Source organism: Bos mutus, chromosome 16 (genome assembly GCF_027580195.1).
Source record: "Bos mutus isolate GX-2022 chromosome 16, NWIPB_WYAK_1.1, whole genome shotgun sequence".
Lineage (NCBI taxonomy): Eukaryota > Metazoa > Chordata > Mammalia > Artiodactyla > Bovidae > Bos > Bos mutus.
The window spans coordinates 9,999,268-10,143,446 of record NC_091632.1 but is presented as its reverse complement, the minus strand read 5'-3'; the positions used below and the strand labels follow the sequence as shown (position 1 = coordinate 10,143,446).

General features: G+C 41.5%; 3 protein-coding genes across 5 annotated transcripts in view; 2 read left to right on the top strand and 1 right to left on the bottom strand.

Annotated features, from left to right (window-relative positions):
• F13B (coagulation factor XIII B chain) overlaps positions 1-16,746 on the top strand; it is a 20,905-nt gene extending 4,159 nt beyond the window's left edge. The window contains exons 3-12 of the mRNA XM_005897213.3: positions 716-901; positions 2,605-2,781; positions 3,146-3,322; positions 6,543-6,722; positions 6,811-6,996; positions 7,885-8,067; positions 11,880-12,080; positions 12,922-13,104; positions 15,354-15,567; positions 16,713-16,746. Coding sequence (XP_005897275.2) covers positions 716-901; positions 2,605-2,781; positions 3,146-3,322; positions 6,543-6,722; positions 6,811-6,996; positions 7,885-8,067; positions 11,880-12,080; positions 12,922-13,104; positions 15,354-15,567; positions 16,713-16,746 — 1,721 coding nt within the window. The remainder of the gene's footprint in view (positions 1-715; positions 902-2,604; positions 2,782-3,145; positions 3,323-6,542; positions 6,723-6,810; positions 6,997-7,884; positions 8,068-11,879; positions 12,081-12,921; positions 13,105-15,353; positions 15,568-16,712) is intronic.
• An 11,727-nt stretch (positions 16,747-28,473) lies between these two features.
• Positions 28,474-63,396, top strand: CFHR5 (complement factor H related 5). The gene is made up of 12 exons (XM_014478663.2): positions 28,474-28,583; positions 33,027-33,221; positions 34,076-34,252; positions 36,043-36,225; positions 43,450-43,626; positions 45,281-45,457; positions 46,526-46,708; positions 46,829-47,008; positions 50,636-50,812; positions 55,233-55,415; positions 58,137-58,319; positions 60,403-63,396. Exons 1-12 carry the CDS (start codon positions 28,526-28,528, stop codon positions 60,597-60,599), a joined length of 2,070 nt encoding a protein of 689 aa, XP_014334149.2. The 5' UTR covers positions 28,474-28,525; the 3' UTR covers positions 60,600-63,396.
• A 6,909-nt stretch (positions 63,397-70,305) lies between these two features.
• Positions 70,306-132,630, bottom strand: ASPM (assembly factor for spindle microtubules). Of its 3 annotated transcripts, none has more exons than XM_070384692.1 (29): positions 132,164-132,630; positions 124,546-124,689; positions 122,902-124,393; positions 117,043-117,144; positions 116,526-116,621; positions 115,640-115,786; positions 113,413-113,658; positions 113,069-113,136; positions 110,367-110,508; positions 108,703-108,833; positions 107,750-107,925; positions 104,937-105,082; positions 104,763-104,848; positions 104,111-104,332; positions 101,999-102,206; positions 101,754-101,896; positions 101,506-101,634; positions 97,601-97,795; positions 86,798-91,501; positions 84,500-84,666; positions 82,364-82,460; positions 81,114-81,323; positions 79,639-79,791; positions 78,623-78,811; positions 77,836-78,028; positions 77,330-77,484; positions 74,980-75,156; positions 73,783-73,952; positions 70,306-71,811 (listed from the first exon to the last, which is right to left on the bottom strand). In XM_070384692.1, exons 1-29 carry the CDS (start codon positions 132,458-132,460, stop codon positions 71,709-71,711), a joined length of 10,488 nt encoding a protein of 3,495 aa, XP_070240793.1. In that variant the 5' UTR covers positions 132,461-132,630; the 3' UTR covers positions 70,306-71,708. The 3 variants fall into 3 exon arrangements, with proteins under 3 accessions (XP_070240793.1, XP_070240795.1, XP_005897278.2); XM_070384694.1 differs by having other exon boundaries at positions 89,174-91,501; XM_005897216.3 differs by lacking the exon at positions 117,043-117,144 and having other exon boundaries at positions 70,307-71,811.
• Between the last annotated feature and the right edge of the window lie 11,549 nt (positions 132,631-144,179).

Genomic DNA, 144,179 nt, shown 5'->3' with positions numbered 1-144,179 from the left:
ACAAATCTCTTTCACCTTTCTGAATTGGTTTATTATAAGGGTCCATTAATCATGCTCAAAAACTGATTGAACTGCATTCAATGCTAAGATAAATGTCCTATTCAATGTATCACTGTCCCAAGTATTTACTAAAAATTAGCTCTGTGAACTCGAAGTAGCATGTCTGTGACTCAGTCACAGTCTACATAGACTGACTAAGGAGTCTTACTGTGCTCGTAGGCAATCAGAGGTTGAAAAAATAGATGAACACAATTTTCACAATAAATTGTCTGCAGGATTATATAAGGATTCATAGAGTAGGTGCATGTGCTTTAGCTACATGATGTTAAAAATTATCAAATGCAGTGGACTCAAAAGTATTAGGAAGTAAACCTAAAAGAAAATCCTTCTATTTCCCATTAATGATAATTAAAAGCAGATCTCTGGATATATTTTCTAAAGTAGATGAGGTAGGGGTGGGGATGACTGTGAAAATCAAAGTCAGTGCATACCAAGAATTTCAGTATCAAACTGAATCAGGTTTTAAAGAGATACTTCCAAAATTAAATTAAATCAAGGAATTGTGAATTCCTTAACATTCACAAAAAAGGTGAATTTTTTTTCTCCTTAAAACTCCAAGAATAACATTAAACTTTTGCATTGTTAGTTTTACAACTTTTTGAAAAATAAAGCTTAATTTCATCAATTTAGAAAAGAAATATTTTTCTCCCCACAGAAAAGTGCCCTAAGCCTGACTTGAAGAATGGTTACATCTTTGATTCAAAATTATCTTACAAAATACAAGAGAACATGCGCTATCGTTGCACATCAGGATACAAAACCATGGCAGGGCAGGATGAAGAAGTGGTTCAATGCCTTGCTGATGGGTGGTCTCCCCAGCCAACCTGTAGCAAAGAACATGGTACGTGTTTAAGAATCATCTCCTAAAACCTGAAGACAAGAGCTTGGGAATTTAGTCAGTTTAGTGCTTTCTTATAGTGACAAGTGTTTTTATTGAAATACAGTTTATTTTCCAGTATATCTGCCAATGCGGGAAGTTATTATGTTGTTTCCTTCAAATGTTGGGTGTTTCCTTCATCCAAGGGACCCCATTTTCCACAGCACACTGACTCCAGGAATTCCTACTTTCTGCTAGTAAAAAAAAAAAGAATTTATGTAAGATAAAAGGAAAAACCTTAATGAACCTGCTTTTTGAAACATATATAAATGATTTCCTTCATTAGACAAGAATTTGAAATAATGCACATTACTTTATTCTGAAAGCCAATATCAGATAAACTGAAAGCAATCATTTGAATACATGTGTGTGTATATATATATATGTGTATATATATATATATATATATGCATATATAAAGAGAGAAATGCTGGACTGGATGAAGCATAAGCTGGAATCAAGATTGCCAGGAGAAGTATCAATCACCTCAGATATGCAGATGACACCACCCTTATGGCAGAAAGTGAAGAGGAACTAAAAAGCCTCTTGATGAAAGTGAAAGAGGAGAGTGAAAAAGTTGGCTTAAAGCTCAGCATTCAGAAAACTAAGATCATGGCATCTGGTCCCATCACGTCATGGCAAATAGATGGGGAAACAGTGGAAACAGTGGCTGACTTTATTTTTGGGGGTCGAAAATCACTGCAGATGGTGACTGCAAGTCATGAAATTAAAAGACGCTTGTTCCTTGGAAGAAAAGCTATGACCAACCTAGACAGCATATTAAAAAGCAGAGACATCACTTTGCCAACAAAGGTCCATCTAGTCAAAACTACGGTTTTTCCAGTAGTCATGTATGGATGTGAGAGTTGGACAATAAAGAAACCTGAGCACCAAAGAACTGATGCTTTTGAACTGTGGTGTTGGAGAAGACTCTTGAGAGTCCCTTGGACTTCAAGGAGATCCAACCAGTACATTCTAAAGGAAATCAGTCCTGAATATTCATTGGAAGGACTGATGCTGAAGCTGAAACTCCAATCCTTTGGCCACCTAATGCGAAGAACTGACTCCCTTGAAATGATACTGATGCTGGGAAAGATTGAAGGCAGGAGGAGAAGGGGACGACAGAGGATGAGATGGTTGGATGGCATCACCGACTCAATGAACATGACTTTGAGTAACCTCTGGGAGTTGGTAATGGACAGGGATGCCTGGGATGCTGCAGTCCATGGGGTCACAAAGAGTCGGGCACAATTGAACGACTGAACTGAACTGAACTGAACTGATGTATCTATCTATCTATCTATATATATACATGTAGTTAGTGTGGTGTTAGCTATTTAAATTACACAAACTTGCAGATGGGACATCATCAAAAACTTGCTAATGCACAAGCCTTCTGTTGAATTGTGGCCTTTGGCCAAATACTGCAGAGTAGAATTTGAAGGATGGAAGACCAGTAGGGTTAGGACACAGAGTGCATGAAAAAAGGGACTGAAGAGACAAAGACAAACTTGGATTATTTTTCAGTTTTGCTGAGAGTTGATTCTGTCATATGTTTGTTAAGATTCAAAGTAAATAAAAGTTGAAAATTTTTTGAGATTTCCTTTTAATATTCTATATTCAGGGATGAAGTCCATAAAACAAATGACTTTAATTTTTTTTTTTAGAAACATGTTTGGCCCCTGAATTGCATCATGGAAATTATTTCACAACACAGAAAACATTCAAAGTGAAGGAGAGAGTACGATACGAGTGTGCCTCTGGGTACCACACAGCTTCTGGGAAGAGCACAGAGGAGGCGGAGTGCCACCCGTACGGATGGGCCCTCACCCCACAATGTACCAGTATGTTCTCCCTTTGAAGACAGCTGCTTTCACTCTGAAAAAGTCCCTCCCAGAGATGGGTGCAAGTTGTTCAGCTAATTATGTTCCTTTTTCCATAATTTTGCTTTTTTTGCTTCTGATTTTAATGATGTTGACAGTAGGCTTTCCTCATTTCAAGCTCTCAAAGAAGAAAGAATCCTTTTAGCTCAGATACTTGAAATGAGTTTATTGATATTTAATAAATGTATAAATTGACCAGCTTTGCTGTGGATAATAGCAAAGTTGCTGAATTCGAATTCAGATGTGGCATGTAAGTAGTAAGTGGATTTTGTTCTAGCAGGAAAAATAACACGTCTTTGTTTTTTATTTGTTCTTTAATTTTTAGAATTAAAATGCTCTTCTTTAAGAGTAATTGAAAATGGTTATTTTCATCCTGTAAAGCAAACCTATGAAGAAGGCGATGTAGTTCAGTTTTTCTGTCATAAAAATTATTATCTAAGTGGCTCTGACTTAATTCAGTGCTATAACTTTGGTTGGTACCCAGAATCTCCTGTCTGTGAAGGTAACTTTTAAAATTTCATTCACAAATAAAATATTATATCTGAATCAGCTTTAATTTCTATAAAAATGTCTCTAATGATATGTAAGAACTCTTCTAATTTCTATTTGTTAAATAAATATTGTCTTTTAAATTACTGCTATTTTCAGCAATCTTTAATACGTTTAATCTGAGTATATAATTAATATGCTTAATTTTTATGTTAGTCTGTAGAGTGGATATAGCTTTTAAATATATTGTTAAAAATCTGTAATAAATTGTAAATCTTTTATTGTAATGAATCCTTTTTCTTATTGGCAATTAACTAGATCCATTGTGCCAGGTGGCAGCCTTGTAAAGGTACTTTCTTATTACTGGGCCATATATTCCCTGATGTGAAAACACAGACTTCAAAATAGTGGGACAAAGTGCAGAAAAAGCAGCACAAAGTTACCAAGAGTGAAAAAGAAAAACTGAAGTCATGCTGTAAGAGCTGCCCTCACATGGGTCATCTATGGTTTCATTTGTATCACTGGCTGTGTTCTGGCAGGTGGGATGATTACCTGTTGCTGCTGCTAAGTTGCTTCAGTCGTGTCTGACTCTGTGCGACCCCATAGACGGCAGCCCACCAGGCTCCCCCATTCCTGGGATGGAATGGGTTGCCATTTCCTTCTCCAGTGCATGAAAGTGAAAAGTGAAAGTGAAGTCGCTCAGTCGTGTCCAACTCCTAGCGACCCCATGGACTGCAGCCTACCATGCTCCTCTGTCCATGGGATTTTCCAGGCAAGAGTACTGGAGTGGGGTGCCATTGTTAGGAGACAGCAATTCAATAGTCATGTAATCACACTGCAGTGTTCCATGAAGAAAGTTCTGGTCTAGCAGAAGAAAGAGATACAAGAGAGTAATTGATACAGTGTGAAAAGTGGTATCATAAAGTCAGGTATAAGGTGTTCGAACAAACACTGAAGGTTCTGACTGATGGTGTGGGACCACATGTGCAGAGGTGGTGGATAATGTCTGATCTGGGCCTTAAAAGATAGGTAGGGGTTGGAGGATTGGGAGGGGTGGGGACATATAAAGGGCTTGATAATCTCTGTTTTCTCTGTAGTGTAGAAAATACAGCCATTACTAACAGGCAGGACAAAGGCAGGAAAGGAAAGCTTGGAAGAGAGTAGTGACTATTTGAAACAGTTGCTGGGAAGAATGAAAGCTGAGTGACCAGGGGTTGTGTAGTGGGATTGCTCCAAACGGCCAGTGTTCTCTAATTGCACTGAACAATGATTTTAATTTCTTTTATTAAAAACATCCTTTCTAAAATTTTGCAGTGGTGCCTAACAGCCCTGGTCTAACAGTAGAGAGAAAGATTGTTAGCACATTTCCTATAGCATATTATTTCTGAACTTAATGGCAGGGTCTTCCCTGGTGATCCAGTGGTTAAGAATCTGCCTTCCAATGCAGGGGATGTGGGTTCAACCCCTGATCTCAGAACTAAGATCCCACATGCTCTCAGGCAACTAAGCCCACACAGCACAGTTAGAGAGACGCTCAGGTGCCCCAAGGACGAGCCTGAGAGCCACAGCAATGAAAAGATCCTGCCCGCTGCAGCCAAGACCCAGTGCAGCCGAAATAAATAACATTAAAAAAAATAAATGGCAAGCCTACCTGCTTATTACTTATTCCACACTCCTCTACCCGCACCAAAAACTGGTCAGATGCCAACGTCCCTGTTACTTTTTTCTAGTAAATAGTCCTTAGATGTAAGATGGGCAGTGTCGTAATCTGAGTAACGCCTCCCTGCCCCTCCCATCCCCCAAAGATACTCATATCCTATTCCCTGGAACCTGTGAATGTCCCCTTATGGAACAATGGGGAATTTGCAGATGTCATGGAGTTAGGGATCTTGAGATGGGGATAATATCTGGGATTATCCACGTGGGCTTATGTAATTGCAACCGCTATAAGAGGAAGAGCGGGATTTGACTACAGAGGATCAAGTAGAAGAGGTGACAGTGGAAGCAAAGGTTGGAGTGGAAAAGGAAGCAGTCAGGAGCCAAGGCTAGCTGGCAGCCCCCAGGCGCTGCAGAGGCAGACAAGCCATTTCTTCCCTAAAGCCCCTGGAAGAATGCCGCTCTCCCGACACCCAGATCCCAGCCCAGGAAAGCCGATTCTGGGCTTGGGTTTCCAGAACTGTAAGAGACTACACATGTAGTATGTCAAGCCACTCCATTGTGGTAATTTGTCCCAGCAGTCATGGAAAATGAATATAGTCAGTATTTTAGAACAGTTAAGAGAAGGAGATTTTAATTCATATAGACACAGGTTCAGGAATGCCAAGATCCACCACTTATTAATAATTTACTTACTTCTTAAGTTTGAGTTCCTCTGTCTATAATATGGGAGATGAAATAGTCCCTACTTAACAAAATTACTTTAAGATTAAAGGAGATGATGAACGTAAAATTCTGGCTCTTTTTTTTGTGTTCTATTGCATGAACTTAACAGCTTAAACCCTGGAGATGTAAATGGCAACCCACTCCAGTATTCTTGCCTGGGAATTCCCAAGGACAGAGGAGCCTGGTGGGCTACAGTCCATGGAGTCCCAAAGAGTCAGACATGATTAAGCGACTGAGTAACAGCTTAAGACCACATACAAGTGTGGGTCAGCCATAGCTGTGTGTCCACGTCTGATGAAGCAATAGGCAAGCCGCAGTGTCATCTGAGGCTGGACAGGGGAAGAACCTTGCACTCAAGCTTTCTGTGATTTGCGGCAGGTTTCGGAGCTTGGCGGCTACTGAGCCGAGGGTCTTAGTGCCTGCTGGCTGCCCCCTAGAGGCAGCCCTGTGCCCCCTGCCCTGTGGTCCTCCTCCCTCTTTGGAAGCTCACAGACAGGCCAGCTTCTCCTCCAGATCAGTAGGGCACAGAGTCTCTCGGGACCAAGGGCCTCCCACACTGTGCTGCATGAGCGTGTGTGCGTGATCACACCTCCATCCTTGTGGCTGTGTTGAACACAGTCACATCATCACATCATCTCCGCTGTGGTCATCGCTTAGAAGCAAGACCCAGTTCCTGCTCCTGGGGAGGGCATGACTCGAGGAAGTGACTGTCAGGATGTGGGAACCCAGGGGGTGACCCCAGTCTGCCTGCCAGACTTCTTAGGGTCCTTGGCACAGCCAATGTGCTTGTGAGATCTTGACTATTATTTCTGGTGGCTATACGACTAAACACCCTGATGTTTTTCCATAAGGAAGAAGAAATCGGTGTCCTCCTCCCCCTCTGCCTCTGAACTCCAACCTTCAAACATACTCAACCACCTACCGGCACGGAGAAACAGTTCGTATAGAGTGTGCACTTAACTTCGCCATGCAGGGAGCAGAAGAGATACGCTGTGAAAACGGGAAATGGACGGAGCCTCCCAGATGCGTTGGTTAGCGGCACCTCGACTAAGCTTTCCCTGACGAGAAACCTGCGTGTAGAGCTAAATGGTCTCTTCTCTCTCAATTGTCTCCTTTCAGAGGACAAGCAAAGGATGACATGTGAGGCCCCGCCGTCGGTGGAGCATGGCACGGCAACCCCGTCCTCTGAGGTTTATCACAGCGGGGATAAGGTGGCCTACGTGTGTGAGAGGGGCTATCACCTCCGTGGACCAGGAGAAATAAGGTGCAACCGTGGGAGATGGACCCTTCCCCCTGAGTGTGTCGGTATGTGTGCTGCGTGTCATATCCAGAGCTAAGCCTAGCATTTTCATTCTCTTTGTTTAATCCACACGCTTATAGCAATAGTCCGTTGCTTAGAAGAGTTTGAAACGCACAGATACAGCACCTACTCTGCCATTTTTCTGAAGCATATGAAGCTGTCTGTAGATTCATATTTTTAATCCAGTATAAAGAATAGGAAAGCAAACAATTTTTGAATGTCCTGATTCTAATATTTTTGCATCTGGCCATTCTGACTCCCCCACCCTCTGAGCCATAAACCTGGCCTTTCATTTAACTCAAGGACATGACCAGGTTACAACTCCGGGAGGCCACCCTTCCCGTCATCCTCATTTCTTGGCCAGGTCCTGGAGAGACCTCCACATATTTACCAAGGATAACTATTGCATAAGAGAAAAGCTGCTAAAGATGCTAGAGAAATTAGAAGAGTAAGAGCAAGACTCTTAGTGATAGAAAAATGGAGCTTGTCATCCATGGGTTAACTGAGATCTGAGATGAAGAGGGAGGAGAAGGGAAAAATAAAACAGGGTAATGACAAACGACAGTTTTAGAACCGACCATAATCTCTAGGTTAAAGAACACTCTTTACCTTTCCACACATCTTAAGAATATCTATAGCATGATTCCTTTGTAAGCCAGAAAAGTAAAAAAGACCCATACTTGCTCTTCAGCAAAACATTTGCTGTATTGTCTTGCTTAGTAAATTTTAATAATATGTAGCTGAATGATATTTCTCTAATTTCTGATGAATTCAGGAATCAATTGTCCTAAATTACATAGTACAAACATTGAAGGACTATTGTCTGGGCAACTGTATTATGCCATTATGTTATTATAAGTTCATGTTAATCTAAAAGTAACCTCTTTTCTTAGAAAATACTGAGAATTGTAATCCTCCACCTGATGTAATAAACGGGGCTATTATTGGTGAATTATTGGCAAGCTACCCAACAGGATCCTCTGTGGAATATAGATGCAATGAATATTACTTATTGAGAGGAGCAAAAATATCTCATTGTGAGCAAGGAAGATGGTCATCACCACCTGTTTGCTTAGGTAAGATAGAGAACACTTTGAATTAAAACAGATTTTTCTCCTGCTTTATTGAGATGCAATTGATATATAGTATAGATTTAAGGTGCACTGTGTGATGATTCTATACACAAACACACCATGAAATTATTACCACGACAAAGCTGGCTTACATATCCTTTACCTCGAGTAATTTAGGGGGCTGTTGTCATGATGAGAGCATTTAAGATTCTCTCTTGGCATCTTTTAAGTGTACCAAATAATATTGTTAGCTATAGTCGCCACAGGGCTTCCCAGGTGGCACTAGAGGTAAAGAACCCCCCTGCCAGTATAGGAGACATAAGAGATGTGGGTTCAATCCCTGGATCGAGAAGATCCCCTGGAGGAGGAGATGGCAGCCCACTCCAGTATCCTTGTCTGGAGAATCCCATGGACAGAGGAGCTCGGCAGGCTACAGTCCATGGGATCACGAAGAGTCAGACATGACTAAAGCGACTTAGTGCGCATGCACACACAAGCCTGTCCCAACCACCTTACCTAGAAGCGTAACCTCCCTTCCTCCAGCTCTGTGACAGCCCCTCCCCTCCACTCTGCATTCTTCTACTTCACTTATATACGTCTTTTAAAGATGGACAAACAAGATCCATATATTTAGTATATTTATTGTTTACCGTATTGCATTTCTCCCAGTTGGAAGGCAATCTCCATGAAGTCAAGGAGCTTTGTTTTATTTGCTGATGAATATCAAGTGACAGGTGTCCCATAAATATAACGCAATAAGTACATTTTCTGTTTGAAGGTTTTTATTTTATAGAAAGGAAATCATGACGAATCTAAGGGTTGCTGGTCCTAAACAATATTTTTAATGTTTCAAATTAAGTGGTTTTAATTTATGGTATCATTTCAGTTCAGTTTAGTCGCTCAGTCATGTCCGACTCTTTGTGACCCCATGAATCACAGCATGCCAGGCCTCCCGGTCAATCACCAACTCCTGGAGTTCACTCAAACTCATGTCCATCGAGTCAGTGATGCCATCCAGCCATCTCATCCTCTGTCGTCCCCTTCTCCTCCTGCCCCCAATCCCTCCCAGCATCAGGGTCTTTTCCAATTAGTCAATTCTTCGCATGAGGTGACCAAAGTACTGGAGTTTCAGCTTTAGCATCATTCCTTCCAATGAACACCCAGGACTGATCTCCTTTAGGATGGACTGGTTGGATCTCCTTGCAGTCTAAGGGATTCTCAAGAGTCTTCTCCAACACCACAGTTCAAAAGCATCAATTCTTCAGCACTCAACTTTCTTTATAGTCCAACTCTCACATCCATACATGACCATTGGAAAAACCATAGCCTTGATTAGATGGACCTTTGTTGGCAAAGTAATATCTCTGCTTTTGAATATGCTATCTAGGTTTGTCATAACTTTTCTTCTAAGGAGTAAGTGTCTTTTAATTTCATGGCTGCAGTCACCATCTGCAGTGATTTTGGAGCCCCAAAAAATAAAGTCTGACACTGTTTCCCCATCTATTTCCCATGAAGTGATGGGACCGGATGCCATGATCTTCGTTTTCTGAATGTTGAGCTTTAAGCCAACTTTTTCACTCTCCTCTTTCACTTTCATCAAGAGGCTTTTGAGTTCCTCTTCACTTTCTGCCATAAGAGTGGTGTCATCTGCATATCTGAGGTTATTGATATTTCTCTCAGCAATCTTGATTCCAGCGTGTGCTTCTTCCAGCCCAGCGTTTCTCATGATGTACTCTGCATATAAGTTAAATAAGCAGGGTGACAATACACAGCCTTGACAAACTCCTTTCACAATTTGGAACCAGTCTGTAGTTCCATGTCCAGTTCTAACTGTTGCTTCCTGACCTGCATACAGGTTTCTCAAGAGGCAGGTCAGGTGGTCTGGTATTCCCATCTCTTTCAGAATTTTCCACAGTTTATTGTGATCCACACAGTCAAAGGCTTTGGCATAGTCAATAAAGCAGAAATAGATGTTTTTCTGGAACTCTCTTGCTTTTTCCATGATCCAGCAGATGTTGGCAATTTGATCTCTGGTTCCTCTGCCTTTTCTAAAACCAGCTTGAACATCTGGAAGTTCACGGTTCAAATATTGCTGAAGCCTAGCTTGGAGAATTTTGGGCATTACTTTACTAGCATGTGAGAAGAGTGCAATTGTGTGGTAGTTTGAGTGTTCTTTGGCATTGCCTTTCTTTGGGATTGGAATGAAAACTGACCTTTTCCAGTCCTGTGGCCACTGCTGAGTTTTCCAAATTTGCTGGCATATTGAGTGCAGCACTTTCACGGCATCATCTTTCAGTACTTGAAATAGCTCAACTGGAATTCCATCACCTCCACTAGCTTTATTTGTAGTGATGCTTCCTAAGGCCCACTTGACTTCACATTCCAGGATGTCTGGCTCTAGGTGAGTGATCACACCATTGTGATTATCTGGATCATGAATATCTTATTTGTACAGTTCTTCTGTGTATTCTTGCCACTTCTTCTTAATATCTTCTGCTTGCTTCTGTTAGGTCCATACCATTTCTGTCCTTTATCGAGCCCATCTTTGCATGAAATGTTCCCTTGGTATCTCTAATTTTCTTGACGAGATCTCTAGTCCTCCCCATTCTGTTGTTTTCCTCTATTTCTTTGCATTGATTGCTGAGGAAGGCTTTCTTATCTCTCCTTGCTATTCTTTGGAACTCTGCATTCAGATGCTTATATCTTTCCATTTCTCCTTTGCTTTTCACTTATCTTTTTTTCACAGCTATTTGTAAGGCCTCCTCAGACAGACATTTTGCTTTTTTGCATTTCTTTTCCATGGGGATGGTCTTGATCCCTGTCTCCTGTACAATGTCACGAAGCTCCGTCTATAGTTCATCAGGCACTCTGTCTATCAGATCTAGTCCCTTAAATCTATTTCTCACTTCCACTGTATAATCATAAGGGATTTGATTTAGGTCATACCTAAATAATCTAGTGGTTTTCCCCACTTTCTTCAATTTAGGCAATAAGGAGTTCATGATCTGAGCCACAGTCAGCTCCTGGTCTTGTTTTTGCTGACTGTATAGAGCTTCTCCATCTTTGGCTGCAAAGAATATAATCAATCTGATTTTGCTGTTGACCATCTGGTGATGTCCATGTGTAGAGTCTTCTCTTGTGTTGTTGGAAGAGAGTGTTTGTTATGACCAGTGCGTTCTCTTGGCAAAACTCTATTAGCCTTTGCCCTGCTTCATTCTGTACTCCAAGGCCAAATTTGCCTGTTACCCCAAGTGTTTCTTGACTTCCTCCTTTTGCATTCCAGTCCCCTATAATGAAATGGACAACTTTTTTGGGTGTTAGTTCTACAAGGTCTTGTAGATCTTCAGAGAACCATTCAACCTCAGCTTCTTCAGCGTTACTGGTTGGGGCATAGGCTTGGATTACCGTGATATTGAATGGTTTGCCTTGGAAATGAACAGAGACCATTCTGTCGTTTTTGAGATTGCATCCAAGTATTGCATTTCGGACTCTTTTGTTGACCATGATGGCTACTCCATTTCTTCTAAGGGATTCCTGCCCACAGTAGTAGATATAATGGTCATCTGAGTTAAATTCACCCATTCCAGTCCATTTTAGTTTGCTGATTCCTAGAATGTCAGAGGTTATATGAAATATATAAATTCACTTGATAGTAATGTAATATATATTTTATTGTCTATGTGAAGAGCTTTAATAATACAAAGTGGTAAATATAAAATACTGCTTTTGATGCCTATCATAATTTTATTGTAAAAATGTATCATTCTCATACTTGTAAGATGAGAAAAGAATTTAAAACAGTTTTTGTTTTACAGAGCCGTGTACTGTTAACGTGGGTGACATGCGCAGAAATAACGTGGAGATGAAGTGGAATTATGAGGGAAAGATCTTACATGGAGATTTAATTGATTTTGTATGTAAGCAGGGATATGAGTTGTCTCCATCAACCCCACCCTCTGAATTATCTGTGCAGTGTGATAGAGGAGAAGTGAAATATCCTTCGTGTGTTAGAAAAGGTAAACAACAGTGCTTCCTGACTTCCCTGATGGTCCAGAGGTGAAGGCTGCATTCATTTCACTGCAGGGGCCTCAGTTTCCGATCCCTGGACCAGGAAAGTTCTGCATGCTGCAGCCAAGAAAGCAAACAAACAGTGCTTCCTGACATTTTCCTAGGTGACCAATATCACAGGTGATCAATATGGTTCAGAGGATAACACCTACCACCCTCATCATCCAATCTATAAAACTGGGAATGAGCTGATCAGTTACCAGTCAGCACATACCCTTAAATAGGATGACGTGAGGACATCTTTTAACTTCATAAGTCAATTTTATAAAAGGAGAAATCAAGAGATTTTGAAAATGTCACCAGACTTTCAGAGGATGGATCACTTTCTTGTGGGCAGCCAGTAAGCTTGTAAAGCTCACCTCAGGGTGAGCCAGAGAGCATTGTCTCAGAAGAGAACTTGAAGTAGAGGGAGAGAATTTGTGGACTCCTTAGACAGGGGACTGTCACTTTTAATAAGGAAAAAAGGAAGAGAATGCATTCAGAAACATGGCTTCAAGACAGATCTTACACGCTTTCACTTTTGGAAGACAGAAAGGGGAAAAGTAAAATCATGATTGTTATACTTGGCTAGTTTTAAATGCGTATTTAATGCTATGAGATTCTAATTGCAATCATAAATTTTATGTATGACGTGACGGCAGAAAATGCTTTTGATATTTAAAAATTACTTGAGAGTTGTCTTAAAAATGCTTTAACATGAAATATCTTGTTTTATTTCTATAGCAGCTATGAAAGCACTGGCCACCTACTGTAGCAATTCATTGTGGACTTTAATAATTATTTTTGCAGAATCTAAACGAATGTGTGCATCTCCCCCAGCTATTAAAAACGGAGTTATTAAGAGTTCAACACTCAACACCTATGAAAACGGTTCTTCGGTGGAATACATATGTTTCGAGCACCATTTCCTCCAAGGGGCTAGGGAGTCCTATTGCTTGGAGGGGGTGTGGACTACACCACCTTCATGTTTGGGTATGTAGTGCTACATGTGTCTCTATTTGTTCAAATTGAGCCAGACTTTCCACATTCTCTTCTCTTTGAGTTGATATAACACCAATATAGGATGAGATGGTTGGATGGCATCACCAACTCAATGGATATGGGTTTGGGTAGACTTTAGCAATTGGTGATGGACAGGGAGGCCTGGCGTGCTGCGGTTCATGGGGTCGCAAAGAGTCGGACACAGCTGAGCGACTGAACTGAACACTAATATAACACTTAAGTTTGCATTTGTTTTATTTTATTAGTGTGCCTGTTTATTTACTGGTTTCTACTCTTTGCTCTAGATCTGGTTATTGTGTGTGCTTATTCACTCAGTTGTGTCCAACTCTCTGCAGCCCATGGACTGTAGCCTTGCAGGCCCCCCTGTCCATGAGATTGTCCAGGCAAGAAAACCAGAATGGGTTGCCATTTTCTACTCCAAGGGATCTTCCCGACCCAGGAATCGAACCTGTGTCTCTTGCGTCTCTTGCACTGGCAGGCAGATTCTCTACCACTGGTGCCACCTGAGAAGCCCCAGGTGATCCTCTAGATCATCAGTAACGGGAGTCCAGCCCTCCTAACACGGGCTTTTTAAGTACAAACCATGCATCAGGTACGGGGTTAGTAGGACCTACAGGGTGTATAAGCCATGCGGTATGTGTGACCAGGCTAACGGCGGGCATCGTGTTATTGGTGCTCGTAGGGAAATGCGGACAGCAGGAACACATATAGGAATGGCCTCCTCGATCTAAAAGGTGAAACACGGTCATGCCTCGTTGGCAAGGCATCCTATGGAAGCGACAGTATTTCCCAAGATTCTCAGGAGGCGTAAAATAACATATTTTTAAATAAAAAGAAAAATTTCTTTGTGTTTATATCTGACTTTTTTTATTCTCTTATTATTTCACTGTCTTGGACTTTTGTACAAGGCTGAATAGAAGAAGTGGTGTGTATCCTTGTATTCCAATCTTATAAGTAAATCTTCTAGTATTCTTCTTTAACTACAGCGTTACAAATACTTATAAAAATCAAAGATACAGAAACCACCTATTTCTATTTTGTTAAGAGTTTAGAAAAACCTCAGTGTGTTTAATTTAGCTGTATCTGTAGAAATAATCATATGATTATTATCTTTGCTCTTTTCCCCCTGGAATTACATTGCTTCTTTTTGAAGGTTAAAGCATGTTTGCATTTCTGTAACAAATCTGACATGATTGTGATGAATTATGCTTTTTATATACTGCTGAATTTTATTTGCTAATATTCTACTTATGATTAATGTATCTTTGTCATGTGAGAGATTATGTTTGTTATTTTTGTTTTGGGTTAGTTTCTGCTAACCTCATACAAGCTGAAAAGTATTCCCTCATCAATTCTCTGGATTTTGTCTGAGTGATACTATTTCTTTCCTAATAATTTTAAGAATTTATCAGAGATATCACCTGAGCCTTGAGGATTTTTTTGAGGAAAGATTTCAATGACAGCTTCAGTTTATTTAATAAATACCAGGTTATTATCTCTTCTCTCAGTTTCAGTAGGAAGTGGTTTGTATTTGTCCACTATACCTAAATTATCAAATATGTTGACATAATGTTCATAACATCCTTTTACACTCTTTTTAGTGCTTTAGTGATGTGTCTTGTTATTACTGCTATGAAGATGTATCTCTTTCTTGTCATATCTTGCTACAGCTCTATAAATTTTATTAGTCCTTTCAAGAGCCAATATCTTCATTTTTTTGATACTTTCTTCATATGTTGCTGTTTAATTAATTTGTATTTTTGTCTTTATTATTTCCTCTCTTCCACTTTCTTGGATTGAGTCAGTGTCAGGAGTCCAGCTTGTTTCTACCTTTCCATAAAATACTATCTGTCCAGCAATCACTGGTTTGTCCCATGGATGTTTTATTTGCATTTTCTGAAGAAGAAAAAGGAAAAAAAACTATTTCAATGACTATTACTACTGATCAATATTTTCTAAAAACATCTTTTTTTGCTGTCTTTGAAAACCTTAATGGCATAAAACTCAGTAACTGGTAGGATGTACCCTTTTTCCAAATTCAAGGCAACAGAGATAAATAACAGACGGCTTTCTGTGAGCTTTAAACATATTTTCTAACTTGAGTATTAGTTCCAACTAACTTACTTACTGCTCTAATGCCTGGGAATTCTAAGGTCGTTATGAGAAAATACAATGGCTAATACTGAAAGGCATCAAGATAGTTTTTGTTTTTTTTCCAGAGCCTTGCACATTATCTTTTGATACAATGGAAAATAATAATTTACTTCTGAAATGGAATTTTGACAATAGACCATATATTTTCCATGGCGAGTATGTTGAATTTCTTTGTAAGGGAGATACTTATATAGCTGGGTTTCCGGATCCTGTATCTGAATCCCGAGTGCAGTGTGACAGAGGACAATTAAATTACCCAAGATGTGTTCAAAGAGAAAGGTAAGAAGGAGTTTGTGCTTCCAACTATTTTTTTTTTTTCTATTCAGATTGTTATTCATGAGATTCATTATGCTATAAATTTCAGACATATTAGATTCTGCAACACTCCTACTTTATGGTCATTTAGAGGGGGAAAATGTTTATATTTTTTTAAAGCAAGCAAACTTCAAGAAGCATTAACTAATTCAACAAGCTTTCTGGGTGGTCTAAGATCAAAGTCCCATTTGCGATTTGGTACTTGTGACTCTTTGGCAATTGGATAAATATATCAATTTATATGAGTCACATCTAAATGTGGAAAAATTAACCTATATGTTCTGAAATAAGAGAAATCACATTTTCTACCATTTTCCATAGAAGTGCATGTATAAGCAACAGTGATGGGAAGCACAGCCGGATGAACTTTCTCCTGAGGGAAAGCATGTTAATAACAATGATGAGTCTGTGGCATTTATTTTCAGGAATACATTTCTATATAAGAATTTGGAAGTTTTTTCTGAAGTGCTGTTACATAGCAATTTTAAAATATATTTTCTACTACTTGATCAATGGAAAACAATCCCATTCTTTTTTTTTTTTTTCCAGAAAAAAATGTTAAAATAATGCAATAAAATAATAGAATTAATTTTATCAGGTCAGAATATTGCCCCCTTTGAAGATACATTGTAAAATGGGAATTATACTCTATAACTAAGAATATTTTAAAATTACTTAATGGCCAAGTACATGTGGTACTCTTCTAGTGATTATAATGAGCTATATGAACTACATAAGAAGCATTCACAAGACACATAGGTGTAAAACTTTTTTTTATTTTTTATTGCAGTGAAAATCAGAGTTGAAAAATTTATGTGCTAGTTAAATATTTCATTACATCTTGCATTTCCCATTTCTAAGACAAAAAAGAATATGCAACTTGGAAAAATTGCAGAAAATGGTGTTAGTGTAGTTAATGACATTGAGTTTTTAAAAAGAAATTGGTGGTATAATTTATCAAGGATGGTTACTTGCTTTTATCAGTATCTCATTAAAACAAGGACCAATTGTATGAAATAGTGAATGGTTAAGATTGTAATAAATACTTGACCAGAAATGATGCTTATTTCAACTCCTTCCCCTTTTTCTCTTTTTTCATTCTTATCAAGGATGTTGTCTTATCAAGAACCCTTAAGGACATAAAAATGAATGGCATAAGATGAACAGCATTTGACACACTATAAAGTGTTCTATAAAGCATAATTGTTAGAAGAAAACTGTTGGATAAAAACCTCTAAGTTTTTACTTGCATGAAGATTTGACTCTAAACTGTTTACCCAGGATATTTTCTATAAATAAAAGCCAGATATATTGTTTTATTTCTAGTTTGGTTGACTTGCCGTGTGACTTCATCTTTGCTGAATGTCTTCCATCTGTTAAAAAATCGATGTACACATCAAAATATTTCTGGTTCCTAAAGCCCATTCACTGGGCTATACTGTCCTCAATATATGTTCAGGAATTCACATTTGTCTTTGTAATCTTTGTTAATATTAGTGTTTTCTGTTACTTTTAGTTCAATATTTATGTCAGTACAAAAGAACCAACCTCACTAGAGCTGAGAAACTATACATTATGTTAGAGGATTTACGTTATCAAATGCAGATGAGACTACCCTTCAGACTTTCGAAGGATAAAGAACTTTTAAAATTAACTGTATTATTAACAACAAGGTTAGTAATCAAATTGTGAGTTAGTGAACCATCCACCTGTTCAGATGTTGCCCACAGAACACAGTTACGAAAAGAACACTTGCTATTTTTATATTACACACTTTTAGTTATTTTCTAGATCAGGTCATTATTGGAATCTTGCAGATTAGAAAACCTGAGGTCAATGAGACCTACAAGATAGGCAGGTCACACACCAAAAGATACTGTGTCAGTAACACTAGGATCTATTGGAGTCCTGAAACACCACATGGTCACTTTTCAGTATGAAGGAATGAAGCTGTGGTTGGACTTAACTTTGTGGACTAAACACAGATTCATTTGATGTTGAACCATATATATTTCAGTCAAATTTCAATTTTATAAGATCCACTCTGAAAAACTACTCTTGGAGATGAATGGAAATAATGAATATGGCCTCGAGGAAGGATAGTTCTAAAACACACCTGGTTTGTTGTTGTGGTTGTTAAGTCTCTAAGTTGTGTCCGACTCTTTTGTGACCCCACGGACTGTTGGCCGCCAGGCTCCTCTGTCCATGGGATTTTCCAGGCAAGAATACTGGAGTGGGTTATTATTTCCTTCTCCAGGGCACCTTCTCAACAATATCAATAGGAAAGTATTAATCCTTTCCAATTAATTCATCAATTAATCCATTAAGAATGATATTGATATCACGGGCTGTGTCACAGCTAATGCAGGATTCAGAGATGAATAAAATTTAGCTCATTATTTCAAGGAACTCACAAAAGAAAAAATACTTAATTTAGTACAAGAGTTAAACTTGTATTATTTGTCATTAATTCAGACATAACAAGTGAATGGATGGCAGAGTTCCAGGGGTATTTGAGGGGAACTGCTCACCTGGGTAGCTTCCTATCTCCCTGATTTACTTCCTAGCAGTTTATTTTTAAATGTGGGTTTCTGCATTTAAAAAGTAATTTAGCAATAGTACATAAAGTTTCATAAGTTAAAAAAGGTATTAACCTTTTCCAATTAATTCAGCAATTGTTCTATTTATGAACAATATTGACCTTGCTTTATCCCAGGAAACAGAAGGTTCGATTAAGATGGATAATAGTCATGTGGGGATATTGTATCCAGTATTGCTATGTCCTCTGATTTGATAATTGGGAAATCTATTGATCTTTATTTGTTGTTTATTAGTTGCTAAGTCGTGTCCAAACCTTTGTGACCCTATGGACTGCAGCGTACCAGGCTTCCCTGTCCCCCCGGGGGTGGGGGGGGGGCGCCAAAAATTTTGTGAGCAGTGTGGCTTATCAGCTGCCATTTTGTAAACTTCTAATGCTAAAGAAACAAAAGTGTGAACAGGAGAGCAATGGAGCATTTAAAGGAGTGGCGTTGTGGGAGGAGTAGTTAACTTTTTTGGTATAACTGAGCTGTAGGACACTTCCTGGAAAAAGTTAAGTCTGAGGCTTACAAAACTAGGAAGATATTCCAAGTAGCAGGAATGGCACACACAGAGCCAAGCACTGGGCACACACCATGATGCTGTGTGCTGGACAGAAAGCGCTGAAGCAGGGCTCTGTGGGCCTGTCTGGACCAAGCAAACCATCTAAGTGTGACGTGAAGATGGCAGGAGAAGATATGTGAGGGGTTAGCATGAAGATGTGGGTCTCAGAAATGTTGCCTCTAAGGTGTTTGTGGAGCAGTCAGGTAGAAATATTACGTAAGCAGTTGACTCTTACAGTCAGAGCTGTGAGGAACCACCCAGATTGCTTTCAGAAAAAAGACGGACCTCTCAGCCGCTGAGAACTCTCGGTTGTCAGCTCCCCAAGGGGGTTGCCTCAGGTGAAGTGCCTTTCCTCCCAAAGTCACAGCTTCTCCCCAGGGTGCCTGCACCAATGACCAGTCAGCGGGAGCTCTAAAGTCCCCCCTCACTCCAGTGCAGGACAAATCTAAAGAGTCCCTCGTTTACACAGCTCCCCGAGGAGCTAGGTGATGCCACCGGTGACAACTTCAGCACAGCTCAGCTTCTCGTGTCTGCTTCCCCCTTTTCCCTGCCACAGGTATGTATTCTAAGAGTCCTCCCCCAAATCCTCTTGCTCCTGATTTCCACCTCAGAGCCTGCTTCCCCAGGAACCCAGTCTGAGAGTGATTGTTGCTGTTCAGTCGCTAAGTCAGGTCCGATTCTTTGCCACCCCATGGACTGCAGCACGCCAGGCCTCCCTGTGCATCACCCAGAATTTACTCAAACTCATGTCCATTGAGTCCGTGATGCCATCCAACCATCTCATCCTCTGTCGTCCTCTTCTCCTCCTGCCTTCAATCTTTCCCAGCATCAGGGTCTTTTCCAATGAGTCAGTTCTTCCCATCAGATGGCCAAAGGATTGGAGTTTCAGCTTCAGCATCAGTCCTTCCAATGAATATTCAGGACTGATTTCCTTTAGGATGGACTGGTTGGATCCCCTTGCAGTCCAAGGGACTCTCAGGAGTCTTCTCCAACACCACAGTTCAAAAGCATCAGTTCTTTGGTGCTCAGGTTTCTTTATTGTCCAACTCTCACATCCACACATGACCACTGGAAGAACCATAGCCTTGACTAGACGGACCTTTGTTGGCAAAGTAAGTCTCTTCTTTATAATATGCTGTCTAGGTTGCTCATAGCTTTTTCTCCAAAGAGCAAGCATCTTTTAATTTCAAGGCTGCAGTCACCATCTGCAGTGATTGTGGACCCCCCAAAATAAAGTCTGTCACTGTTTCCACTGTTTCCCCATCTATTTGCCATGAAGCGATGGGACCAGATGCCATGATCTTCGTTTTCTGAATGTTGAGTTTCAAGCCAACATTTTCACTCTCTTCTTTCACTCTCATCAAGAGGCTCTTTAGTTCCTCTTCACTTTGTGTCATAAGTGTGGTGTCATCTGCATATCTGAGGTTGTTGATATTTCTCCCAGCAATCTTGATTCCAGCTTGTGCTTCATCCAGCCCAGCATTTTGCATGATGTACTCTGCATATAAGTTAAATAAGCAGGGTGACAATATACAGCCTTGATGTACTCTTTTCCCAATTTGGAACCAGTCTGTTGTTCCATGTCCAGTTCTAACTATTGTTTCTTGACCCACATACAGATTTCTCAGGAGGCAGGTCAAGCGGTCTCCAGTGAATAGTCAGGGTTGATTTCCTTTAGGATCGACCAGCCTGATATCTTTGCAGTCCAAGGGACTTACAAGGCTACATATCAGAGCAGAGCCTTGGGCCTGAATTGGAGTCATCAGTTAGTAGAAGTCTATTAAAACTAATGAAATGGGTACATGTTTCAGGGTAAGGTTAGAAGTGTGCTTAGTTCAGGACTTTGAGGGTATTCAGAGTTTGGTGATTGGCTATAGGAAAAGGTCTAACAAAGGAAAGTGAGGAGGAAGGGCTGGACTGGTGGAGTGAAAACCAGGGACGCTGAGGACTGGAGATGCTTCTTGGGTGTTACTGGTCACCTGGAGAGGAGCAGCGTTATTCCATGTGAGACTGAGACAAGAGCACGTTGAGGAAGAAACGGAGGGTCCAGAAACATGAGGGTGGTGGGCATGGCAGTAAGTGTCACAGTCAAAGGGAGAGGTGTGGACTGCGAGGTGAGGGTAAGGAGGAGTTTTGAACAAAATGGGAGAAATCTGAACCTGTTCAAACGAATGCGGATGGGTGGATAAAGAAGGACGAGTGGTGAGTTTTGTTAACATGGGTGGTGACATTCTCCTTGGATCTCTCAGTGCTGTAACGCATGAGCAGTTAGATTTCCTTCCTTGGCTCTGTGTTGTATTGCACCTGTATACCTACTTGGGTTAACATCTGGGTATATTGTACGGAAGGGTGTACTTTTTGCTTCCAACCTATAAACACTTGGGTTTCTATCCTCTACAGTAACTGATAGTGAAAAATAGAAGAAGAACAGATGGGAGATAATGGGGAAAAAATGGCATAAGGATGCAGAGAAAAGAGACAAGACCCCGGGCAGAAGTAAAAGACAGCTCTTAGCTGGGCGGGGGGAACTGGGTTTGTGCTGGAAAGAGGTGCTTCTGGTCCCCTTGTTTCTGTTTCCTCCATGAAGGAGGGAGACACCTGCTGAGAACGTGTCAGAATACGTGGAGAGAGAAGCTGAAGGGCCGAAGAGACCAGAGAGCGTTTGGAAAAGTCCTGTAGAGGCTGGAGAGGGAGACGGTAGCAGAAAGAAAAGATAAAGAAGGCCAGCCCACAAAGTGACCTGGCTAACTAACCATTTCACTCAGTTACCACTTCAGTTAGGTGTGCTGGATGTGGGGGATCATGTCATTAATACAATGATCACCATTAATCCCAATGACCGCCACTTTGCTTTTGAGAGAAAGTTGTGTTGTGTGATCATTGTTTATCATGGCACATATTGAAAGGAAGCCTTGCATAGGGGTTTTGCCTCCTGTGGGGCAAGGTGGCAAAGTCAAAAGCCAAAGCATTACTGACTTGGTGACCGCCCTAGGCCTTCCCAAGGCTCAGAGCGGGGCTGCCCAGTGCTATACAGAGGAGCTTTCATGTTTCGTAGGGAAATGAAGAATTCGTTGATATCTATTTCTTCATAAAAAAGAAAGATCAAAACACTGGAGAACATCATACATTCAAACTGAATTCAGGGAGACACAGCATGATTCCTTTGGAGGAAAAAAGGAGCAAATGGAAGAGTATACAGTCAAACACAAGCTGAGAAGGAGTTTGCCTAAACACTTCTTCTCAGATACACATTGAAGACCAGCATTTTGTATGTTTGACAAAATACAAGGGTTCAGTTAGACAGGGGTTTTAATCTGTTTTTATACATTTTCAACATAGCTTTGTGAGAAAATAAAAATTTAGTTTTGTATTAGCATTCATTTTTCCTACAACCAGATATATTAAGAATTATAATTTTAAATAATTCATTATGTTTTCAAACATGAGAGCAACACTTTAACATTGTAAACAGCTCAAATGATACAAATGTAATGGAATAAAGAATGAAAATTCCCTTTGTTCTTTTGCTTTTACTCTTTGTTTGTTTTTTGGCTCTTCTGGGTCTTCGTTCCTGCATGGCTTTTCTCTAGTCACGGTGCCGGGGCTTCTCACTGCAGTGGCTTTGGGCTCTAAGGTGTGTGTGGGCTCAACAGTTGTGACACATGGATTTAGTTGCTCTGCGGCACGTGGGATCTTCCTGGATCAAGGATCAAACTCATGTCTCCTGCATTGGCAGGCTGATTCTTTACCACTGAGCCACCAGAGATCAGATCAGATCAGTTGCTCAGTCGTGTCCGACTCTTTGCAACCCCATGAATCGCAGCACGCCAGGCCTCCCTGTCCATCACCAACTCCCGGAGTTCACTCAGACCCACGTCCATCGAGTCAGTGATGCCATCCAGCCATCTCATCCTCTGTCGTCCCCTTCTCCTCCTGCCCCCAATCCTTCCCAGCATCAGAGTCTTTTCCAATGAGTCAACTCTTCACATGAGGTGGCCAAAGTACTGGAGTTTCAGCTTTAGCATCATTCCTTCCAAAGAAATCCCAGGGCTGATCTCCTTCAGAATGGACTGGTTGGATCTCCTTGCAGTCCAAGGGACTCTCAAGAGTCTTCTCAACACCACAGTTCAAAAGCATCAATTCTTCGGCGCTCAGCCTTCTTCACAGTCCAACTCTCACATCCATACATGACCACTGGAAAAACCATAGCCTTGACTAGACAAACCTTTATTGTCAAAGTAATGTCTATGCTTTTGAATATGCTATCTAGGTTGGTCATAACTTTCCTTCCAAGGAGTAAGCGTCTTTTAATTTCATGGCTGCAGTCACCATCTGTAGTGATTTTGGAGCCCAGAAAAATAAAGTCTGACACTGTTTCCACTGTTTCCCCATCTATTTCCCATGAAGTGATGGGACCAGATGCCATGATCTTCGTTTTCTGAATGTTGAGCTTTAAGCCAACTTTTTCACTCTCCTCTTTCACTTTCATCAAGAGGCTTTTGAGTTCCTCTTCACTGTCTGCCATAAGAGTGGTGTCATCTGCATATCTGAGGTTATTGATATTTCTCCCAGCAATCTTGATTCCAGCTTGTGTTTCTTCCAGTCCAGCGTTTCTCATGATGTACTCTGCATATAAGTTAAATAAACAGGCTCCTTTATTGTTCTGAAAACCCCAGATAAACTTCTTCAGTCTGCACATCTCTGAAAAGCATTTGCTCTGTCTTCCAGATGCAGGACAACACTGAGCAGGCACGCACACGTCAGCTGCAACTAGGCACTCAAGTGTGTGTTTCCATACACACATGCGTATTTTAATTTATATATATATATATATGAATTTATTGAGGTGTATATTACATATCACCCAGTATTTATTGTCCTCAGCCTTCGGGGTTTTTTTGTTGTGGTTGATATATGATAGACCTATCACCATATCAGTATACCTAAATTGATCTCACTCTTCCTAATATCTGAATAGTATTTCATTAGCTGGAGGTAACATACTTTAATTATTCTCCGACTGGTGGACTTTTAATAATTTTCCTCACTTCCTTCCTTTCTTCCTTCCTTCTGTCCTTCTGTCCTTCTTTCCTAGGTTATAAGTGGAAATCAAATAATGTAAAGCTGAAGTGAAATTGAAGAATTCTAAATATATTTAAAAGAACAAATAGAAAAGATTTTAACATTCAATAGACTTGCTTGATGGAGGTGAGAGAAGGAAGGAGAAAGAAGAAGTTGCAAGCTGATTTTGTTTTCTGTGAGAGGAGCAGTTACATATTGCCCCACAGGTGAGGGAGTATGGTGTTATTAAAAAAAAATGTTAGCATAGAATATATACTTCTCATATATTTGGTCATCTGAATGACCAAATATACGTTTTTCCTATAAATTACACTATCACACTGTAGAATATATAGACCAAGAGTGAGCCGTAGTGTAAACTGTGGACTTCGGGTGATATTGATGTGTTACTCTAGGTTCACTGATTGTAACAAATGCACCTCTCTGCTGGACGGTGTTGATGGGGGCGATAGGGTGTTCGGGAGGGCAAGGGATATTTGGAGATTCTGTACTTTCTGCTGAGTTTTGCTGTAGGCCCCAAACATAAAGTTTACTTTTAAAAACGAGGTAATTTGTGCAATAAATTGTATGATCACGTTATGAAGGCAATGGCACCCCACTCCAGTACTCTTGCCTGGAAAATCCATGGACAGAGGAGCCTGGTAGGCTGCAGTCCATGGGGACTCTAAGAGTCGGACACGACTGAGAGACTTCACTTTCACTTTTTTCTTTCATGCATTGGAGAAGGAAATGGCAACCCACTCCAGTGTTCTTGCCTGGAGAATCCCAGGGACGGCGGAGCCTGGTGGGCTGCCGTCTATGGGGTCGCACAGAGTCAGACACGACTGAAGCAAGTTAGCATTAGCATTAGCATGCATTCTCCACCATATTCTTCTTCATTTTAGTATTAGAAGATCACAATATGTCTCTGGAGATAGGACTTCCTAGTAAGAGATTGTTTCTAGTTTCCCTTGAAGCCTGTAGCCCCAGGAACACCGAGCGTAAGTTTATTGCCTAAGAAGATGTCGAATTAAGAAAAACTAAATTTTAATAATGCCTGGATACTTATATACTATGCTTCAAAATGTGGTATAATTAATATGTGTGATCTTCACAAAGTCATTAATACCAAGTATGTGATTGTAAATATTTCACAGGCGAGGAGATGGAAGCCACACCGTTCATAATATACCACTGAAGACCTCACATCTATCCATTCTTATGCCAGGGCTTAAATTCATGTTAGTTTGTCTCTAAAGACTGTGCCATTAACAACAATGCTATCATGTGTCTCAAAGTTACAGGATAGTTTATACAGAATTCCATGTAACTTAACACAATATAGTTATACATCAAGAGAAGCAAGTCAACACATGGTTCTCCCGTAATACTTTAAAAGGTGGCACAGTTTGGTTACCCTGACAAGGTCAGTTTTCAGGTGTGTGGATGGTATAAAAAAAGGAAACAAAAGTCAGGGGGGAAAATCTAGCTTTGGTTCATTTGTGCAAAACCAAGTCTGTAAAACTGAAGAGTTTCTGTTACCACATATGACTGTCAGTTTGCTCCTACTGAGGGTAAGTCTGTTTGCAATCCTGACTGAAATATGCTGCTTGAGTAGCTCAATCAACTTTCTTATTAAGATGTGTGTGTTTTCCACATAGCCAAATGACTCTTCAATACCAGTTCAACTCAGTTCTGACACCGTCTACTTGGAGGCAGTACCAGATGCCACGGGTTAAGGGCACAGTCCCACAGGACTGCTCCCCCCACTTCAGAAAGCCAGTGAAGGTTGAAGTTGTTACCTGTCCTTCTGACTAACTGGCTATAGATTGGAGGTTGCCGTGACCTCTTCCTCAAGTTCGATTACTTTGCTAAAGTGGATCACAAAAAGCAGAAAGCATTTGATCTATTGGAGTCCCAGTTTCTTACAAAAGAATCGAATCCAGGAACAGTCAGATGGAGGAGACGCTCAGGGCAAGGTGTAGGGGTGGGGCGCAGATTTTCCAGACTCTTCCTGGGGCCAATCTCCTGGGACCTCCAAATTCTCACCAGCCTGGAAGCTCTAGAACCTGGTCTCTAGGTTTTATGGAGGCTTCATTGCATAGGCGTGGCTAACTAGCCGATTGATGTCTGGCAACTGATTTAACCTCCAGCTCCTCTCCCATCCCTGGAAATTTAAGTTCAGAGTGGGCTTCCCTGGTGGCTCAGATGGTAAAGAATCTGCCTGCAACATAGGAGCTGCTGGAGGTGCAAGTTCAATCTCTGTGTTGGGAAGATCCCCTGGAGAAGGGAGTGGCTACCCACCCCAGTATTTTCGCCTGGGAATCCCATAGACAGAGGAGCCTGGCGAGCTTTCCAGTCCATGGGATCACAAAGAGTTGGACAAGACTGAACAAACTTTCACTTTCCCTCCCCCTTCCCAAAGGACAGCTGTACGTATCTAAGAGCAGGATATTCATAAATATTTCAGCTGTAATAAGATATAAACAAACTTTAAATGTTTATATTGCTGCTGAAGCTCCAGTATTTTGGTCATTTTATGCGAACAGATGACTCACTGGGCAAAAAGAGAAGAGGGTGTCAGAGGATAAGATGGCTGGACTCCTGAGAGTCCCTTGGACTGCAAGGAGATCCAACCAGGCCATTCTGAAGGAGATCAGCCCTGGGATTTCTTTGGAAGGAATGATGCTAAAGCTGAAACACCAGTACTTTGGCCACCTCATGTGAAGAGTTGCCTCATTGGAAAAGACTCTGATGCTGGGAGGGATTGGAGGCAGGAGGAGAAGGGGACGACAGAGAATGAGATGGCTGGATGGCATCACCGACTTGATGGACGTGAGTCTGAGTGAACTCCGGGAGTTGGTGATGGACAGGGAGGCCTGGCGTGCTGCGATTCATGGGGTCGCAAAGAGTCAGACACGACTGAGCGACTGAACTAACTAACTAACACAAAGAGAGAAAGACAATCTTTTCTCTCAACATATTGGGAAGTAAAACTAGAATAACTTGGATGTGAATAAAATAAACTTTTACCCTGTGTATGGCATACAGTTCCCTATTTCTTTCCATGTCTCATATTTTTTAACTTTTTATTTTATATTGGAGCATAGTTGATTAACAATGGTGTATTAGTTTCAGATGTACAGCAAAGTGATTCAGTTATACGTATAAATGTACCTATTCCTTTTCAAATTCTTTGAAAATTCATCATTTTTTTGGTTGTTGAAAACTAGATATTTTAGATAACATACGGTAATACATACGAATCCTCTCCAATCAAGGGCTTGCTGCAATTGCTACTGTTTATTTATTTGTTTAGTGACCAGTGTGGACTAATTCTGTGGAGTCTGATTTTCCCACAGTATGCAGATTTTGATGATATTGCTTAATTTTTTATTTTTTAATCTGACTTCCTAGGGGTCATCCTTGAGTAAGCATAGCTTAGTAGTCAGACAATAACTGATCAGATGTTTAGCTTAAACATATTGACTAAGTAAGGATTTCACCTTTATCTCCAGAACAGTGTGTGGCCTGGGGAAATGCTTACAAAATTCAGGAAATTTACAAGTCTGCTCCACATTTAGCCAAGGACTGGTGTCTCTCTCCGCTTTCTCTGATGGAGCAGTCGTGTGCATATCCATTGACTTCTGACTAGCAACAAGGGGCATCTTAGTGGGCACCTTTGGGCTGCCTGCCCCTGTCTCCAAATCGTCCTGTTACATGGCTGACTGAGCTGCCATTTTCTTACTTGCCCCAAATAGTACCAGCTAGAGATGCAGGTCTTCCGGGATTGCGTATATAATAAACATATACTCTCTGTTGCAGTCTATGATGTCACTGGGGCCAGATTTTTCCAAGCTCTGAGTTCCCTCCAGGCAGCAAAACCTCCAGTCCAGGGGGGTTTTGGTTGGCCGCCCAGCCTGCAACTTCTGAGCCAGGGCGAGAGAGAGGAGCCAGGGGGCAGTCACTCTTTTTACTGAATAAACATTTCTCAAGAGTATACTCTTTGACCCATTTCCAGAAACTATAAACGCTTTTGTAGTTTTGCGGGTTTGTTTTTTTTCCCCCCATTTACTTCTATCTTTGGGGAAAGATTATGTTCAGGTTTTCTCATAGCCATTCTTAAAGTCCTTCCTAAACAAAATGACTTTGAAATCTAACCTTCTCAAGATTTTCAGGAAGCTTTATCTGAAAAACTTATTCTTGACTAGATTTTCAAAATGTCTATAAATATGAAAACTATCAAGAAGGAACTTAATTCTTTGCGTCTCTTTAAGGGGAACATATAACTGTCAGACTGATGCTGTGTTAAAATGAAGACTGATGGCCTTCACCTGGCTGGCCCTGAAACAGCTCACTTCCTGGCCAGCAAGAAGAAAGAAGGGGCTTCATCTCTCCTCCTCAGGGGTCCATTTCTGAACCGTTCAAACTGGGAAACTTAGTGTGACCACAAAGAAGTTGCACAGCTATTAATAGCATTGTGCTCAAATATCAAATGATGGATTCAGAGTATTAATGTGAAAACACCGATCAGATATTATTTAGAGATTTCACATTCCCCTGTGTGAACTTTGATATTTACCAAAAGGGTTTCGCTGCACTGGCTTCCTGGCAATGCACGGAATTCACAGTCATGCTCATAACTGTAAATGAAGCAGCACCGGGAGGAGCAGCTTCACTGCAGGGCCGGTTTCAGTTGCACGCTGCTGGCGTAACTGGCATGTTGCTTTTAACTCATGTCCTTCTAATCTTATGGATTTCTTCTGTGGGGGGACAAGGTAAGTTGAAAGCCTGAATACAGCTCTGAATATTGAGTTCCTCTCTCAAATGTGTGTGTTGTGTGTACATATGTTTATAAATGAATACAGGGGTGAAAATATTGGGAATAAGGGATCATCATTTTTGTTTTTAATGAAAATATTTTCTAATATGCAATTAAGGGAAAATAGAATGAAACAATTTTTCTATGTTCTTTAAGTTATGATATATAAGTAGCCACCAAATACAAAATCTGGAGAGAAACTGAATGTTGAAAAATCTGCTTATGATAAAGGTAAAAAGGTAAAGTGCCAGTGTCATTCTGCGTGAAGGCTGCGATGCCAATGCCATGGACCAGGAAAAGTACACCAAGAAACCCCGGACACCTGCGATATGTTTGAATTTTCATAGATTTTTTAAATTTAAGATTTGAATATTATTAAACTCAGGGATTTCCTATTTCAATCTAATCATCACTTGACAAAGAAAAATCTTTTTTTTTTACTAAAATATAATTTGACATAAAACAGTTTCAGGTGTACTACAGAGTAATTTGACGTTTGCATACATACATTATGAAGTGGTCATCGTGATAATTCTCATAACAATCTGCCCCCATACAAAGGTATTACAATAGTACCGATTCTATCCTTTATGCTGTATATTACATCCCTGTGGCTTATTTATTTTCTAACGGGAAGTTTGTTCCTCTTAATGTTCTTCACCTGTTTCACCTGCCCACTCTCCACCTTCCTCATCTCTGGCAACCACACGTTTGTTTTCTGACGAGCCTGCTTTTCTTTTGTCTTGTTTCTTTTTGTTTTGCTTTCTAGATTTTGAAATCTTCACATGTAAGTGGGGTCATACAGTTTTTTCTCTGTCTGACTTATTTCAGTTAGTAGAATGCTCTCCACGTCCATCCATGTTGTCACAAATGGCAAGATTTCCTTTTTTATGGTTGAGTAATATCCCATGGTATACACAAATACCACATCTTCTTTACCCATTCATTTCTCTGTGGACACTTAGGTTGCTTTCAACTCTTGGCTATTATAAATAGTACTGCTATGAAGTTTGAGGTACATTTATCTTTCTGAATTAGTGTCATCTCTTTTAATGAAACTATAGAGCATATCCTTATTTTCATATGTAATAAAACTAGTGAGATACCAATAAATTATTTGCTTCTTCTGAGCTTTTCAGCAAGGTTTAATATGAAAAAAAATTGTACACCACTTCTCCTTTAATAAAAAATACTATGTCTCACAGTATTTCAAAAAATGTCACATCTTGTTTTGTGTTGAAATAAAATCTATCACATCTGAGTAATTGCAAATGAAATACCCTGTAAGATCTAGGGTAACTGATTAAACTGTATGTGGAAATGGGATTTTAGTCATATGCTTTAACGTTTGATTTTCAGAAAGTATTTATTTTGCTCTTTTGATGCTAATTTTTGCACATAGTTGTTCTCTTTGGGAAAATCTCTTCAGTCCTAACATAAGAAAAAATAAGAACTATAAAATTCCTTCCTTTTATGATCCACCATTATAAAAGTTGCAAAGCATTATTTCTACAGACTTGAAAGTTACTCATTTCTTTATATATTTTTCATAGAATTATAATCAGAGGACTATAGTTAGCTAATGGGAAAAAAGTATTTTTCTCCAATAACAGATATTGCTTAGTCGATTAAAAATACCAACTTCTCTGGTTAGCCTGAAGTAAGGATTAGACCTTTACAACATCCTGAAAAACTGTATGTATGGGTGTATTTGATTCTTTTTAACCTATGTGTCTGTTAAATATTGTTTTGAACACCATGGAGAATGGACATTAAGAGAGGATTTCTAAATTGAGGGAGGAGAAGCAGAAGAAGATGAATATAAAATGTAGTCATGTGTAGAATTTTGACAACCTGAAATCTAAGGGGCTTCCCAGGTGGTTCAGTTGTAAAGAGCCCGCCTGCCAAGCAAGAGATGCAGGTTCCGTCCCTGGGTTGAGAAGATCTCCTGGAGAAGGAAATGGCAACCCACTCCAGTATTCCTGCCTGGGAAATCCCATGGCCAGAGGAGCCTGGCAGGCTACAGTTCATGGGGTTGCAAAGAGTTGGACATGACTTAGTGGCTGCACAATGACAGCATTGTGTAAAAAGTGTAAAAAGATGTTCGAGCTTCAATCTAGTCTCCTAGAACTTTTAGAGAAACTCTATCAAAAGTTGTATAGATATTAAGTCAGGAGTCCCCAGTGTCCGGGATCTAATGCCTGATGATCTCTGGTGGAGCTGATGCAATAATAACAAAAATAAAGTGCATAGTAAGTGTAATGCACTTGAATCATTCCCAAATCATCACCCCTCACCCCCAGCCATGGAAAAACTGTCTTCCACAAAAGCAGTTCCTTGTGCCAAAAAGGCTGGGGACTGCTGTACAGTTAAGTGATTCGTGAGTTTGTGTTGGTGCTGGAGAAGACTCTTGAGAGTCTCTTGGATTCTAAAGAGATAAAATCAGTCAATCCTAAAGGAAATCAACCCTGACTATTCTTTGGAAGGACTGATGCTGAAGCTGAAACTCCAAAACTTTGGTCACCTGATGAGAAGAGCCCATTCCTTGGAAAAGACCCTAAGGCAGGGAAAGATTGAAGGCAGGGGGAGAAGAGGGTGACAGAGGATGAGATGGTTAGGTAGCATCACCAACTCAATGGAGGTGAATTTGAGCAAGCTCTGGGAGAGAGTGAAAGACTGGGAATCCATGGGGTTGCAGAGTCAGACATAACTTAGCAACTGAACAGCAACAACTGCTGTTTATTTGCCTATTGAGAAACTGGCCAGAGTGTGAAAGAAGCACTCTAACACTTGCATAATTCAACATTCTTCATGCTTTCAGTAGTAAAATATTTATCAAACCCTATACTGTGCAGCAACAAGTTCAAAAGAAAACGAAAACTCCGTGTCTCATTACAATGCACAGGGTCCTGTGAGGAAAGCAAACCACGCAAATAAGTAGATTGCAAGATTGTGTGTGTGTGTGTGTCCTGTAGGAAATGTGCTCACAAGGTTTTATCAGCATGTTGAGGCTTGAGAAATCATTTTCTCCTTTTGCAGTGGGTGACTGGGTAAAGGAGATCTACGAAAAGCAGTTATTGAGTGAGTGCCAATGCTGAGGTACCAGGGTATTTGCTAAACGTTGAAGAATGAACTTTGAAGGGCGGTAAAATAGGGACATTTGGAGGATGGAAGCAAGGTTATTCTGCATAGCAAAGAATACGTAGGTTAAAATGTATGGAAATCGAATACTATAGTTTGACAGGCAGACAAGAAATATCTGTAAAAGAATTATGGGAGGTACTACCATCAGTGAAAGCTTCCCTGCTGGCTCAGATGGTAAAGAATCTGGCTGTAATGCAGGAGATCCGGATTCCATCCCTGGGTTGGGAAAATCCCCTGGAGAAGGAAATGGCAGCTCACTACAGATTCTTGCCTGGAGATTCCAATGGACAGAGGAGCCTAGTGGGCTACAGTCTATGGGGTCCCAAAGAGTGACTAACACTGAGCGACTAACACTTCGACTTTCACTATCAGTGTGTGAGGGTTTTGGTTTTTCCCCCTCCAAAACCATCTAATGTAAAATTTTAGACACTTAGATAAGCAACTTCAGGTTTCACAAGTGAAATACTATGGGAATTACTAGCTTCAAATATTGTGCAACGTTGAAAATCACCTCTAGATAAGCGGAAAGGGGAAATTTCCCTGGTTAATTTGTGAGCTGAGTTTCTGGAAGTTGCTTTTTTCTTTTTCCAAATAAAGAGAAAACAAACAAACAAAACACTTCATCTTCAATGTGCCAGGAAAATACAGACAAGACAGAGACTTCAGGTGGAGTTACCTAGGACTAGGATGCAGAGTAGAGAAAGGAGGTGAGTGGAGATGCCAGCACGTCCTGCACACCAGCGAGGTCTTACTGCTGTCCCACTCTGCTGGCTCTCAACCTGTGGGAGATTTTCTTCTTGAAGAGACTGCAAAGGACGTTATATTTCACATGACTCCAACATCTACATTGCACCTTCACTGACAATGTGCTGTGTGCTAAATCGCTCAGTCGTGTCACTTTTTGCAACCCTATGGACTGTAGCCCACCAGGCTCCTCAGTCCATGGGATTCTCCAGGCAAGAATACTGGAGTGGGCTGCCATTCCTTCCTCCAGGGGATCTTCCTGACCCAGGGATCGAGCCTGAGTCTTTTATGTTTCCTCCACTGGTGAACGGGTTCTTTACCACTAGCGCCGGTACTCACCACTACAGATCTTTCTTTGTTCTTAACTAATTAGGACACCGGAGGGCATTAAGCTAAAGGAATTTAAGCTAGCTGAAAGAAAAAAATATTGATAAGATGATTAAAATATGATTTAATGATTCATAAATGTAGATTCATATTTAATTCTTCAGTTTTGTTTTATTTTTCCCAGGGAGACATTGTGATTTTCCAAAAATAAACCATGGAATTCTGTACAATGAAAAGAAATACAAGGCATCTTTCCCAGTTTCTCTTGGGAAAATTTTCTATTATTCCTGTGAATATAATTATATGCCTCCTTCAAAATACTTTTGGACTCCCATAACATGCACAGAGGGCGGATGGTCACCGACTCCAAAGTGTCTCAGTGAGTAAAGGCCTGATGGGGGTGACGCGTTCGGGGAGTGGAGAAGGATGCGGCAGCGGGATTCACAAGGTCTTGATAGAGAGTCCCAGGGACGAGGACTAGAGGAGCCAGCAAAGATGAGAGATGCAGTCCTTCATGTTTTGAGAAGCCTTTTTTGAAAACCAAAGGAAGAATGAATATATGAACTTTCTTTCATGTTGTAAGTTTTAAAACTGATCATTAATATATTTCACTCCTAATATTTATGTCCTAATATTCATTTGTTATCAGCCTGGTCATAATTTTTTCTTTAAAAAAAGTCTTTGTACATATCCATTCTCTTTTGAAATGTACATTCTCTTGAATATTGAGAGGATCACATCTCCACTTTTACATTTTCCATAAATCACTTTTTTTGTGCCTAAAGTTATGTCTATATTAATCCTTCAATAAATGTGAAGAGCGTACTCAGGAGGTAACAAGTGTACTAAAACAAAAACAATGGGGGGGCAGAATAAATGAGCGGACAAAGGTAATAATAATGGTCTTTCTACAAAAAAATCTTTATGAAAATTAAGAGAGAAACATATTAAAACACTATTTATACCTAGAAAAGCATATAAAAATAAAATATTTTATTATAAAAATCATAGAACAATGGAGTGAAATGTTAATTTCCTTTTGTGTATGAAACATATATGAAAAGTATATATTTCATCAATACAGCAGCAAAACCTAAATTCTTTTAAAATTTTATTTTCATACCTAATTTTAGCTTTGAAAGTTTTCCATTAAAAAATATTGTAAAGTGCAAATGTATTTTACTATTGTTTTACCACTTCCATCTGGTACATTAAACAACTTTTGGTCCTTAGGAGTGTGTTTCTTTCCTTTTGTGGAAAACGGTCAATCTGCATCTTCGGGACAAATATACCTGGAAGGCGCCACTGTGCAAATTACCTGCAATAAGGGCTACAGTCTCCCGGATAACCAGGGCAGCATTACCTGTGCTGAAGGGGGCTGGTCCTCCCCTCCGGAATGCATCTCCACCAGTAAGTGAAATGCCATCTTCTCTAATCCTGGAATATGTTGTGATTTTTTAAAAAAAGAAATAAATCTATTGTCACATCTTAAGTTGAGATTTCACCACTTGCTTTTATTTTACACATTTGTTTTTCAGTTACAGCTGTCTCTGAAGGGATGTACAAGTGGCATAGTCTGCCTGCCTACACGAATCAAATGTATTTAATAAAAACAAGCATTGAACAAGAGTACAAACACTTGAGGACAGTACCTTTATGTTAAAGTAACACCCACTTTCTGTGTTCGGTGCATTAAAATTATCATGTTAGCTGAGAATAAATATCTAGAAAACTAAAATATTAAAAAGAAAAAAGTCCAGTACCAGTTAAAATGTCTTATAACTAAGACAATTGTTTAATAATTAACCTTTTGTGTTCATATTAAATTCACATGCTTGATTCAATAAACAATTTCTAGGTTTTAAAAATTTTGTACTTGTGAGAGTTATGTCTGTCACTGATTTAAAATCTGGAAAACAATTCATTTGGAAACTCTATAACATGGTAGCATCTTCCAGACCTCTGGAATCATAATAATAATTTATAATCATCTTTCTATTATATGAAATCTATAATAATTTATAATCATCTTTCCAGTTTCCTATCGTAACTCTATGCCTGCACGGTGTATTCAAGGAGGCATAAAAACTTCTCTAGCTCTTTCTCATCATAGCGCCATTCTTTGTTAGCCCTATAAATTCTAGCTGCCAGGGCCTCCAAAACCCTCATCGCCCTCTTCTCATCTCAGAAAAACCGCAGGACTCTGCCTGGCTTCTCCTCCCTGGGAGCTGGGACGCTCACAGCGATATGCTTTGGGGTTTGGACTGTGTTTATCTCCCTTCTCTTGATCATCATGGACCTGCACTGTCGTTTCCAGTTTCCTGGAAATGCGTTTTGTCCAGTTTTCTAGCTTTTTAACCAGTGGGAAGAAATGCTGACACCAGCTATTTCATCTTACAGGAAGCGGAGTCTTCTGGTATGCTTTTAAAAGAAGCAATTATGCTATCAAAATCATTCTGCATCTTCAATATTTAATCTTTTAGGAAACAGACTCTAAAACAGCTTGAATGACAACAGTGTTTCAGTAAACAGTGAGGCCATGGTTTCTTACAATTACAGAGGGCTTAAACATGACCAATATTTGCCAAAAACATAAAATAAAAGAACAAATCTATTGATATCATATCTGAAATGTCCAGTGACCGAACAGGGTTCACATTGTATAAGCTTATGGTACAAATGTTCCATATGTACAAATGTTCATATGTTCCAAATGTTCACTTATGGTACAAATGTTTTTGCAACCCATTTAATGGGGTGACGGCAACCAAAGTCCAAGAATTGAATTTCAAAACCTGACAACTCCGTTTGAGTACAGCAAACTCTCAAGGAAATCCAAACCAGTGTAGAAACTTAAGCAAAGGGCTCAATTTGTTGCAAATCATTCATAATTCTTTATAGGAAATTATTAAATAACTGAATTGGATTTCTCTTGGGCATAACAAAACTCTCCAGCCAGAGTTCTTTCCTCGCTTTTTCTAGAGCAACACACTTATTTTTAATGTGCCTTATTCTATGTAAAATATTTTATATAGTTTCCTAAAATATTTTCTTTGAGGATTTAATAAACTAACAATGTGGATTGCAACAATAATTCTAGGCTGTGGTTTTCCTGAAAGGAGGTTTATGTTTTTCTTTTTCTTTCATTGATTTATTATGAAAAATTTTAATAAATTTTTATATTTTCCTCTTTTTTTCAGAAAAATGTTTAAAAACAGATATTGTAGTTGCCAATGGGTTTTTGTCTGAGTCAGAATATGCTTATTCTGTGAATAAAGAAACACAATATAAGTGTAAAGCAGGATATACAACAGCAGATGGAAAAACGTCAGGGACAGTTCAGTGTTTGCAAGGTGGATGGTCAAGTCAACCCACTTGTATTAGTAAGTAATTTTATACTTTACTATGCATCTTTCTGAACCCACAACATGGAAGTTTACTTCAACCTTTTTTTTTTTTGCTTCTTCAGAGATTAGATGGCACCATGTAAAATAATGTCAAACTCATTTTTTAAAAATATATTGATAAAATACAGGAATACTTCTATACCACATTGATTTAACTTCTTTGGTTATGTTTTTCCATGTCTCCAAAGGAGATAATCCTTCTCTTAAGTCTATTTTTTTTCCCCTAGAATAAATGCCATTATTTTGAAAATGGAAAAAAAAAATCTAATTAGATTTACAAAGCTTTGTGCCTGCATGCTCAGTCATCTCCAGCTCTTTGCAACCCTATGGGCTATAGCCCATCAGGCTCCTCTGTCCCTGGGATTAGCCAGGCAAAACTACTGGAGTGGGTTGCCATGTCCTACACCATTACAGAGCTTCAGGCAAAGCTGAATTTATTTGAGACTGAGATCTTTGTACATTTATCCTTCGCCATCTTCAAATTCTCAGTCTCCTGTAGTTGATTTCTTGTTCCTTTTAATACAAGTCGTGAGTCCGAGGAATAAGCTTCATCCATGGTGTAGTGATCCAAGGACACTAATACTCAGCTCTTTTCAATCCATGATCTGATGCTCAGAGAAGGAACAGGTCTAGAAATATTTGTAATTTGTGAATATTTGAGAGGTATGGATAGGTTTCAGGTTCTGGTTTCTAGGAAACTTACACTAACAATGGATTTCTGATTTTTACAGTTTCTCTTAGGAATAAAAAATGAAACATAAGTACTCTATAATCAAGTTAAGAGGCATAGGAAAAAACCTTAAATTTGGTAGAATTTGAAATTACATAGGACTTCCTTGGTGGCTTAGATGGTAAAGAATCTGCCTGCAATGCAGGAGACCTGAGTTTAATCCCTGGGTCAGGAAGAACTCCTGGAGAAGGAAATAGCAACCCACTCCAGAATTCTTGCCTGGGAAGTCTCATGGACAGAGGAGCCTGATGGGCTACAGTCCATGGATTTGCAAAGAGTCAGACAAGACTGAGTGACTAAAACTTTCACTTCTCTTAGGCAGAGGAGCTCTCCAAATGATGAAAATATGCTTATATTATTCTTATATTTTTATAAAATAAATATGAAATTTATTTTAAGCAACTGGATGCGTAAAAATTTGCATTTGGTGCCAGCTGTCTTTGTGAGTAATCAGCTAGGGATAAAGAAGCAGACAACACAGGGACCATTTTTTACTTATTTATGTAAGTGATTTTTAGATAATTTGATAATTAAGAAAGGAATGTGTACGTAAATACAGTTTTTAGTAATTATATCAGAAGAACAAGTTACCACTAGCTGCTCCTCTTCTTTAAATGCATACTTAACTTTTCAAAATTGCATACATTAAAGCAATAAAATAATGGAATAAATGAGCTAATCACAAAAACGACACTGATGCTAGTAAATGTAAAAAATGAAGTTAAAAAAAATTACATGAAGTTTCAAATTTATTAGGTGAAATTATTTCAAGGTGTTTGAAGTCAGGAAAGTGGGCTAGTGATTGGAAGGGGTCATAGAAGACTTTGTAAATGTGACTAATAATTCTTCACCTGGAGGGTAATTATAGAGGTGTGTTGCTTTTGTAATAATTTTCTGAATTTACACTGCTTACATTCCTCTACAAGCTTTTTCTACTTCAGTAAGTTCATTAGAACGTGGCATTAGAAGACAGTTTCCCAGGAACACTTTCACATCTCGGGTGGTCCAGGCTTTCTGAACAAAGATCACTGGCAGACTTGGGTAAAGGATGATTAAACAGCAAAGACACCTTGGAAGTTAGAAGCAATGTGTACCTCCAGCAAGATTTAGGGACTTCTCTCTAGGGTTATTTGCTAACATTCCAGAGTAGTAAAAACCTAGGGACCTTCCTCTCTCTCCTGAGGCAGAAGAGATCAGTATGCCAATTACCATATAAGAACTGGTCTAATAATTTTGAGGTTCCTTTCCTATGGACTTCCGTGGTAGCTCAAACAGTAAAGCATCTGCCGACAATGTGGGAGACCCTGGTTCGATCCCTGGGTTGGGAAGATTCTCTGGAGAAGGAAAGAGCAACCCACTCCAGTACACTTGCCTGAAAAATCCCATGGACAGAGGAGCCTGGTGGGCTACAGTCCACGGGGCTGCAAAGAGCCAGACAAGACTGAGAGACTTCACTTACACTTTCATTAGAATATATACTATACCTGATCCATTCAGTTCAGCTCAGTCGTGTCTGACTCTTTGTGACCCCATGAATCGCAGCACGCCAGGCCTCCCTGTCCATCACCAACTCCTGGAGTTCACTCAGACTCACATCCATTGAATCAGTAATGCCATCCAGCCATCTCATCCTCTGTCATCCCCTTCTCCTCCGGTCCTCAATCCCTCCCAGCATCAGAGTCTTTTCCAATGAGTCAACTCTTCGCATGAGGTGGCCAAAGTACTGGAGTTTCAGCTTCAGCATCATTCCTTCAAAAGAAATCCCAGGGCTGATCTCCTTCAGAATGGACTGGTTGGATCTCCTTGCAGTCCAAGGGACTCTCAAGAGTCTTCTCAACACCACAGTTCAAAAGCATCAATTCTTCAGCGCTCAGCCTTCTTCACAGTCCAACTCTCACATCCATACATGACCACTGGAAAAACCATAGCCTTGACTAGATGAACCTTTGTTGGCAAAGTAATGTCTCTGCTTTTGAATATGCTATCTAGGTTGGTCATAACTTCCCTTCCAAGGAGTAAGCATCTTTTAATTTCATGGCTGCAGTCACCATCTGCAGTGATTTTGGAGCCCAGAAAAATGACACTGTTTCCACTGTTTCCCCATCTATTTGCCATGAAGTGATGGGGCCGGATGCCATGATCTTCGTTTTCTGAATGTTGAGCTTTAAGCCAACTTTTTCACTCTCCACCTTCATTTTCATCAAGAGGCTTTTTAGTTCCTCTTCACTTTCTGCCATAAGGGTGGTGTCATCTGCATATCTGAGGTTATTGATATTTCTCCCAGCAATCTTGATTCCAGCTTGTGTTTCTTCCAGTCCAGCGTTTCTCATGATGTACTCTGCATATAAGTTAAAAAAACAGGGTGACGATATACAGCCTTGACGTACTCCTTTTCCTATTTGGAACCAGTCTGTTGTTCCATGTCCAGTTCTAACTGTTGCTTCCTGACCTGCATACAGATTTCTCAAGAGGCAGATCAGGTGGTCTGGTGTTCCCATCTCTTTCAGAATTTTCCACAGTTTATTGTGATCCACATAGTCAAAGGCTTTGGCATAGTCAATAAAGCAGAAGTAGATGTTTTTCTGGAACTCTCTTGCTTTTTCCATGATCTAGCGGATGTTGGCAATTTGATCTCTGGTTCCTCTGCCTTTTCTAAAAACAGCTTGAATATTTTTGAGATTAGTTGTTTGTCAGTTGCTTCATTTGCTATTATTTTCTCCCATTCTGAAGGCTGTCTTTTCACCTTGCTAATAGTTTCCTTTGATGTGCAGAAGGTTTTAAGGTTAATTAGGTCCCATTTGTTTATTTTTGCTTTTATTTCCAATATTCTGGGAGGTGGGTCATAGAGGATCCTGCTGTGATGTATGTCAGAGAGTGTTTTGCCTATGTTCTCCTCTAGGAGTTTTATAGTTTCTGGTCTTACGTTTAGATCTTTAATCCATTTTGAGTTTATTTTTGTGTATGGTGTTAGAAAGTGTTCTAGTTTCATTCTTTTACAAGTGGTTGACCAGATTTCCCAGCACCACTTGTTAAAGAGATTGTCTTTAATCCATTGTATATTCTTGCCTCCTTTGTCAAAGATAAGGTGTCCATATGTGTGTGGATTTATCTCTGGGCTTTCTATTTTGTTCTATTGATCTATATTTCTGTCTTTGTGCCAGTACCATACTGTCTTGATGACTGTGGCTTTGTAGTAGAGCCTGAAGTCAGGTAGGTTGATTCCTCCAGTTCCATTCTTCTTTCTCAAGATTGCTTTGGCTATTCGAGGTTTTTTGTACTTCCATACAAATTGTGAAATTATTTGTTCTAGCTCTGTGAAGAATACCATTGGTAGCTTGATAGGGATTGCATTGAATCTATAAATTGCTTTGGGTAGTATACTCATTTTCACTATATTGAGTCTTCCAATCCATGAACATGGTATATTTCTCCATCTATTAGTGTACTCTTTGATTTCTTTCACCAGTGTTTTATAGTTTTCTATATATAGGTCTTTAGTTTCTCTAGGTAGATATATTCCTAAGTATTTTATTCTTTCCGTTGCAATGGTGAATGGAATTGTTTCCTTAATTTCTCTGTTTTCTCATTATTAGTGTATAGGAATGCAAGGGATTTCTGTGTGTTGATTTTATATCCTGCAACTTTACTATAGTCATTGATTAGTTCTAGTAATTTTCTGGTGGAGTCTTTAGGGTTTTCTATGTAGAGGATCATGTCATCTGCAAATAGTGAGAGTTTTACTTCTTCTTTTCCATTTTGGATTCCTTTTATTTCTTTTTCTGCTCAGATTGCTGTGGCCAAAACTTCCAAAACTATGTTGAATAGTAATGGTGAAAGTGGGCACCCTTGTCTTGTTCCTGACTTTAGAGGAAATGCTTTCAATTTTTCACCATTGAGGATAATGTTTGCTGTGGGTTTGTCATATATAGCTTTTATTATGTTGAGGTATGTTCCTTCTATTCCTGCTTTCTGGAGAGTTTTTATCATAAATGGATGTTGAATTTTGTCAAAGGCTTTCTCTGCATCTATTGAGATACAGCTCAACTCCAGAAAAATAAATGACCCAATCAAAAAATGGGCCAAAGAACTAAATAGACATTTCTCCAAAGAAGACATACAGATGGCTAACAAACACATGAAAAGATGCTCAACATCACTCATTATCAGAGAAATGCAAATCAAAACCACTATGAGGTACCATTTCACACCAGTCAGAATGGCTGCGATCCAAAAGTCTACAAATAATAAATGCTGGAGAGGGTGTGGAGAAAAGGGAACCCTCTTACACTGTTGGTGGGAATGCAAAGTAGTACAGCCACTATGGAGAGCAGTGTGGAGATTCCTTAAAAAACTGGAAATAGAACTGCCTTATGATCCAGCAATCCCACTGCTGGGCATACACACTGAGGAAACCAGAAGGGAAAGAGACACGTGTACCCCAATGTTCATCACAGCAATGTTTATAATACCCAGGACATGGAAGCAACCTAGATGTCCATCAGCAGATGAATGGATAAGAAAGCCGTGGTACATATACACAATGGAGTATTACTCAGCCATTAAAAAGAATACATTTGAATCAGTTCTAATGAGGTGGATGAAACTGGAGCCTATTATACAGAGTGAAGTAAGCCAGAAGGAAAAACACCAATACAGTATACTAACGCATATATATGGAATTTAGAAAGATGGTAACAATAACCCTGTGTACGAGACAGCAAAAGAGACACTGATGTATAGAACAGTCTATGGACTCTGTGGGAGAGGGAGAGGGTGGGAAGATTTGGGAGAATGGCATTGAAACATGTAAAATATCATGTATGAAATGAGATGCCAGTCCGGGTTCGATGCATGATACTGGATGCTTGGGGCTAGTGCACTGGGACGACCCAGAGGGAGGGTATGGGGAGGGAGGAGGGAGGAGGGTTCAGGACAGGGAACACATGTATACCTGTGGCAGATTCATTTTGATATTTGGCAAAACTAATACAATATTGTAAAGTTTAAAAATAAAATAAAATTAAAAAAAAACAAAACAGCTTGAACATCAGGAAGTTCACAGTTCACTTATTGCTGAAGCCTGGCTTGGAGAATTTTGAGCATTACTTTACTAGCGTGTGAGATGAGTGCAATTGTGCAGTAGTTTGAGCATTCTTTGGCATTGCCTTTCTTTGGGATTGGAATGAAAACTGACCTTTTCCAGTCCTGTGGCCACTGCTGAGTTTTCCAAATTTGCTGGCATACTGAGTGCAGCACTTTCACAGCATCATCTTTCAGGATTTGAAATAGCTCAACTGGAATTCCATCACCTCCACTAGCTTTGTTTGTAGTGATGCTTTCTAAGGCTGATAGAACTAGATATGTATGTGCTAAGTCGCTTCAGTTATATCCAACTCTTTGGGACCCTAGGGAATGTAGCCTACAAGGTACCTTTGTCTATGGGATTCTCCAGGCAAGAATACTGGAGTGGGTTGCTATGCCCTCTTCCAGGGGATCTTCCTTCCCCAGGAGTCAAACCCACGTCTCAGTCTCCAATATCAGCTGCTGCTGCTGCTGCTAAGTCGCTTCAGTCATGTCCGACTCTGTGTGATCCCATAGACGGCAGCCCACCAGGCTCCCCTGTCCCTGGGATTCTCCAGGCAAGAACATTGGAGTGGGTTGCCATCTCCTTCTCCAATGCGTGAAAGTGAAAAGTGAAAGTGAAGTCGCCCAGTTGTGTCGACCCTCAGCCACCCCATGGACTGCAGCCTTCCAGGCTCCTCTGTCCATGGGATTTTCCAGGCAAGAGTACTGGAGTGGGGTGCCATTGCCTTCTCCACCAATATCAGCAGGCAGGTTCTTTACCACTAGCACCACCAGGGAAGCCTATATATATATATATATTTTACTATATAATATATAATATTATATAATAGAATTTATTATAATATATAATAATGTGTAATATATTATAATCACTATATATTATTTATATATAATATATTATATAATACATAATATAATATAAAATATATAATATATATTTTAAACAAAAAACTTACCTAGAAATATATAAGGAAAATGTAACTAAAACCAATTTTTATTAAATTATTATTACTGGTGTTTTCTATAAGGTCATTTATTTATCAGAATCCACTCCAGTACTCTTGCCTGGAAAATCCCATGGATGGAGAAGCCTGGTAGGCTGCAGTCCCTGGGGTCTCTAAGAGTTGGGCACGACTGAGCGACTTCACTTTCACTTTTCATTTTCATGCATTGGAGAAGGAAATGGCAACCCACTCCAGTGTTCTTGCCTGGAGAATCCCAGGGACGGAGGAGCCTAGTGGGCTACCGTCTATGGGGTCGCACGGAGTCGGACACGACTGAAGTGACTTAGCAGCAGTAGCAGCAGCAATGATCATTAAAGGTCAGTGTTGGCTTGTTGTGTGCTTGGAAGTAGAAATAAAATTTTGATTTTTAATTTGCCCCAGAGTCCTGTGAGAGGCCAGTATTAGTGAATGCCAGAGTCAAGATGGATTTCACGTGGTTTCAGCTCAATGACATGCTGAACTACGAATGCGACACCGGGTATAAAAACCAAGATGGACACACCACAGGCTCCATAGTGTGTGGTGAAGACGGCTGGTCCCATTTGCCCATATGCCGTGGTAAGTACTTGCTTATCTGGAAAATAAAAACAATGATGGATAGGTTTCTTTTCAATAGGCTTTCTAGAAAGAGTTTCCCTGATAGCTCAGCTGGTAAAGAATCTGCCCACAATGTGGGAGACCTGGGTTTGATCCCTGGGTTGGGAAGATCTAAAAGGGAAGGCTACCCACTACAGTATTCTGGCCTGGAGAATTCCATGGACTGGAATGGAATGGAGAATTCCATTAAATTGCCAATAACAATACACGAAACCGGGTAGATTAAATAATATTTCTGAGATTATTTAATTAGAAGATATTCCACTGTACTTTTTTGATGTGTGCCTGATTTATTGAGAGTGCTTATTTTGACTTGATTGTTGTTTATATTTTCACATATGAATTTCAATATCAGATCAGATCAGTCGCTCAGTCGGGTCCGACTCTTTGTGACCCCACGAATCACAGCATGCCAGGCCTCCCTGTCCATCACCAACTCCTGGAGTTCACTCAGACTCACGTCCATTGAGTCAGTGATGCCATCCAGCCATATCATTCTCTGTCGTCCCCTTCTCCTTCTGCCCCCAATCCCTCCCAGCATCAGAGTCTTTTCCAACGAGTCAACTCTTTGCCTGAGGTGGCCAAAGTACTGGAGTTTCAGCTTTAGCATCATTCCTTCCAAAGAAATCCCAGGGCTGATCTCCTTTAGAATAGACTGGTTGGATCTCCTTGCAGTCCAAGGGACTCTCAAGAGTCTTCTCCAACACCACAGTTCAAAAGCATCAATTCTTCGGCGCTCAGCCTTCTTCACAGTCCAACTCTCACATCCATACATGACCACAGGAAAAACCATAGCCTTGACTAGACGGACCTTTGTTGGCAAAGTAATGTCTCTGCTTTTGAATATGCTGTCTAGGTTGGTCATAACTTTCCTTCCAAGGAGTAAGCGTCTTTTAATTTCATGGCTGCAGTCACCATCTGCAGTGATTTTGGAGCCCAGAAAAATAAAGTCTGACACTGTTTCCACTGTTTCCCCATCTATTTCCCATGAAGTGATGGGACCAGATGCCATGATCTTCGTTTTCTGAATGTTGAGGTTTAAGCCAACTTTTTCACTCTCCACTTTCACCTTCATCAAGAGGCTTTTGAGTTCCTCTTCACTTTCTGCCATAAGTGTGGTGTCATCTGCATATCTGAGGTTATTGATATTTCTCCTGGCAATATTGATTCCAGCTTGTGTTTCTTCCAGTCCAGTGTTTCTCATGATGTACTCTGCATATAAGTTAAATAAACAGGGTGACAGTATACAGACTTGATGTACTCCTTTTCCTATTTGGAACCAGTCTGTTGTTCCATGTCCAGTTCTAACTGTTGCTTCCTGACCTGCATACAGATTTCTCAAGAGGCAGATCAGGTGGTCTGGTATTCCCATCTCTTTCAAAATTTTCCACAGTTTATTGTGATCCACACAGTCAAAGGCTTTGGCATAGACTCTTATACAAAATTTTACCTGGATGCTCAACTGACTAGTTTTTCCAACACATACTTAAAAGGCAAGAATATATGCTGCTCTGTATGTGAAGCTCTCTAAATCTTATTTTTACATAGAAAATGTTAACTTCATTTTTGCAATGATTATTTCACATGTATTCATTTACTCTAATTCTACTTTTAGAAACAGAATGTCAGCTTCCGTTTTTAGAAGCAAACGTAGATGCTTATCCAAAGCAAGAAAAATACAAAGTTGGAGATGTGCTGAAATTTTCCTGCAGACAAAGACTTAAAAGAGTTGGGCCGGATTCAGTTCAATGCTACCAATTCGGATGGTCACCTAATTTTCCAACATGCAAAGGTTAATGTTTATTTTAGGATTGATGAAATAGGAATTAGATTTTTATATTAAATCCATGCATTTTATTGGCTCTTGTATTTATAATCTGACAAACTACAAAAAATGCAGAAGGAGGAGGAGCGATAGACCAGTAACTGAGTTCATAGCTTGTTTAAATTATTTTTGTCAAGGGGTAATTCTACCTCGTGTTTTGAAATATATAAAGGGGTTTTAAAGATCAAAATATTGTAGCTGAGGTTAAGAAGTGCTAGTGTTTTTTCTCCTTAGAATAGGGTATTGGCTATTCTCTTTCTCAAATTTTGAGTTTTTAGTAAGAATAATTCTGAATAAATTAAAGAAGAAAGATGCATAATGAACACATATACTGATCATCTAGATATATAAATGTTACATTTTGCACAGTGTGCTGTGCTAAGTTTTTTGTGACGTAATTTAAAATAAATGATAAACAGTGAGATTTTACTTCTAAATTCTTCAGAATCCCTATATAATAAATAAGGACATTTACTTACATTTATAAAATATCTAATTACATTTCTTCAAACTAGCAATAGTTTTTACTATAATCTTATATTCTTTCTATATCCAAATATCCTGGTTGTCCTCAAATACCAATATATTGCAAGTTATTTATTATAGAACCAGGCTGTTACACAAATAAATATCAAGTATGTGGTATGATACACACATATACTTTATGACATAGTATTTATAAACACCTGGGCTTCCAGGTGGCTCAGTGGTAAAGAATCCGCCTGCCAAGCAGGAGACATGGGGTTGGTCTCGGGGTCAGGAGGATTCCCCTGGAGACGGAAATGACAACCCACTCCAGTATTCCTGCCTGGGGAATCTGATGGACATAGGAGCCTGGCGGGCTAGTCACAGGGTCGCAAAGAGTCAGACACGACTTAGCAACTAAACAGCAGCATAAACACTTAAAACAAACCTGAAAAAAATAAGAACATAGTATAAATGTAACTTAGTTCTAGATCAAACAAAATCGGAACTCCGTGATTTGCAGTATTTAAGACTATTTAAGCATCATTTACACAGTTTATTTTGTGTTAGGGCAAGTGCGATCCTGTGGTCAGCCTCCTCAACTGCCCAATGGAAAAATGAAACACAGAAAACAAGAAAAATACGAACACAGTGAAATGGTGGAATGTGATTGCAACCCTAATTTTGTAATGAAGGGGCCTAAGAAAATACAGTGTATGGATGGAGAATGGACAGCTCTGCCCACGTGTGTTGGTAATTAATATTCATGCTTAAACAGGACAGTTACTTCTACTTTGTCTGTATGTATAAATACATATGTAAAAGGATAAAATATTTTAAAGGTAAAGCATATTTTTCATGACATTTTCTTAGAACCAGGGAAAGCATGTGGATTTATGCCTCAGCTTGAGAATGGCTATAGCCAGCCCTCTGTCCCTCCCTATCGACATGGAGTTTCAGTGGTGTTAAGTTGCAGAAATGCATATACAATGATTGGAAATACTACAATTACATGTATTGATGGAATATGGACCGATCTTCCTAAGTGTGTTGGTGAGTATATGTTTCTCCATTTTATGTTTGATTGTTTATAACTTTTTAAAATCAATAAATATATTTATACCAGCACATGCTGGTGCCCACCAGATATTAAATTATTAGGATGTAAGACACTTATTGCTTGCTCTTAATTACTCAATAAACTGAATGGTTAAGGATTTCCTTTGATCTACGAATATTGTGCAAAGTTACTGAGACACTTAGTATCTGTGTATCAAGAACATTTGCAACCTCTGCTTTAGATGAATCCCAGACTTCTTTTTCCAGCTATCTTCTGCTCCATCCCATCTTCACCACATAACGAAGCTATGCAAACGGATTGCTTTTTTAAGCTTCTGGAAAGCCATGCTTTCTTTTTTTAAAGAAAACAACAGAGTACCTTGAAAAGTAGTGCAGCTGGCATGCAGGGGTTGGCATTGTGTGGACAGGTAAGAACAGTTACTGAGTGGAGGAAGGCAAGGACTTGGGAGATGGTAGAGGCAAAGAGGATTGGCTGAATAAAGGACAGCGCATCTGTACAGTGGGATACTTCTGTCTGTCTTACATAAACTAGGGCAGAACTTTAAAGTGCGACTCTGCAATGCAATATACCAATAGATATAAGGGTACATAAGTCCCCTACATACGAACCTTCCAGTTGCAAACTTTCAAAGCCACGTTTTCTGAAAACTCGGTGCCTCTCCTCCCTCTTTACTCTTTTCCTGAGATGTTTTTCTCCATTTTAATCACATGTGAAACTATTCATCTTCAAGACTCAACTCAAAATTCACTCCCCTGTGAAACCTTTCCTGGTTCATTTTCATCCACCCACAGTCTCATCCTGAAACTCCAGTAGAATGATAGAGCTTCTCCACTGTGCTCTCTGCCTGTACATTTATTGTATAACATTTATTCCATGTCCTGTACCTAAGACACCTGTCTTCCTGTTTAGATTGTAAACTACCAGAAAGGCAGAGCCCATGTGCATGGACCCAGTGCCTAATTCAGAGCCTTGGTAACCATTTCAGTTTGCGTAGATTTAAAGCTTTTTAAGATTATGTGTCAGTAACTCGTTCGCAATAGCTTTTGGTTGGCATTGCAAAGGTTCCTCCTCTAGGGTGTGGTCCGTGTGGTGCTAGCCTTCTTTCTTATATCACACCCCTGCACCCCCCTTTCTGTTAGTCTAGGCTTTCTCAGAGACATAGGGAGTCTGTAAAGCTTTACTTGACCTTTTAGCTGAATACATCAACCTGTGCATTCAGATCTTATGTTAAGCTTCTACATATGTTTTATAGATTTCTCATTAATACCATTTTCTGCATAAGTTTCTTCACCAGTCTCTTTGAGGTTTTATTGGTAAATAGGACCTTTTATTACCTTATATATTTGAAGCATTATACTTTTATATGCAAGATAATAACAGAATTTTTATGTCAATTTTATTTTCAGCAACTTTGCTGAATTCCCATATTATTTCTCAGAATAAATTTGGATTTTTTTATTTCTATAAATAGGCTTCCAAGGTGGTGCTAGTGGTAAAGAATTCACATGCCAATCACTTAAGAGATGCTAATTCAATCCCTTGGTCAGGATGATCCCTTGGAGAAGGAAATGGCAACCCACTCCAGTATTCTTCCTGGGAAATCCCATGGACAGAGGAGCCTGGAGGGCTACAGTCCATAGGGTTAGGGTTACAAAGGGTTGGACGCAGCTGAGCATCTGAACATTTCTATAAATAACTACTATCTGATCTTTTTTTATTTCATTGCATCAGCCTGAAAAATACCTCTGTGTGGACCCAAAATAAGAAGCAAAATATGTAGCCTGAGTTACACCCACTCCAGTGTTCTTGCCTGGAGAATCCCAGGGATGGGGGAGCCTGGTGGGCTGCCATCGGTGTGGTCGCACAGAGTCAGACACGACTGAAGCAACTTAGCAGCAGCAGCAGCCGCCGAGTTATAGTACATTCTGGGGTGTTTGGAGTCTCCTCTTAGAGAAAGAGAGACCAGGACCAGGCCTCATCTCTGCTCTTCCTGTTTTCCGAATTCCCTTAACTCTATCCCAGATTTTCAGGTTAGCTTGCTTACATGTTTCCTCCACAGAAGCCATAAGCTTTATTCCAAGTTTTCCTTTTGGTCTGTCTGCTCTATGCCCTTGCATCCCAGCAGTCTCTGGACTTTCAGCTACAATGCCTAAGTATTTGCCAGTTTTTTCCTGACAAATTCAGTTGCTCAGTAGTGTCTGACTTTTTGTGACCCCATGAACTGTAGCCTGCCAGTCTCCTCTGTCCATGGGATTTCCCAGACAAGAATACCCGAGTGGGTTGCTATTTCCTCCTCCAGGGGATCTTCCCAACCCAGGGATCGAACCCAAGTCTCCTGCATTGCAGATGGACTTTTTACCGCTGAGCCACTAGGGAAGCCCAACAGAGTCAGATCCTGGCCTCCTTCGTTCCATTTCCAGCAATCTCAGTATAGTAAAGTCTTTACTTTTAAACTTTAAAGACTAGCAGATTCTCTGTTGCTGCTTTCAGATTCTAAAGTAGATCACCCAGGCCACTCCTTCCCCATCTCCTTGGCTTTTGGATCATCAACTGGCCCCCTTACTCCTGGGGATGAAAACTCCCAGGGTTAGCTGCTAAACCCCTTTGAGTCTGGTAGACCCCTGGTCACTGGCCCTCCGTGATGACCCACTGAGAGGAACTCTCTCCCATCCCCAGGAAGGTGTAAACTGTATGCGCTCATGGTCTCCAATCATGTAGAAGTGGGACACAGACCTCCAATCAGCAGCATCACTTGGGGTACATTTGAAGTAGGAATTAATGGAAAAAAAGGACTTATCAGCAGAGAAGAAACAGAACTCTCCATGTCTCATTATTCCATCCTTTGACACACGAAGGGGAGGCCCCAGAGCAATCTATGTATTTGTGGACAAAAGCAGGGGAAGTGTAATACTATAAACCACCTCCACAAGCAAGAGACCTTTTGGAAGTGCATGTTTTGAGGGTCCATAGGGGAGGGCTGGCGTGCTGCAGTCCATGGGGTTGAAAAGAGTCAGACAAGACTTGGTGACTGAACAACAAAGTGTTATATCAGGGAGGTTCTCCCTGGCACATGCTCTGACTTACTGACTCTGGGTCTTTGCTAAGCCTCTGAAATGTGGGAATAATTGAACCTCAAGGAACATCCAGATTTATCTCTCTTTATTAATATGATATTGCTACAGACTTATTCGTGCATCACCTCTTTTTATTACTTGAATGCTTTGAAAATATTTCTTCAGCATGATTTAGTGGGTACCTTTTCTTGCCTTAAAGCATTAGGCTGAATGTAGCTATATGAGGACTGACCTTCAGTCAAACCCCTGGACCTAAGCAACCCATCTTGCACTCTCATTTCCCAAGACTTTCTGATCCATTCTTTTGTCGTTCAAACACAGGCTATAGTTTTTTGCTTTCTTTTACTTTTTTTGACAGCACAGCCTACCTCATGCAATGAAATGAAGAATAATTTCATAGGATGATACTTAAATGCATCAAGCATAATTTAATGATATCATAAATATTTCAGATATTTTATTGAAACATTGCTTAGTTTCTGTTTAATAGTCTTATTCTGTATGGATATCTTCCTTTTTTAATAGCAACAAACCAACTTAAGAGGTGTGAAAAACCACGGTTTTATACAAGAAGCCAGTTAAGTTCACATACGTATGAATTTAATCACAATGCCAGAGTAAGTTACAAGTGTGCTGGGAAGAGTACATACATACAGACAGTCTGCGTCGACGGGAAGTGGGACCCTGAACCAGACTGCCTAGGTAAGATTTGTTTGAAAGATTTTGTAGATCGTTTGCTTCTTCACCAGAAAAGTGCTCTTGAAATTAACATGCTTTTAAATTAAATTATTCACTGTGATATATAATCATAAAATTGGAAGGTAAAGTTAGAAACTGCTCATAACCATGGACAGAGGAGCCTGGCAGGTGCTTAGAAAAGATAACTGGTGGCCAGTTTTTCTATATACCGATATTATACTCGTTAATGATTATGGAATAAAGAAAATTTGAAACATAGGACAGACCAGGAGAATTTACCACTTAAAGACTCATTTTGAAAGAGATCATATCAAATATACATGATGGAATACCAACTCCTAACGAAAGAGTATAATGGCTGGGACTTAGCTAGTGGTGCAGTGGTTGAGACTTTGCTTTCCAATGCTGGGGATATGGGTTCCTAACCCGGTCCAGGATCTAAGACCCCACATGTCTCAGGGCCAAGAAACCAAAACATAAAACAGAAGCAATATTGTAACAAATTCAATAAAAACCTTAAAAACTTTCTGGATATGATGGCATTAGAAATTGGGAAAGAGAAAAATATTTGAATATATAATTAAATTTAAATAATGATTTAAAGAAGATAAGTTAACTATAATTTGTCTATAACAACTAAAAATTTTCATTTTTATTAAATATTTTATTTTCCAACCTATTTTTATTTTTTTTTTTTATATTAGGAAGTGAATATTGTTGTGAGAGTTTCAGGAACTTGTTATATGCCTGTGGAATGTTTACTTAAATTAACCACATTCCCAGTATTAAAACTGTATAGATCACTTTCATAACCACAAAGAAGTAATATTTAAAACTAATAATGAAATTGACCTCCTCTTCTATCTTTCATTTTGTGAAATAATTCACTTCAAATAACCTAATGGAATAGTATTTAAAATACTAAGAAGTATATTATAATTATAAAACATACTGTAAAACCTATGAGATGCACAATAACCAAAATTTATAGTGACATTCAGAGCCTTAAATGCATATTTTTTAGGAAAAAATAAACTTGTGTGTGTGTGTATATATATATATATATATACACACACACACATTAAATAAATATATAGCTAGGGAAAACATACATTCCAGATGTTAATAAGAGAAAGAAATAATAAAAGTAAAGGCAGAAGGAAGTGAATGAAATAGAATATTTTACTTAGACTTTATTCCTTAAGTAAAACTAATTCTTAAAAAGATTAAGCAGACCTGTCTAACCAATTTTACTCTAATTAAGAAGAATGGTGGGAAGTCTGAAAAAAGTATCCTGCAACCAAGAAGTAGATGAAAATACAAATTTAGGGAAATAGGAGAATACCATTTTTTTTCTTCTTTTTTTAAAATTTTATTTTATTTTTAAACTTTACAATATTGTATTAGTTTTGCCAAATATCGAAATGAATCTGCCACAGGTATACATGTGTTCCCCACCCTGAACCCTCCTCCCTCCTCCCTCCCCATACCCTCCCTCTGGGTCGTCCCAGTGCACCAGCCCCAAGCACCCAGTATTGTGCATCGAACCTGGACTGGCGACTTGTTTCATACATGATATTATACATGTTTCAATGCCATTCTCCCAAATCTTCCCACCCTCTCCCTCCCACAGAGTCCATAAGACTGTTCTATACATCAGTGTCTCTTTTGCTGTCTCATACACAGGGTTATTGTTACCATGTTTCTAAATTCCATATATATGCGTTAGTATACTGTATTGGTGTTTTTCTTTCTGGCTTACTTCACTCTGTATAATAGGCTCCAGTTTCATCCACCTCATTAGAACTGATTCAAATGTATTCTTTTTAATGGCTGAGTAATACTCCATTGTGTATATGAACTATAGAACTCTTAGAGGAGAACATAGGCAAAACACTCTCCAACATACATCACAGCAGGATCCTCTATGACCCACCTCCCAGAATATTGGAAATAAAAGCAAAAGTAAACAAATGGGACCTAATTAAATTTAAAAGCTTCTGCACAACAAAGGAAACTATAAGCAAGGTGAAAAGGCAGCCTTCAGAATGGGAGAAAATAATAGCAAATGAAGCAACTGACAAACAACTAATCTCAAAAATATACAAGCAACTCCTACAGCTCAACTCCAGAAAAATAAATGACCCAATCAAAAAATGGGCCAAAGAACTAGACATTTCTCCAAAGAAGACGTACAGATGGCTAACAAACACATGAAAAGATGCTCAACATCACTCATTATCAGAGAAATGCAAATCAAAACCACTATGAGGTACCATTTCACACCAGTCAGAATGGCTGCGATCCAAAAGTCTACAAGCAATAAATGCTGGAGAGGGTGTGGAGAAGAGGGAACCCTCTTACACTGTTGGTGGGAATGCAAACTAGTACAGCCACTATGAAGAACAGTGTGGAGACTGCTTAAAAAACTGGAAATAAAACTGCCTTATGATCCAGCAATCCCACTGCTGGGCATACACACTGAGGAAACCAGAAGGGAAAGAGACACGTGTACCCCAATGTTTATCGCAGCACTGTTTATAATAGCCAGAACATGGAAGCAACCTAGATGCCCATCAGCAGATGAATGGATGAGAATACCATATTTTAAAGTAAAGAAATTTAGGGACTTCCCTGGTGATCAAGTGGGTAGGACTCTGCACTTTCACTGCTGAGGGCAAAGGTTCAAATCCCTGGCTGGGGAACTAAGATCCTGTAAACTACATGGTGCAGTAAAAAAAAAAAAAAATTTTTTTTGCAGAGAAGCACCACCAGACAGCAGCCTGTGCCCTGGGGCGGGATGCGCTGGAGCAGAGCACCCCCACAAGTCTTGGTCAGGAGGTGGGCCTGTGGCTCTGACCTGTGCCCTGGGGCGGGATGCGTTGAAGCAGGGCATCCTGTGAGTCTTGGTCAGGAGGTGGCCCTGTGGCTCTGACCTGTGCCCTGGGGTGCGGTATGCTGAAGCAGCCACCCCCTCGAGTCTTGGTCAGGAGATGGGCCTGAGGCTCTGATCTGAGCCCTGGGGCGGGATGCGCTGAAGCAGGGCACCTCGCGAGTCTTGGTCAGGAGGTGGGCTTGCAGCTCTGACCTTTGACCTGGGGTGGCATGCGCTGAACCAGAGCACCCCCACCAGTCTTCGTCAGGAGGTGGGCCTGCAGCTCTGACCTGTGCCCTGGGGTGGGATTCGCTGAAGCAGAGCACCCCCGCGAATCTTGGTCAGGAGGTGGGCCTGCAGCTCTGACCTGTGCCCTGGGGGTGGGGTGCGCTGAAGCAGAGCACCCCCGCTAGTCTTGGTCAGGAGGTGGGCCTGCGGCTCTGACCGCAGTGCTTCGGCGCTAAGGTGACCATTTAAAGTACTTCCCTAAGAACAAGTCCACTGATCAAAAAAGAGTTAGTTCCTAGTCAGACAGAGGCATTCTAACCACATCCACCAGCAGGCACTGTTCTGTTTAGAAGAAAATGCAGATTATGGAAATCCTTATTGCCATCAAAGTTTAGGCTGTTGACCCTCCCTCCCATCTCCCTCCCCACCCCACCCCTCTAGGTTGTTACAGAGCCCCTGTTTGAGTTCCCTGAGTCAGACAGCAAATTCCCACTGGCTATCTATTTTATATATGGTATTGTAAATCTCCATGTTACTAACTCCATGCATCTCTAGAGGGAGGTTCAAGAGATAGGGGACATATGTATATGAAACCAACAGAATTCTTTAAAATTATCCTTCAATTAAAAAATAAATGTAAAATAAAAGAATAGGTGTTCAAGGGAAGCCTTGGCTGGTTCTGTCATTACTGTTGCTATTTAAATATTTTTTTTGTTCTAACATGTTTGAACCACATGCACATAACTTTTTTGAATCATGTGGGTTAGCTAGAAAAAATTAAAAGGGCTAATTTGAAAAATTATACAAGAGTACTGACAGTGTAGTGATTAGGAGATAGAAAGGGGGACCTAAGAAATTTTAAATCAACTATTACAACACAGACATGCTTTTTAAACCAAAAACTATGTTATCATAAAATACAGGTATTACTATAGCACAGTATATGTTGCTGTAGTTTAGGCGCTAAGTCGTGTTTGACTCTTTGCGACCCCATGGACTGTAGCCCACCAGCCTCCTCTGTCCATGGGATTCTCCAGGCAAGAATACTGGAGTGGTTGCCATACCCTCCCAGGGGATCTTCCTGACCCAGGGATCGAACCCAAATCTCTTTCATTGGCAGGCGGATTCTTAAACCACTGAGCCACCAGGGAAGCCCAGCATTGTATACACTATATGTATACACATATGTATGTGTATATGTATGTATGCAGAGAAAGAGGGAGAGAGTTAGTTATTGGATGTCCCCTTATACTGAAATGTCATCTTGTTGAGCTGTTTTTCCTTAGCTTTTATTAATCAAATAATGCAATCTTTTGGTAGGAAAAAAGAAGCCACTGTGCCCGCCTCCACCTCAGATTCCTAACGCTCAGAACATGCTAACCACAGTGAATTACCAGGAAGGAGAGAAGGTCGCTGTCCTCTGTAAAGAAAATCATGCATTTCTGGAAGCAAAAGAACTTGTGTGCAGAAGTGGACGATGGCAGTCCTTACCACACTGCGTAGGTCAGTATTGTTTCTAAATAATGTTTAAAAAGAGGTTTCTGACCTTCGCTTTATCTAGAGAACAGGAAAAAAAAAACTCATGACCTATTTATTACACAATATTCTGAAGCATTAAACTGTCATCTAGTTATCCAATTCTGTCCATGTTTTAAACTGTTTCTCTAAGATGTATCTCCAACAGTGACCAGAGAAGAAACAGGTTTGAGACCTTCACTGGAAACTTGATTCTATTCATTAGAATTACTCAATATCCAGCGTTAAGATGTAGAGCGGGCAATCTGAGAGTGGTCAAGGCTAGGGTTTGAATTTGGTAATTGCTGCCGGAGAGATGATATGAAAGTTTTGGGACGGGCTGGGAACACATGAAGAGTTTACATGTCTAAACAAGAGAGAAAGAGGTGGGCAAAGAGAAGCAGCCAAACAAGGTTGCAGGAGATAAACTAGGGAAGGTTGCTAAAATAATTCCAGGACCCAATTGCAATGTGGGGGTGCTGCCCCTCATTCTACAAAGCAAGTGTCCTACAATTTGACTCAGTTCTGACAGTGTCTACCCAGAGACAGCCTCAGATCTCACAGGCTAAGGACCCAGTCTTACAAGACTGCTCCCTGCGGCCCCAGTTCAGATGCCAGTTGCACGTCCAGGTTGTGACCTGTGCTTCTGACTGACCAGGTATAGATGAAGTTTTCCATGACCCTCTCCTTGGGTTCCCTACTTTGCTGGAGCAGCTCACCACACTCAGAAGCAGTCTACTCACTAGATCACCTTTGTATTACAAAAGGGGACACCTCGGGAACAGCCAGATGAAAGCTACGCTCAGGACAAAGTGTGGGGGAGGGCGCAGAGCTGCCATGCCCCCTCCAGGCGTGGCTCTTCCTGCAATCTTCCCACAGGAAGCCCTGTAGACCCTGTCTTTTGTGGGGTTATGGAAGCTTCAGTACGTTGGCACCATTGATCAAATCCATGGCCATGGGTGATGGATTTGACCTTCAGGCCCTCTGCCCTCCCTGCAGGTCAGGGTGGGACTGAAAGTTTCAGCCTTCTAGTCACGTGATGGTTCTCCTGGCAACCAGCGCATCCTTGTGTTATTGAAGGGCTTCCCAAAAATCACCTCATTGATGGAAAAGGCACCTTGATTGCTTTCCATCTTCAGGAGATTCCAAGGGTTTCCAGAGCTCTGTGCAAGAAGCAGGAGTCAGACCAAATGTTTGCTTCTTTTTAAAAATCACAACACCACAACTGGTGTCCCAAAGCAATGCCAATGGTATAAGTTAAAAAAAACAAAACACACACCTTATTTTAAAATGTTATTTGACAGGATGACAAACATTTCAAAGACTGCTTAGGACTGGGCAAGATGCCTGAGAATTGAACAGTGGATTTAACAAGGAGCTCATCCTGGTGCTCTGTGATGACCTAGAGCGGTGGGTTGAGGGGAGGTGAGGGGGTTTCACGAAGGAGGGGATATACGTATCATCATGGCTGATTTGTGTTGTCTGGCAGAAACCAACGCAGCATTGTAAAGCAATTTTCTTCCAAGTAAAAAAAGTTAAAATAATAATAACATAAGAGGAAGGGAAGTAAATGGAGATAGAGATGGGAAAAAAAAAAAAAAAGCAGTGGATTTAGCTACCTGAAAGTCATTGGTAACTTTGCTTTTACCTGATGAAGCTGTGACATTTTCCAGCACATTTCTATGCTGGTTACAGATTCAGCAGAGGAGACATTGGTGACACAGCAGAAAGAGGACAATTCACGGGCAGGGCCTTTGCTGGTGTAGAGGGTATGGAATCCAAAGTCCACATGAAGGAGTTGGTTTGAGAAAAGAGCAGGGACAAGTGAAACAGGAGAGAGAAGAAATGATTTGCGATCAGATGTCTGATTCGGTCACTCTGTATCTGTAGCTTTTGTGACTGTGTAGGGAGATCAGTCAGTACCACGGAACTTATTCCAGCCGATCTTAACATGAAGTTGAAACATGATGGACAGAGAAAGAGGCTCACGCTATTATTTGGAGTTAAAAAAGTAAATGCAGAAGAGTGTGTCTACAAGTCATTTCAGTAAAATTAAAAGTTCATGACCATAACTGATAGCTACATGATGTTTGCATAACAGTAACAGTTGCCCCAGAGAATAAAAATGGGAAGGGAGTTTCTTATTTTCACCTTCCCTCTGTAATTAAACGTTTTTATGGGGAAAGGTGAAATAGACCAGAGGTTTACTCACCAGTCCATCAGGCTTTAAATAAAAACAGTTTTTAATACTTATATGACCTTATATATGGGCTTCCCGGTGGCTCAGCAGTAAAGAATCCGCCTGCAATGCAGGAGATATGGGCTCGGTCCCTGGGTCGGGAAGATCCCCTGGAGGAGGGCATGGCAACCCACTCCAGTATTCTTGCCTGGAGAATCCCATGGACAGAGCCTGGCGGGCTATGGTCCATTGGGTTGCAAACTGTTGGACACGACTGTGGAGACTGACCACACAAGCATGCCCTGATATATGCTTAATACTTATTTTGTGTGTGTCTTATTTTAGGGTGAAAGAAAGCATTATAGTTCTATTCTAGTTATCAGGTTGCATGATAGAAATTTTATAATGAGCTATTTGGACTCTCGGACATCATGTAAATAAGATATTGAAGATATGAAATATGGAACTTCACATTATTCCATTTATACTGCAATATTGACTTTTCTTAACACTTGCATGTCATCTTCCAGAGTCTGGACAATATTGTGGGCCCCCTCCGCCTATTGGCAATGGAGACATCACCTCCTTCCCCCTGTCAGCGTACCCTCCAGGGTCGAATGTCCAGTACCGCTGCCAGTCTTTCTATGAGCCCCGGGGAAACCTGACTGTGACGTGCAGAAATGGACGCTGGTCAGAACCACCCGCATGCATTGGTGAGTTCTTTGTATTTCCCTGGAGTCCGAAACTTGATGTTTATAGACTTTTCATGGACTAATTTTGTAGGATAATTTTTACTTACATTTCATTCAGCCAAAAACTTGTTAACAAGTGTAGGTATATAACTGAACATTTTTTTAAAAAATCTGCTTTAAAGCAGAGTGGGAAAAAAGTGTCTTTAAAAATGATAAATCAGGACTTCCCTGGTGGTACAGTGGATAAGAATCTGCCTGCTGATGCAGGGGACATGAGTTTGATCCCTGATCTGGGGAGATTCCACATGCTGAGGAACAACTAAAGCCCCTAGGCTGCAACTTCTGAGCCTGTGCACCTAGAGCCCCTGCTCTTCAGCAAGAGAAGTCACTGTGATGAGAAGCCCGTGCAATGCAATGGGAGAGCAGCCCCCGCTACCCTCTGCAACTAGAGACAAGCCTATGCAGCAACAAGACCCAGCACAGCCAAAAATAAATACATTTTTGAAAAAAACAATAGTATAAATGCACTTTAAAGAGACCCAAAATACACAGTGCATTACAAAACTCCATGAATATCCCAAGTCATTTAACCACCGGACATATTCTTACACCACAAAATATTGTCATGTTACCAACATCTGAGGATTTTTTTCAGGAGACCATTTGTGAAATGATGGTCTGGGAGTTGTTCTTTATCAGTATGCAAAATTCTACTTGTAAACCTGATGGTTTTTCCTGGAAGAACTCTTTGCAGACCACTGCTAATGTGGCTTTTTACTCCCACGTGGCTGGGAGTTTAGCAGGGAAAGTAGAAAAACTGGCAAGGTTAGCAAGTCGTCTCCCAAATCTGCACTGTATCTTCTTCTTCTTCTTTTTTAAATGTTTATTTGGCTGCATCAGGTCTTAGTTGGCGCGAGTTCTCTAGTTGTGGTACTCTGGCTCAGTAGTTGTGGTATGCCAGATTATTTGCTCTGGGGCATGTGGGATCTTAGTCCCCCGACCAGGGATCAAACCTGTGCCCCTGCAGTGAAAATGTGTAGTCAACCATTCAACCATCAGGGAAGTCTCTCTGACTCTCTTAATGAAATTATAAAGTGGGGCAAACTCTTTGAAGGGCAGTTTGGGAATAAACTTCAGATTTTAAAAACACGCATCCTTTGACCTCATTACTTTATTTCTGGAAGACTAATCTGTATATGCACTCTTGCAAGTGTAAAAGAATCTGTACAAGGATACTCACAGGCACATTGTCTAGCACAATAAGAAATGGAATCTACATAATTTCTATCAGTAGTCTTATGAGATTTGTTTTATTAACAACCTGTGCCAATGAATGAAGAAACGAGGCACAGAACACCTTAGTATTTGATCTAAGCCACTTGGTGAGGATCTGGTGGTGGTAGGATTCATATATCACTTTGTCGACAAAGGTCCATCTAGTCAAAGCTATGGTTTTTCCATAGTTATATACGGATGTGAGAGTTGGATTATAAAGAAGGCTGAGAGCCAAAGAATTGATGCTCTTGAAACGTGGTGATGGAGAAGACTCTTGAGAGTCCCTGGACTGCAAGGAGATCAAACCAGTCTATCCTAAAGGAAATCAGTCCTGAATATTCATTGGAAGGACTGATGTTGAAGTTGAAGCTCCAATACTTTGGCCACCTGATGCGAAGAGTTGACTCACTGGAAAAGATCCCAATGCTGGAACAGATTGAGGGCAAGAGGAGAAGGGGGCGACAGAGGTTGAGATGGTTGGATGACATCACTGACTCAATGGACATGAGGTTGAGCAAATTACGGGAGACAGTGAGGGACAGGGAAGCCTGGCTTCCATATTCTGGCTCAAAACACCAAATTACATGAATTTGGAAAATTTATTCTGCTTCTCTGAGCCTCCATCTCCTCATGGGTAACCTGGAGAGATAACGCCCAGCATTTATAAATGATACATACAAAATGCTAAGAACTACGTCTAGTATAACTGAATATTAACTTTTAATATTCTTTTTTAATTTTATTTAGTTCCAGATTTTCTTAAATGCAATTTCACTGTTCTTGGATAAGGAAAGATATATTATTAATACTTTATTATTTTTTCTTTCAGATGCATGTATCATATCTGAAGATAGAATGAACAAAAATAACATACAGTTAAAATGGAGAAACCCCCCAAAAAGATATGCTAAAACAGGGGATTTTATTGAATTTGAGTGTAAACATTCACATAAAGAGAGAACACCCATACAATCATTTCGAGTCCTCTGTCAGGAAGGGAAATTTGAATATCCCGCATGTGAATGAAACAAGCACAACTTCCCTGGATGTACCCTTAAAAGTAATCTTAAAGGTAGGCTGTTAGTATTTGTTATGTAGTCACTGCTACAGTTATTTTCTTTATACTTTCAGGGATGGTTTATCACAGTTTTGATTAGAACTCTGGATTTTCAGAGGTTCTTAAATTTGTAAGCTGAGTAGCCAAGGCTTCTTTCATAGCAGGACCATGTGTATCCGAGTCCTGAGTCCCCCTCTCCTGTAACACACGCAGAAACATGCCCGCCTTCAGCGCTTAGTTCCACACACCCTCTTCTCATTGAAATTTACAGCTTCAAGGCTTTCTGAGTCAACTTTATTTCAGAGGAAGTGGTGTTGTTAGGATAATCTCTTTCCTTACATTATTATAATTTCATAAAAACACAAACACTGTCACCCCTTATGTTTGTAGCAAGCATTAGTATTTTATAAACCTCTAGGGTGACTCTAACCATCCATTAAACCATACATACGCCTTAAAGGACTGAATACACCACTTCTCCAAATAAGTGGAAGACTCTGAAACTTACACAAATCTTAATGTGGTACTTCTAATACAGTCAAGAGGCAATATACACATACAAAAAGGAAACTGTAATTTTAAGTGAGAATTATTAGGTTACAATATTATGTGTATTGAATTGTCTGGGCGGGCATAAATGGATAAAGAAGAAAAAATGAGAAGAAATAAAAATGCTGGCTATAATCAGTCTATGTGGTTTGAGATGAATAGGTTTAAGAAATTAGAATACTTTGAAATTATTTGTATTTCCTATATTTTAACATTATAGATTGCTTTTATAGTCAAAAAGAGTTATCAGACCAAGAAAATAGAAAATGAGAATATAAAGACCCTTTGGGTCATGATGCTGATTTCATGCAACAACTCCTCTATTTTTTGATGTACCTTAGTTTGGGAAACACTGAACAAAAAGTTTTAGAAATATACTTTGGGTGTTCTTCTATTGTAGACAGCATTTTTTTCTTTCTTTTAAATATCTGTACAAAAGATGACTTACTAATACAGGTGAAAATATGGCTTAAAATCCTCATGACCATGGATTTGACAATGGGTTCTTAGATATGACATCAAAAACACAAGAAAGAAAAGAAAAAAATAGATAAACTAGACTTAGTCGAAATTACAAACATTCATGCTTCAGAGAAAAGGGAAAAATATGAAAGCGTAGTAGACAAAAATGGGAGAAAATAGTTACAAATCATATATCTGATAACAGGCTTATATTTAGAATATATAAATAACTCTTACAACTCAAAAGAACAAGTCAAATAATCCAATTTAAAAATGAAAACAGGATCTAAATAGACATTTGTCTGAAGAAGATGTATGAACGGCCAATAAGCACACCGAGAGATGCTGAACACCGTTAATCATTTTGTTGTTGTTTAGCCGCTCAGTCATGTCTGACTCTGTGACCCCATGGACTGTAGCACTCCAGGCTTCCCTGTCCTTCAGTAATTCTTGGAGTTTGCTCAAACTCATGTCCGTTGAGTCAGCGATGTCACCCAACCATCTCATCCTCTATTGCCCCATTCTCCTCCTGCCCTCAATCTTTCCCAGCATCAGGGTCTTTTCTAATGAGTTGGCTCTTTGCATCAGCTGACTAAAGTATTAAGTAAATTGAAATAAAAATCATCATGATATACTACTTCACACAAGCTGGGATGGTGATAAAGTCGGATAATAACAGGAGTTCTTAAGGATGTGGAAAATGGAGACCCACAAACACTGCCGAAGGGAATGTAAAGCGGTGCACTCACTTTGGAAGACAACCTGGAAGTTTCTCTGAAGGTTAAACATAGAATTACCATTGATTCAGCAATCCTCCTAGATATTGATAAATACCTAGGAGAAATGAAAACATGTCTCAACACAAACTTACATGTGAATGTTCCTAGCAGAGTTATTCATAATAACCCAAAGGTAAAAACAACTGTTTCAAAATTGGGAAAGGAGTATATCAAGGCTGTATATTGTCACCCTGGTTTATATGCAGAGTACATCATGTGAAATGCCAGGCTGGATGAAGCATGAGCTGGAATCAAGATTGCTGGGAGAAATATCAATAACCTCAGATATGCAGATGATACCACCCTTATGGCAGAAAGTGAAAAGGAACTAAAGAGCCTCTTAAGTGAAAGAGGAGAGTGAAAAAGCTGGCATAAAACTCAACATTCAGAAAACTAAGATCAGGGCATCTGGTCCCATCACTTCATGGCAAATAGATAGGGAATCAGGGGAAACAGTGACATACTTTATTTTGGGGGCTCCAAAATCACTGCAGGTGGTGACTGCAGCCTTGAAATTAAAAAGAATACATTTGAATCAGTTCTAATGAGGTGGATGAAATTGGAGCCGATTACACAGAGAAGGCAATGGCACCCCACTCCAGTACTCTTGCCTGGAAAATCCCATGGATGGAGGAGCCTGATAGGCTGCAGTCCATGGGGTCGCTTGCTAAGAGTCGGACACAACTGAGCGACTTCACTTTCACTTTTCACTTTCAATGCACTGGAGAAGGAAATGGCAACCCATTCCAGTATTCTTGCCTGGAGAATCCCAGGGACCGGGGAGCCTGGTGGGCTGCCATCTATGGGGTCGCACAGAGTCGGACACGACTGAAGTGACTTAGCAGCAGCAGTAGCAGCATACAGAGTGAAGTAAGGCAGAAAGAAAAACACCAATACAGTATATTAACACATATATATGGAATTTAGAAAGATGGTAACGATAACCCGTATGCGAGACAGAAAAGAGACACAGATGTATAGAACAGTCTTTTGGACTCTGTGGGAGAGGGAGAGGGTGGGATGATTTGGGAGAACGGCATTGAAACATGTATAATATCATATAAGAAACAAATCGCCACTCCAGGTTCGATGCAGGATACAGGATGCTCGGGGCTGTTACACTGGGATGACCCAGGGAGATGGGATGGGGAGGGAGGTAGGAGGGGTGTTCAGGATTGGGAACACATGTACACCCGTGGCAGATTCATGTTGATGTATGGCAAAACCAATACAATACTGTAAAGTAATTAACCTCCAATTAAAATAAATAAATTTAAATAAAATAAAAAAAATAAATAAAAGACACTTGCTACTTGGAAGAAAAGCTATGACCAACCTAGACAGCATATTAAAAAGCAGAGACATCACTTTGACAACAAAGTTCCATCTAGTCAAAGCTATGGTTTTCCCAGTAGCCATGTATAGATGTGAGAGTTGGACCATAAAGAAAGCTGTGCGCTGAAGAATTGATGCTTTTGAACTGTGGTGTTGAAGGAGACTCTTGAGAGTCCCTTGGACTGCAAGGAGATCCAATCAGTCCATCCTAAAGGAAATCAGTCCTGAATATTCATTGGAAGAACTGATGCTGAAGCGGAAACTCCCAATACTTTGGCCACCTGATACGAAGAACTGACTCATTGGAAAAGACCCTGAAGGCGGGAGGAGAAGCGAGTGACAGGATGAGATGGCTGGATGGTATCACCGACTCAATGGACATGAGCTTGAGCAAGCTCTGGGAGTTAGTGATGGACAGGGAAGCCTGGCACGCTGCAGTCCATGGAGTTGCAAAGAGTTGGACATGACTAAGTGACTGAACTGAACTGAAAAACAACCCAGGTGCTCATTAATACACACAAGAGCTAAACAAAATTTACAATGAAACAATGGAATATTATGAAGTATTATTACATCTCATAACATGAATGAACCTCAGAAACATGCTAAGTGTCAAATGCCAGTCACAGAAGACTACACATTCTGTGGCTTCGTCTATATGGCATGTCCAGAGTAGACAAGTGTAGAGAGACACGAGGGAGACTTGTGGTCGCCCAGGCTTACAACTGGGGAGGAGCTGATGACTGAAAGCTGAGGGTGATGAATGTTCTAAAATTGATTATGGTGATGATTGCATGACTCTGTGATTATGCCAGGAAACACTGAATTGTACATTTTAAATGGGCTAATTGTATGGTATGTGAACTATACCTCAATAAAGGTATTTTCAAAAATAGTGGTCAACAGTTTTAAATCAATGAGGAACACAGGGAATGTAAAAAACAAAAAACTAAGACAGTATCAAAATCTATGAGGAATTTATACTAACTCGAAGATTGGTGGTGTTGAATAAAAAAAAATAAGAACTTATAAATCACTCTTGCTGTTAAAACAGCTGACCTCTAGGTTAGGAGGAAGCAGGTATTAATAGAAGTTTTATTTCTCCTCCTCAGTATTGAGGGGGAAATCTTGAACTGGGACTATTACTTAGAATTTTGAGAATAACAAAATACATATGAAAATGTTTTATTCAGAGCATAGGAAACAGGATTTTAAACTTGGATGTTCTCTCTCAGTTTTTCAGAATTTCTTTCTTTCTTAAACTCTTTGGTGGTGCATATTCCAAAGCAAGGTGCTCGGTCAGCAGCGATGCAGTGCTTGCTGGTAAGGTTTGCTGTGCGTAGCTCACTATTCTCTTTCACGAGGCAAAGGAGCCAAAATCAAAACATACCAGGAGTAAGACTGGAAATAGGAGAAAGCCTTTTACAGGTAATCGTCAGGTGCTGGGAGTCACAGCCACCTTTCTTGGGGAGGTGAGTAGAATTTCATTCCCAATTCCTTCCAATCTAGTCATAAGGGCTTCAGAGAGACTATTTGGAGGCCATGATATTTATTTTTTACACACTATATCTGATTCACGACTGAGAGAAGTTTAGGAGGTAAAGAGAAACTGGCAGAGGAAAAGTCAGAGGCCATGAGGGAGAGAGAAACTGGCTTGAAGCCAGCTTTTTATAGTACTCACCCGAAAGGTCCACCTGTAGACACTCTAGTTAAGAAAAAGAGAGCCAGCAAGACGTGTGTTTTTTCTTGATTTTTATTGGAGTATCGCTGATTTACAATGTTGAGTTAGTTTCAGGTGTGCAGTAAGTGACTCGGTTATACATGCACATACACCCACTCTCCTTCAGATTCTTGTCTCATGTAGGTCACTGGAGGATTGAGTGGAGCTCCCTGTGCTGCATAGTCAGTCCTTATTAGTTCTCTATTTTATATATAGTAGTGTGTATATGTTCCCTGGTGACTCAGATGGTAAAGAATCTGCCTGCGATGAAGGAGACCCAGATTCTATCCCTGGGTTGGGAAGACGCCCTGGAGGAGGGCATGGCAACCCACTCCAGTATTCTCCAGGCAATCCACTCCAGGGATGCCTGGAGAATCCCATGGACAGAGGAGCCTGGTGGGCTGTAGTCCATGGGGTCACAAAGAGTCGGACATGACTGAGCAACTAATACACTTCCACAGTGTGTGTATGTTAATCCCAGTCTCCCAATTTCTCCCTTCTCCCTGGTAACCATAAGTTTGCTTTCTACATCTGTGACGCCATTTGTTTTGAAAATAAGTTCATTTGTACCATTTTCTTTTTAGATTCCATCCATAAGCAACATCATATAATATTTGTCTTCCTCTGACTTCACTCACTTCAACAATGCCTGGCTCCACCCATGTTGCTGCAAGCTCAATATAAAAAACAAAACAACCCAATCAAAAAAAAAAAAAAATAAACGGTGGAAGATCTAAATAGACCTTTCTCCAAAGAAGACATGCTGCTGCTGCTGCTAAGTCGCTTCAGTCATGTCTGACTCTGTGTGACCCCATGGATGGCAGCCCACCAGGCTCCCCCGTCCCTGGGATTCTCCAGGCAAGAACACTGGAGTGGGTTGCCATTTCCTTCTCCAATTCATGAAAGTGGAAAGTTAAAGTGAAATCTCTCAGTCCTCTCTGACTCTTAGCGACCCTGTGGACTGCAGCCTACCAGGCTCCTCTGTCCATGGGATTTTCCAGGCAAGAGTACTGGAGTGGGGTGCCATTGCCTTCTCCCAAAGAAGACATACAGATGGCCAAAAAGCACATGAAAAGATGCTCAACATCACTAATTAATAGAGACACACAAATCAAAACTACAATGAGGTCTCACCTCACAGTGGTCAGAATGGCCATCATCAAAAAATCTTCCAATAATAAATGCTGGAGATGGTGTGGAGAGAAGGGAACCTTCCTACACTGTTAGTGGGAATGTAAATCTGTGCAGCCACTATGGAAAACAGTACGGAGGTTCCTTAAAAAACGAAAAGTAGAACTACCACATGATTCAGCAATTCCACTCCTGGGCATATATCCAGAGAAGAACACCATCTAAAAGGACATGCACCCTAATGTCCATTGCAGCGCTATTTACAATGGCCAAGACATGGACGCAACCTAAAAGTCCACCAACAGAAGGGTGGATAAAAGTGTGGTACATATATGTGTACACAATGGAATACTCAGTTCAGTTCAGTTCAGTCGCTCAGTCGTGTCCGACTTTGCGACCCCATGAATCGCAGCACGCCAGGCCTCCCTGTCCATCACCAACTCCCGGAGTTCACTCAGACTCACGTCCATCGAGTCAGTGATGCCATCCAGCCATCTCATCCTCTGTCGTCCCCTTCTCCTCCTGCCCCCAATCCCTCCCAGCATCAGTCTTTTCCAATGAGTCAACTCTTCCCATGAGGTGGCCAAAGTACTGGAGTTTCAGCTTTAGCATTATTCCTTCCAAAGAAATCCCAGGGCTGATCTCCTTCAGAATGGACTGGTTGGATCTCCTTGCAGTCCAAGGGACTCTCAAGAGTCTTCTCCAACACCACAGTTCAAAAGCATCAATTCTTCAGCGCTCAGCTTTCTTCACAGTCCAACTCTCACATCCATACATGACCACTGGAAAAACCATAGCCTTGACTAGACGAACCTTTGCTGGCAAAGTAATGTCTCTGCTTTTGAATATGCTATCTAGGTTGGTCATAACTTTCCTTCCAAGGAGTAAGCATCTTTTAATTTCATGGCTGCAGTCACCATCTGTAGTGATTTTGGAGCCCCCAAAAATTAAGTCTGACACTGTTTCCACTGTTTCCCCATCTATTTCCCATGAAATGATGGGACCAGATGCCATGATCTTCATTTTCTGAATGCTGAGCTTTAAGACAACTTTTTCACTCTCCACTTTCACTTTCATCAAGAGGCAATGGAATATTACACAGCCCCCAAAAAAGAGAGCCAGCAAGGTTTTGAAATGCAAAACGAAACAGGTCCCACAGTGCTGTTGAAGTAATTATCCACAAGAGTATCGCCTCTCCTTTTCTTCTTTGTGTTTCCCAGAGGGGCCCAAGTCCCAGTTGTTGACTTGGATGGAGCCGAGTGTGGCAAGAGCTTGGGGTGACAGAGGGAAGGCTGGCTGGGCCCTTCACCTCCATACGCTCAGCTCCCAAGGACCTGGGGGAGGAAAGGCCAACCTCACTTTGGCCCAAGCTCAGAGTTTTCATTACTGTGTTGAATTGATGGCAAATGTTTTGACCAGAAGGTCTAATATATGATGTCGTGGATTTTGTATTGTATCACCACAAAAGACAGAATTGCTGACAAGATGCTAGCACTGAGCTTGAATTCGGATGGTGTGCAGTCATGCTTTCCCCCTTCTATTAAGAAAATACACTGTGAGTATTAGCATTTGAATGGGACAATCAGTTTCCATTCATGCATTTATCCACGCTAAGTTCTAAAGGACAGGAGGATGGGAAAGCCTATTCAAAATGCTCCTCACACGCTTTCTCACCAGCTTTTATTTCAAGACAAGTATGCACACAGACTAGTCGATCAAACTCTTTGATTCAACCACTGTTGAAATGTCAAAATTCAGCAGTTTTTAACATTTTACTGTATCTGCTCTATCAGGTTATCCAGCTATAAAAATTCATGTATGAGTTTACCTTTTTATACTTTAGCTGAACCAAATCAGACGAAGTTGCTGACATCATGACAAGCCACATCATATTCAACATTTTGAACATATTTGAAAGTCAGAAGAATGGGAATTCCTCCATCACAGGTGGATTGGGTTGTTTTAGCTCAATCCTCTTACTGATAGCCACCACGTGTGTGTCAGTCACTAAGTCATGTCTGACTCTTTGTGACCCCATGGACTGTAGCCCACAAGGGTCCTCTGTCCATGGGATTCTCCAGGCAAGAATACTGGAATGGGTGGCCATTCCCTCCTCCAGGGGATCTTCCCAACCCAGGGATCAGACCCAGGTCTCCTACACTGGCAGGTGGATTCTTTACTATCTGAACCAAAGCGCTGGACATTGATAGCAACTATAAATATTTAATAAAACATTTGTCAAGCTGTTGGAAGGCAGTAGTGCACTACTAAGACATTGAAGAATTTCAGGGCCAAGATTTAAGGGAAGGGAAGCACAGAGATTTCATCCCAGCATGTAGGAGGCACTTCTCATAGGGCTTCCCTGGTGGCTCAGATGGTAGAGTCTGCCTGCAATGCAGGAGACCTGGCTTTGGTTCCTGGGCCAGGAAGATCCTGTGGAGAAGGAAATGGCAACCCACAAGTTTTCCAGATTTGCTCAGCAGTGGCCACAGGACTGGCAAAGGTCAGTTTTCATTCCAATCCCAAAGAAAGGCAATGCCAAGGAATGCTCAAACTACCACACAATTGCACTCATCTCACATGCTAGCAAAGTAATGCTCAAAATTATAGCATATTCAAAAGCAGAGACATTACTTTGCCAACAAATGTTCGTCTAGTCAAGGCTATGGTTTTTCCTATGGTCATGTATGGATGTGAGAGTTAGATTGTGAAGAAGGCTGAGCGCCAAAGAATTGATGCTTTTGAACTGTGGTGTTGGAGAAGACTCTTGAGAGTCCCTTGGACTGCAAGGAGATCCAACCAGTCCATTCTGAAGGAGATCAGCCCTGGGATTTCTTTGGAAGGAATGATGCTAAAGCTGAAACTCCAGTACTTTGGCCACCTCATGCGAAGAGTTGACTCACTGGAAAAGACTCTGATGCTGGGAGGGATTTGGGGCAGGAGGAAAAGGGGACAACAGAAGATGAAATGGCTGGATGGCATCACTGACTCGATGGACATGAGTCTGAGTGAACTCCGGGAGTTGGTGATGGACAGGGAGGCCTGGCGTGCTGCGATTCATGGGGTCGCAAAGAGTCGGACACGACTGAGTGGCTGATCTGATCTGAATGTACCAACATACCACAATAAAGATCAATCACAATTATTGATAGAAGGAAGAATCTGTTTCAAATAATGTTCAGCAGGTATGAAACTAATGATGCCTTGGCAAAGCAAGGGCAAAGTTTAGAACAAATTTCGTTTTTTTAGATAATCCAAAATAAACCATTATTCCAAATACAAGTTATCTGCATTAATGATGGAGTATTATTCATAGAATAAAACTAGGGACTTCCTTGGCATTCCAGGGGTTAAGACTCTGTGCTTCTGAAGCGCGGTGTGTGGGTTCGATCCCTAGTAGAGAAACTAAGGTTCCACATGCTGCATGGTGAGGCCAAAAGGTGAAAAAACAAAAACAAATCAAAATAAAATTAGATAATTAAAAAAAAAAAACCAACCTCTGTTCTTTTAAGATGTTTCTGAAATAGGCTTCTGTAAAATTGGAGGAAAAAAAAAATGGTCCATAATCTACGCAAGCTTTAGAAACACTTTATGTAGCCCCCATAAGCATTTCTTGAAATAAGCAGGTTTTTAGACCATATCCTTTCTTTACATAGGTTGGAAATTTTTACACACACCCACAAATACACATGCCCTCAAATATAGATTATAAATTAATGTTTATCTATATTGATTTTACCTCCTGTGAAGAAGTTATAAGTAAAGTGTTTTCACTGAAATTCTTCCTTTGTTAAAAGTAGAACTATAGTAGCTTATAATGCTTTCTTTATACAGAGAATCAGTGACAGGTGGACAATATAAAAATTTAAAAAGTAATCAAAAAGACAGCATTTTCTTAATCAGTAAAAGGTTTTAAATGTACTATCTGGAAATCACCTTTCATGTATAACTTAATAAAAATAGTTCTTGTGCAAATAGTAATTGGTATTCCAATTACTAATAACATTTTATGCTGCTTGACTATATCCTAGCAGTATAATTTACCAAGTAAATAAACTGTTTATACTAAAATTCTGTGACATGAAAAATGAAGCATTTGGAAGAGTCAACAAAAACCACACCATTTGGAAAATTCTCAGTACCAAGAGTGCCCAAAACACTTTATTGGAAGACAAAAAAAAAAAAAAATTCTCCAGTTACTTTCAATATATTCTACAATACATCAGTATGGTCTTTAGATCTATTCTAACCAGGTCTCAGACAATTTCTGACTAAGTTTAATCCTTATTCCAACAAGTAGTTAAATGGTCTTTCCATTTCTGGCTACTACTGATTTATTTCTAACAGTTAAGAACTGTCCTGGCCCCCATTTCTAGACAGACTTTGGGACCCGATCAGACCGCAAACAGCCACTGGAGGTAGGTGTCTGCGGCCCAGGAACCACAGGTGCAGGGTTGGCAGCAGTGACCCAAAGCTATGAAAAACAGGTTGTGTTTCGTAAATGAACCTTCTTCAGGTCTGTGCTCAGGGACTAGAGTTTCTATTACAACCTTGCTCTCCCCAGGTCAAATTATAGCCCCACTCAGTTCCGAGTCTAGGGTTTTTAGCATGTGATGAGGTGGGCTGAATTTGCCCAATGTGCCCGGAGGGGCTCAGCTGCCCATCTGGATGGTCATCAGTCAGGAAGCAGGGGTCGATGGCACTTGTGGGGTTATTTTATCCTCTTCTCACTTCTACGTGAGTTGGCAGACTCTTAACTTTTCAACACTTATTTTGGACAAATGCCTCAATTTACCTATAAAACAGGCACACTAAGCTACTCTTTTCCCTTTAGGAATATGATTATATTCAAACTAATGCACTATTTAAAGATGACAGCCGTGGACAACAGTGTTGGAATCATGTTGTGACATTAGTTTGTTACCTGAATAAAGCTATTAAATGAGAAAGAAATGATATAAAGTTTATTTATTACATATATCTTTTTAATTTTAATACAAAGTCAGATTTTTAAAAGTTGTACAAAGAAACCTAAAAACGCTTTCCATCTGCGTAATGAGCTTTCCTGTCTTTTCCTGTACAGGCCGAGACGCTTGCCTCTGCTAATAAGGAAGGCTGAGCGTGTCCAGCACCATCTGAATAGCTTGCAGAGGAGTCATGACTTCTTCCACATTATCTCTTCTCAAAACCCAGTCTGGTTTGAGTCTGTGAGAAGAACAAAAACCTTTCATTAACCGAGTTCTTCTCTTAAAAAGAGTCATGTCTACTGCTTTGTCTTAACTGAAAGGTAGCCCCTCGTGGACACATCACCCCCTCCAGGCCCCTCACGCAGGTGGAAGGCTTCCTGTTACTGTCTTTCATAACTTCAGATCGTTTCTACCTATCTTCCCCGAAGGATGATGGTGGCTCCTTTGAAGCTCAGGCTATTCAGCCATGAAACCCCAGGGTTTTGTCTGTAAACCTGGTTCCTGGTCTCCACTGGACTCCTGTCCCATCTCAGAACTCCAAATCCTTGCAGCCAAAGAGATAACCCCTCTTCTGTCCGTTTCTGCCCCCTTCCTGCAGCGCCACCCCTTGTCATGTGACAACACGATAAACTGGCACCACCCTCAGAAGGTGCCCGGCCTTCCATCCCCAACCGCCACTTGGGATTCATCAGCATCCTTCAACTTAACATGTCCATGCTCGCACGCTCCGCCCGCTGGGGGCCCACTTCCGGGACCTCAGTGCAGGCCCGCCCCCAGCACAGCGCTGCACACCTTTCCCTCCCGGCTGCCTTGGGTACCCCAGTATAATCTCCTTTGCAAATGCTGTTAACGCTATTGTTGCTCTTTCCTACTGAATTCAGCTGGAAAGTTCTAGTCGGATTCCCAGTTGAATCCAGGTATCTGCCTTTTCCATTCCTGCAAGCTGAACAGTGCTAAAGAGAAACTACACAACCAGGCTGGCTGACTGTACGCCAGCGATTGAAACCACCTAGAAATTGCTTCCTTTCTCTTTCCCCAAGATGACTATTTTATTTTTCAAATGTCCCCTCCACACCCTCCCCCATCTGCTGCTGAGTTAATGTTTATAATCTCCTTCACTGAGAAAACAGCATCATATCCATCTTCCTCACATGAATCCCTACCACTATACACAATTCCATTTTCTTACTCTTTTCAGTTCAAATTCCAAATATCAATTAATTGGTGGGGGGTGGGGGGTGAAGAGTGGTCACACAGAGTGGGTGTTTCCCTGTCATGGACGAGCACTGTGTGAAGAGAGAGCTGAAATCTAGGCCAGGTAAGATGTGGATGAACCTCATGAAGGTGTATTTATTAAGCTAAATAGAAAAGTTCGTCACAGGAAGCTGCCTGTGTTTGATCCCATGTACGAGACAAACCAGAAAAGGCAAAACTAAAGATTCTGAAATCATGTCAGCAGTTTCCAGAATCGGGGGTCAACGTGAGAGAACTGACTGAAAGGGGCACAAGGGAACCTTGTTGTGACTGAAATATTTTATCTCAGAAAAGGTGCATGTAGACTGTTTGGAGTTTTACCTGCCCACTCCCCCCAACAACGCCCTGCCAAAAACAAACCCCTGACTGTGTCCTGATGCTGGGAAAGATTGAGGGCTGGAGAAGGGGATGACAGGATGAGATGGTTGGATGGCATCACCAACTCAATGGACATGAGTTTGAGCAAACTCCAGGAGACAGTGAAGGACAGGGGAGTCTGGTGTGCTGCAGTCCTTGGGGTTGCAAAGAGTTGGACATGACTGAGCAACTGAACAACAAATCTCAAAAGGGGGGGTGGGGGTGGGGGGGGAAGAATCTATTCATTAATATATGAATAGTTCTACAATAAAATTCATATTAAAATATACCAAGTTATTAAATAAACATCATACGTAGAAAAGGTGGTGGTAGTGCTCAGTAGCGTCCGGCTCTCGGCAGCCCTGTGCACTGCAGCCCGCCAGGCTCCTCTGTCCATGGGATTCCCAGGCAAGGATACTGGAGGGGGTTGCCATTTCCTCCTCCAAGGGATCTTCCCCACCCAGGGACTGAACCCACATCTCTTGCATCTCCTGCTTGGCAGGAGGATCCTTTAACACTGAGCGACCCGGGAAGCCCTGGCTTAATGAACAAATGAATGTTTGGTGACACGGAACTGCAGGGTACATGTACTGCTCACCTTGAAACCATTGTGGTTCTTACAGGTGTTTCTGGAAAAAAGGAAAGGCTCACAGAAGAATTCTTCTTTTGTTTACAAAGGATTCTTTCAGTATTCACTTTATGCTTATGAGCTGTAAGTTTGTAGAGACTATAAATACGGTCGACAACTTTGGACCTACTTTGAACATCCTGAAAAAGAAAATGTATGTTTCTTAAAACAGTAACAAGGATTAAACTTCATATCCTTTCTTTGCCAGAAAAATCAATCACAGTTAACAAACACTGTGCAGTAAATGACAAGTTTTTAACAATAAAAAGCCATGCTCTCCAAGTGCAGCAGTTAGACTGGTTTAAACTATAAACTAATTTAAAAGAATCACAAAGAGGGCAAATATTCAAAAATTATACACTTAATTCCATACTGAATAAAAAAAGCAAACATTAGAGTCAATATACCTATTATTTATAGTTACCAAGTCTCATGAATTTTACCTTATCAAAGATTACAGCGTTACCCACCTACCTCTCACAGAAGCAGCCCCAGGTCAAGCACAGTCTCTGGCCCAGACCACTGAGTGCCTACACTTGCCTCCTTCCTTGATGGTCTCCCTACATCTCACATGCTCTCCCAAATCCATTCTTCAATCAGCAGCCAAGGTGATGTTAAAACTTAAACTGAACATATTCCTTTGCTTAAAAAACCTTCGGTGGTTTCCCATAGTTCTCAGGATAAAGGTCACAATCCTATCCCGGCCCATGGTGAGCCCTGCTGCCTGCACACCTGGAGAGGGTAACGCAGAGACCTCACCAGGGAATGTCTGACATGTCTTTACATCACAGCGAGAGGATGTTGCTTCCTGGTTGGCACGGTTCTTACTTCCCTCAAGTGCATGGAAGCTGGTTGCTCCTGTGTGTGCCCAGTCACGTCTGACTCTTTGTGGCCTGACGGACTGCAGCCCGCCAGGCTCCTCTGTCCATGGAAGTTTCCAGGCAAGAATGCTGGAGTGGGTTCCATTTTCCTACTTCAAGGGCTGTAATAAATTCTACTTCTAGAATTCAGCTCCTCTGACACGTGAGGAACAATCAGATCAGCCCCAAAAGCAGGTGTGAACACACACAAAACCCTATTTAAGTTATGATAATTTCTGCATAAAAGTCTTGGGCTTAAGAACATGCAAAAATAACCACAAAGGAAAAAAAGCTAATGAATACTCACCAAAGCTCGAGTTGTCGTCTTTAATAAAACAGCCAACAAACAACAGGTTTTTGTGAAAATGCTTCTGCTCTTGTCGGCGACTTTGTCACCAGACTTTTCCTGGTACATCTGCATAAGCTCCAGCAGTGTATCTACACAGTTTTCGACATCATAAATCGCTGAAGTTGTCTTCTCATACTGGAGGAGAACAGAACCAGGTTATGAGTTACAATGAGGGCAGATTCTCTTAGAAACACCAACTGAGAAGGAGGCTGAGAGCCATATTTTGGACCATGTGCATCAAGAGCGAGGACTTTATGAGATGACTTTCCGAGGTCATTTCTGGATCCATCTTATATGCACATGCGCCTTTTAATGTTTTTCTTCCCAACCTACTTTAAAGTTCCACAAAAAATGAATCAAATCTGAAATCTCTGAAAGTGCACACCTTGATGTAAATGAAAACAAGGTAAAAACCAGGGACGTTTTAGTGAGACCCTCTCAGAAAAAAGATAACATATCTGTGATAGGTAATCCTAGGTTAAGATAACCATAAAGATAAGATTTACTGCTTGTTACCCTACTCATGCTTCCTGAGAAGAAGGTGAGCTTGCTTTAAAATAAATAAATGTGACGATCACTAGCCAAGAATATATCTTTCATGCTTTAATTGTGAATCGCATCATTAGATTCATGTTGACATCTGCATGGTAACAGATAATGCTACTGGTACTAAGCAATATGAACACTTAGCACTTGTTTGGCACATCTGTGGATCAAGCACATTATGTGCACGGATTCATTTAATTCTCACAATAACATTATGAGAAAGGAACGATGACTACCCTCAGTTTACATTAAAAAAAAGGGAAGCACAGAGAGGCTGAGTAACCCAGAGTGAGCGGCAGAGCTGGGATGCAAGCCCAGGCAGTCTGGCATCAGAGTCTCTTGTCTCAACCACTACTCCTCAAAGAGAAAAAGCCCAGGGGAGGTCTCGAAGTTACAGCTGATGGATAGGGCGAGGAGGATAAACCTGCCATGTCGACATCTCTGCATGTGTCAGTTTGGTGGAGACTACCTCGAGCAGTCCAAGGCCAAAAGGCTGACATTCGTACCGAGAGGTCCCAGGGAGCCCCGAGTACAGTGGTGGATCATCCTGCTCTGCTGGCTGTGATGAGAAGAGGTGCTGCTGCTCTGGCACAGCACAGCGTGTGGAGGGTCAGCTCCGGCGGGGGCGGGGCGTGAGCCCACGTCTGGCCCCACCACTGACCACACGCTGGTCCTCAGGCTGGGACCCTCCCTCCCGTAAGAATGATTATTCCTTCACTACAAGAAGGGAGTGAAAAAGCTGGCTTGAAACTCAACATTAAAAACATGAAGATCGTGGCATCTGATCCCATCACTTCATGACAAATAGGGAAGAAGGGGAAGCAGTGATAAATTTTCTTTTCTTGGGCTCCAAAATCATTGGGGACAGTGACTTCAGCCATGAAATTAAAAGATGCTTGCTCCTTGGAAGGAAAGCTATGACAAACCTAGACAGCATATTAAAAAGCAGAGACATCACTTTGCCAACCAAGGTCCATATAGTCAAAGCTATGGTTTTTCCAGTAGTCATGTACAGATCTGAGAGTTGGACCATAAAGAAGGCTGAGCGCTGAAGAATTGATGCTTTCAAATTGTGGTGTTGGAGAAGACTCTTGAGAGTTCCTTGGTCAGCAAGGAGATCAAACCAGTCAATCCAAAAGGAAATCAACCCTGAAAATTCATTGGAAGAATTGATGCTGAAGCTCCAATACTTTGGCCACCTAATTTTTGATGAGCCAACTCATTGGAAAAGACCCTGATGCTGGGAAAGACTGAAGGCAGGAGGAGAAGGGGATGACGGAGGATGAGATGGTTAGACAGCATTACCAATTCAAGGGACGTGAATTTGAGCAAACTGTGGGAGATAGTGAAGGACAGGGGAACCTGGCAGGCAGCAGTCCATGGGGTCACAAAGTAGGACACGACTGAACAAAAAATAACAACAACCAATGGGAAGGATGATACAAACCACCTTAGAGGATTAACATGAGGACTTAATTAAATGCTGCATGAGAAGCATTAGCACGTAGTTAGCAAGTCCTTGATAAATGCTTGCCATCACCGTTATGAATACTACAACAACAGAAGAAATAAAATCATAACATATTCAGTGTCTCTATGTACAGCCATGTTAAACGAGTCAACATATCCCCCTAAAACCCTGGCATGCAGTAAACGCACTGTAACTTGGGGATCTCAGCTCTAGTGATGAGCAAGCATAGACCTAACTTGCTGGAGGACAGCTCTGGACCACGGGACGCTTCACAATCGAGCTGGAAAGTACCTTGGCGACATTAAGCAAGACCTGCATGGCGTATCTGATGACCTCCATACACGGGACGCTCCGGTTACAGCTTCGGATCAAGACAAATATTTTAGAGATTGCTCCGCTCTGGGCCATCTTCTCGCAGCAAATTGAAGACAGTCTAGTAACTGCCTCTGAAAGAGGAAGAAAAAAAAAGATATAGTCACAACAACAAAAATCAGCATCTTAACTACTCGTGTGTGCTAAGTTGCTTCAGTCCTGTCTGACTCTGTGACCCCATGGACTGTAGCCCGCCAGGCTCCTCTGTCCATGGGGATTCTCCAGGCAAGAATACTGGAGTGGGTTGCCATGCCCTCCTCCAGGGGCTCTTCCCGACCCAGGGATCAAACCCACGTCTCTTACATCTCCTGCACTGGCAGGCAGGCTCTTTACCACTAGCGCCACCTGGGAAGCCCCTTCTTTGTCTACTCTAAGGTAAAAATGCATTTCTAGCCTTCTACAAGAGACTGTTGAAACAAACTAACCCAGGTGCTTCAGGGCCTCAAGCACGGTGGAAAGGTACTTGTACGTCAGGAGATGGTGCAGGGCGACTGCTGTTCTGTGGTAGAGCTTGTTTTCTTCTCGAATCTCCCTGTTAACACACTGAAGTCTCTGTCGAATGGCTTTAGTTTTTGTACTATCATTTTTCTTCCTCCAAGAATATCCTCTCCATAGTGCCTTAAAGAGACAAACCAGTAACGTGAAGATTGCAACCCCTGGTGTTGTGAATTTATATCTATATCTACTTCCAAACAAAGTAAATATTTTCAGTAAAATTATATGATGCAGTCAGACAGTTTACAAGTAGAACTTCAATTCAGGATCTAATAAAGAGCAAAATAAATTTTTCTAAGAAGAAAGACGTATAATATTCCTGTATATGAGCTAAAGTAGCATTCATTGGTCAAAGGTGGCTAACTGTATTCAAAATGCAAAAATACTTTTGCAGCTCTCAGTCATCAACTTCCTAAAGGGAATTTGAAAATAAAGTGCTTAACAATGAAATTATGGTAGCATAGCGCTTATGAATGATTCTTTTGGCCAGCCTTAGTTTTCTAGAATGAGTGAGATTGTGCTTTTTAAAATGTTAGATGTAGAATTCCTGGGCGGTCCAGTGGTTAGGACTCAGCACTTTCCATGCTGTGGCCTGAGTTCAATCCCTGGTTGGGGAACGAAGATCCTGCAAGCCTTGAGGTATGGCCAAAAAATAAAATAAAATAAAATGTTAGATATCATGTAGATGAATTGCAAAATCATAATATTTTCGGTTACCTGAATTTTAGCAATTCTTTTGTTAAAGTTTTCCTGCTTTTTACGGAGGAGGAAACGGCGGACAGCTCTCTGTATTACGGAGGCAGCCCTGCTGTGCTGCCTCGCTTGTTCTCGAGCTTCACGCTGAATGTTTATGATGCTGTATTTCTGAAGAAACCTCTTACGCTGTGATCTTGCTCGAAACCATCTCTGTTTCAGATGGATGAAGATCTTTATTATTTCAGTTTAATAAATGTATACATATATACACAAATGAAATAAATAGAACATTATATTGGATTTCTTTCAACCCTCCCCAGTGGCATGACTTTCCCACCCAAGTTGGTGCAGATCCTTCCAGGCCACAGTATGTGAGTGTGAATGTGTGCGTGTGTAAGTGTGTGCATGTGAATTCAACCCTGTACAACATATTCCTCATTTCATAATTTATATAAATCTTATTAAGCTGTGTATTATTCTTCAATTACTTTTTTTACTTAACATACACAAATGGGATTCTTATTCAGAATACATAAAGAACTCCTATAATTTATTAAAAAAAAAAACACTCAACAGAAAAACAAGCAAGGTATATGGAAAAAAATCTTTTTAAAGCACATTATACACAGATAAGAATTTGAATAATCAACACAGGTGACATTTTTTTTTCAGAATTGTTAGCAGTCAAAGGAAATCCAAAACAAAAATGATATAATTTGCCATTCATCAAAATGACAGAAATCACAAAGTCTTCCAATGCCACAAGTTGGCAAGAGTGTCGAGAGAGAAACAGGTACCCTCAGATGTTGCTAGCAGAACAGTAAATGAGTCCAAAGCACCAGAGAATAAGTCATAGCTTCAGTACCGTGCCATAAAACATCAACTTATCTCTAAACCATCAAGACATCCTATCAGCTGTGTGGCCAAAGCTAAATGTTACATAACCTTACTAGAGGTATTTGGAAATTGCTTATGAAATATCAAAAAACTTTATAAACAAAAATTAGATCATAGTCTTAATGCAAAGGAACGCTAACCTGAATACAGATGGCTGAGTTAAGCTGTTTATTGTTAGCGTGCTTCAGAGCCACATGACGTCTATAGGCTCTTTGAATTCTAAGAGCAGACAGGTGATAAAAGGCAGCTGCTGCAAAGTGAAGAAGCCGAATTTTGGCTCTCTGCTCTGAGATCTGAAGGAGAAAAAAAGATTAACAATCAAATAGTTAACTCTTGAGACGATCAACCAATGCTTATTTCTGTATATCTTCAATATCAAGTTATATAAATTAGCAATAGTAAGTTAACTTTTAACTATTAAAATTATCTACATTGTAACTTGAAGTAATTATATTCCTTTGCTGTTGTTGTTCAGTCACTAAGTTGTGTCTGACTCTGCGACCCCATGGACTGTAGCACACCAGACTCCTCTGTCCATGGGATTTCCCAGACAAGAATACTGGAGTGGGGAGCCATTTCCACCCTCAGGGAATCTTCCCGACCCAGAGACTGAACTCATGTCTCCTGCATTGGTAGGCAAATTCTTTACCACTGAGCCACCTGGGAAGCCCCCAATTATATTCCTTACAATATTTTCAGTGGTGAAACCCCTAACTGAGGGTACAGAAAGCAAAACTATATTTGGGCACTTCACGCAAGAATTTAATTAGGCTACCCAATACCAGCTAGTTAAGCTTAAAATGTACTAATTGTAACAGGAGAGGTCTGCTGCTGCTGCTAAGTCGCTTCAGTCGTGTCCGACTCTGCGCGACCTCATAGATGGCAGCCCATCAGGCTCCACCGTCCCTGGGATTCTTCAGGCAAGAACACCGGAGTGGGTTGCCATTTCCTTCTCTAATGCATGAAAGTGAAAAGGGAAAGTGAAGTCGCTCAGTCGTGTCTGACTCTTAGCGACCCCATGGACTGCAGCCTACCAGGCTCCTCCATCCATGGGATTTTCCAGGCAAGAGTACTGGGCTGGGGTGCCATTGCCTTCTGTGACAGGAGAGGTCTAGGAATAGTAAAATCAGGAAGGGCTGGCGTGTTCCAAGCAGACTGGCTGGAGACGGTGATATCAAGTGGGACAAACATCTGATCAGATCTCTCTAGTGTCAGGCAGTGTCGCTATGTAGCGGACTCCTGTAGCAGAAGCTCCTGACAGGGGCCTTTGGCCTTCAGAGTTCCAGCTTATACTCAAAGAACAAAACACAGATTTCTCCTTTAAGTTTTTTTTTCTTGTTTGCCAGTGCTGCATATATAGGATGCCCAGGACGTTATGAATTCCCTAAGGAGGATTCTTCCCTGCTGAAGGTGTGGAAATCATTGCAGGATGGTCTTACAACGCCCTGACAGAGTTGCCTGTGGTAGCACAGGACGACTTGGATAACAACCTGCTGCACAGGTGGAGCCCTCACTCAGACTTCAGCTCCTTTGTTAAGATTTATTACACGAGAGAATCTATTTTGTATTTCTGGGGAGCATCCAGGAAACAGATATCCTACTTAAAAATACTCACCCTTTTTCTTACGAGCCAACCACGCACCAGTGCTTGTAGGACAACTGTAGATTTTTTTAATTCAACATATTTCATCCTCTGATGCTTCCCAGCCTTCCTGGCTCGTATGTATCTCTGTATGGTCAAAGCAGCTGATTTCTGCTGGAGAAATGCCTGCCTTGCTTTATATCCTCTGAAATTTGCTTGGATCAAACAAGCAGCTTGATGTCTCTATAAGGAAAAATTTGCAAGTGATGTTAACATATAGATATAATATTTCAACTCACTGGAGGTTCTGGAATTTCTCAATGTAAAATCAAATGTATATTTTTTAGTTTAAGATGTCATATGTCATAGATTTCAAAACCCATAGAGGTCTATAGCTGAAAGCGAAGTTTTATGGGGATGTAAACCAGGAGCTATAGATACCAGGTACTCTTCCCCTCTCTTTCTCTTAATACTTTTCACTGTGAATGAGCAAAGGACTAATATTACTACAGGACAGACGCACCTAATAAAACAACTAGTTACACTCTAGAGAGGAGAATGGACGTCATAAGCAGCTGTGAGGGAAGCTGTCAGCAGCTTCAAGAACCGCAGTGCAGGCCCAGCCCATCGTAGGCTCCTTGGTTCCAGAACATCCTTACAGTCAAATTCCAAGCCATGTAAATCTCTGGATTGAAACAGGAACTAGATTTGTTTTATGACACAGACCCCCACGTATTAGTTGAGTGACCTTGAGCAAATCCCTTTTCGTCTCCAGACCTTGCTTTACTCATCTATAAAACGGGAATGCTGACAATAACTACCTCATGAGAATCCCCTTAGTAAATATATAATAGAAGGTGTAATAATAATAGTGGGTATATAATCATACATAGTGAATATTACATGAATGTAAACATTTACAAGTAAACTTTTAATTTATTAAAAGATCATAGGTATCAGTACTATTCTAAACCTGATGCTAAATATTTTAAACAGATCACCAATTGTGGCTGAAAGAGTATGTGTTTGACTCATACAGATAAGATATGCTACATCTATTATGACTTTTTTCCAAATAAATCACTTCAAACTTTGAGAATACTTTATAAATATAGGTACACACACACACAAATATTTACAAATAGTATTTTTATGAGTGAATATAATTTTTAATTGACTGCAATGATGTAATTAAAATAAATGTATAGTTAGGTCTTTACTCTTTTTGTTTTCTATTTTCTAAAGTAGTTCTTTACACATGAACTGCTTTTTTTAACACCTACTTTAGTCATTAAGGATTGTTCATGAGTTGTTCTTCCAGAGAGTACAGTTCTCCATCTTCTCTGAATGATGACTGCTGATGCTCTCACATTCAAAAACCTACAAAGCAATTATTGGAAAGCGATTTCAAATTAATTTATTCAGTAAGTATTTATTGCCCGCCCCTATAAATACTAAAGGAGAAAGAAGGTATACGAAAGGCAAGAAGAGAATAAATAAAAACTGGAAACGAGTAATTTATATCAGGGTCTAGCAATCAGGATGGTGCAAACACACACACAGAGACACAACAGGACAACACAATGCAAAAGAAATTCTACAACTGGCAGTGTTTCAGTGGTCAGGAAATAGTAAGTTCTAGAATGACAAAAGATTCTGAACTGATCAGGAGAAAGTAGGATTAGCTAGATCTAGAGAAAAGCCTCAATAAAGGGGTGGTGGTAGAATGAATGACAGAGAATAAAATCTGAGTCCACATTGTAATAAAGTCTTTAAGCAGACAGAGGTGGCCAAGAAGAGAGCGTGGGACGGTGGAACAGCATCAGCAAGTGAGAAGTGGACACTCAACTGAAAAAGATGAGTGCTATCAAAAGATCTCAAAAGACAGAACCGGAGAAAAACTTAAAATGTGAGGGACCGCGATTAAACTTTAGTGTCAATATAGTAGTAATAGGCAACAACATAGAATGGGCAGGTCTTTATCTGTTCACAACTGTGTGGAAAAGACAGAGAGATCAACTAAGTCATGTCACCACTCTTCCTAGAAAATAAGGCTGAATGTCAACAGGAAAACTAAATACTGGTCCTTAATAGCTGAGAGCAGCAACTATGTTTATTTGTTAAGCCTGACTCTACCCATGGAATTAATCAAGAAACACTTCTAACACGAGTGTGCTCTCCTAAAACAACTTTAAACCACGATACAATAATTCATCAATTCTGGGAACAGAAGAAAAAATTCTTACACTATGGAATAAACAATAGCATGAACAATCTGGTAAGAGCTTCTGAAAACGTGTTTCAAAGAAATGAAGTAGGAAGAGGGAAATAGAATTAACACAGACAAGTTGGTAATTATGTCATCATTAAGGATAGAGAACAGGTGATAATACAAGCTTAAAAAAAAAAAAAGAAATGTTGCCAATAACTAAATCAACAAACAAAATGGACCAGTGCACTAACAAGCAAAGCCACAGTACTATATCATTTTACCTACTTCCCATTCCTCCATCTGTACCCTTATCCTTAAGAACCTGAGTTAATCAAATTTAAGTAAATACTTTCACATCACTTCATGGCAAGTAGATGGGGGAAAAGTGGAAACAGTGACAGATTTTATTTTCTTGGGCTCCAAAATCGCTGTGGATGGTGACTGCAGCCATGAAATGAAAAGATGCTTGCTCCTTGGAAGAAAAGCTATAACAAACCTAAACAGCATATTAAAAAGCAGAGACATCACTTTACCAACAAAGGTCCATATAGTCAAAGCTGTTTTTCCAGTAGTGACGTATAGATCTGAGAGTTGGACCAGAAAGAAGGCTGAGCACCAAAGAATTGATGCTTTCGAATTGTGATGCTAAGAGAAGACTCTCGAGAGTCCCTTGGACTGCAAGGAGATCCAACCAGTCCATCCTAAAGGAGATCAGTCCTGAATATTCATTGGAAGGACTGATGCTGAAGCTGAAACTCCAATACTTGGGCCACCTGATGCAAAGAGCTGACTCATTAGAAAAGACCCTGATGCTGGGAAAGATTGAGGGCAGGAGGAGAAGGGGATGACAGAGGATGAGATGGTTGGATGGCATCACTCACTCAATGGACATGAGTTTGAGCAAGCTCTGGGAGATAGTGAAGGACAGGGAAGGCTGGCATGCTACAGTCCATGGGGTTTCAAAGAATCAGACATGACTGAGCAACTGGACAACAACAACTGGATTATACCATCAAGGCTCTATCTCAAAAAAATAAGGCAATCTCAGAGATAATTTTGTTACAATAATGGAGAAAACATCAACAAACCATATAAATTAAGCATAGCAACTATTTAAAAGAAAAACCAACAAGGGTATTATTTGACACACACACACACACACACACACACACACACACCACACTGTCCTCTACAGCTGACACAGTACCGTCTTCGCTGCTGTTGGGTGCAGAAGCAACGCTGAATGATTCTAACAGCTCTTAACACAGCCAGATACTCCCTACGTGCTTTCCAGCACCTGTACCAGGCTTGAATCCTGCAGGCAGCTTTCACTTCTCGCAAATATTTCCTGGCTTTGTGTCTCCTCCACACAGCCTATTAAACAAATAAACATAACAAATATGCAATGAGATGTCTAATAGTTTTTTTAGTCAGTATTGGAAAACAACTAATATAAGTTCAGGCAGACAAGATCAACTGCAGAAACGCCGTCACATCCCAACTCGTCTGTGAGGCTCGCTCGCTCCTGACACGTGAGCCCTCTGAGAACAGCGGGCTGATCCGTGCTTTTACCCTGTGGCTGGCTGCCGGCTAGGCCTCACCCAACCCTAGCAAGTATTTGAGCTGTAAGATCTGCACAAAGCCTGGGAAGCCAGGTGTGTGCGCTGCCCTCACCTTCTCAACCCTGTGAGGAACACAAAGGACACACATGCACCGACTCCGCCTCCGGGGAGAGGACGGGGACGCCCACCGCCCTCCCACCCCGCCTCAGGTGCACCTGGGTTCAGGCCAGCCGGCTGCGGAGTCCCAGCGCCCATCCACCCGCGACCTTCAGACTTTCTGATTCTGGCAACCCTGCAGCTGACTAAAACCTTAAGTGACAGTTACAACTTCTTAAGTGCTTAGCGCTACACTCAGCGCTACGATTCCTTATGGTAACACAGGTAGGTACTATTACCTCTAATTTAGAGATGAGGAAATGAAGGCCCAGAGGAACTGACACCAGTAAAAGAACTTGCTGATGTCACAGGTAATAAGCAGCAGACCTGTCTTATTTAATCTTGACAAATATCTTGTGAGATGATAATTAAGCTCTTTCACAAAACAGAAATTAACGCTGAAACTTGTTACCTCATAGTAAGTGAATAGGGTCAAAATCTGAACCTGAATCTATTTGATTTCAAAATACCTACAACAAATATGATAACTACCTCCTTCGTGGGGGTCGGTTTCTAAATTCAGTTGACAGGCGAGAGTGATATGTAGGTCAAACTGACTCTTGTGGTGTCCTTGACTCGGAGTATCTCTATATGGTTTTATGTAGACAAGCACCCCCTAGTGGGAGCCAGGTGTCAGTCTTTTTGTCTCCGCGGCTCTGTTTAGGTTCCATGTGAGGCCAATCCCACCCTCCGCTCAGGTGGACCCTGAAGACCCTACCGTCACTGCCCTCTGTTCAGTGTGATTCACTTTCCCCACCCCACTGCCTACAGCTTCCTGACTGGCCACCCGCTGCCTAGTCCATCTCCCACATTCCCGCGGGGCATGTGGAAACGCACTTTCCTGACCAGGGATTGAACCTGTGCTCCCTGAATTGGGAGTGCAGAGTCTTAACCACTGGGCTGCCAGGCAAGACCCTGCCTGAGTAATTTTAAAAAGATAAACTAGGATTCTGGTCCTCCCCTTAAACTCATCTAGAACTTCTTTTAGTCCAGAGGATGAAGGCTACCCTTTTTCCGTCTTACAGAGCTGCCCACCTCTCACTCCATGGACCGCCATCCTGGTCTCAGATCACCTTTATTGCACACCTGTGCTCACTCTCAGCTTAGAGCTCCATGTTACCCCCTAGAGCTGGAATACTCCTTCAATACAGTTTACTAGGCTATTTCCTTCAGCTTAAGCTTAACTCTTATCTTGCTGCTGCTGCTAAGTTGCTTCAGTCGTGTCTGACTCTGTGCGACCCCATAGACAGAAGCCCACCAGGCTCCCCCGTCCCTGGGATTCTCCAGGCAAGAACAGTGGAGTGGGTTGCCATTTCCTTCTCCAATGCATGAAAGTGAAAAGTGAAAGTGGAGTCGCTCAGTTGTGTCCGACTCTTAGCGACCCCATGGACTGCAGCCCACCAGGCTCCTCCGTCCATGGGATTTTCTAGGCAAGGGTAATGGAGTGGGGTGCCACTGCCTTCTCCGAAGGATACCACTAGCTGTTTTCAAAACATGTAAGGTTGCCAGCTGCAACCATATGGTCTCAAAGTCTTCACTTTTAACTATGCAGTCATAACTTAACTTTAGGGTGATCATGTCCAGAACAATCTTGTTCTGTGCTGTCTTGGGTAGACAATTATCGGCACCTTTTACCCAACTTCAAAAATCTTCCATTTTGGAAGGTAAATGAAATGGTTACATAAACTAACTCTTATTCTTTATAACCTGCTACAGCTCAAATTGAAAATTCTATGAAATATTGGTCAAAGGATGAATGAAAGCTTTATACTTAAATACATAAATACCTGGATTTTTATGGTGCTATCTTTAAGTTCCCGAAACTTCCTTTTCTGTATAAATCCTTTCACTCTAGCTTGAATAATGATTACACTGCTCCTTATTTGTAAGTACAGTTCTCTTTGATGTTTTGCAGGCAGAGAGGCTCTGTGGGGATTCTGCAAACCCACTGCTGCTTCTCTGTACAGTAAGAACTGTTTTCTGCTTTGCTGTGTCCTGAAGCACCGCTGTAACGTGAGGGCCGCCCTTTTCTGCTGAAGGAATCTTCTGCGATATACGGCCATCTGAAGGAAGGACTGAATTCGCACGGCAGCACGCCTCTGTTTTTCCAATCTTCTTGTAACCATTTTACGGAAAGCTTTTTGAATTGTGACTGCAGCCTTTCTTTGAGAATGCTGCTCTGTTTCCTGTGAAGGGCCAACCAGAGAAGTTTTATACAGCCCTTGAGCCACAAGTGCTGGACTCTCGCCAGCTTCATGCTGGCTCTCAGTCCTGTGACAGTAGAATGCAGGCTGGGTAGCAGGGGCTGTCATCTTTTTGTCGGGCATGGTTTTTAATTTCTGTCTAACTTTCATGCCTCTGAAAGCAGCCTGAATAGTTCGTGCAGATTTCTGAATGGCTAAAAATTCCTTCCTCTCCATTTTCACTCTGATATACGACCTGTAGTGATTCTGTATGACAACAACTGCTCTTTTCTTGGCCTGATAATCAGCTCTGGCCCGGTGCCTTCGGTAGCATGACTGAATTCGTGTGGCAGCCAGGTGCATGCGTTGGATGCCCCTTCGTGCCTTAAAGCCTCTGAAACAGGACTGGATACAGATGACTGCCTGGGTTCGCACTGCCATTAGCTCTCTGTATCTTCTTTGAACAAAAACTACCTTTGCCCTAAAGTGGAGATAGTGCTTCCGTGTTTTAAAGGCTCTAAAATGCTCCTGAATAGTAATGGCAGCTTGATGCCGCCTTTCCTCAATCAGTCTCCTTACGACCATATCCTGAAAGCCAGCTCGGGCACAGGTTGCTGCTTTGAGTGCATCGTGTTGAAGAGCTTTCCTTTTACTCGCTCTATATCTTTCTTGTATTACTTTTGTAGCCCACTGAAGCTTTTGGTAGAAAAAATGTTGCCTGTACATTCTGTATGTGCTTTGTATTATGACAGCGGCTCTGTGCTTTTCCCTTAAAAGCTGTCTTGCTTTCAGCCCTTTATATGCAGCCTGAATGACCACTGCAGAGTGCCTCCATCTGATGTAAAGTGCTCTTTGCAGTTTTGCAGCTCTGCATGCCCGGTAACGCTGCTGAATGAGGACCGTGGCGTGTTTCCAGGTCTGAAAGGCCAGGCGTGCTCTGTGCATTCTGAAGCTTGCCTGGATGAGGGCTGCAGCCCTGTGCATCTCCTGTAACTGCTTCTTTACCATCCGTCTTCGGTAAGACGCCTGGATTATAATGATTGCCTTCTGTAACTCCAGGAATCGGTGCAAGTGGTGTTTGGCACAGATGGTGGCTCGGTACTTCCTCTGAACAAAAACAGCAGCTTTCTTGAGGGAAAGGAATCTTTTCCTCATCATTATAGACCTAAACCTGCTCTGAATCAGGGTCGCGGAGGCATGCATCCTTTTTAGACGTCTTCTGACTCTCATACCCCTGAACGCAGCCTGGAGGACCAGCGCAGAGTGTCGTTGCTGAAGGTACTGTCTCCTCTGCAGGCGTGCAGCCCGGCCTGCCCGGAACCGCTGCTGGATGATCTGCGAGGCGCACCTCCAGGTCTGGTACCTCGCCCGAGTGCGGTGCCTCCTGAACGCGGCCTGGAGGGCCGTGGCCGCCCTGCGCATCTCCTGTATCTTCTTCCTTACCATCCACCCCCTGTACCAGGACTGGATTTTGATAGCTGCCTTCTGCAACCGGAGCTGTTGTACGTGATGCCTTGTGCAAACCTTTGCACGGTATTTTCTTTGAACCCACACGGCGGTCTTCCTGAGAGACAGGAATCTTCTTCTCATCCCCAGAGTCCTAAACCTCCGCTGGATTACGGCTGCGGCGGAGTGCATGGCTTTTAAGCGTCTTCGCGCTCTCATGCCCCTGAAAGCAGCCTGAATGCAGATGGCGGAGCGTCTCAGCTGGTTGTACCTTCGCAGTTGTGCGTGCCTTTCCCTCGCTGCCCGGTACTTCTGCTGCACCGTTTTCGTCACCTTCTTTAACTTATTAAAATAGGCTTGCTGCCGGCGTCCCCTGTAGTGGGCCTGGATGAGCGTGGCCGCCGTCCGCATCCTTCTCAGGCTCTGTCTAACTCTTGCCCCTCTGAGAGCTGCCTGGAGGAGGGCAACGGTTTTCAGAATCATCAGGTACTTTGCACGCTGAGCTCTACCTTGGCGGTACGCTCTGTACCTTACCTGAATTATGATGGCTGCTGTTCTCATTTGCTGATACCTCCTCCGTGACTGCTGCATTTTGAAGGCGGCTTTGATGAGAGTGGCTGCCGTGTGCATGCGCCGGATCTGTCTTCTTGCTCTGACTCCTCTATAGACGGCCTGGATTTTCAGTGCTGCCTTCTTTACAGCAAGATATTCCTCACGCTGACGGCCTGCGAGCTTAGCCGCACGATACCACCTCTGAATGATGACGGCCGCTGCTCTGTAGCTGGCGTACTTCTTTCTGGCTTGGTATGCTCGGTATCTAGACTGTATGGTGGCGGCTGCCTGGTGCATCTCCTTCACTTTCTTCCTCACTCTCACCCCTCGAAAAGCTGACTGTAGGATTATTGCAGCTGCTTTGGTTTTCAGAAACAAATGATGCTGTTTTCTTCCTGTACGATAAGCCCGATAATGCATTTGAATTAGATGAGCCGCTTTTTTCATGATTTCCCATCTCTTCCGCTGCACGTGCCTTCGGTAGTAGGCCTGTATGATGATGGCACATCTCTGTTGCTTCTGAATCCGCCTCCTGGCTGCTCGGCCCCTCCAGGCGGACTGGAGCATCACTGCCGCCCGGCGCAGTGCCGTGTACTCCGTCCGCTGCCTCCGCCCCGCGGCACGAGCTCTCAGATGCTGCTGGATCACGGATGCTGCCGTTTTTAACACCCTGAACTCCTTCTGGGCCCTGGCCATTCTGAAAGCAGACTGAATCTTCACTGCAGCTTCATGTTCCTTTCTCATCTGCTTCCGAACTTTCCAGCCACGGTAAGCGGACTGGAGAGAAATCGCAGCTGTCCTTGTTTTGAAGAAATGGCTTCTTATGGCAGAAACAGTCTTGTGTGTCCTGTACCATCTCTGAATCTTGAGTGCAGACTGAAGTACGGATTGATACTTTGTCCTCTGACGATAGCCTCTAAAAGCAGCTTGAATTTTCAGAGCAGCTGCAGATTGCTGTTGCAGCTGCCGGCGGACCTTATACCCTCTGTAAGTGGCCTGCAAGTAGGTCACGGCTCTTCTGACTTGCAGGAAGTGCTTCCTCTGCTGGGCCCCTGCTCTGTGCGCATGATAGTAACGCTGAATGACAACAGCTGCGTGACAGACTTTCAGGTAGTCCAGCCGCATCTTTCTCATCCTAAAGTAAGACTGCAGTGAAACAGCGGCTTTTCTCTGCAGCCTCACCTGCTTCCGAACCAGGTACCCTCTGAGGAAAGCTTGCAGTTTGATGCAAGAGGCCCGCCGATGTTCTTCTCTCTGTTGTGCAATTACTCTTAAATGTAAATATTGTTTGCGGACTAGCTTCATCCTGACAATGGATTGTAACTTTACTGTAGCCTTTTTGAGCCTCAGAAACTTTCTTCTGGAAGCATAAGCCCTGTAATATGATTGAATCTTTACAATGGATGTGAGGATGTGAAGAAACTTTTTCCTGGCCTGCATTCTCCTGCATGCAGACTGCAGGACGATGACAGCAGAACGTGTCTTCTGGTAAGAGGCCAGAACTTCCTTGGCTGACATGTAAGCTCGGAAGTGAATCTGAATTATGAGGGCGGCTTTCTTCATCTTCTGGTATGTGTGTAATTGTTGACGTCTCCTTATGTGTGCCTGCAGCCTGATGATGTTTTTCTTAAGGTTTAGAAATCGGAGTCTGTCCTGCCTCATTCTCCAGTACGACTGTAAGACACAAGCAGCCTTGATCTGCCTGCATAAGTTACGTGCTCTCCTTCCCCTGAAAGCAGCCTGCAGGCGGATGGCTGCAGCGCGTTTCTGCAAATAGCCTGTGCGCTCAACCTTTCCTTTCACGTACGCTCTGTAGTGCTTCTGCAGAGTCAGGATAGACTCTCTGGTCCTTGTATATAACTTCTGGGCTTGAAAGCACCGAAATCTTGCCTGAATGATGATAACACAAGATCTAAGGTGAATGTACTTCCGTAATTCTCTGTGCATCCTATACCAGGATTGTATGACCACGGCAGCTCTTTCTTCTTGAGCACATTTCTGGACACGCCATTGTCTGAAAGCTCTTTGCAATGTTATGGCAGCATTTATTTGTGATTGCCTCTTACGTCGCCTCCATCTCCTGAAGGCAAACTGGATTACAAGGGTGGATGATCTTAGCAGTTCATATCTCTGTCGATCCTGCTTGCTTCTCACATGAGCACGCCAGCGCCTCTGAATTGTCACAGTAGCCCAATGGTATCGTTTGTAAGAAGCAACAGCAATGATCATTCTTATCTTAGATTGCAGGAAAATTGAATAATATTTCAATTTCAGAAACTGCTTTCTAGTGGAATATCTTCTCCAGTGTCTCTGAAAAAAGAAAGGACAGAAAATAAAATAGACACAACTTCCTATGCTTAAGACCTTTGAAACTATCACTTTTCCTAATATTTTGCTTAAAAACAAACATATTAAACTTAAAAGCAATATATTTCTAAAGGAGATACTTGTCTCTTTTGTTTATAGTTTGTTTCTATGTTGATACAACTGTAGCCAATACAAAAATCTTTCTCAAAATACTAATGATATTTACATAGCATTTGTACTCAGGAGACATAAGAAATATAAATAAGTTTTTGTTATATTAGAATAACATACTAGAAAAAAAAAAAAAACGATAGTAATATTCTGCTATCTATTGATTCTAAGTAAGTTCCTGTGAATATATCTCTGGTTCGTATATTCTACCTTCTATCAAGGTTGATAAGATATAATGACTGGAAACTGTTCATAGGCCTGGTAAGGCCGACAAAGGTCCATACAGTCAAAGCTGTTGTTTTTCCAGAGTCATGTACGGATGTAAGAGCTGGACCATAAAGAAGGCTAAGAGCCAAAGAATTGATGCTTTCAATTTGTGGGGCTGGAGAAAACTTAAGAGTCTCTGGGACAGCAAGGAGATCAAATCAGTTAATTCTCAAAATCAACCTTGAATATGCATTGGAAGGACTGATGCAAAGCTGAAGCTCCAATACTTTGGCCAACTGATGCAAAGAGCTGACTCACTGGAAAAGACTGATGCTGGGAAGAACTGAAGTCAAAAGAAGGGGGCAGCAGAGGATGAGATGGTGAGATAGCATCACTGACTCAATGGACATTGAGCAAACTCTGGGAGATAGTGAAGGATAGGGAAGCTTAGCATGCTGCAGTCCCTGGGATCACAAAGAATCAGGCATGACTTTGCAACTGAACAACAACAGATGTCAACAAAGAGTTTTGAGAAATAAGTGAGGCAGATCACTTTCTGAGTCAGTATTTTCATTAAGAATAAAATTCAGGAATTATAGTTACTTGGTTAAAAAATGTAATTCTGGAAAGACTTGAGGAGTAAGAAGCCGTTTGCCATCTGCTTCCTTCCCAGCACCCCCTATTCCCTAACCCTGTAATTATCCCAGCAATGTGCAAGCTGTGAAGTCTTAAGCAGATCCTGGCTGCTGGTCATCAAGCTCTGGACAGTCTGCTCTAGCTGTAAGACGATTCTTCTGTCCAAAACACTCCAAATATTGCCAAGATGGGGTGGGAAGTAATGGAAAGATTAAAAGTCTCATATAAAAAAATCAAAGATACAACTAAGAACCAAATGGGAATATCAGAACTAAAAAACACAGTAACCAAAACAACAACAAAACCTCACTGGGATGGCTCAATAGTGGAATGTACATGACGGAAGAGTCAATGAACTTGAAGATCAATGCAAAGTATCAATGCAGAACGAGAAAGGAAAAAAAAAATGATTGGGGAAAAAATTGTCTCAACCAATATATCGTTCAATAGGCAAATGGATAAACAACTGTAGTATATCTATAAAATGGAATGTCATTCAGTGTAAGCTACTGAGGCAGGAAAAGACTATTTAAACTTAAATGTGTATTTGTGAAGTGAGAGAATCTATCTGAAAAGGCTATATATCTCTGAATTCAAACTGTAGGACATCCTGGAAAAGCAAAAATAGACAGTAAAAACAACAGTGGTTGCCCAGGATTTTGAAGAAGGGTAAGAGATGAATATGTAAAGCAGAAAGGATTTTTAGGGCAGGATTTTTGTCAAACACATAACTATACCAGATAAATAGTGAAACCCTTGGAAACTAAGGACTTCAGTTAATTATAATGCATCATTGTTGGTTCATAAATTGCAAACATGATACCATAAAAAAAGAAAGCAAAGCAACAGAAATGATAAAATCTGCACTAATAGAATATGATTCTCATGTACTCCTTAAAATTTTATTATGATCGAAAGCAAAAATTATAATATTGCCTGATGCGGTTTCAGTTGTATGTAAGTTTAATAAATAAGACTGCTGCTGCTGCTGCTAAGTCGCTGCTAAAACATAAAAGTGAGGGAGGGGAGCAAAGGGATCTAGATAGTGGTAAGTTTTCTACATTCCACTTAAAGTGATAAAGTATTGATTCTAAGTAAAAGTTTTGTATACTGAAATGCCTATATCGACCAAAAAACAAGACAAAAAAAAAGACACCCCCAAAAAAAAAAAAAAACACAAAAAATCTCCCAAATAAATCCCTGTACAGAGGAATAAAATAATAATTAAAACAAAAAGATAAACTAAAATGAAACACTAAAAAGTATTCAAATAATTGAAGAGACAGGAAAGGGGGAAGAGAAAAAGGGAAGAAAGCTAACATTCAGAAAATAAATGATAAAATGACAGACCAAAGCTCAAACATATTGATAAATATCTTAAATATAAATGGCCTAAATCACCAATTAAAAGACAGAGATTTTCAAGACATAAAAACTAAATGCTGTCAAGACTTCAAGCCGTATATAACGATTTAAGTAACTAATAAGTAAAATAAAGGGAAAAAATATACCCTGCAAATGATAATCAAGTGAAAGCTAGTTTGGGGTTATAGTAAGAACATGCAAAGTAGACTTTAGAACAAAGAAAATTATGAGGGATAAAAAGGAACAATAAACAATGATAAAAAAGCTCAACTCACCTAGAGGACAGAACAATTCCAAATGTGTACACACCTAACAAAACATCTTCAAATACATGTAGATAAAACCAAAGAGGGAAAGACAATATCCGCAATTATGTTGGAGACTTAACCACCGCTTTCTTGGCACAAGAATAAGTAAACAGAACATCAGTAAGGACATAAAAGAACTATCGACCTGACATTTATAGAACACTGCATCCAACAACAGAACACACGTTCTTTTCCAGGACAGAGAACATTCACCAAGACTAGGACCAACTTTTTCTGTAAAACATTTACAAACAAATCACTGATAAAGAACTTGTCTACAGTATATAGAAAGAAATCTCAAAACTCAATAAGATTAGCACTCAGTTATAAAAATGGTCAAAAGACTTCAACACACTTTATAAAGAAGATGACTGAAAGGCAATTAAGCATTTGAAAACATATACATAGCCTTTGAGAAAATGCAAATTAAAACCAAGAGACCACTACACACTTATCAGAACGGGTGAAACACAAGCGATCAGCGTTGCTGAGGATATGCAGCAATTAGAACCCTTACACACTGGGGGTGGGCATGCAAAATGGAATAAGCCAGTCTAGACGGTTTGGTGATGTCTAAGCTATGGTTTTTCCAGTAGTCATGTATGGATGCGACAGTTGGACTATAAAGAAAGATGAGCACCAAAGAACTGATACTTTTGAACTGTGGTGTCGGAGAAGACTCTTGAGAATCCCTTAACTGCAAGGAGATCCAACCAGTCAATCCTAAAGGAAATCAGTCCTGAATATTCATTGGAAGGACTGATGCTGAAGCTGAAACTCCAATACTTTAGCCACCTGATGCGAAGAACTGACTCATTTGAAAAGACCCTGATGCTGGGAAAGATTGAAGGTGGGAGGAGAAGGGGATGACAGAGGATGAGATGGTTGGATGGCATCACTGACTCAATGGACATGAGTCTGAGTAAACGCTGGGAGTTGGTGATGGACAGGGAGGCCTGACGTGCTGCAGTCCATGGGGTTGTAAAGAGTTGGACACGACTGAGTGACTGAACTCATCTATAAAGCTAAATATATACTTAACAAATGACCCAGCAATCCCATTCCTAGATATTTACCCTAACAGAATGAAATCACCTAAAACTGGAAACAATGCAAATATCCTTCAACAGATTAACATTTAATCCAACTGTGGCACATCCACACCAGGGAACACTACGCAGCAACGAAGGAGAATGCATGCACTGATCCATGCCACACCTGATACATGCAACACCAGGATGAGGCTCCAAGGCCTCCCGCAGAGGAAAAAGCCAGTCTCAGGGCTGACCTAGTGTAAGGCTCCCTTATGTGATATTTTTAAAAAGGCAAAACCATAGTAAAAGAGAACAGAGCTTGGTGCATGGGTGTGGAGGAAGAACGGACCACAGAGAAATGGAATGCAAAAGTTCTTCTGGGAGATGGACTGTTCACAACCTGAGAGTATGTTTAAATTTGTGTAAGTGCACACCAAAAAAAGACATGAACATTTTACTGAGTGTTATTAATAATTTGAAAATTAAAATTTTAATTTTAATCTGCATAAAGTTAAAATTTATTAAATTTAAATTTTAAAAATAGATACTATATCTAAGTAAAGGTATTTAAGACTTCTTGCATCAGATAAAAAAATCATTTTAGGAGGTTTTTAAAGAAGGCCTGAATAAATAGGTATTTATTAATACCATGTTCAGTAGCTAAAGGTATCAATTCTAACTAAACTGACATATTCAGTTAAATCTCAAATTCTGACATTTTTGAAACTTCAGATTCAAAATCTGTAAGAAAATGCAGAGGACTTAGGATAGCTAAAAACTTCTTAAAGAAAACAAAAGAAGTCTTTGTCTACCAGACGTTCAGATTTCTTGTAAAGCCAGAGTATATGGTTCGATGGGAGACAAAAAGAACAATGAAATAGTAAAAAAAATTCTAGAAACAGAACCACATGCGTAAGAATCCGTGCTAGGGGAATTCCCTGGCAGTGCAGCCGTGAGGATGCTGGCTTCCACTGCAGGGGACAGGGGTTCAGTTTGTTGGGAGCTAAGACCCCGCATGAATCCGTGCTAGGGGAATCCCCTGGCAGTGCAGCTGTCAGGGCGCTGGCTTCCACTGCAGGGGAAGGGGGTTCAGTTTTTTGGGAGCTAAGACCCCACATGCTGTACTGCGCAGAGAAAAGAAGACTTGATGTGCACTACAGGTAGCACAGCGAGGCAAGGGTGGTCACTTCAGTGACCTGTAACTGAAACAGCGGCTATCCACATACACAAAACGAAATATGGTCCCTGGCACAAATCATATGCAGGAATTAATTTCAAGAGAGATCTAAATGTGAAAGACCACACATTAATGCTTTCAGAATAGAATATAGTGTAGGAGAATATCTTCAAAGTCTTAGCAGTTAAACAAGTGCTCCTCAAATGGTTAAAAAAAAAACACACCCCCACACAACCCCCTAACCACAGAAGAAAATTAAGAATTCTCACTGGAAACATATAAACTATAAATAATGGTCTGGGAGAAGATATTTGCAACATACATATCCAACAAGGACCAATAACCAGAATATATAAAGATCTCACACAAATCCACAAGAAGGCAATCAAAATACAAAATGAAAAAAAAAGATCCTTGAAAAAACACTTCACAAAAGATTTTCAATACGAAGAGTTGTTCAGTGTCATTCATTCTCAACAAAATGCAAACTAAAAGTATTCTAAGGTACCACTACTAGAATCACTGAAATTAAAGAGATAACCTCCAGGTATTTTAAACAGCCGGTGGTCCTATAACCAGCTTAGAAAACGCCTCATCAGTATCTACTAAAACTGAAACACATACGCCTTCAGGCAAACGACTGTACTCGTAGGTATGCGCCAAACAGAGTGTGTGTATCTCACCCCAAAAGGCACGTTCATAAAACCTTTAGTCATACAGCTCAAAACCAGAAACCCAGATATCCATCGACAGTAGAAGAGATGAATAAATTGTAGGATATCATATGCTGGGAAAGACTGATGACAAGAGAAGAAGGGGGCAACAAAGGATGAGATTGCTGGATCTCCAACTCACTGGACATGAATTTGAGCTAACTTCAGGCGAGAGTGGAGGACAGGGAAGCCTCGTGTGCTGCAGTCCATGGGGTCTCAAAGAGTTGGACAGGACTGAGCAACTGAGCAACAGCAAAACAGGGTGCAGAATTAAACTGCTCCCCCTGTCAGAGCAAAGTAGGTGCTTCGATTTGTTTGATCTTCATGTTCAACATAGCCAAGAGTTTTACATGTAGTGGGGAGATACCAAATATTTGTTAAAGTGCTAGATAAAATATAAAGCCTAAAATTTAATTTAAAACTTTACCATATTTTATTCTCTTAAAAATATCATTAAACCTTTTTAAATCTAAAAATTGAGAATACCATACCTGAATAATAGATGCTGATTTACTGTGAACTCTTTCTAGTTTTTCCTTTTTCAACATTAATAGTTTTCTCTTTGCTAAGGCTCTTCGCCAGTATTTCTGAATGACCAATGCTGCGCTGACCTTCTTTTTAAATCGTTGTTTAGTGAGGAAATTGATTATAGCTGATTGAATAATTCTTGCAGCTTTGTCTCTCTCCTAAAAAAAAAAAAAATGCAAATATGAATTAAACAATCACTTGAGACCCTAAGCCATTATTTGTAAGAAGTCAGATTGGGCTTCCCAGGTGGCTCAGTGGTAAAGAATCTGCCTGCCAATGCAGGAGACACAGGAGATGCGGGTTGATCCCCGGGTTGAGAAGATCCCCTAGAGGAGGAAATGGCAACCCACTCCAGTATTCTAGCCTGGGAAATCCCATGGGCAGAGGAGCCTGGTGGGCTACAGTCAATGGGTCACAAGAGTCAGAGACTACTGAGTAACTAAGCAACAACAACAGTTTCTCAGATTATGGTGGAATGAATTCATGCTTGATTTTTGGGAAAGGGTTTGCCAACAAAGGGCTATATAGTCAAAGCTATAGTCATGTTCACATATGAGAGTTGGACTATAAAGAAGGCTGAGCACCAAACAATTGATGCTTTCAAATTGTGGTGCTGAAGAAGACTCTTGACAGTTTCTTGGTCAGCAAGGAGATCAAACCAGTCAATCCTAAAGGAAATCAATCCTGAATATTCATTGGAAGGGCTGATGCTGAGCCAAAGATCCAATACTTTGGCTACCTGATGCAAAGAGCTGACTCATTGGAAAAGACCCTGATACGGGGAAAGATGGAGGGCAGGAGGAGAAGGGGACAACAGAAACAGAAGATGAGACAGGTGGATGGCATCATCAACTCAGTAGACATGAGTCTGAGCAAATTCTGGGACATAGCTGAAGGACAAGGAAGTCTAACATGCTGCAGTCCATGGGGTTGCAAAGAGTCAGACATGACTGAGCAACTGAATAACAAAGTAGGAGAAAAAAAAAAAAGGAAAAAGAGACTCAAATAAACAAAATGCTTTACAGTATAAGGAAGTATTATTTTATGATTTTAATTGGATGTACTGTGTTTATTTATTATTAATGTGTATTTACTTATTTGGCCGTACCTCACAGCATGTGGGATCTTAGTTCCCCGACCAGGGATTGAACCCACACCTCCTGTATTGGAAGCTAGGAGTTTTAACTGCTGGACCACCAGGGAAGTCCTGGAAGTATTGTTTTGCTGCAATTTGAAGAAAGGAATTCACAAAAAAGAAAAAAAGAGGCAAAACACCCTCTTTTACCACTAGAATACACTGTGGTTTTAAGTATAGAGGCTCAAGAGGACAGAGCTCAGGGCTGTGACAAGTGGTGTCAGGACTGCCTGATGTGTCAGTGTCCAAAGAGGAGCTGGCTGCCTCGGGAGTTCCAGAGGCCAGCGCCCTGAACATCTCTACTTCTAACAATGAATTTCAGTGAATAGTAACAGGTTAAATGCCAGGTATCAAGCATCATTCTAAACACTGCGAGAATGAGCCATCCAACCTCACAACAACCATGAGAACAGATGAACCGGCCCTACCCCCATGCTGCTGCTGCTAAGTCGCTTCAGTCGTGTCCAACTCTGTACGACCCCATAGACGGCAGCCCACCAGGCTCCCCCGTCCCTGGGATTCTCCAGGCAAGAATACTGGAGTGGGTTGCATTTCCTTCTCCAACGCAGGAAAGTGAAGTCGCTCAGTCGTGTCTGACTCTTAGCGACCCCATGGACTGCAGCCCACCAGGCTCCTCCTTCCATGGGATTTTCCAGGCAAGAGTACTGGAGTGGGGTGCCATTGCCTTCTACCCCCATGGCCGTGAGGAAACCCAGGCAGGCAGGTCAAGTAGACAGCTGGTCCCCCAGGGGTCAGCCCGCCAGGATTTGACGTAGACAGTCTGGCTTCAGAGTTCGTGCTCCTAATCACTTCGCTGCTCTTTAAGGCTAGACTTATTACTTCACTTCACTTGAATTAGACACAGGAATATAAATTATTCCTCTGGTGGAAAGGAACAACGTACAGGCTGTCTGACAGCCCTTTGTGTTGCTGCGTGGGACAGTGAGCAATGCGAGGGCGGGCTCGGCACAGAGATCAGCTGTAGGTGCTGACTGGTATTTAACTACAACTGGAAACCATGCAGCATGAGAACACAGCTACCTGCTGCTGTTAAGTCGCCTCAGTCGTGTCCGACTCTGTTCGACCCCATAGATGGCAGCCCACCAGGCTCCTCTGTCCCTGGGATTCTCCAGGCAAGAACACTGGAGTGGGTTGCCATTTCCTTCTCCAATGCATCAAAGTGAAAAGTGAAAGTGAAGTCACTCAGTCGTGCCCGACTCTTAGCGACCCCATGGACTGCAGCCTACCAGGCTTCTCCATCCATAGGATTTTCCAGGCAACAGTACTGGAGTGGGTTGCCATTGCCTTCTCTGGAACACAGCTAGGGAAGGGATCAAATTGCTATTCTAAACCTGGCCACCATATGCAAAGAGCCCACTCATTTGAAAAGACCCTGATGCTGGGAAAGGTTGAGGGCAGAAGGAGAAGGGAATGACAGAGGATGAGAGGGTTGGATGGCATCACCGACTCAATGGACATGAGTTTGAGCAAGCTCCGGGAGATACTGACGGACAGGGAGGCCTGGCATGCTGCAGTTCACAGGGTCGCAAAGAGTTGGACAGGACTAAGTGACTGAACAATGACAATAACCCAGGTCTGAAATGGTGCAAGAGAATGGATGGTATGAATCGCCAAAATTCAGCTACTTTACAGGTACTAAGAACTTTATCATAAATACATGGTAATTCAGAACTAAGGAGCAATCTTGGGTGAAATATATTCTGAAATACCTGCTAAGATTTATTAAACATGAATGCTTCTTTTACTTTCTCCAAATAAATACAGCATTATTAGTGAAAAGAGTAGAGGATTAAAATAGTTTATTCAGTTTGACCAAGGAGACCATTTCTAACATTGAGAAAAATGACATTTTTTCCGAACTCAAGAAAACACTTATTTTATGTTAATGCAAAATTCGTGCTATCAGGGACACAGAGGGACAACCCTTCTCCCTGAGCTTGGGTCCTAAATGTTCTGAGAAGTTAAGCGATGGAAACCAAAATGCCACTTTTAAACTAACAAACGATAGCCTGGAAGACAGTTTCATGACAGAATGAGCTTGGCTAATTGAACTGCAGAGTCTGGCAGGGGACACCCAGGCCAGAGAGGCACTGGTTGGGGGCAAGGGTCCCAGAGCATAGGGCGAAAAAGGAAAGGAAAGCTCCTATTTCCCAGAGGCACGTCAGAGTTCAAGAGGAGGGAGGGAAGAGATGAGTCAGACAACCCCAGTTTACTTTTCACAAATTCACAATGTGCGTAAGTTATTCCATGTCCCCTGGAGCAGAGTGAAAGGGAGGACAAAGCCTGGAAAAAATACCCAATGAAGGATACATTGGACATTAGGGAGAAATATGCATCCCCTACTCGAAACACACACAATCATGAAAATTACCTCAGTAATTTCTTACGTCAGTAAAATGTAAAAAGGATATCAAGAATCATTCAGCTGACATTTTATGAACAATTTACATTACAGTATTTCATTACTGACTGGGCTTCCCAGGTGGCTCAGTGGTAAAGAAGCCACCTGCCAATGCAGGAGATATGAGAGATGTGGGTTGAAACCTGGGTGGGGAAGCTCCCATGGAGAAGGGAATAGCAACCCACTCCAGTATTCCTGCCTGGGAAATCCCATGGACAAAGGAGCCTGGTGGGCTATAGTCCACTGGGGTCTCAAAGAGCTGGACATGACTGGGTGGCTGGGCACACACACACTTCATTTTTGAGGAGTACCTGATGGTGTTTTAGATCTTTTTTTAGCTTATATTGTCTCCAAGTTGTTTGTATGAGTCGAGCGGCTCTCGTTTCTTTACGAAGATCCAAAAGCCTCGCACAAAGAAATGACAAATAGGTAATCACCACCTAAGACAGAACATAAACGATGAAGAGAGAAGTTTCTATGAGACAGAGAGCATGAGACTTCCTATCATCTGAGACTCTGATTACTAAGAGTTATTACTGTTAAGGAACTTTTACTTTACCTTCTCATCAGGGATTGTGTTTGACATATCTGAGTGATGGATCATGGCAGGTATTCCACCAAGGTCTCTAGCAGCAGACCTAACCAACTGAAAATTTTTCTTTTCATTTTCTAGGAGTTCTTTGTATAGTTCTGAAGTATTTTCTGCAATGCAAGAAAAACAGAGATCAGATGATACTGCGAGGGCCAGAAATCAGACAGGCCAGTGAGAACACTGGAGGAGTAAATTAACTGAAAGGGACTAACCCTGATCAGGTGGTTTAAGAGGGAAATCCAGAAAACTCCCGTCAGATTCGGATGATGAATTCAGCACCACGGAACCAGTGTGCGTGCACTCCACGGTCTGGGTGGTTCGCTGACATATGGCGTCAAAAGGAACGTAGCAAGGGTGGTAGTGGTGGATCAGGTAACACAGCACCCGGCCGTCCGAGAAGGACACCGTGAAGTTCTCCACCTGGTGAGAAACGTCGGGAAAAGAATGGACGGTATCTAGGTAAGAACACAGGTACTGGTGGCTTTACAGTCCGTATTTCCTTTTAATAGCTAGGACTGGCGTGCTAATTTATAGCAGCACCTACTGTAATACCATGTGTATGCTCCAGCGTATCTGACTCTTTGTGAACACAGGGACTGTAGCCTGTCAGGTTCCTATGTCCGTGGAATTTCCCAGGCAAGAATACTGGAGTGGGTTTGCCATCACCTTCTCCTGGGGATCTTCTCAACCCAGGGATCAAATCTGCGTCTCCTGCATTGGCAGGCAGATTCTTTACCACTGAGCCACCTGGGAAGTTATACTGTAGACTACCACATTCATGGCCAAATTCTCACCTCTAAAATATTATATTATTGTGCTGGGTTGGAGAGTGTTCATCAAAAAATTCATGTCCTTCCCAGACTCTCAGGATGTGATCTTGTTTGGACATAGGGTCATTGCAGATTTAACCAGTTAAGATGGGACCACAATGGAGTAAGATGAGGTTTTAATCTGATATGACTGGTGCCCTTATGAGAAAGGGTGAGAGACACAGAGGCAAGACGCACAGGGAGAATGCCGTGTGAAGACAGGCAGTGACTGGAGCACTGTGTCTACGGACCTAGGAAAGCCAAGGGACTGGAGTCAAGAGAAAGGCATGGGACGCAGGACTGCAGCACCAGGGTCTTTGGGGCTCTCTAGTACTTACTTAAAACACAGACGATCATATATCTGACAGTTTTTCTGTTTTACATTCCTTATGGGATATGTTATTCATATGCATCAGGACCATTTATTTTCATGTATTTATACTTAAACATACATATATGTTTGTGTATTAAAGACATATAAATATATGTATTTACACTTAAACATACATACGTATCCTCCATTTCATATAGCAATGGAGGATCAATCTAACAAATGATTATAAAAGACACAACTCAGACTATTTCCTCCCTCTCTACCGAGTGGGGCAAAGTCCTCTAATGTCCCTTTGTGGATGGTGGGTTTGTTTGCATTCACCTTTGTAATAAGAGTTTCCTTGGTAGCTCAGACAGTAAAGAGTCTGTCTACAGTGTGGGAGACCCGGGTTTGATCCCTGGGTCAGGAAGATCCCCTGGAGAAGGAAATGGCAACCCACTCCAGTGTTCTTTCCCGGAAAATCCCATGGACAGAAGAGCCTGGCGGGCTACAGTCCATGGGGTTGCAAAGACTCAACTGAGCGACTTCACTTTGTAATAAGGATACGATCCTTTGGTGCCCCAGTTCTATACAAGCATCTCCTTTTAAGACTACCAACTAGGGCATTTTTCCCCTAGTAAGACATAGAATACAATCGTTCATTACACAGTTGGTGACAGATTTGATGAAACTAGATATGTGACGGCACCTTACTCATTAGGGGAAAGTTTGCTTGTACATATTAACTAAGAGGGGATACAGGTATACATGTAACTGACTCGCTTTGCTGTATGGCAGAAATGAACACACTCTAAAGCCACTATACTCCAATGAGAAAAAAAAAGAAAAAAAGAAATGCATTATCATTATTATTATAATTTTTAATTGGTATTAACACACTGTATTGTTTATAATATAAGTTATATTAGCATCTGTATTATCATAATAAATCTGTATAAGATGTATCATTATAGTTATATAATTGTTACGTTTATATGTCACCTATTATATATTAATATATACATATATAAAATACATCATATAAAAATATCTGTATAAATGATCTATATAGTAATGAAATTCTACTACCTTATATGACATTAAAGAAAAGAAATTAAAGAAAATATTTCATGCACTGTTTATTTGATTTTAACCAAAATTTGCTTAAAGAAATTAGGCTAAAACAAAAACACAGAACTTACTTTTTTATTATAGAAGCCACAGACCGCATTTACCCAGTCCATCAGCAGCTTTACGCTTTCACTGCACTGTTCAAAGGGGCCGCTATGCCTTTCATCTCTCTTTTTACTGATAACAGCATCAGGACGGCATGGCAGTGCAGACATCGTTTTCTTCGTACTCTGTGTGTTCTTTAAAAAGTCAATTTCTTCCTTTAACTGATCCAAATTAAGGGAAATATCCACCTGGAATACAAAAAGAGGATAAATACCATATTTTTCATACATTATTTTTGGCCCACAAAAGTTCAAGTCTGCTACTATCAATATTTTTTTAAGACAAACACAGTCTACAAGGAAGTCATGGAACGTTTAAGTGCTTGAGTGCACGGGATCTGTATTCACCTAAGTCAGGGATCTGATCTTGTCTGTGTCCCATCAGCGAGGAACCCTTAGCTCTAGTCTCCTCCCCTATAAAGAAATGACAATAGCGACCTACTGGGGGCCTTGTGAGGATTAGACTGGAGTGTACATAAAGCCATTAGCACAGTTCCTGGGACAGAATAAGTCTCGCAAGTAACAGCTACTACTGCTAGTCTTTATTTGACACAAAAGACTTTTATAAGTCAATACTGAAAACTGACAAAAAATACAAAATGCACCAAATGTACAATACCTGAAAAGCCAATGCGATCTTCCAGAGCAACGCCAGGGTTTTCTCTCTGTGTCTGTCCACAATATCCTTAGACAGGATTGCATTTCCTGCAAACGGAAAAGAGTCCGTTAGCACAAAGTACGTACAACTTGATTTTCAGTGAGAAGAAAACTTTTATCGTTACTTGGTTTTTACCATGCTCATCATTCAGCTGAATTCCTCGTGATTTAAGAATTTCAAGAACGATGTCAACATTGTGCATCTTTTGAAGACGACTTATTGCAGGAATTCTGAGTTTCTTTGAGAGATTCCAGTTTTGCGTGAGAAGTTCCATAGTTCGCCTAACAGTGAAGGGATTGCCACAAGAAATTGTTAAGATAAAAACATGCAGGAAAAACTAACTTCATTTAAATAATCACCCATATCAATCTTCCAGAGTTAAAGGGTTTTTAGGTTAGAAAGATCTCAAAACTGTTACTCCATAGTTAAGTAAATAGAGTTATTTCTCATCTAAGCCTGGGCGTTAAGGTCTATGAACAGAATGTAAGAACGGGAAATAAGATGCACACACACAAATGCACACAGAAACAGAAGAACAAGGCTCTTTAGGGAAAAGAAAGGAAAACGGACACTGACTGAGGGACTCCAGTGTTCTACACATCAGGTAAGCGCTTTCTTTTCTTATTTTAGTCCTTTTCTTATTTTGTCCATGGCAAATCCCACAGTCGGGCAATTACTATCCCGTATTTGGCAGATGAAGAAACCAAAGCCCAGAAAAGTAAAATAAATTTCCAGTGATCTTACAACTAGTAATGACAAGACTAAGATCAGAACTAAACCCCACTGTTACAGTTTCCAACGAAGCCATTGTCTTATATTTATACCAGGTAAAGCAAAAATGTTTGAGTGCCTACCTTAAAAAATCATTTATACCACAGTTTAAATTCAAACTCCTAATATCATCTAGTGTTTTACACTAGACAAAAATCACTGTTTCCACAGAAAGATCGAGCCCAACTAATGACTGTATCTGGTTAAAATTTGGCAGACTTGTTTACAGAACGATAATTTCTAAAGGTTAGGAAGCAATGTAAGATAGGTGTAGGCCAACCACTCAATCAACGTCTTAAGCATTCCAGCAACACTAGACTGACCGACTGACCGTCACCTACAGCATCAGTGGATTAACCATTCCCAAGTGACCACATGCTCGTTTTGGGGACACTGAAGAAAACAGAAGCTTGTCAAGCAAGATTGAGTCTCTTAACTAGTGAGAGTTCCTGAGAATGACAAAGCATCAACACCCAACATTGGGAAGTCCTTAGTAATGCCTATAAAAGAACAAAAACTTTCTTTCATCATAAAAAAATTACACTGAACAGGAAGCCAATCACTGCTCCTCCCAGAGAGAGGAAGAAGTTTCAAATCGTGAATTGCTAGTGCCCAGAAAACAGATGTGCTGGTTTGGATTTATGGAATGAACAAATTAAAATTAAATACAAAAATACTCAAGAGAGGAAGCTACAGTAAAGTTCAAGACTATTACTTTGTCATGAGAATATATGATCGGAAAAGAAAAGGTTCATGGAAATTTAATTTAGAAGACAACGAGAGACATGTGTGCTGTTATTGTTGCTTATTTGTTTAGCTGTGCTGGGTCTTCTCTGCTCCAAGGTATGTAGGATCTCAGTTCCCCGACCAGGGATCAAACCTGCATCCTTTGCACTGCAAGGCAAATTCTTAACCACTAAACTACCAAAGGAAGTCCCATGTATCCTATTTGTGAAGAACTGGGGATTCACAAAGATATAGTGATAACTTCCTCACAAATGTCAGACATAATATAAATTAGAAGTTTCTTAGAAACAAGATGGATGCCTTCAAGTCACATATTGTAAAGAAGCCACCTGACGTACAGTGTAAAGGCCGCTCCTTCCAAAGCAGGCAGTGGTGACTCACTGCTGTCACATCAAAGCCAGTGCCTAGGACTCTAGTGTGTTAGTGAGGAAACGCATGCGACACGAAGCTGGATGTTGGGAGCTGATGCCCACTGCCACTGCCGGGTAAAACCTGGGCAAAACACGCCGTATCTTCATCTCACTTCTCACGTGTTGTTGTTGTCCTGTCCGACTCTTTGTGACCTCATGGACTGCAGCACACCAGGATTCCCTGTCCTTCACCATCTCCTGGAGTTTGCTCAAACTCAAGTCCATTTAGTTGGTGATGCCATCCAACCATCTCATTCTCTGTGCCCTCAATCTTTCCCAGCATCAGGGTCTTTTCCAGTGAGTCAGCTCTTCGCATCAGGTGGCCAAAGTATTGGAACTTCGGCTTTAGCATCAGTCCTTCCAATGAGTATTCAGGGTTGATTTCCTTTAGGATGGACTGCTTTGATCTCCTTGCTGTCCAAGGGACTCTCAAGAGTCTTCTCCAGCACCAAAATCTGAAAGCACCAGTTCTTCAGTGCTCAGCCTTCTTTATAGTCCAAACCTCACATCCATACATGACTACTGGAAAATCCATAGCTTTGACTATATGGACCTTTGCTGGCAAAGTGATGTCTCTGCTTTTTAATACACTAAGTTTGTCACAGCTCTCCTTCCAAGGAGCAAGTGTCTTTTAATTTCAGATCTTCATCCTTACATGTGCAACATGGTTAACACAAATAAAACTGGTCTCAAATGATGTAGAAGTCATGAAATCACTGCAGATAAAGCGCTAAGTCTTATAGTTTAATTAGCCCCATGCTTTCCCCAACTCCTATTCTAGGGCATCAGTGGTTCCTACTCAGACCTCATCACCTGCCAGCAGGGAAAAATGTGGATAGGGGACAAGGTTTCTTGGCCTAAAATTCACACTATTTTCCTGAACTTACCCCAACTTTTTAAACCCTAGATTTATCCCATTACATAAAGGAGCAAGAGGGATTGTGTATGTTAGAAAAAAGTGTCTTCCAGAAAATTTTCGTCTATTCTAGGGAGAGACATAATGCCATTTCTTATACTCACACGAGACGCACCCCACACTGCAAGTCTACAGCAAGATTCTTAACAGCAAAATCAAATTCATCGAAAGGCATCTGGACGTGGGTCACAGGAAATCCCAGTAAGCTCAGGTGACGGGAAAGGTCACCTTCACCACCTAGGAAATCTCGTGAAAAAGCCAGAAGGATTTCTTTACTGGCCTATGGAGAAACAAACAGAAGGTATTATAATCCAGTATCATCATTCTGTTTATAATAAAAACAAATTCTTCAAATCATTCTGCGCATATAGAAATAAAGTAAAATTAACAGTAGTATAAAAAGACAGTTTCATATGGTAACAATGGAAACCTCATATATTTCCACAATATTTCCAATTTAAGACTTTTTAAGAAAGGGCTCATAAATAATAATAACTCTAAAAATTAGAATTTGATAGCATACTAAATTAGGAAAGAAATTTTCTCCCAAATTAATTCCTCAGAAGCACAGTTACATTCATTCTCAAAGCAAAGCTAGGATGACGCATTGGTGAAATGTCAACCAACCAGCTAGGCAGGGTTCGAACTACTGGGCAGGCATTTCTGTTCTACTCCAGAGTACTGTTCTTTGGGAAAATCACTTTTTCTGAGGAGAAAATATACAATAAAAACAGACAAAATTTTATATGTGAAATATAAAATATAAGATAAAAACTATTGGGCTCCCTTGTGGCTCAGTTGGTAAAGAATCCGCCTGCAATGCAGGAGACCTGCGTTAGATCCCTGGGTTGGGAAGGTCCCCTGGAGAAGGGAAAAGCTACCCACTCTAGTATTCTAGCCTGGAGAATTCCATGGACTGTATATATATAGTCTATGGGGTTGCAAAGAGTCAGACTAGTGTTCTTTGGGAAAATCACTTTTTCTGAGGAGAAAATACACAATAAAAACAGACAAAAGTCTTATATGTGAAATAAAATATATAAGATGAAAACCATACCTTGAACTCTGCATCTTTACAGAAGAGACAAGGATCATGATCAATAAGTCTAGAGATTTTAGCATAATCAAGGAAACAAATCAACAATAATAGCTTTTTCAATGTAAACTTAGACAGAGCTTCTTCATGACCTGAAATAAAGTACAAAAAGGCATAGCACATTCATCTATGTAAGACAAGTTTGGTTTTCTTTTCTTGGTGGGGGGTTTCTGAAATATTTTTCTATATTTAGTTATTCTGCTATGCTTTTGGTCTATATATTCCTGCTAAGGATTCTTGAGATGTGTCCTATACTTTAAAGTCAAATTATCTTGGAATTCTTTGTAAGTCTATAAAATTCCTTATTTTACCTTTTTTTTTTTTTTGGCAGGGGGAACGTAAATTGGTGCATCAACTATGGAAAACAGTATGGAGATGACTCAAAAAACTAAAAAGAGAACTACCAAGTAATCCAGCAATTACACTGCTGAGTATATATTCAGAGAAAATGAAAACGCTAAGTCAAAAAGATACATATACCGCAATGTTCATAGCAGCATTATTTACAATACCCAAGATGTGGAAGCAACCTAAGTGTCCATTGACAGAAGAACGGATAAAGAAGATGTGGTGTATACATATGTATATGTGCATGTATGTACATGTGTGGAATAGAATACTACTCGGCCATAAGAAAGAATGAAATTTTGCCATTTGCAGCAACATGAATGGACCTGAAGGGCATTATGCTAGAGAAATAAGTCAGAGAGAGAAAGACAAATACTGCATGGTATCACTTAATGTGGAATGTAAAAAATAAAGCAAACTAGTGAATATGACAAAAAAGAAACAGACCTGCAGATACAGAAAACAAACCAGCGGTTACCAGCGAGGAGAGGAACGGTGGGGGCAAGACAGAGGAGGAGATTAAGAAGTACAAATCACGATAAAATAAATAATAGCTTATTTGATAATAGCTTATCAAATAAATTAGCTACAAGGACATATTGTACAACACAGGGAATATAGCCAATATTTTATAAAAGCTGTAAATGGAGGATAGCCTTTCAAAATTATGAATCATTATGCTGAACAGCTGAACCTTACATAACACTGTAAATCAACTATACCTCAATTAAACAAAAAACAAGTTTTATGTAAAAGTAGGAGAGTTACAATCTGCTAGAACAAACCAGCAGCAATAAGCACAGGAGCACACTGCCTGTCTTAGGCTTTCCATGTACAGGCTCATTTAAGGCTCACGACGCCTCTATGGGGCGGGTACTATTTAACGTTTCCAGTTCATGGAAGAAACTGGGGCACAGACACAGCAAGACACTGGGTTAGCTTCACACGACAACTACGTCATGAGCACCGCAGGCACCGACCCAGGGGCTAAGAATACTAAAACAGCAAGTGGCAGCCTAAGACAGACGTGACCTCCACAGGGCGTGAGGCCTGCTTGTGAGGTGGCGAGGAGAGACAGCAGGCACAAACAGCGATAGGGCTATAGCGGTGGGGGACAGATGGGGAATGGCGCAGGTCGTAGAAAGAGACGGCAGTGGAGAGAGAGGCCTTTTACACCAGTTTCTCTGGAAGGTGAAGTCGGAACAGAGACAGGAATGAGGACAGGATGCCCTCTGCACACAGCGTGGGGAGCACACGACGGAGGCAGAGCCACCCACCATCTCTGTACAGGTGAGGGACACTTGGGTGTCTGTACTCGGCTGCGATGTCAGGATTCCAAAGCAGGCGGTTCAGAATGAACATCGCCAGCCCCGTGACGTCACTGTTGTCTTCCAGAGGCACCAGTTCTCCGTATATCGTCTGAAAAGAAATCCAAGCCCAAGTCAGGGCTGTGCTCTCTCTTCGGGGCACAGGGAAGCAGAGGGGAGGGACAGATGACGATGGTCTAGGAACTGGCGAGGTTCTGATTCCTTTGGGAGAGATGAGGATGAGGATGGGCTGAACATGTAATGTTTTGTGCAATTTTTAGTGCACCCTTCTTCACAGTGAAGAAGAGAAGAAAGTTCAGGACTAAGATAAGTTTAGGACTAAGATCAGTTCTTAAAAATTATATGACAAGTGATATTTATATTGCAATTTTTTCTTTTAAGAACTACCAAATGTAGGCCTCTTGTTCAAATTTAATGACAACTGTCCTGCTAGTGGGCTTCCTAGGTGGCACTAGTGGTAAAGAACCCACCTGCCAGTGAAGGAGACATGGGAGACTTAGGTTCGATCCCTCAGTCGGGAAGACTCCCTGGAGGAGGGCACGGCAACCCACTCCAATATTCTTGCCTGGAGAATCCCATGGACAGAGGAGCCTGGCGGGCTACAGTCCATAGGGTCGCAAAGAGTCAGACACGACTGAAGCAACTTAGCACACATGCACGCACGTCCTGCAAGTGTATCATGAAGGTACAACAGACACCTAAGTAATTCTAAATGCTTGAGTAGTTAACAAATGGAAAACCATCTGTAAATCATCTAAGACAATAACTTGAGATGTTCAGATCTGTATATAATCAAGGATTAAAATGTTATTAATTTAACATCAATGTGATTGTTAATGATTTTTAAAGAATTAGAAAAAACTACAAACATCAAATTGTATTTTATAACTTTACATCAATAAAACTAGAGAAAAGCATAAAAAATACTAATATCTGCCAAAATAGAGACATTTTGTCTTTCTTTACTTTATTTTTTTGGCATGTGATGCTTTCTTAAGATCCTCAAAGGTCATGCCTCCTAACAGAATTCTAAGGTGTGATGGTACAATGTTTTGTTTATAATTATTCATTCCTCCCTTCCCTTTAGAAGTCCCCTTTCCCACCAAATGGCATAGATTTGCTGTATGTATTGTGAAAGAATAAATATTTCTGCCTCATCTGTGTCTGGACAGATGTGCACTGTGGGCAGAACTATGGATGAGGTGATGCACACTACCTCTAGGAGGAAGTTTCAAAGGGCATGGCATGTTTCTAACTCTCCTACGTGTTACCTCTGCCACAAAAGAGCTATGCCCCAAATAGACAGGTCCTACTTTACCATCTGTGCCACCAGGGAAGCCCTAGACAGGTTCTACTTTAGCTGAGGTTCTGGAACTCTTTGATATCTGAAGCATAGCCAGTTGATATGTAATTTTCTGATTAACTTTTCATTGAAAGAAATGAGAAGTTGAATTTCAAATCAGTTGAAATAAGAATTAAAGTAGGAAATCTTAACAAGTTCACTGTCTAGTTGGGTGACCATAGTGGGATTATCATTCATTCTCTCAACAGCTCAATTTTCTGATAAACAGACAGATTATTGTAAAGATTGTTCTTTAGTACAAAAGATTTTTCTATTCAAAAACTTAGAAAAAATTGAAGAATGGGATATCCCACATGACAAAGGTAAAAAGCCTAAACAAGATATAAGAGTTCACCAGTAAAAGACTAAAGGAAATGGAAACACTGAGGGCTGGAATAAAAGAATATTTTTAACACTCAACTCCTAGTGGCTTTCTAATTCAGTTAGTTTTATCATTCTAAATATTATTGAACCATACACCATGTGAAAAACTCAAATTCTGATGTTTTCATGAGTAGTGTTCCATCTAAATGTTTCTGATGACTTCAGACTGGTGTGGATTCCAGTCCTGGCCCTTCACTGGCATTCGGCAGGTCACTTACCATTTCAGCTTCTGTTCTGTCAGTGAAGTTGGAATAACAATAAATACCTCACTGGATTTTATGGAGATCTAAATTAGAAAATGTATTTAATGTGTTTTAAACAGCCTAGTATTGTCATTCGGAGAAGGCAATGGCAACCCACTCCAGTACTCTTGCCTGGAAAATCCCATGGATGGAGGACCCTGGTAGGCTGCAATCCATGGGGTCGCTAAGAGTTGGACTCGACTGAGCGACTTCACTTTCACTTTTCACTTTCATGCATTGGAGAAGGAAATGGCGACCCACTCCAGTGTTCTTGCCTGGAGAATCCCAGGGACGGGGGAGCCTGGTGGGCTGCCGTCTATGGGGTCACAGAGTCGGCCACGACTGAAGCGACTTAGCAGCAGCAGCAGCAGCAGTATTGTCATTGGTAAATGCTCAGAAAGGAGTTAACTATGCTTGTTATTACATCTGGTACCAAATTTTATATATGTAAGAAACTAACGGGAAAACTGCTATGTAACAAGATGGCAGTAATACAGAATGACAGAGTCTGTTAACCTAATGAGCATTTATGAAGGGACCTTAAATTTCATACTGAGAGATTAAGCAACCAAATAATTTGATAATTGAAACCATCATTTTATTAAAGAATCTTCTAGAAGTGTATATATATATATATATATATCTCAAAGTATCTTTTTTCAAAAACTGAATGGTGTACTTACCTCTAGGCCGATTCGTAGCCACAAAGGATTATATGACAATAGCCAATTCAGGACTTTCTGGCGTTCTCCTGAAACGCATATGAAATGCAAGTAAGCTCAGACCACTAATCAAATATGAGACAGTGAATACAATTTCATGGACAGAAATCAGAGACCAAAAAGGAACATCACATATATGAAATATGTTAAAGTATACTTCCACTCTTTTATATATGTACATGATCTCGTTTAAGTTTGTGAAATTTTAGGTAGCAAAGTGAAACCATGTATATATTTGACTCTGAAAAAAAAATTTCTAGAGTGTTTTTAAAGAATTAATCTCAAGATTTCTATAATCTTCTTACCCACATCTTTCCAGAGGTGCCTGTCTTTCCGAACAATTAGCCGCCGAGCTTCGATTTCAATTTCAAGCTTTTTCATAGCCTTAACCATTTTTTCAGAAGTAAATAAGCGGCACGCGGCACGGCGCAACCTGTTCAGCCTGCACCGGGCGGTGTAAGCTCTGAGAGACACCTCGTCCTTGGTAGGAGCTTTCGGGACACTTACTTTATGTTGACTCTCTACTCCCAGAAGAAGAGTGGAAGCATTTACTGGGTCAAAATGAAAGAAAGGACAGTTCTGGTTAACCAATACGTGCATACACTTTAAAATCTAGCAATAAGTGCAGCTGAAGACAGGATCTAGTCCCTGTGCCTTCCAGCCTGCTCCTCTCCTTCCCACCTCAAAGTGAAGGTGGCATCCTTCACTCAGAAGCTTCGGCTGTCCTATGGTCACAACCAGTTGACTGTACCTGCAAACTGTATCCCAAATCTAACCATTTCTTATAACCACTGTCGTTCAGGTTCCAACACGATCTCCTCTAACCCAGACTCATGAGACAGCCTCCTAGCTGGCTTCTCTGCTTCCATACGCTTTATCAAAAGATAAACTCCTAAAGGATGGGATTTGTTGGGAGGGAGTATAAGAGGGAGGGGACATACATATATCCATGGCTGATTCATGCTGGTGTACGACAGAAACCAACACAATACTAAAAGCAATTATCTTTCAATTTTAAAAATAAATTTAAAAAGAATAATAATAAAAAAGTAATGGAAAATATCCAAAAGGTAAAAAGTCAATATGCTTGAATACATTAAAAAAAAGTTATATTTCTCTATTCCAAAGAGAAATAGAAATAATATTTAAAAATAAATTAATAAAGGTTAAAAAAAAGAATGTGATTTGTTAAAGTCAAATTTTGAAATGCAATTTGAATTTTCATAGAGCACATCTTCTCTCAAGGAAAGAACTAAAAATCATGTTTTGTTTACTTTTGGAGAAAAAGAAAAGTACCTAATCAAAGGTAGAATTCCTATACACACTTCTCTAACAAATGCAGACGAGTGTCTGCTGGAACACTACAGCAAGAGGGAAATCGTCCCCCTTAAAGTCAGCCTGTGTGATGCCTGGGCAAGTTAAGTATTTTAAAGGGGTTTTCCTTATCTGGAGTTGAACTGATCTCTGTAACTTCTATGAGAGAGTACCACAAGTGAATCTTCCTTGTCTCAGGAGAAAACCCTTTAAATATTTGAAGAACACCATGTTTCCATCACATTCCATACTTTGAGTTTTTCTGTTTTCCAGAACTACAGTGAAATATTTTAAAAATTCCTCATACCCACTGGTTTTTAGACCTCTCATCATTACATACTTGGCCACAAACATCTTAAACAGGGTCCAACAGAGACAATACCCCTAACAGGCCATACAAGACAAAACGATCTGCCGGACATTCCACTTTATTGATGCAGCTAAGACTGGACTGGGTTTCTAGGCAGCCATGTCTCTGTTAATGCAGACTGAATCTGTCTTACAATAAAACCCATTCACTGGCAAGGCTGGAAATCACACTGGCTGATGAGCAAAAAAAGAAGTTCAGTGCTTACAGCACAAAATTCTCTCACCTGCACAATAATGAGCATTTGTGTTAATAACCTAGTGTGCTGTGCCACGAACTACACTATGATCAGATCAGATCAGTCGCTCAGTCGTGTCCGACTCTTTGTGACCCCATGAATCGCAGCACACGCCAGGCCTCCCTGTCCATCACCAACTCCCGGAGTTCACTCAGACTCACGTCCATCGAGTCAGTGATGCCATCCAGCCGTCTCATCCTCTGTCGTCCCCTTCTCCTCCTGCCCCCAATCCCTCCCAGCATCATTGTCTTTTCCAATGAGTCAACTCTTTGCATGAGGTGGCCAAAGTACTACACTATGATACACTTGTGAAAGTGAAGTCACTTCAGTAGTGTTCAACTCTTTGCGACCCTACATAGCCTGCGAGGCTCCTCTGTCCATGGGATTTTCCAAGCAAGAATACTGGAGTGGGCTGCCATTTCCTTCTCCAGGGGACCTTCCTGACCCAGGGATTGAACCTAGGTCTCCCACATTGTGGGCAGACTCTTTACCATCTGGGCGACCAGGGAAGCCCAATAAATCTGTACAACTAAAGAATGGAAAAATCATGTTAAAAATGACCCATTAAAACAAAGAAAGTATTACCCAATTTAAACATTAACTTCATGTTTACCTTCAGAAATATTTGTTTTTACAGTGAAGTCGTCAGGAGTTAATATAAAATTTAGCCACCAAGTGAAGCCCTGTTCCTGCTTTTCCTTCCAGCGTTCATCATAAAACATGTTTTTTGCAGCAAACGGCATTGGATGTCTAGGTATACCTAGGAATACAGTTAGGTTAAGGCATAAAAACTTTTCCTTTAAATTATTATACAATCTATAGCAATAGACTATCGTCAGCAAGAACACCTTTAAGACACTGAACGATGTTTGCTTTTCTACTTCCTGCTGGAAGTAGTTGAAAGCATTTGGGGTGTGCTGCACTGTGCTCAGTCACTCAGTCGTGTCCGACTCTTTGTGACCCCGTGTACTGTAGCCCGCCAGGCTCCTCTGTCCACAGAATTCTCCAGGCGAGAATACTGGAGTGGGTTGCCCTCCTCCAGGAGATCTTCCCAACCCAGAGATCAAACCCAGGTCTCCTGCATTGCAGGCGGATTCTTTACCATTTGGGTCACCAGGGAAACCCAATACCGGATGGTTAACCTATCCCTTCTCCAGGGAATCTTCCTGACCCAGGAATCAAACTGGGGTCTCCTGCATTGTAGGCAGATTCACTACCAGCTGAGCTACTAGGGAAGCCCATTTTGGGGTATAAAATATAGTAAAAGTAAGAGAGAAAAAGTAAGGCAGTACCTCCTGGTTATTTAAAAATCCCAAGAAAAGTGAGTCAACTTCATTGAACTCTGAGAAAATATCCTAATTGTTATTGGGACACATACTTTAACAATTCTTCAAGGCTTTTATTCCATTAAAAAAAATCAATTCATTTCCATTTGAAATGCGATTAATGTTTCATTCAGTGTCAGTTTTTCATAGACTTTAAAGATATTAAACACTTGCCTTTTAGTGGTTTTATGAAGGTCAAGTTAGACTGAGCCACAGGAACAAAGGGTCTTGTCCTTCTGTTTGTTTTAGGAGTTCTGTATCCTAATGAATCTACAATCATGCAAAAAAGAATAGCATTTTAAAAGTAAAATAAATTCTGCAAGTGAACTGCTATCAACTTAAAATTTGCACTCTCCAAAATCATATCCATTTAGCAGATGCTGAGTAACCACTATGTGCCAGGGTATGAACTTGGGTAAATAAAACCTATGTCTGGAAGTTACAGACCAGAAACTACAACGTATTTTGTGTTGACAGAAGCTACGATTGAGATTGAACCAGCTCACTGTGTGTGTGTGCGTGTGTGTGTGTATGTACATATACAACTAGGTGCTGAGAATGCAGAATGGAAAGATGTGGTTCCCGCCCTCAGGATGTTCTGGGTCCAGAACAGAGGAGTAGAAAGAATCACAGTACATTACATCAGAAGTATAGGAGGAGCCCGGGACAAGGGGAGGGAAAGCTGAGTCACCTGGAAGGCAGACAGCCTCCTGGCGGGAGCGCCCCTGGGCTGACCCTGCAATGGACGTGACACACCAGGAACCGGGCCTCTGACTGAACTGCAAGGTGGTGCCTGGAGCCAAGAACACAGACAAGAAAAGCAAGACAAAAAAGGGGTTGGAAGAGGAAGAAAGGAATTAAAAAATATGAAAAATAACAGTGATGGCCAGTAGTTGAATACTTGCGCCAGGCACTCCCAGAGTCTTGTAATTTAGGTTACTGATGTAGTCAGCACCAGAAGTCTATCAGAAGTGCACCATCATTTTCCATGTTTTATGGAGCTTAGAGCAACTATGCTACTTGGTCAAGGTCATACATGCTAGTAGGTAGCTGAGCTAGACAGTATGGCTTCAGAGCTTGCACTGTAATTCAGTTCCAAGTACCCTATGGGCCAGTGAAGGATTAAGGTCCAGGCAGTCACACTGTCACATGTATTTCAGAAGATGGAATGGACAGTGGACTGGAGTCAAGACTAGAGATGGAAGCGAAAAGGAAGCAATCCCAGGGGCCTAAGTCAGTTATGATGAGAATTTAAAGGAACACAGAAGCAGTGGAGACAAAACCAGAGAAGAGCTGTTTTCATAGCAGAATTTGCAGAAGCAGTGGAGAAAAAACCAGAGAAGAGCTGTTTTCATAGCAGAATTTGCAACAGGGCTTAATGTCAACTGACTGGGCAAGTGATGGAGAATGAGAACTCTGACAGGTTCCCAGACCTCACCCAGGTGATGACATAGATGGTGGGGGGTACCTACAGGAGGTAGATGGTGGGGGTGCCTACAGGAGGTAGACGGTGGGGGGTACCTACAGGAGGTAGACGGTGGGGGGTACCTACAGGAGGTAGACGGTGGGGGGTACCTACAGGAGGTAGATGGTAAGTGGTACCTACAGGAGGTAGATGATGGGGCTGGGGGTACCTACAGGGAAAGTCACAGAGGAAAACAGCCCGTCCTAACGCAGTTCACTCCCTCAAAGGTGGGTTTCATACCAGCTTGTGCTGCTGTTCCATACAAACCAGGAGCTAATATTAATAATAAAGCCAGAGAGGGGAAAGCTAAGGCCCAGAGCAGAATCCAGCCCACAGCTGTTTGGGTACAGTCTGCAAGCTAAGAAGTTCTCATGTTTATGAACACTAGTTAAAAACAAAATAGACCTCCAAACAGTTTGATTTCATGACACATGAAGACAATATGAAATTCAGATCTTGGTGTCCATAAATAAAGTCTTCTTGGCACGGAGTCACAGCCGCTCATGTCCACACTGTCTGTGCCTGTTTCCCCGTCGGCAATGACAGGGCCCACTGGTTGTGACAGAGGTCACATGAGCTGCACAAACTGGATATTTACTATCTAGACCTTCAGAGAAAAAGTGCCCAGCTTTGACTTAGAAGAATTGCAAATCCATGCCAATTGTCAAAATAAGGAATATGACCACATTGCTACATAATATCTATTCGGTTATAAGTTTCTTTCCGTCTTAACGTACCTAAAATTAAAAATGTGAGTTCCTCGTTCTGAAGGCTTGCACAGGCTAGTCCCTCTGCCTACAACCATTTTGTTCTGTGGGAGACTTCCTTGGAAACGTCTCACAGCTTCTGGTCTTTCCCAGAAAGCCAAGTAAAGTGCCTCCACTTCTGTGCTTTCATGATTCCCTGGGCACAGCTCCAAGGACCGGGAGTGGCTGAGGACAGGAATGAGGTCTTTTCTCCCAGTATCCACAGAGCCTAGAACAATGCATAGCGTGTGGCAGGGACCTATCAGAGCTGAATAAACGTACCTGGAAAAACTGACTTCTTTCTCTGTAGACACTGCAGGGTCTTGCTCGTCACTGTAAGAACCTGGCTTCCAGTGAGATGAAAAGCCAGCGGGGGTATAGAAGTGGAGCATGTTAGAATCCAACTGATGACTATTTTAAAAGCATTGCCTTGGCAGCTAAGTGGAAAACGGGCTCCAGAGAAGGCAAGGGTGAAGGCAAGATCTGACAGGGACCTGCAGAGACATAGGCTCGGATGGGGCCGTCAGTGATAGTGAGAAGTGACCCAGTCCTGAATGTACTTGGAAAGAAGACAGGATTTGTTGAGGGACTGAGTTTAGAATCAGGCAGACTGTCTGAATTTATAGAGAAAGGGTCGGAGAGAAGCACACTTAGGGACACCCCAAGGTGTGGGGCCTGAGCTGAGAGGAGATCATAACAGAAGTGTGTCGGACCGACACACCAGGGAAGATGTCACGGGACTGGGGATGCAAGGGGTGCTTTTGGACAAATTAAAGGCACTCACTAGGCAGTCAAGTGGAAATAAAAGACGCTGGATAAACGAGTCTACAGATGAAAGGTCCATCCTAAAGATGTAAAGCTGGAAGGCCTCCATGTAGAGGCAGTACTGAAAGCTGTGAGACGGCCTGAAAGCATTAAGGGAATGAGCAAAAGTGTGAAAAAGTTTCAGTGGTTGAGTCTTTGTGTACCTCAAAGTTTAGAGGCTGGAGCAACAGACACAGAGGAGCCCCCAGGGAGGCGGGAAAAGAACCAGGAGGAAGTGGGAGTGGCAGGGTAAAGCGGCCCCAGAAGAGAGAGGTTGCCTAATAGTTCAAGATGAAGACTGAGAAATAACCTCTGGATTCAGTGTGGAGGTGCTGATGACCTTGACAAAACAAGGTTTTACCAGAGTCATGAAAATCTGGTTGAAGTGACTTCAACAAAGAGGAGATCTAGAAACAGCTAATAAAAGCATCTTTCAAAGTGATTATTTTCTTTTACATTAAAAAGCACCTTTTAATTCAAGCATAATGTTTACATGGAAAAGTATACGGAATCAGTGAACTATCACAAAATGAACATGTAGGTTCTTTCAAGGAGTGTTGCTTACAAGAAAGCAGAAAGATGCCGGGTGTGAATGGATATGTGGTATCAATGAGAAGTCTTTGTTTTTTTGGGAGATGGAGGTAAGAACAGCACTTTGTTGCATGAATCAGAAATGACCTGATAGGGAGTCAAACCCTGGAGACGTGGGGAAAGGCAGCTGCTAAAACAACGACTGTGTAGACGGCTGGGGTCTTTACTGTTACTAGGAAAGAGCCGCCTTACCGGTGCACAGACCTCTCAGGCTGTCACGGGAGGGGAGGCAGCAGGGGATGGGAACGCAGCGGGTGATGGATGCTGTGGAACTTTCCACAACACCTCTGCATCCTCAGTGAGGCAGCAAGTATGCTGTCGGTGTAGGTGAGGATCAGAGCACCAGCTCCTGAGCCCCCTGCATGGGGGAACCCCAGCCTGACCACTTACTCCCCGTGACCTCAGGCAAAGACTCAGCTTCTGGATGCGGAGGTTTTCTGACTTGAACGTGTGCTTATGACAACGTCTACTCAGTCTGACTGCTGTAGCTATGAGAGGCGCTATCAGCAAGGCACTCACAGCGGGGGCTGCGAGGAACGCAGGCAGTAAACACTGGCTGCTGTTGCCTTGTCCTCAGAGGAGGAAGGAGGTGCTCGAGGTTTCAGGACAAAAAGGGAGGGGGGCAGTAGTCTGCAGGAGAGAGAGAGAAAGTCAACAAAGCAGGACGACAGAGCTGAGGAGAGTTGCGGGCTTCCGGGAGATGAGCGGTCACGGTCCAGCAAGGTTCAGGCACAGAGCTGGCCTGGGAACTGGAATGTGCCAGACAAGCACGAAGATGGAACAAGGGGTTACGATGAGCCATGGAGGCCAAGCCAAGTGAGAAAATGATGACAGGTCAGGGATGAGGACTGGGGAAATGGAGGTGGATTCATTGGCTTTTAGAGAAAACGCTGAAATCCCAGCGAGGGAGATGCTCTAAGAGTGTGGCCTAAGGAGGCTGCAATTCACAGGCCAGGGTACTGGAAGGATCTCCTTCAAGGATCTTGAAATCATAAAGACGCATCATAAAGTAGAAGTTTTAGAGAAGGTCTTATGAGCCAAATATAAAAATTCTCAGTCATCTCTCCCTGTAACAAGGAGAACTCAAGGTGAGGTGGTCTGGAAACTGAGCTTCCAGCTATCTGCCCTTTGCTTTCTTGTCATCTGTTTCCGGGAAGAAAGGAGAAGCAACAGTCTGGAAGCAGGTATGAGACGGTGGGTGGTCCACGGTCCCAGGAGGTTCCGGGTCAGAGGAGCAGGAGAGAAGGCATGTTCTCGGGAGAGGGCCAGGTCAGGGCGGGAACAGGAGGAGGGGGCATTCAGCAAAGCTGGATGTGAAGGAAGGCAGTGAGTCCAGAGCACACAGGCACTGCAGAGAGCTGGGGAGATGCAGAAGGTGATTCCAACTGGGGAGTGTACAAAGAAAAATGAGCTCAAGTACCCGAGTGGGTGTGACACTTCCTGTGAGTCCTGGGATCCCTTTACATTATCTGTTTCGTAGCCTGTGTGGTTTGTTTTCCTGCCTGGACCCTGACTGGCATCTGAGGCAGTCTGGGATTAGTCCTGACAGTTTTTGAAGCAGACAGGGGTGGGATGGGTGAGGGCTGGGGATGGAACGGTGAGGTTCCTCCTAAAGGAAAGAGGAGTTCGGGGGCCTTGTCTTCATCCCCAAATAAGGGCCAAGTAGAGGCTAAGGAGAACGATGTCCCTGGGGGAAGGCCCCCTCTGCGCCCCCTCAGACAGTGTGATGGGGGCCAGGTGTGCACTGGGCCCTCACTCTGGGGCCTGGACTAAGGTGAGGCACGCTCAGTACTTCCCCGGGTGCAACACTTGCAGGGGGAGCAAAAAACTCTGTCAGCAAGACAAGCACATAGGGACTTCCCTGATGGTCCAGTGACTGAGACTCCATGTTCTCAGGGCAGGGGGCCCAGGTTCGATCTCTGGTTGGGGAACTAGATCCCACTTCCCACAACTAAGAGTTTGTGTGCCACATATCCAGAGAAAAACATGATCCAAAAGGATACATGCACCCCAGTGTTCACTGAAGCACTGTTTACAGTGGCCAGGACATGGAAACACAGTCTAAATCAACAGAGGAATGGATAAAGAAGATGTGGCACAAACAATGGAATATTACTCAACCATTAAAAAGAATGAAGCAATGTCATTTGCAGTAATATGGGTGGGCCTAGAGAGTGTCATACTGAGTGAAGTAAGTCAGACAAAGAGGGATAAATATCTTATGACATGCCTTATATGTGGAATCTAAAAAGAAATCATATCAATGCACTTACAAAACAGAGAGACAGACTCACAGAAAATGAACCACGGCTGCTGGAAGGGAAGGCATAGTTAGGGACCTTGGAAAAGTTAAGTACACACTGCTCTATTTAAAATGGATGACCAACAAGGACCTATTGTATAGCACATGGAACTCTGCACGTTATGTGGCAGCCTGAATGGGAGGGGAGTTTGCGGGAGAATGGATACATGTAAATGTACGGCTAAGTCCCTTCAGCTGTTCATCTGAAACTATCACCACATTATTAATCGGCTATACCCCAATACAAAATAAAACTTAAAGTTTCGGGGGAAAAAAAGAGTTCGCATGCTGAAACTAAGATACAACCAAATAAACAAATATGTTAAAAAAATTTTTTTAAATATAAAGACAAAAAAATATATATATATATAAAGACAAGCATTTTAACACAATAGTTTTTAAAAATTACTGCAGAAAAACCGTGATGAATGAAACATCAAAAATGTAAATAAGAATGAGATCACAGTGATTTCAGAATTCGGCCCTACTCTATGTCTGACTCATCTTCCACTAAAGCCAACCGGTGAATGAAAAGTACAAGTTGATTTAAGCTTCTCAATAGCAATTTACTAAACCAAAAGAAATAGAAACTATCCCCCATATAGGTATACTTTCATGAAAGATTTTATGAATGAGACTCACCTGTTTTCTTCTTCAGGTTTAATTTCTCTCTGTGGCTAACACGTTTCAAGGAGGAGGTTACCACTTTTTTTGTGTGTTTAACAGTTGATGTTTTAGACTCCACAGGAGAAAAATGGGGCCTTTTGACCTCTTGTACTTCCGTGCATTCTGTAACTGTTATCCTCACATTTTCATCTCCTGTGTGTCCCTCACTCTTTCTTTTACGAGCAACTGAAGCTACCTTGCAGGGAGGAGTTACTATGTTTTTAGAGCTCTTAGGTCTATTCGGTATTAAATCTCTAATTGGAAGAAAAGGATGAAAATCATCTTTCTCTTTTTGATCATCTGTTTCCTTTTTGCAGTCACCCACTACGACATTGAGACATCTTTTTGCCTTTGGTTTAACAGTCTCCATTTGGTTTTCTACAGCGCAAGTGGGCTTTCTTTTAGTCACAGTGGCAGAAAGTATTGGGCGTCTCTTAATAGGTTTTTTGCGGCTGTGACTAGAAATATCCTGAACTGCCGAAAATTTAGGCTGGTTCTGTTTTTTAAAAGTGTAAGAGTTTGACATCACTTCTAAAGCTTTGGATGCTTCAAAAGTAGCTTTTGGAGATTCTAACTGCTGACATTCAGAAATACAAGGTACAGCTGCATTTTTTCTCTCATCTTGAGGAGGCTGTGAGTCCTGAAAATGTCCAGTTGATAATGGCAATTGACATGTTTGCTGAGATACACATATATATGCCATATTATCTTTTAAAAATTGATTTGGGGAGAGAATTGGGTTGATGGACTCTGTTTCTAGATCCTCATTTAGTCCATAATTATCATTTATGAAAGAATCTGGACTTAGAATTTTCCGACAGATTTCATGTACCCTTTTTGATTCCAAAATCACAGGCCTTGTATTACCTTTCACAAACATATCTGGTGAGAGGCACTTCATAAATTCTGGTTCATTATTAGATGCATGGCTATTATTCACAAAAGAATCCGGACTTAGAAAATGTCCTTGGCTTTGTGTGATGTTCAAACTTGAAGAATAATTTGGGGTAAGAGTAAGTTTACCATTCTCTTCAATTTGACTATTAACGTTGTCTATGGAGTCAAAGGAGGTTTCAGTTATGCCTTTCTCATTAAAATGAAAATCTTCTGCAGTGTTGGCACCGTCTGCTTTCACCAGTTCCCCATTTTCAGAAGCAGGAAGGGATGTGTAGGTTGTAGATCGACGAACAGGAAGTGGCAAGCAGGTCCCCCTGTGGCACTCTAGGGAAGCGGGGCTGATAGGTGATATGGGGAGTTTATTTTCTTCAAGGATTAAAGGATTGCTTTCTGGTGGGGAACAGTTTCCATTTGTAGCCAGATTCTCACAGGCTTGTAGTGGGCTCCTAACTCTGTCAGCTTTGGGGGAAACATTAAATGTTTTATTCACATTTTGAATATTTGAAGCCTTCTTGCTATGTCTTGAAGAGGCTGATGCTTTCTTCTTATTAATAGTATCCCAAAGAGTCCTCTGCAAAAATAAGCAAAACATACAGATTAAGTTGATAACTATTGAATACTACTTATAAGCAATATTATGAATGTTACTTCAAGAGACCTGTGAACAAAATGATTTTACATATTATTTCCTAGAGTAAATACAGAATGCTGAAAATTTATTACCTTTTTCTTTTTCGGCTCTTCTGCATTTCCTAGTAATATAGCTTGGTGTTTCAGAATATCATTTACAAGAAATGTTATGGTCTCTCTTATTCGGCCTCCTTTTAACGGTGTCCAGGTAATAGAAACAACAATTTTTTCTTTAGGCTATAACCAAAAGAACACATTTTAAATTACTATAACAGTAGTGATGTATAACAACACAAACATATTCTATATTATATACAAATGGGTCTTCCCTGGTGGCTCAGACAGTAAAGAACCTGCCTGAAATGCAGGAGACCCAGGTTCGATCCCTGGGTAAGGAGGATCCCCTGGAGAAGGACATGGCAACACACTCCAGTATTCTTGCCTGGAGAATCCCATGAACAGAGGAAACTGGTGGTCTATAGTCCATGCGGTTGCAGAGTTGGACACAACTGAGCAACTAACACCCCCATCAATAGAGAGAATACAGTAGAGGATTAATAATTGTTACTCACCAACATTTAACAAGTCAAATGTATCTTCCTATCCTATCTCATTTCATTCTAAGGAAAAAGGCTACCGTAATAACAAAGTTCACAACAAGATAAAATTATAATAAACTCTTAACTGTATATGAAAGCAGTGGAACAGAGAGTCTACGAATCACTTTATTTTAGTTCAGTGGTTTTTAAAAATTTAATCACATTATTTCCACTTCTTTAGACTATGTACAGAACTTCCATTTCAAATATAAATGCCTTATACGAGAAAGACATTTTCAGAAAGAAATGTAAAGATGATCAGCTAAATTCCTTGCTCTCCACGAGCTTCTCTAAAGTCCATAGCATCATTATTGATACTCTAGGCCTAGTTTCAGGTTATCTAACATAACTAGTCTGAATCTCACATCCCTAGGAAGCAGACACTGTCATGACACATGTTTTACAGATGAAGTAATCAAGGTTCAGGAAGCTTTACGAATTCTGCAGCCCAGAGAAACAAGGAGTAATTTCAATTTTCAAATCTTAAGAAATACATTTCATGAGGCTATAGCCACCATGAAGAGTGCTTCTTCTGATGGATCTGGGAAAGGTAAATTGAAAACCTTCTGAAAGTGATCCACCATTTTGGATGCCATTAAGAACATTCATGATTCATGAGAAGAGATCAAAATGTCAGCATCTACAGGGATCTGGGAGAAGTTGATTTCAGTCTTCCAGAATGACTTTGAGGGGTTTAAGACTTCAGCAAAGGTGCAGATGTGTTAGAAATAGCAAGAGAACTTGAATTTTAAGAGGGAAGAATAAATCCCACTCCGCAGCAGATCTGTTTCTTTTACTTTAAACTTTGTATTCCGTTGATTTCCTACAAGTTAAGAATGTTGGAGGTAACTTGAAACATACAGGAGAGCCCATTCTCAAGGCTCTGACCTTTAAGTGTTGCACTTTCCCATTAAGATAGAGATTAAAAAGTTGAAGAACAGGACAGTTGTAGCATTTGCCCTGTTAGGGGTTTATGGGAACATCATGAGCCGACCTATAGGGACAGCTGCAAGAACAAAGGATTCTGACACCAAGAAGTTTCTACCAACCAATCATGTACCCTCCTCTTAAAAAAAAAAAAAAGAAGAAGAAGCAGCCGGAATTCTAACTAGGGTAAGATGGTTCTTTGGGACACTAGTCCACCGTCTTTTTGGTCAGCTGAATTTCCGTATAAAGTCACTACTCCTTGCCCCAGCAGCTCGTCTCTAGGATTATTAGCCTGTTGCATGGTGAGCAGTACAAGTGTGGACTCAGTAACAGATTTAGAAGTATCTGAGGACGTGACTGAAACGCTGCAATTTATGATAAAACTTGAATGGATGGGAAGTTGTTTCGTACAGATGAGCCAAGAGACTGGTTTCTTGAGATGGAATCTACTCCTGGTGAAGAGGCTATGGAGATTATTGGAATGATGACAAAGGATTTAGAATATTACATAAACTTAGTTGGGAAAGCAGAGCAAGGCTGATGAGGAGAGACTTTTAATTTTGAGAGAAGTTCTGCTGTGGTGAAAATGCTATGAAACAGTACTGCAGGCTACAGAGAAATTATTCATGAAAGGAAGAGCCAATCAATGCAGCACACTTCACTGCTGTCTTACATTAAGAAATTGGCACAGTCACCCCAGCCTTCGGCAACCACCACCCTGACCAGTCAGCAGCCACCAACATCAAGGTCAGAACTTACAACCACAAAACAGGTATAGTTTGCAGAAGGCTCAATTGATTGTTAGTATCTCTTAGTAGTAGTCTTTTTAGTTGAGATACATATACTGTCTTCTTCAACATGAGGCTATAGTACACTTAAAAAATTACAGAATAGTGTATACATAAATTTTATATGCACTGGGAAACCAAAAAATTCATGTGACTCATTTTTCTATGATTTTCACTCTGTTACAGTGGTCTGGATGAGCACCCACAATATCTGAGATCCGCTTATACTTAATGGGCTTATCTTTCAAATTTCATTGTCACTGAGATTCAGATGAAATTGTCTGCTTAGGATAAATTCAAGAGTGTGAATTCTTACTACTTGCTTCTCAATTTATACATAAAATTTTTTTTTTAATTTAAAAGGGGAAGTTCCTTCTAAAGAAGGAACTATTGAACAAATGGTTATTGACTGCCTAATGGCATACATAGTGCCTGACACAGAGGGGGCGTATGTTAAATATTTAAGTGACAAAATTATTGAGTGAATGAAAAACACACTTGGCCTCTGGTCTCATGGACACTATATTCTGCTCAATAAAAGAAATGACAAAATCTAAATAAAAAGATAAGTACAAAAATACAAGTCCCCAGTACTGTCATCAATGAAACAAAGGTTGAGAGGCACAGCAACAGTGTAGGGAACTATAATCGCTAACGGGCTGATCAGAAATTATAATAATTATAATATTTAAGCTAAAACAAAGTATAAGAATGAGCTGGACACATAGAGCTAAGTGAAAGTAACTCAGTTGTGTCCGATTCTTTGAGACCCCATGGACTGTCCATGGAATTTTCCAGGCCAGAATATTGGAGTGGGTAGCCTTTCCCTTCTCCAGGGGATCTTTCCAACCAGGTATTGAACCCAGGTCTCCCACATTGCAGGTGGATTCTTTACCAGCTGAGCCACAAGGGAAGCCCAAGAACACTGGAGTGGGTTGCCTGTCCCTTCTCCAGGGTATCTTCCCAACCCAGGAATTGAACCAGGGTCTCCCATATTGCAGGTGGATTCTTTGCCAACTGAGCTGTCAGGGAGAAGCAGTTCAGAAGGTACCAACACATGCATAGCCCGGGAACCAGAGGGTTAGGGTTACAGTTAGGGTTGCCTCGTAGGACAACCCCAGAAACAGACAAGAGGACCAGTGTGGCTTAAGAGTAGTGAGAAGGCAAATGACCTGTGACACGTGAGGCTGGAGAGAGCAGCAGAGGACTGCTGCATATTAGAACACTCTCTAGCAGATCGAAACATTGCAAACATTACTTAGGTGTACATTTGGCTTCAGAGGTTTTGTTTTGCTTGTTTGCCTATTTTCTTTAAGGCATACTAAAATGAAGTTCAAGTTTTTTTATCCTTAATTGAAGGCTTAATCCTGTAACCTAGGAGAGTACATTGGGAAAAAAGATGCTCAAAATGTTCCTCCCCTTTCCTCTTTCCTGCCTCCTCCTCCTCCATCCACTCTCCCATGAGGAAGTCCTCCTTTAATCTGTAACAGTCCATAGATTGAGACACTGACAGCAAGTCAGTTCTGAGAGACACTTAAAAGGGATTTAAAACTGATACCTGCTTTTGGACTGTGATGATGATAGTCTGTCTACAAAACTTGACTTTTTATGGAGACAAATACTCTCAGAGGTGTAAAAACTGAGATAAAACATGAAGCACTTTGCTTTTTCCCCTTGGTAAGTCTTCATTTGGATTCCCTACCCATTTCCCCCTTGCTTTCAACCTCTTAGTAACTCAAACAAAACAAATGAGGGAACCGATCTGTTATATATTTTCTTTTAAATACCTTCAGTAACGGCAGTCTATGCGTCACTGTTTATTTTTTTGAACAGAAGCATTGCCGAGTGTCTGAGATAAGAGTGATACTATTTTATCTGGATTCTAAGAGAGACATTAGAAAGTCAGGATAGCAATTTAAAATGTGTACTGCATCTCTCCTTGGGGAGGAAATTTTTAAAAGCCGAGAATCAGTGAACAGAATCATTTGTCATTTCCCTCAAGTCCTAAGATTCTGCAGTCTTTGTTTACACACTCCCTTATTAGTGACAAATCAGAAAATGATAGTTGTAGCCAGTGACAACGGAAGGTGCGTGGTTATTAACTGGATCTGGCTCGCCCCCTGGTGGCCCTAAGTGCAATGAACAGAACAGTCTCAAGCCTAGAGGTGAAGAGGGAGGAGAGTCAGGTTTGGGGCTCCTATTAAGCCAGTTCATCCAAGTCTTCCAGTCAGATCAAAATAGCATCACACTCACTGCAGATAGAAGAAGGATAGCTTGTTTTATTAAAGAAGCGCAAGCGGCCTCATGTTAGTTTCTACTCATCTGTAGCAGAAGCTCATATTCCCATAACTGGCACCAATGAGTCTGTTAAACTGTCCAGTTAAATTATTCGCACACCTGGCTACAAGAATCACTTTGAGGGGTTTGTGGAAGGTAAACATGCCCTGGCCCTCCCCATGTCCTCCCAGGAGTGATGCTGAAGCGGGGTCCTGGTACCTGCGGTTGTTCAAAGCTCACCAGGAGGTAACATGCAGCCAGGATGGACACAGAGTTGAACTCCATTCAGTGTGGTTGTGGTTTAGTCACTAAGTCATGTCCAGACTCTTGAGACCCTGTGGACTGTAGCCTGCTAGGCTCCTCTGTCCATGGGATTCTCCAGGCAAGAATACTAGAGTGGGTTGCCATTTCCTTCTCCAGGGGATCTTCCCGACCCAGGAATCGAACCCAGATCTCCTGCAATGCAGCCAGATTCTTCACCAACTGAGCTACAAGGGAGGTGTTTACTGTGGCGGGTGGTGATTTTAACTGACTGTCATTATGAAGACTCAGGCCCAAATGACACACCCCCTACAGGACAGCCGTCACAGGCAGATTCTAGCACACCAGTATTATCAAAGTTTTAAAAAGCATGATTAGGAGAGTAAGAGAACAATCATTTAAAGTTTTTTTCCCTTTGTCCTCAATTTTATAAGCTGAGTGTCTCATACAGTACCTGGCAAAAAGCAGATGCATGAAAAATACAGTTTTTAATGTATCATGGGAAAAAAATAGATAAGTATACACCCCCCCCCAAAAAATGTTTTTTCCTTGAAAAGGGCTGCCCATAAATCTGCTCTGCAAAAAATATCCTGAATGAGTCTCTGGTCCTTCATTCCTTTTCAGGCCTAGATACATTGTGTTGTAGACATATTTTTACAGTAACTGTGAAGTCACTCTCTGGCAGGTATAATACCTAGAGATTCTTGAGATGCCATCTGCATACAAAAGATCTTGTTTAAAATGCCGTTTTCTGTATTTACCCCCAGAGATTCACATTAGCAAGTGTGGAGTGATGAGCAGAAATCTCCCATATTACAAGCAATCCAGACAAATCTGATGTGAGTGGTTGAGGCATCTCGGAGAAATGCTGCTTAGGTGTATGGTGACATGCTAATTCACCAAGGGTGTGTTTTAGATAAGGGATGTTCACATAGGTATTTTCTACTATTGTGCTTTTCAAAATGCTGTCCTTGGACCAGTAGCAGAGGCATCACCTGGGAACTTCTGAGAAAAGCAAATTCTAGTTGTCCTCTGCACATATGGAATCAGACTCTGAGGGGCCCCAAGTATTTTACCCTTAGCTGATTCTGATGCCCTCAAATTTAGAACCACCAGTCTCCTCAAAACATCCCATCCTTCTTGGTGCCTATCTGATGCAGCTTCTCCTTGTTCTTAGAATTTCCCCTCATCCTCCTAACATATGTCTTTAGGAAGGAACCATGCCTCCTGTCTTTGAATCAATATAAATGAAAGTGCACGGGATTTAAAGACCTGGATGAGAATCCTAACTGTGTCAATCGCCAAGAATAAAACCATGTGTAAATGTTTTCCACCCTCTGAGCATACTTCCTCATTAAAAATTAAGACTGGAACATTTATTCAGGACACAGTCAAGATCTCTGCTTGAAGCTTTCTCTCATTTGAGCACCATGCACAGCTTTAGCTGGCATTGCTTCCAACTAATAGACGAGAAAAGAGAGACTCAGAATACTGAACCGAGCTGCCTAACTCTGATGCACTGCACACAAACCCTTTGACAGTAGTGCCTTATCCTCTAATGTAAATAATGACTCCATGAGTTTGTTGTAAGGATTAAATAAGGCAACAGACTTGAGAACAATTTGTAAAAGGTAAACATTATGTTTGTATGTATTATCTTAGTGGTTGAGTGGAATCAACACACCCAAACCTGAAGCTGAAGGAAATCAACAGCTAATAAAAGACAAGCTTTGTTTTAAAGCAGAAACCATAAAACATCACAAACATATGGTTTAAAAGAACAGTTAACTTTCATAATATAAAAGTATAACTCTAAAAAAAAATTCAAAAACTTTAGTCCCACAAAACAAAAAAGAACAAGCAGAAGTATAGTGTAGATAGAAAAAGCAAGTATTTGTTTTCCCACAAAAAGAAAAGCAAGCAGTTTATAAACTGCAAGGAGTTTATAAACTAGAGAGGAAGGGCAGGTTCTTAACTATAGCTGAACAAGTGCTTAAGTCAATGGACCTCAGCTTAGAGCCTTGTATCACTGCTTTAGGAAGTGGTTTTTTAGACAAGGAGTGGGACTCCCTCAGCTAATTTTTTTTTTTCTTCTTCTCACACTTTCAGAGGTTCTAACCAATGGAAAGACCACTGCAGTCCAAATAAGGATGTAAATATTCTAGATTTTGATGACAGGAATGGGAGCTTTACTGTGGCGAATGTAATGCAGAAAAGCTACCCTGGAAATCCTTGAAACAGCAGTTACAAATTTAAATTTGAATCACCATTAAAACTACACTACAGCAAAGGAAAAAAAAAAAAGATTAAATAATAAAGTGTGCATACTTATTGAAAACAACCCTGAGAAGTGTTTTTTTATTTTGTCGCTATTTGGCCAAAACGAAGCTCACCAGAAGAGTAGTTACTCTGACACTCCATGGACTCAGTTTCCCTTTAGAAACTAAAGCGCATATTAAGATGACTGATAGAAAGCAATTTAAAAACCCTGCTCTAATCAGAGTACTCCTGGCAATCTTATATGCAGACAGGAAGATGGATAGATGGATGAGTAGATGAAAGATAAGAATATTAATTGTAAGCGTGCCATCCACTCCTCTAGAACTGCCAATCTTCTCGAGGCCCTAAGTCAATGAGAAACTCTTCTCTATCACAGAAGGCAGGAATGTGCTCCGAAGGATGCCCGGCGCGGGCGCGGGCGCTGTCACTGCCGGGTCCCCGCCCACCGGGCTCCTCCTGCCCCGGGGACAGGGGCTCACCAGAGTCTGAGGGAATCACTCGGCTTTTACTCAGGTCCGCTCCTGCCCCTTCCGAGCCCGGGTCCCGGAGCGCGGCGGGGAGGCCGCATCCCGCTCCTACCTGCAGCACGAAGGCGCTCGGCCAGATAGTGAAGCCGCGTTCGGCGGCGGGGCCGCGGGACAGCCACACGGCGGCCGCCTCCTCGTTGGGGTTGTCCAGGATCAGGGGCAGCGTCCGCGAGGCTCCCAGGCGCACGTCCCCGAAGCAGAGGAAGGGCGACCTGCAGAAGTGGCTGAGGGACAGGACGGCCGGGGACGCCGCCTCCTCCTCGGCGCGGGGACCCCTCGGCCCCGCCCGCGGCCTCGGCTCCGGCGGGCTCCGCTCCCAGCAGCCGCTACCCCGCTGCCAGGTCGCCATCGAGGCCTCTGGGTACGCCCGGCTGCTCCGAGCGGCCTCCGCAAGAACGCCCACAGCCTCCCCTCGAGGAGCTGCGGGGATCGAGAAACAACTCGCCCCCTTTCTCGTCCAGTTGCCAGGACACAAGAAGGCGTCCGGACGCACAAACTCAAACTGGAGAGAGACGCGAACTGAGAAGGGATTTTGCCCCGTTTAAAATTCCCGCCTCCACCAATGGGCTGCCCTGGTTCCGCCCACCTCCGAGCGGGCCCAATCGGTGAGCAGCACTGCCAGCCAATGAGAAGACGGCGCCTTATTTAAATGTGGCGGCGACGGTGACGGGTCGCTCTTGCAGAGGAGAGGGCTATGGCAGCTGGGTCTGGGCTCTCTCTGAGGGCTGGGGCTCAGGTTCGGAATTCGCCTATCGGTTTTGTGAACAGGTTGGTGGAAGCGAAGAGAGTCACAGCACTTCCTCCGGAAATGCAGCTGTCTTGGCGGTTGCCGGCAAAGTCATTGCCTCACAGTACTTTGAGGGAGATCAATGTACTCGCCCGGGATCCCTCTGCCACTTCCTGGGCCCAAAAGGGAGAAAATGAGGAAAATTAAAATTAAATGTACAGTTAGTGCGAACGTGCTGACGTCAGTGCGTGGTGTCGGTGCAGTGGCTCAGTAACTTACCTGCTGGTTCTTACCTCGGGATTCTGGGAGCTAAACCAGGTAAACAAACAAAACCCGAAATTCCCAGTAATTCATAAGCGGTGGTCTTTACGGGCATGGCCCTCGACAGATAACTTCTCGGTTTTCATTTAAATTGTATATATCTGATAGTAATGATTGTAACCTACATGTTACTCTCTGCCAGGGGTTGTGTTAAGCCCTGCACGTATTTATCTCCACCTTCCCTTCTACCCTGGGGGAAGGGACCGTTATTCGCGATTCACAGAAGAGCGAGGCCGGCGTTCAGCCACCTGGGAGTGGCGAGGCCAGGAGGGGCACCGGAGGCTAGGCTCCTCTTGCTGTCCCCGCTGCCCGCGCTGCCTCTAAAGACAGGTGCTGCTGCCAAGTCGCTTCAGTCGTGTCCGACTCTTTGCTACCCCATAGACGGCAGCCCATCAGGCTCCCGTCCCTGGGATTCTCCAGGCAAGAATACTGGAATGGGTTGCCATTTCCTTCTCCGATGCATGAAGGTGAAAAGTGAAAGTGAAGTCGCTCAGTCCTGTCTGACTCTGAGCGACCCCATGGACTGCAGCCTACCGGGTTCCTCCGTCCATGGGATTTTCCAGGCAAGAGTACTGGAGTGGGGTGCCATCGCCTTCTCGCCTAAAGACAGGAGGAGACTTTAAAAAATAGCCTGTGGATGTGCATACAGCCACACAGAATACATGAAAAGAAAACTCCCTGAAAGGAAAACCAAAATGAGGAAAGTGAGATAGGAAACTGTATTCACTGACACCCAATTTGACCTGATGTTGAACCCTGTTACCTCAATGATATTTAATCAAACGTGTTTATGGAGGTTTCTTAAAAAATCCTTCAAGACTGATGCACAAGGAGAATGCTACTACATACATTTTTACCAAAATGTTTGAATGAATGACAGTAACTTTTAAATACACTTAATTTATATTTATTATATTTTGTACAGTGAATGTTATTCATCAAATTAACGTTGCAAATATAGGCCGTCTTAAGCCTGGAGAATCCCAGGGAAGGGGGAGCCTGGTGGGCTGCCATCTATGGGGTCGCACAGAGTCAGACACGACTGAAGCGACTTAGCAGCAGCAGCAAGCTTAAGTCACTGAAATGTTTGTCTCAATCCTTTTTAACATGATAGGAACACATTTTGTTTCTATATGTTCTCCCCTTACAGGTTTCTCTTCATAAAGCAATGCTGTTGATGCATAGTTTTTAAAAACCCAAAATGAACTATACTGGATATTTTTTGCTTGCCCTCCACTCCCACCCTTCACCTTTTTCCAGCCTGCTCTTGGCTGTGAGACGCTGGCTGTGTTCTGTATTTGCTACATCCATAGGTTTCTTACTCTGTGACATCTGTTTTAGTTAAAGAGGTAAGCCAGGGTATGCCCCCCAACCCTACCCACCATGGGCTGGCTCCATCTCCACATTAAAGTCATATGTAGCTGGAGAGGTGCCCTCTCCTATTGGAGATCTGGATGTGGGGATACCACAGTGTCACTAGGCCCAGGATAAGACCCTATTGCTTGTTTCCCTGCAACCCAGACCTATCTTTGTGAATAGTCCCTTTATTAAGCTTCCTTGAATTACAGTAAATTGGAGAGGGCCAACTATTTCCTTAGTGACCTTGGCTGATACAACACTGGCCTTGGGAAATAGCCTCTTCAGGTAGAATTCTGAATTGAGTTGCTCATATTTGAGAAGCACAGGGATAAACTCTTACTAGCAAGAAACACACCATGACAATCCAAAGGGTGGGGTAGCATCCTGAGTCCTCAAATTATCCACTGGACACTGTCCAAGCTTAGTGTCATCTGGTTTTACCTGACACCCTAGAGAGAATACATAGAGAAAAAGAAAATGAAGGTACCACTAAGAACATATATTGAGAATAAGAATGTGTGGATAGGAGCTCTGAAGAAGCCCCTCACTCCCTGTGGTCTCCTGGAACATATGGCCAAGGACCAAGCCCACGTCTTCTGGTAAATGTGGCAGCACTAATTAAATACCCAACCCTGCCAGCCTCTTACCTAAGGGGAGACAGTGGAACCCTGTGAAAATGTATCTTCAGTTCAGTTCAGTTCAGTTGCTCAGTCATGTCCGACTCTTTGTGACCGCAGCACGCCAGGCCTCCCTGTCCATCACCAACTCCCTGAGTCCACCCAAACCCATGTTCATCAAGTCGGTGACACCATCCAACCATCTCATCCTCTGTCATCCCCTTCTCCTCCTGCCCTCAATCTTTCCCAGCATCAGGTTCTTTTCCAATGAGTCAGCTCTTCGCATCAGGTGGCCAAACTATTGGAGTTTCAGCTCCAACATCAGTCCTTCCAGTGAACACCCAGGACTGATCTCCCTTAGGATGGAGTGGTTGGATCTCCTTGCAATCCAAGGGACTCTCAAGAATCTTCTCCAACACCACAGTTCAAAAGCATCAATTCTTCAGTGCTCAGCTTTCTTTATAGTCCAACTCTCACAAGCATACATGACCACTGGAAAAACCATAGCTTTGACTAGATGGACCTTTGTTGGCAAAGTAATTTCGGTAAAATTTTAAAGGCTGAGAACTTGTAATTCTTCCTACAAACCTCACTTTCCAGCAGAGTCAGCCCCGTCTGCCAGTCCATTATATTGATGATGTTTGCTGATTAAATCTAATGAGCAAGAAATAGCTGTCAGGTACTGTGATAGATAGAGTGCCTGATGAACTATGAATAGAGGTTCGTGACATTGTACAGGAGACAGGGATCAAGACCATACCCAGGGAAGATAATGTAAAAAAGCAAAATGGCTGTTTAGGGAGGCCTTACAAATAGCTGTGAAAAGAAGAGAAGCGAAAAGCAAAGGAGAAAAGGAAAGATATAAACATCTGAATGCAGAGTTCCAAAGGATAACAAGGAGAGATAAGAAAGCCTTCCTCAGCAATCAATGCAAAGAAATAGAGGAAAACAACAGAATGGGAAAGACTAAAGATCTCTTCAAGAAAATTAGAGATACCAAGGGAATATTTCATGCAAAGATAGGCTCAAAAAAGGACAGAAATGGTATGGGTCTAACAGAAGCAGAAGATATTAAGAAGAGGTGGCAAGAATACACAGAAGAACTGTACAAAAAAGATCTTCATGACCAAGATAATCACGATGGTGTGATCACTCACCTAGAGCCAAACATCTGGAATGTGAAGTCAAATGGGCCTTAGAAAGCATCACTACGAACAAAGCTAGTGGAGGTAATGGAATTCCAGTTGAGCTATTTCAAATCCTGAAAGATGATGCTGTGAAAGTGCTGCACTCAATATGCCAGCAAATTTGGAAAACTCAGCAGTGGCCACAGGACTGGAAAAGGGCAGTTTTCATTCCAATCCCAAAGAAAGGCAATGCCAAAGAAAGCTCAAACTACCACACAATTGCACTCATCTCACACGCTAGTAAAGTAAAGCTCAAAATTCTCCAAGCCAGGCTTCAGCAATACGTGAACCGTGAACTTCCAGATGTTCAAGCTGGTTTTAGAAAAGGCAGAGGAACCAGAGATCAAATTGCCAACATCTGCTGGGTCATCAAAAAAGCAAGAGAGTTCCAGAAAAACATCTATTTCTGCTTTATTGACTATGCCAAAGCCTTTGACTGTGTGGATCACAATAAACTGTGGAAAATTCTGAAAGAGATGGGAATACCAGACCACCTGACATGCCTCTTGAGAAACCTATATGCAAGTCAGGAAGCAACAGTTAGAACTGGACATGGAACAACAGACTGGTTCCAAATCAGAAAAAGAGTACATCAAGTCTGTATATTGTCACCCTGCTTATTTAACTTATATGCAGAGCACATCGGGAGAAGGCAATGGCACCCCACTCCAGTACTCTTGCCTGGAAAATCCCATGGACAGAGGAGCCTGGTAGGTTGCAGTCCATGGGGTCGCTAAGAGTCAGACATGACTGAGCGACTTCACTTTCATTTTTCACTTTCATGCATTGGAGGAGGAAATGGCAACCCACTCCAGTGTTCTTGCCTGGAGAATCCCACGGATGGCGGGGCCTGGTGGACTGCCGTCTATGGGGTCGCACAGAGTCGGACACAACTGAAACGACTTAGCTGCAGCAGCAGAGCACATCATGAGAAACGCTGGGCTGGAAGAAGCACAAGCTGGAATCAAGATTGCCAGGAGAAATATCAATGACCTCAGATATGCAGATGACACCACCCTTATGGCAGAAAGTGAAGAGGAACTGAAAAGCTTCTTGATGAAAGTGAAAGAGAAGAGTGAAAAAGTTGGCTTAAAGCTCAACATTGAGAAAACTAAGATCATGGCATCTGGTCCCATCACTTCATGGCAAATTTGTAAGGCCTCCTCAGACAACCATTTTGCCTATTTGCATTTCTTTTTCTTGGGGATGGCCTTGATCACTGCCTCCTGTACAATGTCACAAACCTCCATCCATAGTTCTTCAGGCACTCTATCAGATCTAATCCCTTCAATCTATTTCTCACTTCCATGTATGATTGTAAGGGATTTGATTTAGGTTATACCTGAATGGTCTAGTGGTTTTCCCTACTTTCTTCAATTTAAATCTGAATTTTACAATAAGGAGTTCATAATCTGAGCTACAGTTAGCTCACAGTCTTGTTTTTGCTGAGTGTATAGAGCTGCTCCAACTTTGGCAGCAAAGAATATAATCAATCTGATTTTGATGTTAACCGTCTGGTGCTGTTCGTGTGTAGAGTCTTCTCTTGTGTTACTGGAAGACAGTGTTTGCTAAGACCAGTGCGTTCTCTTGGCAAAACTCTATTAGCCTTTACCCTGCTTTCATTTTGTACTCCAAGGCCAAACTTGCCTGTTACTCCAGGTATCTCTTGACTTCCTACTTTTGCATTCTAGTCTCCTGTGATGAAAAGGACATCTTTTTTGGTGTTAGTTCTAGAAGGTCTTGTAGGTCTTCATAGAAGGGTTCAACTTCAGCTTCTTTGGCATTAGTGGTTGGGGCATAGATTTGGATTACTGTGATATTGAATGGTTTGCCTTGGTAACGAACAGAAATCATTCTGTCATTCTTGAGATTGCACCGAAGTACTGCATTTCAGACTCTTGTTGACTATGAGGGTTTCATTCTCCTTGGATGGCAAACATTCTTCCATTAACCAGGCTTTTTATTCCTTTATGAAATGCTCAAGGAACACCCCCACCATCCCAAGGTACAGACTGAGGCAGCATGGGAGGAGGAGATATTACAGGACCCAAGTCATCTTTGCAGGTTGTGAACTCTGGACCCACTCAGCCCCAAGCTGTTGGACACCACTGATTTGATAACAGAAGTTTGCTTGTCACAATGAGTTGTTTGGTTCTTTGGATTAGATCCCCGATGGTAGACCTCTTTGTAAAGGACCAGACACCATATAGTTTAGACTTTGGAGGCCACACAATTTCTCCTGGAACTGTAGTGTAAAAGCAATCATAGAAAATGTGTAAATTAATGGGCTCATTTAATGTGTTCCAATAAAACTTTAGTTGTATAAAATCTCAGACCCTCACAGTTCAGTTCAGTCGCTCAGTTGTGTCCGACTCTTTACAACCCCATGAATTGTGGGGTTCATGGAAGAATGCTTGCCATCCAAGGAGAATGAAACCCTCATAGTCAATAAATAACCTAAATCAAATGAATTGCAGCATGCCAGGCCTCCCTGTCCATCACCAACTCCCGGAGTTCACTCAAACTCACGTCCCTCGAGTCGGTGATGCCATCCAGCCATCTCATCCTCTGTCGTCCCCTTCTCCTCCTGCCCCCAATCCCTCCCAGCATCAGAGTCTTTTCCAATGAGTCAACTCTTCGCATGAGGTGGCCAAAGTACTGGAGTTTCAGCTTTAGCATGATTCCTTCCAAAGATCACCAAGGACTGATCTCCTTTAGAATAGACTGGTTGGATCTCCTTGCAGTCCAAGGGACTCTCAAGAGTCTTCTCCAACACCACAGTTCAAAAGCTGAGAAAAGAAGAGAAGCTAAAGACAAAAGAGAAAAGGAAAGTTATACGCATCTGAATGTGGAGTTCCAAAGACTAGCAAGGAGAGATAAAAAAGTCTTGCTCAGTAATCAGTGCAAAGAAATAGAGGAAAACAATAGAATGGGAAAGACTAGAGATCTCTTCAAGAAAATTAGAGATACCAGGGAAATATTTCATGCAAAGATGGGCACAATAAAAGACAGAAACAGTATAGACATAACAGAAGCAGATGATATTAAGAAGAGGTGGCAAGAATACACAGAACTACACACAAAAAAGATCTTAATGACCCACTTAACCACGATAATGTGATCACTCACTTAAAGCCAGACATCTTGGAGTGCAAAGTCAAGCAGGCCTTCAGAAGCATCACTACGAGCAAACTAGTGGAAGTGATGGAATTCCAGTTGATCTATTTCAAATCTTAAAAGGTGATCCTCTGAAAGTTTTGTAGTCAATATGCCAGCAAATTTGGAAAACTCAGCAGTGGCCACAGGACTGGAAAAGGTCAGTTTTCAATCAAATCTCTAGGAAAGACAATGCCAAAGAATGTTCACACTACTGCATAATTGCACTCATCTCACATGCTGGCAAAGTAATGCTCAAAGTTCTCCAAGCTAGGCTTCCACAGTACGTGAACTGAGAAATTCCAGATGTTCAAGCTGGATTTAGAAAAGGCAGAGGAACTAGAGATCAAATGTCCAACATTCACTGGATCATCAAAAAAGCAAGAGAGTTTCAGAAAAATATCTATTTCTGCTTTATTAATTATGCCAAAGCCTTTGACTGTGTCAACAATCACAACAATCTGTGGAAAATCCTTCAAGAGATGGGAATATCAGACCACCTTACCTGCCTCTTGAGAAACCTGTATGCAGGTCAAGAAGCAACAGTTAGAACTATACATGGAACAACATACTGGTTCCAAATCAGGAAAGGAGTACGTCAAGGCTGTATATTGTCACCCTTCTTATTTAACTTTATATGCATAATATATCATGCAAAATGCCAGACTGGATGAAGCACAAACTGTAATCAAGATTGCTAGGAGAAATATCAATAACTTCAGATACGCAGATGACACCACCCTTAGGGCAGAAAGCAAAGAAGAACTAAAGAGCTTCTTGATGAAAGTGAAAATGGAGAGTAAAAATTTGGCTTAAAGCTCAACATTCAGAAAACTAAGATCATGGCATGGTCCTGTCATGTCATGGCAAATCGATAGGGAAACAATGGAAACAGTGAGAGACTTTATTTTGGGGGGCCCCAAAATGAATGCAGATGGTGACTTCAGCAGTGAAATTAAAAGATACTTACTCCTTGGAAGAAAAGTTATGACCAATCTAGACAGCATATTAAAAAGCAGAGGCATTACTTTGTCTGCAAAGGTCCATCTAGTCAAGGCTATGATTTTTCCAGTGGTCATGTATGGATGTGATTGTTGGACCATAAAGAAAGCTGAGCACCGAAGAATTGATGCTTTTGAACTGTGGTGTTGGAGAAGACTCTTGAGAGTCCCTTGGACTGCAAGGAGATCCAACCAGTCCATCCTAGAGGAGATCAGTCCTGGGTGTTCATTGGAAGGACTGATGTTGAAGCTGAAACTCCAATAGTTTGGCCACCTGATGTGAAGAGCTGACTCATTTGAAAAGACCTTGATGCTGGGAAAGATTGAAGGCAGAGGAGAAAGGGACCACAGAGATGGTTGGATGGCATCACTGACTGGATGGACATGAGTTTGAGCAAGCTCTGGGAGTTGGCAATGGACAGGGAGGCCTGGCATGCTGCAGTCCATGGGTTTCCAAAGAGTTGGACAGAACTGAGTGACTGAAGTCAGCTGAACTGATGTATGGATGTGGGTGGTAGGCCAGATGTGAGTAGAGCTACACTTCATCTTCCTCTCGGGAGTAGATGACAACACTCTCAAGAGCAGTATTTGCATAGGTGCATCTGGTCCTCTTCAAAGGGGAGATGTGAGTCGGTTCTCTGCTGACTCAAAGACAGCAGCCAACAGATTGGGCAGCTGGTCAAAGGTTTGGAAAAAGAAAAATGAAAAGTTGGTGACAAGTAGATTTGGGAAGGAGAGGTATGTTAAAGGACCTCCCAATATAGGGACAGGAAGTTAAGAAATTTGTGTCCCAAGTAAATGCCCATCAGAGAGCATCCATGGCCAAGAAGGAGTTCACAACTCAAGCAAACAAGATAACCTGTCATGCTCAGGTGTCAGGACCTCTTTCTGACTAACAAAGGCCAAGCAGAACCCCCAATGTAACACCCCTACCCAGGATCAGCCAGCTGCCTGTGGTGTGTGGGTTACATTAAACCCCTTCTGTCATGGATGAGGTGGTATTGTCCTCTCTGGAGTGGATGCATTTGCTGAGTCTGGAGACTGTACCTCCCCATGGACCCGGAGAATGCTTCTTCTGGAACCAAAGAATCTGCGGTGGTTTTCAAATAGTGTCTAAATTCTCAGCCACTTCTTCAATTGAGTTCAGTCACTCAGTCGTGTCCGACTCTTTGCAACCCCATGAATTGCAGCACGCCAGGCCTCCCTGTCCGTCACCAGTTCCCAGAGGTCACGCAAACTCATGTCCATCGAGTCAGTGATGCCATCCAGCCATCTCATCCTCTGTCGTCCCCTTTTCCTCCTGCCCCCAATCCCTCCCAGCATCAGAGTCTTTTCCAATGAGTCAACCCTTCGCATGAGGTGGCCAAAGTACTGGAGTTTCAGCTTCAGCATCAACCTTCCAATGAACACCCAGGACTGATTTCCTTTAGAATGGACTGGCTGGATCTCCTTGCAGTCCAAGGGACTCTCAAGAGTCTTCTCCAACACCACAGTTCAAAAGCATCAATTCTTCTGCACTCAGCTTTCTTCACAGTCCAACTCTCACATCCATAAATGACCACTGGGAAAACCATAGCCTTGACTAGATGGACCTTTGTTGGCAAAGTAATGTCTCTGCATTTTTATATGCTATCTAGGTTGGTCATAACTTTCCTTCCAAGGAGTGTCTTTTAACTTCAGGGCTGCAATCATCATCTGCAGTGATTTTGGAGCCATCCAAAATAAAGTCTGACACTGTTTCCACTGTTTCCCCATCTATTTGCCATGAAGTGATGAGACCAGATGCCATGATCTTCATTTTCTGAATGTTGAGCTTTAAGCCAACTTTTTCACTCTCCTCTTTCACTTTCATCAAGAGGCTTTTCAGTTCCTCTTCACTTTCTGCCATAAGGATGGTGTCATCTGCATATCTGAGGTTATTGATATTTCTCCCAGCAATCTTGATTCCAGCTTGTGCTTCTTCCAGCCCAGCGTTTCTCATGATGTACTCTGCATATAAGTTAAATAAGCAGGGTGACAATATGCAGCCTTGACGTACTCCTTTTCCGATTTGGAACCTATCTGTTGTTCCATGTCCAGTTCTAACTGTTGCTTCCTGACCTGCATATAAGTTTCTCAAGAGGCAGGTCAGGTGGTCTGGTATTCCCATCTCCTCCAGAATTTTCCACAGTTTATTGTGATCCACACAGTCAAAGGCTTTGGCATAGTCAATAAAGCAGAAATAGATGTTTTTCTGGAACTTTCTTGATTTTTCAATGATCCAGCAGATGTTGGCAATTTGATCTCTGGTTCCTCTGCCTTTTCTAAAACCAGCTTGAACATCTCGAAGTTCATGGTTTACGTATTGCTGAAGCCTGGCTTGGAGAATTTTGAGCATTACTAGTGTGTGAGATGAGTGCAATTGTGCAGTAGTTTGAGCATTCTTTGGCATTGCCTTTCTTTGGGATTGGAATGAAAACTGCCCTTTTCCAGTCCTGGGCCACTGCTGAGTTTTCCAAATTTGCTGGCATATTGAGTGCAGCACTTTCACAGCATCATCTTTCAGGATTTGAAATAGCTCAACTGGAATTCCATCACCTCCACTAGCTTTGTTTGTAGTGATGCTTCCTAAGGCCCACTTGACTTCACATTCCAAGATGTCTGGCTCTAGGTGAGTGATCACACCATCGTGATTATCTTGGTCGTGAAGATATTTTTTGTACAGTTCTTCTGTGTATTCTTGCCACCTCTTCTTAATATCTTCTGCTTCTGTTAGGTCCATACCATTTCTGTCCTTTTTCGAGCCCATCTTTGCATGAAATGTTCCCTTGTTATCTCTAATTTTCTTGAAGAGATCTTTAGTCTTTCCCATTCCATTGTTTTCCTCTATTTCTTTGCATTGATCGCTGAGGAAGGCTTTCTTATCTCTTCTTGCTAGTCTTTGGAACTCTGCATTCAGATGTTTATATCTTTCCTTTTCTCCTTTGCTTTTCACTTCTCTTTTCACAGCTATTTGTAAGGCTTCCCCAGCCAGCCATTTTGCTTTTGTGCATTTCTGTTCCATGGGGATGGTCTTGATCCCTGTCTCCTGTACAATGTCACGAACCTCCATCCATGGTTCATCAGGCACTCTATCAGATCTAGTCCCTTAAATCTATTTCTCACTTCCACTGTATAATCATAAGGGATTTGATTTAGGTCATACCTGAATGGTCTAGTGGTTTTCCCTACTTTCTTCAATTTAAGTCTGACTTTGGCAATAAGGAGTTCATGATCTGAGCCACAGTCAGCTCCTGGTCTTGTTTTTGTTGACGGTATAGAGTTTCTCCATCTTTGGCTGCAAAGAATATAATCAATCTCATTTTGGTGTTGACCATCTGGTGATGTCTATGTGTAGGCTCTTCTCTGGTGTTGTTGGAAGAGGGTGTTTGGTATGACCAGTGCATTTTCTTGGCAAAACTCTATTAGCCTTTGCCCTGCTCATTCCGTATTCCAAGGCCAAATTTGCCTGTTACCCCAGGTGTTTCTTGACTTCCTCCTTTTGCATTCCAGTCCCCTATAATTAAAAGGACATCTTTTTTGGGTGTTAGTTCTAAAAGGTCTTGTAGTTCTTCATGGAACCATTCAACTTCAGCTTCTTCAGCATTACTGGTTGGGGCATAGGCTTGGATTACTGTGATACTGAATGGTTTGCCTTGGAAACGAACAGAGATCATTCTGT

What these genes read in the sequence shown, in the direction of transcription:
- CFHR5 (XM_014478663.2), top strand. Translation starts at nt 28,526, where the DNA reads ATGTTGCTTTTAACTCATGTCCTTCTAATCTTATGGATTTCTTCTGTG. An exon ending in ACCGACTCCAAAGTGTCTCA is followed by an intron (nt 33,222 to 34,075) that starts GTGAGTAAAGGC and finishes TTTGGTCCTTAG; the next exon opens with GAGTGTGTTTCTTTCCTTTT. An exon ending in CCCTGAACCAGACTGCCTAG is followed by an intron (nt 50,813 to 55,232) that starts GTAAGATTTGTT and finishes ATCTTTTGGTAG; the next exon opens with GAAAAAAGAAGCCACTGTGC.
- ASPM (XM_070384692.1), bottom strand. Translation starts at nt 132,460, where the DNA reads ATGGCGACCTGGCAGCGGGGTAGCGGCTGCTGGGAGCGGAGCCCGCCG. An exon ending in TCTTAAACCACCTGATCAGG is followed by an intron (nt 101,897 to 101,998) that starts GTTAGTCCCTTT and finishes CTTGCATTGCAG; the next exon opens with AAAATACTTCAGAACTATAC. An exon ending in AGAACCACAATGGTTTCAAG is followed by an intron (nt 71,812 to 73,782) that starts GTGAGCAGTACA and finishes TTCTTCTCACAG; the next exon opens with ACTCAAACCAGACTGGGTTT.